General features: G+C 44.8%; 3 protein-coding genes across 3 annotated transcripts; 2 read left to right on the top strand and 1 right to left on the bottom strand.

Annotated features, from left to right (window-relative positions):
- Window positions 1-3148: 3148 nt before the first annotated feature.
- Window positions 3149-43002, top strand: Dyrk4 (dual specificity tyrosine phosphorylation regulated kinase 4). The gene is made up of 15 exons (XM_038320476.1): window positions 3149-3186; window positions 8474-8567; window positions 19184-19264; window positions 19986-20102; window positions 21735-21873; window positions 23110-23273; window positions 25708-25844; window positions 26151-26291; window positions 27848-27986; window positions 32133-32214; window positions 33687-33859; window positions 35012-35072; window positions 38975-39104; window positions 41869-42047; window positions 42785-43002. The coding sequence occupies exons 1-15, from the start codon at window positions 3149-3151 to the stop codon at window positions 43000-43002; spliced, it is 1893 nt and encodes a 630-aa protein (XP_038176404.1).
- Window positions 43003-45278: 2276 nt separating this feature from the next.
- On the bottom strand, window positions 45279-72398 carry Akap3 (A-kinase anchoring protein 3). The gene is made up of 5 exons (XM_038320716.1): window positions 72089-72398; window positions 64107-64217; window positions 60071-60166; window positions 53363-55669; window positions 45279-45627 (listed from the first exon to the last, which is right to left on the bottom strand). Exons 3-5 carry the CDS (start codon window positions 60164-60166, stop codon window positions 45472-45474), a joined length of 2559 nt encoding a protein of 852 aa, XP_038176644.1. The 5' UTR covers window positions 64107-64217; window positions 72089-72398; the 3' UTR covers window positions 45279-45471.
- A 138-nt stretch (window positions 72399-72536) lies between these two features.
- On the top strand, window positions 72537-98530 carry Ndufa9 (NADH:ubiquinone oxidoreductase subunit A9). The gene is made up of 11 exons (XM_038319528.2): window positions 72537-72656; window positions 75176-75346; window positions 75697-75794; window positions 78186-78277; window positions 79928-80069; window positions 82749-82851; window positions 84534-84601; window positions 86500-86576; window positions 91279-91374; window positions 94788-94854; window positions 98297-98530. The coding sequence occupies exons 1-11, from the start codon at window positions 72608-72610 to the stop codon at window positions 98465-98467; spliced, it is 1134 nt and encodes a 377-aa protein (XP_038175456.1). The 5' UTR covers window positions 72537-72607; the 3' UTR covers window positions 98468-98530.
- Window positions 98531-113501: the final 14971 nt, after the last annotated feature.

Consider the following 113501-nt stretch of genomic DNA (forward strand, 5'->3'; position numbering starts at 1 on the left):
TTATATATACTTACACTATCATTCGCCATGTTATCTGCTCCCCTATCCCCCTAAAAACCCCAGTCTTCAGTTAGTGTTCTGTATGATTTGGGTTCTGGGTTTTGAGACAGGGCTTCCTGTGTAGCCCATGCTGTTTCTGAACTCAAGGTCATCCTGCCACAGCCTCCCCAGTGGTGTGTGCCTCCATACCCACTGAGTTGCCTGGTACTGAGTTAATTTGTGAGCTTTGAGCACTAGCAGCTCTTAAGTGATATTAACTACTTACTGGCCCTCGCTTGAGGGACTTGTTATTTCTTGTGAGTCATATTATTACTTTGTAGTTAAAGTTCCCTCAGAGGCTGGAGAGACAGCTAAGTGCTTGAGAGCACTTGCTGCTCTTGCAGAAGACTTTCATTGGATTTCCAGCATCTACATCCATTGGTTTAAAACTGCCTGGAACAGGCTGGGTGGTGGTGGCGGCGAATGCCTTTAATCCCAGCACTTGGGAGGCATAGGCAGGCCTGGTCTACAGAGTGAGTTCCAGGACAGACTCCAAAGAAACACAGAGAAACCCTGTCTCGAAACAAAAACTGCCTGGAACTCCGGCTCCAGCAGATCTAGCATCCTCTTCTGGACTCCATGGACACCTGCATCCCAGTGGTACATACACTTACACACACAGTAAATTGAAATCTCCCTTAGTGTGTTAAAACTTGCCTAGCTACAAGCATTGATAGCCATCAGTTGTCAGCCTCGTCTTCCCTTTTCCTCACCCAGTCCTACCTACCCCAAACATTTTTCTTCTTTGGCTCATACCACACCTCCCTGCCCACTCCAGCTTTCTGGTTGTATGTTACCTTCCCCACTTCCACGGCATCATGTCTGAGCTTTAGACTGCATCTTGTTTGTCACACAACCTATTGCCTAGTCCACTGATAGCTGATTTAATTCAGGCTCTAGAGCAGTGGTCCTCAACCTTTCTCATGCTGTGACCCTTTAATACAGTTCCTTGTGGAGAATCCCACCCATAAAATTATTTTCTTTGCTACTGTTATGAATCATAATGTAAATACCTATTTTCCATGAAGATCCTAGCTTCTGTGATAGCAAATATGTTTATCCTCTAGGGGGAGAAAATACTGGTGAAGACCAGGAAAGCGGGAGGCTCTTCCAGTTCAAGGTCAGCCTGGTCTAGTAGTGAGTTCAGGGCCAACCAGGGCTGCATAGTGAAGCTATCTCAAAAAAAAAAAAAAGTCCATGCATGAACAGCCCCCTGCTTACAGTCTACACAAACATACTGCAGTCTCTTGTCCTCCACAAACTCCTGCAGGTACTCACTTGTTAAAAGGCTAAGGATGGGCTGGAGAGATGGCTCAGAGGTTAAGAGCATTGCCTGCTCTTCCAAAGGTCCTGAGTTCAATTCCCAGCAACCACATGGTGGCTCACAACCATCTGTAATGGGGTCTGGTGTCCTCTTCTGGCCAGCAGGCATACACACAGACAGAATATTGTATACATAATAAATAAATAAATAAATAAATAAATAAATAAATAAATTTTTTTTTAGAAAAAGGCTAAGGACCTGTGATCCTCCTGCCTCTGCTTCCTTCAGCAAATCCTTGACCGCTTCCTAAATATAACCCCAATAGCACAGACACTGAGAGAAACAATTAATAAATGGGACCTCCTGAAACTGAGAAGCTTCTGTAAAGCAAAGGACATGGTCAACAAGACAAAACGACAGCCTACAGAATGGGAAAAGATCTTCACCAACCCCACATCAGACAGAGGTCTGATCTCCAAAATATACAAAGAACTCAAGATATTGGTCATCAAAAGAACAAATAATCTAATAAAAAATGGGGTACAGACCTAAACAGACAAGTCTCAACAGAAGAATCTAAAATGACTAAAAGACACTTAAGGAAATGCTCAATATCCTTAGCCATCAGAGAAATGCAAATCAAAACAACTCAGAATCCATCTTACACCTGTAAGAATGACCAAGATCAAAAACACTGATGACAACTTATTCTGGAGAGGTTGTGGGGTAAAGGGAACATTCCTGCATTGCTGGTGGGAGTGTAAACTGGTACAGCCCCTATGGATATCAGTAGGGCGATTTCTCAGAAATTTAGGAAACAGCCTTCCTCAAAACCGGGCAATACCACTTTTGGGTATATACCCAAAGGATGCTCAATCATACCTCAAGGACATGTGCTCAACTATGTTCATAGCAGCATTATCTATCATAGCCAGAACCTGGAAACGACCTAAATGCCCCTCGACCAAAGAATGGATAAGGAAAATGTGGTACATTTACACAGTGGAGAACTATACAGCAGAAAAAAATAGCGACATTTTGAAATTTGTGGGCAAATGGATGGATCTAGAAAACATCATATTGAGCAAGGTAACCCAGACCCAGAAAGACAAATATAATATTACTCACTCAAAAGTGACTTTTAGATATAAAGCAAAGAAAATCAGCTTACAATTCATAATCCCAGAGAACCTAGACAACAATGAGGACCCTAAGAGAGACATACATAGATAATCTACATGGGAAGTAGAAAAAGAGAAAAATCTCCTGAGTAAATTGGGAGCATGAGAGTCATGGAAGAGGGTAGAAGGGGAGGGGAGAGAACAGAGAAAAACATATAGCTCAATGAAAACAAAATTTTAAAAAAAGGCTAAGGACTTGAGCACTCAAAACAACTGCTTCTTTTCAGTGAATCTCCTTGTGTCAGACGCCTTGGGGACAAGCCACTGTCAATTATAATTCCATAAGATGCTTTCTGAAACTTGGTACATCTCATGAGGAAATTCTATCCCAGGCTTTTATCTACTTCTACATACTGTTTTTGAAGGGGCTTGGAAATTTTCCAGACTGCTCTGTCCAACTTTAATCTCAGAGTCCTGGAATTTCATTCATATCTTGACTGATCCCGTGAATTAGGAAGAGAGAAAATGAGGAGGTGGGAGGAGATGTATTTTGGGGGGCTTTTGTGGATAGTTTTGGCTTTGACTGGGGTAAGCCTATTCAGCTCAGAGTCACAAAAAGGGCCTAAGCCGTTTCTACAGCAACGGAAGGAGGGTGTGGTCCTCCTTGAGCTGGGCTGCTGGCTCACCCTAAGCCTCTGCCGAGGTCCCTGTCTGTGACAGCCCGATGCAGCTCCTCCCACTTCTTGCCCTCACCGGGACAGAGTAAGCAAGCGCCAGGGAGAAAAGGCTTGCGATGGGCACAAACCCTGAGCCAGCTAGGGCCGGGTCCACATGGGGCAAGTGGAAAGGGAGAAGGGAAGTAAGAGCGAGGGCTGGGCCGCGTGCGCAAAGAGGAGGAGTTCAGGCCTTGCCAGCCGCAAGCTCGTGAGAATCCTGACTCTCCTACTAATGGAACATTGTGTTAGGGACTCCAGCGGAAGAGAGGCGGGCTGGACTCCAACAACTTAGGGGCATGAAACTGTTCTTTTCCACATTGGTTTCTCTCTCTCTCACACACACACACCTCAGTCCTTTGACACAAGAGTGTCCCGAGGAATGCATGACTCCCCTGCCAAGATCAACTTTTCTCAGTGGGACTTGCTTGCACTGCCAAAAACGGTTTGTTTGATGGGTAGTGGGCACACAACTCTGACCGTTTAGTGTCCAGGCAACCTGGGGCTTAGGAAACGTCATCTTTTCAGACACATTTTTGAAAACACCAGCTTCCACGATCTTAACTTTGGATGGAAACATTTCATAAGAATATCTTTTGTCTGGCTTGAGAGGTGAGATGGGGGTGGCTGGATTCTAACGAATCTTTAAACATGGCTCATGCCTGTACTTTGGGAGTCAAGAGGCAGAGAAACAGGGGGATGGGTGGTAAGTTTGAGGTCAGCCTGATTAACATAACAACATAGCAAGTGTCAGGCCAGCCTGGTCTACAAGAGTGAGATTCTGGGCCTGGCCTTGCTGGTCCTGGGACTTAACCCTTCTCTATTTCAGTCTTTACCCAGAAGAAGATGGGAACCTGAAGGCCTGTCTGGCAGTATGCCAACCATTCCTCTGACTTTACCCTCTCCAACTCCATATTGTCTACACCTGAGCTAAAATGCATGCTTCTCAAACGTGGAGGATCCGGGGCAGCGAACTGTGGTTTTAGCTGACTGGAGCCCCCATGTAAGTTTGCTGTGAGCAGCTCAAAAGGAGAAAAGGCTAGTGTTGACTGTACTTCTCGACTCACCAGAACCATCCAGAACCATCACGGGATACAACAGGCAGTGCCTGACCTAGCGATGATAACAGCACAAGACTCCCGGAATGGTAGCCACTTTAGAAAAGATCACTGGAAAAGGAGAAAATAGAGTAAAATAACCACAGTGCAATCTTACCCTGCCGTGCCTGTGGGATGCTCTATCATGCAAGAAGTTTGGGCAAAACCCCCACAGTCTGCGTTGAGTGGAGTATACGCAGGGAAGAAAAACAAGTTTTTTAAATGTTCTGAACACTCAAGAATTCTTGAACAGAAAGGAGGATAGATTTGTTCTTTGTGCTTTTTTTTAAAGATCGCAAAGAGAGGTGGGGAGAATATCTTGTGTAATATCAACTACCCTCCCCACAATATTTAATAAGTACCTACCATATGCAAATTAACAGCTGAGCATGAAGTGGGCTATTGGGGAAAACTTCACTGTCTCGGGAGCATCCCAACACTGGCAAGTGATTATCAGGGAGTCAAGGTCCCTGTACTACCTGAGGGTGTAAAAGGGGGTTCCCCAAAATTTCCAGTCTTATAATTAAGTCACTGGACTATAAAGGATTCAAGGGCTCACATAGAATGGCTGAGTAGTTAAATTTGCTTTGTTGGGGCTATCACTTATGTAGTTAAATAATCACCTCCCTTTTTGAAGAAATGCAAGGAGAGTCACTACTCCCTTATTCTACCACCGTATCTGCCCCACAGGCAACCCCAAAGTCATGAAGGTCAAGCCACTGTCAACTGCAGTAGAAATCATGAAGTCACAACAGGTGACCTCAAGAGACACAGTTTCCCTGTGGACATTCGTGTCCTTTATACACAGATGCATTTGCTTAAAATTCCACGCAATAGGATTTTAGTAACAGCAATGCTGGCATGTCCGTGACTTCCAGATTTCAAACTTTCTGAGAACAAGAACTCCATTTTCCTTATCCCTCCTCCATACTTAGCACTGTTATGGGCACTAGACATCTGATGCTCTAAGTTCTCTTTTGAATTAACCTTTTTTTTTTTTTTTGGTTTTTTTTGAGACAGGGTTTTCCTGTGTCACTTTGTTGCCTGCCCTGGAACTGGCTCTTGTAAACCAGTCTGGCCTCGAACTCACAGAGATCCTCCTGCCTCTGCCTCCCAAGTGCTGGGATTAAAGGCATGCGCTACCACAGCCTAGCTAAACTCTCTTAGCTTCCTCTTCTTCCAGCAAGTTTGTACAAAGGGTTTTCAATAGAGACCGAGCACCACGTTCAAGTTTATAAGGAATTGAGAAAAACAACTACCAATTCACCACCCGTGGCCCCACAAGACTCAAGATCAAATGAGACAAAAATCAACGCTTTCCGAAGACAATTAAGTGACACTAACGTTGTTGACAAAGGGAGCTCACACAGGAAAGTGCCACTCAGTCTAGGAGGCAAGGGAGTGGGGTGAGGAAGGAAGGAAAGCCCGATCTGTATGTAAGATCATCCTTTCCATTTTAGAGCCGTTCTTCCTGCGGCCGCCACTCCAGCTCTGAGCTAAGGTTATTATCCTCAATCATTCCTGTAACAAAATGTAAAGAAAATAGTAAGTCATTCTGATTCATATTCTATGTAGCTCATTGCAAGTTTTGTGCACTGTGTTTCTAGGGCCTCCAGGACTCTGTGATGCGCTCTGCCACTGAGTTACATCCCTAACCCTCAAGACATTGTATGAAGACTGAAATACATATCATCACAGGGAAAGAAACTGGAAATATTTACAGTACTGTGTGTGTGTTCAGCCTGACAATGGATTGTAGGGTTAGAATTAAAATTACTAGACGGGTCTGGGGAGATCATTTAGTCTGGTCATACCAGCTTACAGATGAGGGAATGGATTACAGAGAAGACCAAATGGCTCCCCGGCCTCTTGGCAACATGGAGATGAGGCCCCAAGGCTCCTCAGCACCATCTGCAGGCCTTGGTCTGACTTTTTACCGTCAGCTGCCAGCGAGGGAGCGCAAAGAACCCCAACTATTTATGAAGGACATACTCTATATCACCCACCTTCCTTTTGAGTAGACAAAGAATGACTGGACCTTGTCAGGAGAAACTGTCTTCAGTTCTCCCCAGTGTGGGAACTGACTGATGCTATGTCCAGTCAAAGGCCAGAATTCTGCCTACTTCATTTCTCAGTTTATTTCCTAGTCCATGTCCCTCAGTCACTGTCTTGGCTGTGTCCCTCACTACTGCCAATAGGTTCACAGACTGGCTTCCTCTAAACTGTACCCCATGACATTGCCATGAGACGGTCCAAAAACACAGAGCTACCATGTCAGTCCAGGTGTAGAAAGACCACACAGGTCACAAGACTAACCTGTGCTATGTGGCCCTTCACCTCTCTAGCCCTTCAGAACATCCCGGGGCTACTAACAGTTCCTGGGAAGGTCAGAAAATGATCCTTCATACTTGGCTCTCTGGGTGCCTTGTCTGTCTGCCCTTCACTCAGTCCTCTATGCTCATTTTTCAAGGATAGACTACTGTGTATATCTGGGGCCTCGGACTTCTCACCACCCATAGAGTGCTCCCTGCATTCTGCACACAATGCTGACATTATCGGATGTCCTCTCCCAAACCATGCATTTGCCTTAGGGCAGAGACCATGGCTAGCAAACTGCCTGAGCAAATGTTTCTAAAAAATACAGAAGAAAAAAGGGAACTGATCATTAGCAGAAAAAGAACTTAGTTTTTGCTGACTTTCAAATAGGTTTTTATTCTTATCATATGTTCTCATGTGCAGTCTGTGGGTGTGGGGTGGGGAGTGTCCTGTAGCTTGAAACATGACATGATTCTGTCATCCCAGATGCTTGAGAGACTGAAGAGAATCATTTAAGTGTGGGATACTTGTGCACTTGTGCTTTGTGATGAGACTCGTAACATTTTTTGTGTGTGAAAGAGGGTACCACTTTGTAGTCAAGGCTGGCCTTGAACTTGCCATCTTTGTACCCTGGCCTCCCAAGTGCTGGGTTAGCAGGCGTGTGTACCACCATGTTCATCAAAGAGGGTATGCCTTTAAAAATTGTGCTCAATTCTCTAACTTTCCTCCTTCGAGGGAGGTTTTTGTTGTTTGTTGTGTTTTCTTTTTTTAAACAGTTCTCTTCTTCTAGATTCTTTTAGATATCTATATGGAGATAATAGCACCAAGCTTTTTATTAGATAAATATGGGATCCTATAACTTACTGTTCTACTGGTTTTCCTCAATTTGCCGTGGGTATTGTAAGACCCATATCATTCTAAAACTAACTGTATTGTGTTCCATGAAGCATAAATGTCATGTTTTTAAATTCCCGTTGGATACAGAATTTTAAGTGTTTCATTCCTCAGTAAATGTATGTGTGATTTGTCTTCAATTCTATGGATAAATGAAAACTCATGGTACTGCCGTTAGTGCTTGGTTATACTGTCTGCAAAAGCTAACAGCTATACTGACTTTCCACTGATCTCCATTCTGCTCTGTTTCTTCTATTTTTTCAAATTCCCTTTGCTCTCAGAGCTGGAGGCTGTAAAGGGACTTCATGGGGCACAGCAGAATTTCAGCGGTCCTCCACGACTGGCAAAACTTGCCCTCCACTTATATACCACAGCTCTGCCTAGAGTCCATACCCATATGCAAGCTTCTGTCTCATCTTGCCCAAGTTCATTATCCACTGAGTTGTACTTTGAATGAGGAAGGCACAACAAAAAGATGACATCAAATTTCCCTTTCCTTTTTGTAGACATTAAATCACCCAGTGTACACATGATGGATTCATATCATGGGGAAGGGGTTCTGGGCGTGCTAAGAGAATGAGCTTGGATTTGCGGATAGCTAGGGAAATGGACTCTGGGCTGGCCATTGTGACTATTGCCACCTAACTTTGCCATCCTGCTCCATAACTCCTGCCTCTCCCTCTGCACTCCTGTCTTTCATGAGCTCAAGAAGGAATGCAAGAGGAACAGAGCTTGGCCTTGGCTGTAGGCCGGTCCCCGCTGTAGGTTGGTCCCTGCTTTTCTCTAAGCTCTTCTGCTTATGTGGGTCTTTATTGCATTTCATCCCTATTGCCACCTTGCTATTGTATTATCATCGCTTCTTCCTCTATTATCACCACCACCATCTCTGAGACGGGGTCTTGACAAGTAGTTGAGGGTGACCTTGAACTTGAGACTCTCTTTCCTCAGATCTCTAGTGCTGGTATTATAGGCATAGACCTCCATTCCCAGAACCAACTTTATTTTTTGCTCTCTCTATCTCTCCTGCAGGACTCCGATGGATGCAAACAGGCCAAGGAAACGGAGCTTGACGACCTTCCTGACTTTGAAAGCAAGAAAGAAGCAAAGTTTCACCTCTGTGAAGGTAAGCACTATCAGGTCCCACATGAAGAGCAGGGACATCTCCAGGAAGATGTGGAGAGCCCGGGACCCAGCGGGAGGATAGTAAGGAGGTAAAGGTATTGAGGGACCCAGAAGGCGGGTGAAACTCATGTGACTTTTCCTTGTTGCCATGGCAAAATAGTTGAAAAAGCAACTTGAAGGAGAAAGGGTTTGTTTGGACTCAGAGTTAGAAGGGACAGCAGTGCACTGTGATGGGGGAAGCGTGGTGGTAGGAGCTTGAGGTGCCTGGTCACATTGCATCTGAAGTCAGAAAGTAAAGAGACGAATTAATGCTGGTGTCCCACTCGCTACCTCTTTCTCTGTTCATTCCTGGCTGCAACCCATGGAGCGCCGCCTCCCACAGTCAAAGTGGGTCTCCCCGGGAAGCTCCCTGGAAGCATCCTCCAAGGCCTATGCAGAGATTGGTCTCCTGAGTAGTTCTGAAGCCCATCAGGTTGGCAGGATTACCCATCATGGTGGACTCAAGGGAAAAGCAGCCAGACTTGTGAGGCCACCATTAAACAGGAGACTTATGCTGGAGACGTTGCTGGGCCAATGACTTAGCCACAGTTGCTGCCTCTCTCTTCCGTCTACCTGGGGCTACCTCAGAACAATCTGTTGTTGTTCACAATAAGAATTCAAGATCAGTTTCAGAATTTATATCCTTGTTCCCGACAAAGACATGATTTATTTTTTACTCAGCCACAAAACTGAATGAAAGGTATAGCACAGAAGTTAGGCCAGGATGTAGTAACCATGACTACCATCTACAAACTAAGCAAAAGGGAGATTTTTCAATCTAGTACAATTTAGTGTGTTCAAAACATTATATTGTTTGTGACCTTTTCTCAGAATCAGGAGTTCAAGAGCATTCTCAACTACACTGTGAGTTCGAAGTCAACCTGTGCTATGTGAAATCTTGGCTCCAAAAGAAAAAAAAAAGAAACCAAAAACAAAGAATTAAATTGCAAGGAAACAGTTACCACAAGATACATTTGAAAAAATAAAAGCAGCAATTTCTTCATGCTGCATTCTGCAGTAACTTCCAGCAGGTGGAAGCTGATTGAAGAAGACACCTAACACTGAATTCTGTGCATTCATGTGTACATACAGAGACACACAAAGACCCAAGCACACACATACAAACACATGCAAAAAAAGCTCTGGAGATGAATCATTGTCTGTGTATTGCTGCACATTCGCTAGAATCCAGTTTGTGAGCTTCAGGCAAGGGGCTGGAGGTTGAGGAAACACACACAGACAGGCACACGGACCTCCAATCACTGATACAAAGCCCTCCTTTAATAGCACCATGGAGGCTTAAATACCCAGCAGTCAATGGGCAACAGGTGAAAATCCCATCCTCTGATCCTCTAGGCAAAGCACAGCTTTTAGTAACTTCAATTAGAAGGCTCTAGACAGGGAAGAACAGCTGAAGGCCAGGGCTCCAATTGGTCCCAAAATTGTACGTCCTTTTCCTGTAGCGTGTGTTAAAAAACACCTTAAATACTGAAGCACATTAACAATAATGTGTAATGTTCATAGTATTTAATGTATATTACAGAAAAAACAATGTTACTCAAATATTAACTATTGGGTCATGTTTGGGATTGAGCACAATACCTCATGCATTTCAGGAAGCACTCTAGGGCTAAGTTACAGCCTGACCCTAAGTATTTTAAACCCAAATTTTGGTATCTCTCAAAGGAGTTCTTAAAAACATTATTATTATTATTATTATTATTATTATTATTATTATTATTATTTTGGCTTTTTGAGACAGGGTTTCTCTGTGTAGCTTTGGAACCTGTCTTGGAACTTGCTCGGTAGGTCAGACTGGCCTCGAACTCACAGAGATACGCCTGCCTCTGCCTCTGCTTCCCAAGGGCTGGGATTAGAGGTGTGCATCACCACCGCCTGGCACAAACGTGATTTTTAAGGACTAGAAGAATGACTCGGCAGTTTTCTAGCGGAGAACCTGAGTCCAGTTCCCAGCAGCCATGTCTGGCAGCTCACAAGTGCCCACAACCTCAACTCCAGGACATCTGCCCATATACACAGATTTAAAACATAGCTGGAGAGATGACTCAGTGGTCAAGAGCACACCCTGCCCTTCAAGACACTGAGTTCAGTTCCCAGAACCCATGTCAACTGGTTCACAGCTGCTTATAATCATAGTTCCAGGAGGATCCGGTGTCTCTGCTGGAGCTCGTAGGTGGGGAAAACGCAGCATCATCTTCTGCTAGTGTACATCTGCAGGAGACTTGGCATCCTGAAGAAGATCACTCACATCTTTTTTCCTCATTCTCTCCCCAGGGCCCCGCTCTTCCTCCTGAGATCTACATGGTGAGTACCAGTTCCTCTGCCTTCATTCCCACAGATGCCCTATTTTAGAAAAAGGAAACAAGGGTTTGCAGTTACCATCAATTGCTGTAAAAGGGTGTTAACACAAACTGGCCTGAAAGAGTGTCTCTTTGAGTGCTGGAGTCCAGCAGAGCAGATACAGGCTTCCGAGGACAGCATCTCTATGTTGCGAAGCAGCATGTTCCACAGGGAGGACAGAGATGCTAAAAATGCAATGTGGCTTTTTGCTTTTCTTATTTTCATCTGTGTCGAGATAATCTCCCTCAGTTCACAGAGGAGGAAACTGAGACCCAAAGAGATTAAACAAGGTATCCAAAGTCGGCCTGCTAATAAAAGCTGACATCAGAATTTAGGATTTATTCTGTAATTGATGAATGTTTTTTAAAGTTATTTTCATTATGATGTGTACTATGATCTATTCTAAAAATAATAATATACAATGGTCCTCTCATGCATCCAGCACAGGATGCCTCAGTGTCCCTTCCCATTACATTTCATCCCGTTTATTATCATCTCTGTAATCATCACTTTCTTGAGTTTTGCATCTATTGGTCCATTGCTTTCCTGTGTGTGCATGCTCGTATGGTCTCTTGTGACAGTGAGCAGTGTTGCTAGTTATCCAGGGACGGCATCCTGGGTGATGAGCTAGAAGACTGAACTTGAGCTGATATTGTGAAATCTCCCAGCCCTGGTATCAATGTGCTTTGCCCCGGCGCTGTACACAAGTTTAACTCCTCACTGTTTTGTTCCATTTATAGCCCATGGGTGCTTCATTTGCTGACTTTGCAGCCAAGTGACGTTTTGATTGCAACTTGCACTTGATGAATGTATTGATGAGGCCAAACTTCCTCTCATCTGCTCATTGGCCATTTGTGTCCTTTTCTCAAAAATGCCTGCTCGTGTCTTTAGTCCTTAGAGGGTTTTCTGAGTTGTCACCGTTTCTGCATTGGGTAGAGAATATTTTATATGTCTATCTGCTAGACCTTTGCCAGTTGTAAAGGACCTGTCCAAGTTCGTTGGCTCCAATGTTTTCATGCACTTACTAGTCATCTAACAGTTTGGGATCTATTGAAAAAATGGAAGACAAGGTCCCCTATCACCTGTCAAGGTCTTTCTATCAGTGGCATCTCCAGTAGCGTGTAGCTGTACAAGTGATGATGCAATACTGGTAAGTTATTATCAATCAAAGGCCATAGTTTCTATGTGAGTTTGCCCTCTGTGTTTTGCAAAACTTTGATAATAATGTCATGTATTTCTGATCCCAATATCACCAGAGCAGACTCGCTGGCCTAAGAACTCCCCATTCTCTACCCATCCATCCGTGTCTTTTCCCTTATGACACCCCTAGCCACCACTTGTCTTATGTCATTGTTTTGCCCTTTCCAGAATATCATATAGTTAGGGTCATACGACATGCAGCCTCTTCAGATGGCTTCCTTTCAGGTATCAGTAAAAGTGTTTTTCACATTTTGTGGCTTGATACAATTTCCCTTTATTAATAAGTAATACAGCATTATGTGGATACACCAGCTTGATGATTCACCAATCAAAGGGCCTGTTGATTGCTTTTTTTTTCCCCTCATTTTTTTATTCAAGATTTCCATCTCTTCCCCTTCTCCTCCCCCCTCCCTCCCCTCCCCTCCACCCACACCCCCATTCCACCTCTCTCCAAAGACAAAGAGCCATCAGGGTTCCCTTCACCATGTTCAGTCCAAGGTCCTCCCAGCTCCCCCTAAGTCCAGGAAGGTGAGCAACCAAACTGACACTGTTGATTGCTTTTTATCAGTTGTGAATAATGCTGATGTGAAACACTCATGTGCAAGTTTGAGTGTGGACAGTTTCCAGTTCATTCGGGTAAATATCAAGAGCATGCTGTGGGGTTGTAGGTTAAGGCTACAATTAGCTGATTTCAAAAGCAGTCGGACTGTCTCCCAAAGCAGCCACAGCATTTTGCCTTTCCAGCAGCAGTGAATGAGATTTCCTGTGGTCATCACCTCCTTTTTGACATTTGGTATTGTCAATGTTCGGAACTTTAGCCACCATAAAATGTGTACGGTACTAACATATTTACATTTATAATTGGCTAATGACTTATGACGTCAAGCATCTTTACTTATGTTTATTTAACATCTGTATATTTTTGATTTTGAGACAGACTTCAAAGTCCACATACTATTATTCTTTAGTCTATGATTCCTTAAATGTATTACATTTTATTTATTTAATAGTATGTGTACACACACACACACACGTACACACACACGAGTGTGTGTATGTGTGTTGGGGCATGTGGGTGAGTTTGTCACAGCATATGGGTGAAGGACAGAGGACAATTTCTAGAAGTCAATTTTCTCCATCCACCATGTGGGTCCTAGTGTTCAAACCCAGGCCTTCAGGCTTGGCCACAGGAACCTCTACCTACCGAGCCATTCACCAGTCTTATGTTACAAGTCCTTAGAGACCAGTCATTGATGGAGTCTTTTAGAAATCATTCTACCAGAGCCAAAGCATTGTCCTCAGTGCTGTGAGACAAAATGATGCCTTTCTGGCCAGACTGCACAGTAGAGCTGGGTATGAACATGCAAATAGACTGGGTATAGCAAGGTACAGTAATGGCTCTCACTGAGGAAGGCATTATCAGGGCTCTCACTGAAGTAAAAGCAAGCTTTCTGGCAATTCAGAAACATCTTCTTAAGCAACTGTCTAGAACATTCCATTATGTTACACTAATGTACCAGCCAGCCATCACATCATCACAGGATATAGAAAAAGGGTTCATTCATTATATTTTCTTCTCTTCGTTAATGCCACTTGCAGATGTACAAGGAAGCTCCATGCGAGGTGGAGGGGAGCATTACAGGCAGAAGTAACATAAGCAACGCCATGGCATAAACCTAAACCAGCAGAACACAATATTAGAAATCATTCCCTTTAACACCTCCATGGTACATGTATCTCTGTGCTATGGAAACTTAGTGTTTCATGAAATGATTAACAGATAATTGATTTCTGCAACCATATCCAGATAACATCAGAATAAAAATCAAAAATTTACTTAAAGACTTATTTTTTTATGTGTATATGTTTGCTTGCATGTATGTCGGTGTACCATGTATATGTCGGGTGCCCAAGGAGGCCAAAAAAAAAAAGTATCTAATCCCCTGGAACTGGAGCTGATGCTGATTGAAAGATGCCGTGTGGGTCCTGAGACTAAAACCCAGGTCCTCTGAAAGTGCTTTCACCTGCTTCAGCCTCCTGAACTTATTTGTAATTAGAGAGTTTCAGAGAAGTTTTTCATATTTCCTTGTACCTCAGTTTTGTAGCAGACCATAAGGAGGTCAGAAGCGGGGACTGGAGAGATGACTCAGAGGCTAAGAGCACTGGTTGCTCTTTCAGGGGTCTTGAGATCAATTCTCAGCAACCACATGGTTGGCCCACAACCATCTATAATGAGATCCGGTGCCCTCTTCTAGTGGGTAGGCATACATGCAGGCAGAAGGCTGTATACATAATCAATAAATAAATATTTTTTAAAAAAGAGGTCAGAAGAAGTAGCAAAATGACTCATCAAAAAGGCACTTGAGGGCTTAGATTCTGAACTCAAGTATGCTACTCTCGGGGTGTGGAGGGTTACCTTGGGTAACCTTGGTTTCTCTTTCTCCATGTGCAAAATGATGCCATTCTGTGACATATTCCCTAAGACTGTCCCCAGCATCACAATTATTCAAGATCCATTAATGAAGCCATAAAGAGATGTGTCCCCCAATGACAGACACTGGGAAGTAGGAAATGACCCCAAGTGTCTGGGTTCCTGCCCTTCTCTCAGGTATGGCCAGGCGCCTGGTAGGCAGATCCCCTGGGAGGATTCTGCATCCATGACATGGGGAGCTGCTGTTCCTATGTGACCAGTCATGTTCATTCCTCTAATGGATCTCCTGGGTCCCTCTTTGCCTGTGGGAGGACCCACGGGGCAGTTCCTTCCTACTTAGGCATCCTGGGCTGCCTCATGCACAACGAAGGGACTGAATTTCATCAAGGTGCCTTCCCCTCTCCCAGCTCTTTATCTGGCTTGGATGGGCCTAGACCTCATTTACATTGCGTTCAGCATCAAATCCCTAATGATTTTTCCTCTATCTCATCATCACACTCCCTCCTTACATCAAGCATTTGTTTTGAACTCATGTTTTTTTTTTTTTGTTTTTGTTTTTGTTTTTTCTGGCCTCTGGGAGATTATGTAGCCTGCGGGGAGGAAGCCATGAGGTGACAGCAGAGAACTTGACCCTCCTCTGCCTGCTAGGATCATCTAAGCTCTAGGGATTTTTTTTTTTTTTTTTTGAGGGAGAGAGGGAGGAGGAGAAGGAGCCAGGTGAGAAAACAGAGAAGTCGCCTGTGATGAATGACTCTGGCAGCGCTGTGTGATGGCGTACCTCTGAACAAGCTAGGTGGCCTAGGGACAGGGGACCAGGGGAACCAATGCCCACCTCGAGCGCAGGTGCTTTCTTCCCTGGACGGCACAGATGAGGACATCCAAGGCTCAGTCCAAGGTAATAAGACTAGAAGATCCATCTTGGGATCCTGTTAAGACTAACTCTAAACGGAGAAGAGAGCCATTGTTCTTCAGCGTTCAGGGTGAGGGTGTGAGACATAGGTTCCCCCGTAAACTTGTAAACTGCTCCGAGCTTTTCATCTGAGGTGGGGGAGGGTGTGCATGTTCACTTGGGACCTGGTGTGGTGAGAATGCAATCCTATCCTCACACTGAGGTCAATAAAACTGATGTATTAATAGTTTGCAATGGAAAGGGACGAACTCACAAAAACAGAGAAAGGGCAGAGGCCGTTGCTGATCCCACGCTGTCTCTCCACAGTCCTGACTCTGAGCCTTCCTTTACACAAACTGGAGAAGGAGAAGACAGAATGTCACTGGTAGGGAACACTGGAGTAGCACTGAAGATTTCATCCTTCAGTGTGCCTTATGTGGTTCTGGGGATTCCATTCTTCTATGTCCCTCCAAGAGGTCAAATGACCAGTCAGTGACTCGCACAGGAAGGAACACTAGCCTGTTTAGGCATTCCAGAACTTGGTTTCCTAACATGGACAACTTTTATCTAGTTCCCCAGTCCCTAAACTACACTCAGAAGAGATTCATTTTATTGGGAACAAATCAGTGAGGGACCAAAGGACAATGCCAGAAAATGCCAGAAATTTGCCTAAAAGGAAAATTCTGTTTTCTGTTGCGGATGTGGAAAAGCACAGCCGTTTCTTCTTGTCCCTTGGGGATGCTATGGTAGAACGAGATGTGACGAGATATTATGCCTCTTGAGGAGTTGCTGGGAAAAATGCACTGGAAGTTCATCATGTGGTACAACAAAACTGCTTTCAGAGACTCTCCGCCTCTGTGTGTGTGTGTGTGTGTGTGTGTGTGTGTGTGTGTGTTTGCACATGCACGTGCATATGTGCCAAGACACAGAAGCCACCACTTGGGGGGAGTGTCTTCATCAAACCTGGGCTGGCTCTAACCTTGGCTATGAGCTGCCTTTATCCTGGGGTGCTGTACAAAGACAGGCTGTATCTGACAGGCGTGGAAGCTTTTCTGTCTTTAGATCAATATGGGCTCATGAATATATAATTTTCCCTTGCATTGTTATTGAATGTTAGCCTATTATTTTTTGGCACTTCTTTCCTTTCTATGCCCACAAGTTATTTCCTGCTCTGGTCCTAGAATCTGCCATTTGTCCAAGGACCCCTGGTTCCTCTTATTGGAGAATGGCATAAGATACCAGGATATGGGTTCTGGGCATGTTTATTTCTACGGGGTGTTATTTCTCTTAAGTTATCCAAGGGACAATGGATGAGTGTTTGTGTGTGTGTGTGTGTGTGTGTGTTTATCTATGTAAACATACCAATATAGGATTTCTGTGTAACCATCTGTATATACATTAAGTCAAACACAAGTTCTTCTGTATCCAGTCCTAGTCAATTATGACATGATGGAATGGATCCTCCCTGATTTGTAAATTTTCAGCCCAACAATTAGAAACCTGCTGTCTTCCTTGCAGGCACTGTATTCAGCTCCAGTGTGTGTGTCTGGTGAAATCTGACTGCTGCCTCCCAGAAGTTCTGTTTGGTTTTATCCTTTTCTCAGGTTAAACATTATTCCCCTTTACATTTCATGGCCCCATCATCTTGTGCATCATCCTCCAGCTCTGTGGTCATAGCTTTTCCTGCTTCAGGGAAAATGGGCAAGATCGCCCTGTGCTCTTCACAGCTGAAGACAAGGAGCTCCAGTCTGAGCACGCGCAAGGCACGGGTCTCAGCATGTTACACGGATTGCTCTATTCCTCACACCAGCCCTCCGAGAGTTTTGCTGATAGCATCCTCATATTACAGGAGGGATGACTGGTAACTGTTCAAGATCAGCGATTAGTGAAATCCTTGAATTGGGAACTGTCCCCAGGCATGCTAGTGCATCCTGTAATCCTAGCACAAAAAAAGAAAGGGAGGTGATTTCCAAGTCTTCATGCCCACGAACATTATTTTATTCCATATCACTGCTAAAGAGGTGCAGTACCACTCTGCACATATGGTATAAACTGCTAGTGACTCATAGTTTCCCACAGGATCGAGCTTCCCTGCTTAGCTCTCAGTGCATCCCAAAGTCAGCCCCAGGCTACAGTTTACCCAGCATGGGCAGCAGAGGCCCGTGGTACGGGCCGGATTTTACCGCTTCATCTCATAGCATACTCTCTTCCTCTCGACCCTCACGTCTGTCAACCCTCCCTGCTCCCCAGGCCCGTAGCTCTCACCCTGACATCTCCCTTTGTGAAGGCCCTCATTGCCCTCACCCGTTGGCAGACTGTCTGAGTTGCATATTGCTAGAGTAATTCTCGTTAATCTGCCAGTCTCCCATTGCACCCTCAGCACTCGCATGTCGATACTGATGGCCACTTGGGAGTTTCAGTCCCCATAAACACACTGGATAAGATTCTTTGGGTTCTAAAGTTAATTTGCAGTATTTCTCCAGACACCAGAACCCATTTAATGGACAGGAAAGCCCTGAATTTAGCACATATTAGCAAATTAACAAATGTGGTCTGAGGCCATAGCCACTCTCCATGTACACCCCTTTCCTTCAGCCCTCTTGCAAAGTCTGGGAGGCCACAGATGACTATTGAAATAGTCCCCATCTCTACAGCTCTGAGAAGGGCTTAGCTGGAGGACAATAAAGTCGGGATTGTACCGAGTTGCTTAATTTTACAGAGGTGGCTCTGTCCCTACTACATATATATATAATATATATGTATATATATAATATATATAACATATATATATATATATTACTTAAACTTTAATCCTATTCCTACTAATAGCAACCACGAAATTCAGGTCCACTGTTCTGCTAATAGCTTCCCAAGTGGATTTTGGAACGAGTGTACAGCTGCCCGGCCACTGTTTGTCTGTGTGCAGCACACGGCAGAGCCGCTCACCTCTGTGGTGGGCTCTCTCGACCTTGGTACACACTGTTCCATGCCAGGACTGCATTTTTCTCTTCCCACCCCTTTCTAGATGTGAACTCTCTTCTAATCAGATCACTGGCATTAAGCCTGGTCACCTAGATTCTGGAAGGTTCCACTGAGGTACCTTTTAACACACTGGATGGTAAAGACTGTTCTGAGCTGTAAGCATTTCATCATCTAATGGGCAAGAACAACTTGGATTTTACTCCTTTCCATGTCTAAGGATTCTGATAATGTTTTGTTGATGAAAAGGTTATACTGATGACTTTGCTTTTGAGATAAGAATTTGCTTTATAGTCAGGCTGTCCTGGAACTCACAGCCCTCCTGACTCAGGTATTCCACTGCTGGAACAACAGACAGGTGTCACCCCTCTTTGCTTTACATTGTTTACCTTCTTTTTTCTTTAAGTGTGGCAATCATAGGATAAGTCAGTCTATGCTTAACACTTCTGGAAAGAGCGTTTTCTTGGATAATTCATTCATGCATTCAATGGATAACAATTCATTCATGCATTCAATGGATAACAATTCACTTATGCATTCAATGGATAACAATTCGTTCATGCATTCTTTGAGTACTTCTTTTATCTTCTCTTGGCTTTTCCTAACTTTAAAGTTAGGAGAGTCGGCTTCAAGGGCACTTTATCATAATGAAAAAAATGCAGGTGGCTTAGGATGAAAGCAGCCAAGTTCTATTTCAATTCTCTCCCGCCTGACCCAGGTTGAGAGTAAGCCTTTGGTTCAAGTCCAGAAGCCATCCTCCAAGATCAAGAAGCTAAGAATGACCCGATGTTCACATAAGGTAGGAAGCTGTGGCCAGTGCCCTTTCTCTAGAAGAGGGTGTAGGAGAGCAGATGGTTGGATACAGTTTAACAGGCCATTTTTGCTTAACAACAACCACACTCTAAATATGGCTGTGTATTGATATGTGAACTCTCTCCCAATCCATTGGCCAATTGATGCAGGATAATGGGGATCCGATTATAATGTTATCTGTAGAGAAGATTGAGGTTTGTGTTGCAATATAGCAGGAGGAACTCCTCCATATTTGTATGCATTTTCAGAGCATTGTATGAAAGTCAGACACACACTTTGGGAGACACACTGAGAAACTTACTATTTCTTAACTTAAAAGAATTCTGGTTGGAGATATGTCTTTGGGGGTCTCTGATATTGCAATGGTGATAATACAGGCCAGCACCTTTGGAACACTCCACATATATTGTCTTATAAAAATCTTATGAGGTAGGTCCCATTTTTGTCACCATGGTAGCAATGAAGTAAACCAGGCTTAGAAAACCAATGTGACCTATTGGAGGCTTACCGATTATAACTAGTAGGGGGAGGATTCAAACCTACAGCCTAACTGATTGATTGTTCAATTCTCTGGAATCTGCTTTTTCTTATGAAAAAGAACCTAGGTTAGGTGCCACATTGTTGTGGAGTTAAGGATAGAAGGGATAACCCAGGACACACTTGCTTCCCTGGGATGCCTGCAACCTATTCCCTTTCTCCTTCTCTAGAACCCAAACACCAGCATCACTACACTCCCTTTTGTGGACACGAAGGGGAAGAGGAACACTATTAACTTCCCACACATTGGCAACAAAGTCCTATCAAAGACATCCACGCTGTATCAGGTGAGTAAGACAATGGACATGCCCTCGGACAAGCAGATTCGAGGCCCGAGTTCAATGCAGTACCAAGTCTGGGGCGGTCTGGGTTCCAGGCTTCTTACTACAAGTGAAAACTTGAACAAATCTGTGCCTTGACTTTCTTTTACCTATAAACCGGATGCTCTGTGACATAATGAGCATTTATCAAGGAAAAGGAAAAACAGTCCCTGGTATATAGATGGTAGAGCCAGTCAAAAGATTTTCTTTCAGTGTCCTCTACTTTAAAACAATGTAATTATGTGTAATGTGTGTGGGTGTGTGCATATAACATAGGCACTCACAGACCCAGAAGAGCACGTCAGATCCCCTGGAACTGGAGTTATAGGCAGTCATGAGTCACCTGATGTGGGTGCTGGCAATGAGACTTGGGTCCTCTGCAAGAGCAGTGTGCACTCTGAGCCCCGTTGCCAGTCTCTCCTCTACGTTTCCTGTGTGAGTACAAGTTGAACAGAGGCTAGTCTCACCTACGTTGACGTTGCTATGATCTAAGTCACTTAGCTTATTTGGAAATGGCCTGTATTAGTTAATTTTCTCATTGTTGTGATTAAATATCTGAAAGGCAGCAGCTTGAGGGAGGAAGGGTTTATGTTGGGCTCAAAGTGTAAGGCAATGAAGTTCTTCATGGTAAGGAAGGCCATGGCAGAAGGCACTCAAAGAAACTGTGGGCAAGAGACAGAGAGGTAAATGCTGGTGATCAGCTTGATTTCTCTCTCTATTCAGTCTGGGATGACCCCCCACTCTCCATTTATGGTGCTTCCCAATAGGTATCTCTGCCGACGTAATAAACCAGATAAAGCCAAACTGAAAAAATATAACCACTAGTTTGATTGAGCAAAGCAACTCCTGGGCGGATTCTCCTGTCCCAGAGATCAAGGCAGAAGAGGCCACACACCTGACCTAGAGCCTAGAGCCGGGAGATTATATAGCTTGTAGGCAAGGGTGATGGAGTGTTCACCACAAGCTGGATTTTTGCCCAAGTATAGTCAAAAGCTGAGGGCTTTAGGAGGGACTAGGGCTGCTGGCAACTTCAAGGGAGGAATTACTGTGGCTTCCAAGATGCAGAACTGCGTCTTTTGGTGTTTTCCCTTTGTTGAATGATTCCCTGAGTAAGCAGGCTTTGGAGAGACAGGAATGGGGCTTTCTGGATCTTGTAGGGGTGAGCTGGAGGTTCCAACCAAACACTTCCCACATTCCAAGGTGGGTCTTCATTCTTCAATTCAGGAAGCCTCTCATGGGTAAATCAAGAGATGTGTTTCCACGGTGATTGTAAACCCAGTCAATTGACAATGAGAGGTAACCACTTCATGGCTTCCACAAAAGCATCAGTAAAAATTGTCGAGTCTCTCTAAACAGTGACATGCCACTGGGTTGTCAGCTGCATAATGTAATACAGTGGACCTTACAGGGATTACATGACATTGGATATTCTCTCTAGGAGAAGGGTTAAGAGACCCACAATCTCTTAACTCCAAACTACCTTCTCCAGGGAGTGGTAGGAAATGATCCTGGCTGGAGGTAGGTCTATTGGGCCAACTGGATGGCCTATGACCTCCAAGAGAAGTCTGTCTTTAATTCCCAACTTGTTTCCCTGGACAGGAAAATCAAATTCACCATAACCTGCTCTCTTCTGACATCAAGATTTCAGAAATACCTTTCAACTTTAACCCTAAAGCCCAAGACACCAAGCCACACCCAGAAATACCAAGGAAGCACAAGGTTCCTCTAACGGCAGCAGGTAGGACTTGCAAGGAGCAAGGTAGAGTGGTGGGGGAAGAGAGAGGGGGGAATAGAGTGGGGGAAAGCATGGTTATGGATGTCTAAAATGTTGAGAGCTGAGCTGAGCTGAACTGAGATATGGTGATCCAAGCTTCCATGTACTGGAGTTATCAATTAAGGCAAAGAATCAAAATGAGCAAAGTTAATCCTACGACCTCTCTCTGTGGCTGGCTAAGCAGGAGGCTAAGAAGGACTGAGAACCAGCTCCCTATCGTCCATTGCTAACCACAGAACTTTACTAGGTCAAGGCCGGCTGTGTCAGTGTAGACAGAGGGAAGGCACTGTCTCGCTATGTTGTATGAACTCAAGAGGGAAAGGCATGCAAGTTAGAATTAAGGTTGAAAAGTGCTGAACTGTCTCAGTTGCGTGTTTTGAAGCTTCCTCTTCCTCTTGATAGAGCCATCTAGACAGGGAAGCCCGAGGAAGACCTCAGTCAGGGCCAGGTAGAGGGCTACAAATGGCAGCGTACATGGCAGGGCTGGGGGGAGTGTGTGCTCCTAGGTTCAACAAGGAGGTGCATAAGGATGCTGCCTGATGGAAGCTTGATCCTGGGCTGTAGCTCTAGCAGGAGACCGACCACCATGTGTGTGAAGAGCTTTGAGTCAGGAGGGAAGTTGCCCTGTGGTATCTGCCAGGCGAAGCTTCTGTAATTGTGCACGGTGGTGCCTGGAGGAGCAGAAGCCAGACTCTGCCCAAGGTTCAGAGCCTCGTGGTTTCCTTCTTAAGACTCAAAGGTAGAGACCCCAAGTCTGCTGAGCATCTTCCATGTGCCAGTGTTGCCCTACACCCTGGGGTGCTACCTGGGTTGGCTCAGCACAGAACTGTGTGGGAAAACCTGCCAGGACAGCTGCTATATTAAAGTCGTATTTACATTACCAGTCTGGTTCCAGTGAACGTTATCACTTTCAAACCCTCTCTTGGTGTAGTGCAATCCCACGTGAACTTGGGCAGCAGCACCTTGACCTCACACCGTTGTTGCCACAGACTTTGCTCCTGGAGCTTGTCCCCATGCTGTATGGCACCCCATAGTCTTGGGTTGCTAAATTCTCCTTGACATTCATTCCTGTTACATTTCCACGTGTGGTCCTTAGGAAGGCAGCCTGCTGGGAAAACACCCCCCTAAACTGGAAAGAATCTGTGTCTAGGGCTGATCCCCACATGACTCAACTGAGTTGAAAATGTCTTTCCCACACAGAGGCCCTAAAGTTTTTTAAGAATCAGCTGTCCCCTTATGAGCAAAGTGAAATCCTGGGCTACTCGGAGCTGTGGTTCCTGGGGCTTGAAGCCAAGAAGCTAAAGGTGGCTCCTGAGAAGTTCAGCAAGACGGGCTTTGATGACGAACATGGCTCCTACGTGAAGGTGAAGGTGCTGGGTTAGGAGAGCTTCGTCAGGACTTGGGGGGGCATTGTATGAAGAGAAAAATGGAGGAGAGTATTTTACAGTACTTTGTACTGGTGTACTGGGGGTAGGTTTCCCAAAGGATTCTAGTGGGCCCTAAAATGCTTTTAAAAAACCCAGAAAAATGTGTGATTTATTGTACAAAACCCTCTGTTATCAGAATGTCAATGCTCTCTGTGAATGCTGGGGCAGAGATTTATATGCTGGGTGAACTACCATGGGCTCCTCTGAGTAATCCTGGGCCTAATGAGAAAGGAGCAAGAGACATCACCCTCGTGCTTTCTTTTTCATTTTCTTTCATGTAAACCCCACTTGTGGACTTTTTTTTTTCTATTTTATAGTATGAGTCATTTTCTCACCAGGAAGGGAAAAAACCGCTTTTGTTATTGTTGTTTCTGAGGCACAGAACTTAACTTCATTTTGTTTTAAAATTTTGATCCCAGCAACTCCTCTCCCACCTCTCTTATCCCTCTGGGGTCCTGGGCGATGCCTTCTCCCAGCCTGAAGGTGGAATCAGGGCAGTGATCCCTGCTTTTGATAATGTGTGAAGGTGATGCTTCATCTGCCAGACTGCGGTTGTCTAGTGTGTCCCCTTTGGACATCTCATTGCAACTTGGTGTTAGAAGACATTTCTTTGATGGTTTCTTAGAAGCAGTAGGTTTTCTTAATGGCATGTAAGGCCTGTTTCTCAAGCTACTGTGCACACAAATCAACTAGGGGTCTTGTCAAAATACAGATTTGTATCCGGCAAGATGTGATGATATTTTATGATTTCACATTTACAAAAAGCATTTTGGCAATACCCAAATCCACCAGCCAGACCACAGCTTGAGGAGCAAGCATGTCAGTTCTAGTACACAGACTCCATGAGAGGCCAGGTTCTCACACGAGAGGCCAGGTTCTCTACAGTTCTGAGTCAAAGATCCTTTGGAAGTCTTACATAAACTATGGGTCCTCCCCTCTCTCCCACAAAAGCAATCTTCACATACATGAAGTTTCAGGCAATTGATGGGGTCATTGGTTACAAATCATCAATTTAAGTTTTTCCTAGACGTCGACACCCATTTCTTCCTACATCCTCCCATCTCCCTATTACCCAGGACCTTAAGTGATCTTAGAGAGCTTTCTTTTTATTTGGTGGCGGGGTGGGGTGAGTGTGCTTGTGAGTGTGTGTTCTCTATAAACTTCTATCAGCATCTTTATTTCATTTTACACAGAAACACAGCATGCGTACCCAACCAAATACCCAAATAAGCTACACCACTACCATCATATGCTACCAACATATGTTACCTATATACCTACTTACTGCTCCCCTGTCACAAGCCTGGGCATCTTCTAGATCTGCAGATATAAAGAGAGCCATCTATCACACATGAATATACTATGGTTATTCAGGTAACTATAATTAATGTCAAAGTGGGCATGTAAGCAAGCATGACATAACCAAGCAAGTGCCACGAAGATGATTAAAGCAATGCCAGGCAAACACATATGCACTTTTACACGAGCATGTCTGCTGATCTGGTCTGTCCTGTTCATCACAAGCTTTTACCAGGGGATGAGAGCTCTTTTTCCATGTTGATAAAACTGTGCACACTCAAACTCATGGTTCTAATTCCTTCTATATGAACAGAATCAACACATACATGTTCACAAGTATATCATGAAATCTACACAAACACTCATCCTTTGTCCTCGCAGACTCATGGGTAAGACACTAGAAATCAGAGATTCACACAGCTAGAGGGCCTCAGACACCATCTCAGCCCAAATTCCATGCCTGACTTTATAGATCAGAGCACTGTAGCTCAGAGGGAACAAGGGCTTTGTCTGAAGTCATTCAGCTCAAGTCTTCAACCGCCAGCTTCATGTGGCTTTGACTGAATGCCTGCCTGCGCCCTGCTTTCCTAATGAGAACGGAATGATGATTCTCTCTCTTCAGAGACATTTTTATTCTTAGCCAAGGAAGGTCCAAGTTCCATAGTTTCTCAGAGTAGGTTTAAATCTAGATAAATGGAGGAGATATCTGGCCAAGAAATGGCAAAGCGGACACCAAGCCTTCTCTTATGGACTGAAGGCAAAGCAAGGGTCAGAGTGGAGCTAGTCTTTTCCTGCTTCAGGTCCTAATCATAAAGAAACACAAGTTCCCTCAAAGAGCATCCCATGCTCTTTACACTATTAGACATGGATTAAACCTTGTGGGACATTTCCTGGTACCACATGTGTGGTCTGGGGTCCAAACAACCTAATCATTTATGAGGAGATGAGTTGAGAGCAGGAGTTTGAACCATTCCCTTCCTAAGGATCTGAGTAGTGGGATCGGGGAGCCCTGGGGTGAGGTGAATCCAAGAGTTCATGTTTCTGTCCCTCACTGCTGGCCTGACTTCTGCAGGTCCTGCATGACCACATTGCCTACCGATATGAGGTTCTGGACATGATCGGGAAAGGGTCCTTTGGACAGGTGGTCAAATGCTTGGATCACAAAAACAATGAACTGGTGGCCCTGAAAATCATCAGGAACAAGAAGAGGTGTGGCTTGATGGGTAACATAGGACACAGAACTGGACTGCGTGACTCCAGCTGTTTTCAAAGGCCAGGTCTCTCCTCCACTGCTCTCCTCTCATTCTCTCTTGGGCTTTTCTTGTTCCTCTCTCTACCTGTCTGACACCACAGAGGGGCGAGAAGCAGCAAAAATGGAGTTTTGGATGCATTCTGACATCCTAGACATTCTTGGGGTTGCTGGGAGGGATGGAGGACTGTCTACAGCATTTTGACATGATGCATGTTTTCTGTCCTCATTGCCCACTGTCCTGGTCACTCCTCCTTCACCCCCAGATTTCACCACCAGGCTCTGGTGGAGCTGAAGATCCTGGAAGCCCTCAGAAGGAAGGATAAAGACAATACCCATAATGTGGTCCACATGAAGGACTTCTTCTACTTCCGGAATCACCTCTGTATCACCTTCGAACTCCTGGGGTCAGATGCTTTTTCTTTGTTACATTATAAATGGTTAACTAAGGGACAGAAGAGAAATTGGGGTCAGAACACTAGGTATTTTTCTGGATGTGGTACTTAATGACTAGAGTAGACATAATAGTTCCTCGGTTAGAAAGGAGATTGAGATGGAAATCTGACTTCTGACCCTGTGCCTCAATAAAAGCTGTCACCTGCTTGCATCCGTACTTCTGCCGGGCTTCCTGGATGCTGAGTATTGGAGTGGGTGACATAGCAACAGCCCTTGCTCTCAAGATTGAAACTGAAGCATACTGAAAAGGACATCACTTGGCTTTCATGTTCCCCTGTCCTGGCCTTCCAATCCTGTGGTGCAGAGATTAGAACACAGAACCACAGGCAACTAGATACTTAGAGGGGGCCAAGGACTTTGATTTTGAGTAAAGGTAAGAAAGAACAATTTTTTAAAAACAAAAAAACAGGACCCTGATTTATGTAGATTGGCAGCAAACGAATGACTACGGGTCTGAAAAGATGTGCTTGCGAGAAGGGTGCATGCTTATTTGATTACCTTTCTCTCGGTGAACACTGATGCATTTGAAGTCAAAGCAGAAGCTCGGAATGCATTTATCCAAGGAGAATGATGAGAGAGAGGGAGCTCTCAGTAGCCGGATGTTCCTGGGTCATTGATCTAGTAGCTTGATGCTTTCATGACAGTGTCCACTTCAGTGAGAGTGTGGACATTCTGGTCACCTTATCTGGTGACTGCAAAACATAGTCTACTCTCCAGTATGCAATGTGGTAGACTAGACAGGATAGACTGCCTCTCTTAGCCATTTAACACCATGCCCAGGTAGGATGTCACTGTATTTTAAAGAGCTATAAGAAACCCAGCTATGTTGGGGAGTTTCTCAGGATCAAAGGTCGGGGTGTCTAGAACCAGCTCTCCTATCTGTATTGTACCCCCAAGACTAATGGCTTCCTAAATGTTGCTATAGACAGATACTGTCAGAAATGAAAGAGGGGGAGGAAATGGCCAGGTATTGACAAATGCTCTTTCCTTCCTGTCCTCATATTAAAGTCTGCAGAGAAGACAAAAGTCATGCGCTCACAAATGTATGTTTCTTTTAAAAATGCTCAGCATTCATTTCTAAACCTTGCAAGTCAGCAGATTTCATACAATACAGCACGGCTTTCTGGAGGGCTGCAGCCTTTCCTGCACTCTAGGATGGCATGGGAAGCGTCAGTTTTCTTTCTTGCAGGACCAGAGTGAAGAGGCTAAGTAGCCACGCTTACCTTTGGTAGAGATTTGTTTGTCTGAGCTTCCACTGGCCCCTTCTCAGTTCCCATACATGACATGATGCTGAAGTACACATGCTGGGGCAGGCGTGGTTGCTTTGTCGATGGCTCCCTGGGTGTTACCCAAGAGCTGGCGGAACTATTGTGCAGGCTTGCCCCCTGGTTTATGATGTTTGGTATTAGAGGGAACCCCTGTGCGTGACACAGGTATACATGTGTGTCCAAGCAGAGCATGTTGCCTGACAGCCATCTACATCACTCTCCCTCTCTCTCTTTCTCAGAATCAACTTGTACGAGTTGATGAAGAACAATAGCTTTCAAGGCTTCAGTCTATCCATAGTCCGGCGCTTCACCCTTTCTGTTCTGAAGTGCTTACAAATGCTTTATGTAGAGAAAATCATCCACTGTGATCTCAAGCCGGTGAGTACGAGCTGGCCAGCTGGTGGGGCTGGCTGCCGTCACTGGTCTCCAGGATGGAAGCGAGGCAGTGTTCATTAAGAGGCGGTGACAGAGCGAAGACTAAAGCATAACAACTGGGGAGAGTGGTGTACTGGGGACAGGAGCACCGAGAGCTTTCCCGCAGAAGTGGGGGCAGAGCCGGTGTCTTGAGCATCAAGACATACTACAGGAAGTCCCGGGAGTCTGGATTTACTCCTTTGGTACTTTTCATTGCCAGTTAACTGCAATCTTTAAGAGTGTTCTTGGGAGCTCAGCCCAAGTGCTCCACTGCAGGTCTCTGCCTCTGTTTCCATCCATTGCTGGATGAAGGTTCTATGGAGATATTAAAAATATTCATCAATGTGACTACAGGGCAAGGCCAGTTCGGGCCCCCCTCCTCTATTGCTTAGGCTCTTAGCTGGGGTCATCCTTGTGGATTCCTGGGAATTTCTCTAGTGCCAGGTTTCTGGCTAGCCCCATAATGGCTCCCTCAATCAAAATACCTCTTTCCTTGTTCTCATCTCTGTCCTTCCTCCATCTCATCTATCCCATTCCCTCAAGCTCTTCTCCCTCCTACCCTTCTTTCCTCCTCCTCCCCTCCCATCCTCCCCTTACCCCCAAACCCCATGCTCCCAATTTTGTCAGGCGATCTTATATTTCCTCTTTCCAGGTGGATCTATGTATGTTTTCCTTAGGGTTCACCTTGTTACTTAGCTTCTCTAGGATCGTGGACTATAGGCTCATTATTCTTTGTTTTACAGCTAGTATCCACTTATGAATGATTATATACCAAGTTCATCTTTCTGGGTCTGGGTAACCTCACTCAGGATGGTGTTTTCTAGTTCTATCCATTTCCATGTGAATTTCAAGATGTCATTGTTTTTTTTTTCTGCTGAGTAGTACTCCATTGTGTAAATATACCACATTTTAAAAAAAATCCATACTTTGGTTGAGGGGCATCTAAGCTGTTTCCAGGTTCTGACTATTACAAATAATGTTGCTATGAATATAGTTGAACAAATGTTCTTGTAGTATGATGGAGCATCCTTTGGGTATATGCCCAAGAGTGGTATTGCTGGGTTCTGAGGTAGGTTGATTCCCAATTTTCTGAGAAACTGCCATACTGATTTCCAGAATGGTTGTACAAGATTGTATTCCCACCAGCAATGGATGAGTGTTCCCCTTACTCCACATCCTCTCCAGCATAAGCTATCATTGGTGTTTTTGATCTTAGTCATTCTGACAGGTGTAAGATGGTATCTCAGAGTCATTTTGATTTGCATTTCCCTGATGGCTAAGGATATTGGGCATTTCCTTAAGTGTCTTTAGGCCATTTGAGATTCTTCTGTTGATAATTCTCTGTTTAGTTCTATACCCCATTTTAAAAATTGTATTATTTGGAATTTTGATGTCTAATTTCTTGAGCTTTTAAAATGTATTTTGGAGATTGGTCCTCTTTCTGATGTTGGGTTGGTGATGATCTTTTCCCATTCAGTAGGCTGCCTTTTTGTCTTATTGACTGTGTCCTTTGCTTTAAAGAAGCTTCCCAGTTTCAGGAGGTCCCATTTATTTATTTTATTTATTGTTGCTCTCAGTGTCTGTGCTACTGGTGTTATATTTAGGAAGTGGTCTCCTGTGCCCATGCATTGAAGGCTACTTTCCACTTTCTCTTCTATCAGGTTTACTATGGTCGGATTTATATTGAGGTCTTTAATCATTTGGACTTGAGTTTTGTGCATGGGGATAGATATGGATGGAGGAGTGAGAATGTGAGCAAAGAGGTCAGTGGATGGGGACACCCACTGAAACAGTTTACCTGAGCAACTGGGGGCTCACCAACTGTGACCGGACAGGGAAAGAACCAGCATAGGACCAAACTAGACCTTCTGAATGTGGGTGACAGCTGTATGGCTGGGGCAGACTGCAGGGTTTATCCCTACTGCTTGTACTGGCTTTTTGGGAACCCAGTCTCTTTGGATGGATGCCTTACTCAGCCTAGATATAGTAGGGAGGGCCTTGGACCTTCCCCAAAGCAATGTACCTCACCCTCTCTGAGGAGTGGATGGGGGTGGGGTGGGGCATGTGGAGGGAATGGGAGAAGAGGGAGTGGGAACTGGGATTGGTATGTAAAATGAAAAAAGATAGTTTGTTTTCCTTTTTAAAAGAAATTTATTTTTAAAAATTAAATTATAAAAAAACAAAAAAATCATTTAAAAAGAGTATTCTTGTCAGTTAGGTGTGGTGGGAGATCAGAAGTTCAAGATCATCCTCAACTATATAGGGAGTTCAGGACCAGCCTGAGATACATGACATCCTGCCTTAGACTGCTTTACCTCAATATTTATTACTGTATATTTAATGAGAGCATTGGAGAGTACTCTATAACATGCCTCCACAAACAAAGCCAGTAAAATCTTACTGGGGAGATTCATGCACAACCATAATGGAAAGACCCACCGTGACATGTAAAGGTAGGCACATCCCTATTGAGAATCATATTTTCGTATTCAAAACCAGTGGACACCTGGCAATAGCACACATGTAGGCAGATGGTCTCCATTCAATTCTCATCCTCACTGTATCTGTGCTGATCTACCACACCCAGGTCCGAAATTACCTTTCCAGCTCCAAATGGCCCCATAATATCTATGGTGTTTAGATTGGGGGGGTGCTGGATTCCACCAAGGAAATCCACAAGATTTTCACCATCCAAATTATCAAGTAACAGATTTCTTCGAAACAGGAGTCGAGTGTACTCAGTAAGTTTGTCCCTTTGGGAAATGATACACAAACCAGGGGGGTGTTTGGTGAATATGTATTAAAAAGCAGGGGATTGTTCTTGTGTCTTTAGTGTTTACAGCGCATGAGTTCTGAGTGCCCATAACTTTGTACTCTTCTAAGAGAACCCTCTCCCAGTAAGAATAGAGAGGGGGAGGGTGTGACTGTCAATCTTCCATTGCCGTGACAAAATATCAATGGAAATCAGCCTCTAAGGAGGAGGAAAGGTTTGTTATGGATGATGGCTTCAATCTGTGGCCAGTTGGCACCATCATTTTTGGAACTGTGGTGAAGCTGAACATCATGACAAATAGTGAAGCTCGTCATTTTATGGTACCCAGGAAGAAAGAAAGTGGGGTGGATGGGGCTGGTTCTCAGTATCCCTTTTACTGCCGGGCCCCACTAACTTCCTCTCACTAGACACCACCTCCTAAAGTCCCTGCCACCTCCCCATAGTGCTGCAGGCCAACAACTAAATTTGCAGCACACAGGCTAGTAGGGATATACAAGATGCAAGGCACAGCCTAGGACTGGCTCCATCTAGTGATAAAGCCTCTTCATTGAGCTGGAGACACACGAGAAGTTCTTCCTCTTTTAAGACTTCTGCCGTCTATCCTCCCTGGGTTAACCGACATTCTTCTGTGAAGCCAGAGGCTTCAGACTCGCTCTGCTGTGACCTATGTGCATGTTAGCCCAGTAAGCAATCTTCTCACAGGGAGACCCTTGAGACACAGTTAGGACCTTACTCCTCCAGCCTTAAGTAGCAGTTTCATGTTGAGACAAGAGGCCAGAGCTCTGCCTTGATCCATGACTTGACCCCTGGCCCCTGAAATTCAGTATGAGAGCCATACAGCCCCTTCAAATCCTTGTATCGACATGTCTCTCTGTCTGTCTATCATCCATCTATCTGTTATCTATTTGCCTATGAATTTATTAGTTCTATATTATCATAACAGAGTGTTAACGATAGGATTTCTCATAAACATTACACATATTCAGCCAATGACATTTGTAAGGCCTTATGCCTTAGCAAACAACCAGGTGCCAAAGAACACGTAAGTAAACTGATATTGTCGGGAGTTTTTGCACAGCTAGGGAGGGGAGAGAGAGAATATACACAAATGAAGGAATACAAAACAGTGAAGATCGGGACCAAATCACATACTGACCACAAGTCAATGAGGAGTCCCAGAAGGGAAGACAACGGGCAGTGGAGAAAATGTGGGAGAGGACCTTAGAGGTGGCTGTATTTGAACAGGACTGCCCATGTTCAGGAGTGACATATAGGTAAGGAGAGGGCCTAGGTAACATTGATTTAAATAAACCTGACATATATCTTCTTTTCTTCAGGAAAATATTGTACTATACCAGCGGGGCCAGGTCACTGTTAAAGTTATTGACTTTGGATCAAGCTGTTATGAACACCAGAAAGGTAGGCCCTTTGCCAGGCTCTCTGTCTAAGCTCTGCTATTATATGTGCTCTTTATTTGCACGCCAGGTTACCTGGGTGCCAGCCTGTGCTCAGCCATCACAACTGCCAGCATACACTTGAGTCAGGTGTTTACATCTCCGAGTCCAAGTTTTTCATGTATAAAAGGAGAGAGTTGTGTCCAAAGAGCAGACAGGCTCTCTGAAGTCCATAGCTATGGAATGACCCATGAGCATTGGGGTCCCCAAACAGACTAGATGTGCTTAGCATCACTCCAGGGCTTGGAACACGCAGTCCCCAGGCGATTGCCTTAACGTGCATCAGATCCAAATTTCCGGTGCGTACTCAAGAGGTTGCACTTTAGGAACCAGTCTCTCTACAGTTTCGACTCCACCGGACCTTTTCAATCTAGAGCCTAGAAGGGAACTCTGGAGCATATTCCTACCAAGCTTCACCAGATGTAACCTGATTTTTCTGCCTCTTTGCCATTTACAAGTCTGATCTAGAGAACATGTCCCTGCTATATGTCACTCATTAGTCTAGACACAAAAAGACAGAACCAAAAAACCCAATATTGTCTCATAAAAGTGAGATAGCATCTGGTTATGTAGTCCAAGCTGCCTGGGAAACAGAGGTCCTTCTGCTTCTACCTCTCAGATGCTGGGAGCACAGATATGTGCCACCAAACCCAGCTAAATGTTAAAATGCCTTGTGTAAGATAGGGGCTGTAGTTCAGTTGGTAGAATGATCCCTAGGAATTGGTGGGTCTAATCTGAGCACCAAATAAACCAGGCATGGTGGCACACAACTGAAAACCTAGCAGTGAGGAGGGAGAGGCAGGAGGGAGGGAAGTTCTAGGTTAGCAGGTCTCAACCTAGGAGTTGTGACTCCTTCGGCAAACCTCTATCTCCAAAATGTTTACATCACGATTCATAACAGTGGCAAAATTACAGTTACGGGGTAGCAACAAAAATAATTTTATAAATTTTATGGTGGTGATGGGGGGTCACCACAACATGAGGAGCTGTATTAAAGGGTTGCAGCATTAGGAAGGTTTAAATTTTATTTTTGAGACAGGGTCTTCCCATGTAGCCCAGAATAGCTTTGAACTAAACAAGTAGCCCAGGCTGGCCTTGAACTTCCATCCATCTGCCTTTATCTCCTAAATGCTAAGAATAAATGTGTGTAGTAACATACACACCGCTGGCAGGTTTGTTCGTGGGTGGGTGGGGGAGGGGGTTTTGATGTTTAGCTTTATTTTTAAAAGAGTTAATTTAAATTTTCTTCCTTGGAATTTACTCCGTTGGAGTTCCTTATCAATAAGATGTAGATAACAATCAGCTACTGGGAGGATTGGTAGATAATGCAAGAAGCCCACAGAGGGGGGCATTTATGAGGGTGGTGTGCTAAATGAGTTACCACAGAGGCATCTGGAGAAAGCTTTGTGGTGAGGTTTCTCTCCCTTTGCACCACAGTGTATACGTACATCCAAAGCCGTTTCTACCGATCCCCTGAGGTGATTCTGGGCCACCCCTACAACATGGCCATTGACATGTGGAGCCTGGGCTGCATCATGGCAGAGTTATACACCGGATACCCACTGTTCCCTGGGGAGAACGAGGTGGAGCAGCTGGCTTGCATCATGGAGGTGAGGGGAGGGTCAGCCACCAGCATAGATAATGTCCAGGGATAAGGTCCATTCTCAGACACTGGGCTTCATCAGACCAAGCAAGGGCAGTGCCCTGTACACTTCCCGTACTTCTGAAAGTAGTTTTGAAGCAATGTACCTCTTATATTTCAGTGAGCCAAGAGCCAACTTTGTCATCATGTTTCAAACAGTTGCCAAGGAAGCCCTTTCCCTCACTGTAAATACTGACATTTTAAAATGAGATGGTGATGCTAGTCTTTCAAATACATCACCATGATGACGATACTAACAGTACTGAAGCCAGTGTGATCTGGTACCCACCAAATCTACCTAAAAATTATGTGACTGGGTTCTTAAACAACCACACTTTTCCTTTGCTTTCTTCTTTCTCCTTGAAAAGACAGGGAGGTGAAAATAGCTGGATGCAGCAGTCAAGTGGTAGCTAACTGGTCCAGGAGTTAGTAAACCAGGGTGCAGCCTTGGATTTATCCTTATGGCATGCCATATTGTTTGCTGTGGACCACTGAAAAGGAGGGTCAGGGCATGTGTTGCTAAGGCTGAATACACTTGAACCGTCCCTGCTTCTAACACAATAGTGACCTGTGTTCCCTACTGCTTCTTTTGGACCTCTGAAGGGCTGCAGAACCAGAGGGCAGGGCTATGCCTAGGCTGTGTCTGCCAACCAGGGTGAAGGGTACTCTGGCTAATTTCTCTTTGCCTTATACGCCTGTAAATTTCAGGAAAATCAGTGCCCAGTCAGTACTAAGTTTTCTTCCCAAGAATGTTCTTTTGTTTTCTCAGGATCCAGAGCTGATCTCTATGCCCCTCTCCCAACCCAGTGCTTCACACTGGGAGAAGTCCTTGCTCATTCACTGTGCTCTAAATGGAACTGACAAGGGACCTGGGTGCTACCACAATGTCTTACCTGTTTAGCGTGGTCAGTGTTCATTTGTAGGCTACTGAGGCAGCGTGGAGTAGGAATGGCCAGACTTAGTCCCTGGGTCTGCTCTGCCACTGATGTGATGTTGTTACTTAAATCTTATGAGCCTTAAATGTAAAAGACAAAGTTTGTCCAGAGTCCCACCTAGATCTTGACAGCCTTTGAATTTGTGACTCCGCAATAGTGACACAGCCACACTGTACTTGTTGAAGGTGCTGGGCTTGCCACCTGCCCACCTCGTCCAGACGGCCTCCAGGAGACAGATATTCTTTGGTAAGTCCCATGATCTCTTTGTCCCTATGTGTCTGGTGAGGTGTCACTGGACTTGAAGACACCTACCAGACCCTAGGCAAACAGAAAGACAAGTACTTTTCTTTTTCCCATATGGAAGGGTGATGAGGAGCTGAAGAGAAGCTAAGTGGTACCTAGTAGGATGACAGATAGTGTCTCACAGTGAAAGGGGATCTTAACAGTACAATACCAGGAGCGTGGAAGACCCTATTCCTCAGATCTATTAGCTAGTAACTGCATCCACAAAAGGTTAAAAGATACGCCCTCCTAGAGGTGTTCCGCAAACATTTTGGCCTCTCTTGCTATGCACTGTGCCGAAAAATCAGGGCAGAAATTTCTGGCATAGTGGAAAATTCTACTGTTATAGTCTACTGTCAATGGAAAATTATTATTGTTATCATTATTGTTATTAGGTTTGTGTGTGCAGGGGTGGGGTGTGTTTGCGTGGGCACATGTGTATGCACAGGGACGCCAGAGTTCAGTATCATCAGGTACCATTGTATGACATATTCCCAGGATAGTGTGAATAATTACCCCAGATAGGGAACTGATGACAGGCCAAAGTAAGGATGGCAATGAAGTCCAATTGGCAATCTGATGAGGTTTACTGGGGTTACTTACAGGAGTACAGTGAGGGGTCACGGGGGCAGAAATGACGTAAACACAACTGCATCACCAAAAGCCCAGCGTGGGTGACAGCTTGTGAAAGCTGGATGTCTGAAGCTTGCTGCACAACTTGCACGCAGCTCAACAGGTTGGAGAGAGGCTCTTACAGGGAGCCCAAGCAGTCTGGGCCTCTCCCAGGTAGCTCAGCTGATCTCGGTTTCTTCCATGCAAGAGAGTTATCTCTTGGCAGTTCTTACAGCTTTTATATGTTTGGAGAGAGAAGGGACTAGCGAATCTGTCTCAAAGCCTTCCTGAAGCTTCTGAATTACCTCCTGAGACGAATAAGCTTGGCTGTAGGTTGACATGCTTCACCTCCCTCTGGAACACCCTGAGTCTTGAGGAGCGTCCCGCTAAGATGGAGGTTTATCTTGGAAAGAATTGCTGCACAGTGGGTATATTCTCCTGTCGCACGCACTCTGCCTTAACTTTGAGACAGCACCTCTCCCACTGAAGCCAGGGCCTACATTTTGGTTAGACTAGTTGACCAGCAAGCTCCTGGGATCTTCATTCCCCAGTGCTGGAGTTACAGGTGCTGCTGTATCTAGCATTCACATGGGTGCTGAAGATCTGAACTCAGGTTCTCATGCTTGCTCGGCAAGCACATTACAAATTCAGCCTCTGAGGATTAGCCAGTAGGGGGAGGCCGGACGTGAAGGAGCAGACTCCCCAGGCGGGACACTGCTAATCAGCCACCGCTGTCAGGCTAGTTGACAGGCTCACATCAGCTATACAATCTGAATGGTTTTAGTCCTCCCTGACTACTGACTGGGAGTGGCCTCAGAAAAAGCAGGCAAATCACAGATCACTCTCAGTCTTCTCCATCAGCAGGAGAGTTAAAATATCCCCCAGGGAGCCACTAAGCCAACAGGGTTTCAGTCCTGCTGCTCGGCAGCGTGTACTGATTTGCCCCTATGCCATGGCTTCCCACTTCCTGGTTCCTCCCACACGTTTCCTTGGACTCTCCTTGGCATACAAACTGAAAACTGAGGGCCCAGCAGGCAGAAGTACTCCATTATGATTGGTCTCTCAAGGGTGTCGCGCCTCTACTCCTGGCTGGAGATTTGAAGACCTTGCCTCCGAGCAGGACAGTGTCCTTGTCTTCTTCGCACAGCGCTTCCGCTTGCACACTTAGCTGTCCTCCAGACACTCTGAGGACAGGTACAAGCTCTGGCTGGCTCCCTGGTGGGCCGATATGAGCTGGGCTTTGAACTGCAAATGCTCTTCCCATTAGCTGCTTACGGAACTGAGCCTTTGGGCTTTGAAGCATTTGAGGGGAAACAATGGGGATGGGGGTACTCTATTTTGCTAGACTCTCACACCAGGGAAGAGTCATATCCTAAACCTTTAACACGGGCCTCAGGAGACAGTATCCAACTGGGGACTTAAGGGAATACAAGGCATCTTTGTTGAAAGATACTGAAGACATGTGGGCTTATATTCTATCAGTATCATCACACCTAGGTCTTGGGGTAGGTTTCCATACCAACATCCGCATCGTGGCTTCCTTGACATCACTGGGAGCTGCATCCACTTCACCGCTGCCCAAATGTTAGAATCATTTGGGTACTCAGCAAAAATGCTGATTCCTTTGATTCTCTTGTGATCTTGTATCTCTAATGGCTGCTCTTTGTGACTCTTTGGAGTCTGGGGACACCTTTTCATTTCTATTCTTGACTCTTCGCCCTGGTTTGTGCTGTCAACAGTTTTTCAGGTCCTAGCTACTCTGGGTTACATTCCAGCTCAGCAGGAAAGAGAAACTGCCTCTGGGTCGTGTGATGGATGCTCCGTGTACTAAGAAGGAGATGGGGAGGAACTATATATATATAGTTCTAGTATATATATAGTTATAGTAACTGGGATAGAGTAGAGAGACAAAACTGGACAAGAAAAACAACTGCATAACAATGACTTTAGATGCTAGGTTACTTATAGAGTTGTGAGCTCCCCCACCTTTTGCAACATGGGGAGATGAGTGGAGGTGCCATCTCTAACAGGAAACAGAACTGACATGGGTTTATAGCACTATATAATTCTCTGGTCCATTTATAGCCTTGTAAACACAAGAATATCCATGGCCACAAATTCCCATACACAAATCTGGAAGTCTCTCTTTCAGGAATGCAGTCAGAGCAGATATTTTTTGAGGCAACGCAAATTACATTGGTTATAAAACCGATAGAACAGAGTTGGGCATGGATTGGGTGTACACCTTTAATTCCCAGAACTGAGAGGCAGAAACAGATGGATCTCTGTGAGTTCAAGGAGAATGTAGTCTCCATAGCGAGTTCCAGACAAGACAGGGCCACACAATGAGACCACGTCTCAGCAAAAGGAGTGGTGGGGGTGAGGAAAATGACAGAACTTCATTATCCACAATGCCCATCACACAAACACACTGACTTCTGGGAACACAGTGAAGTACACAGACTGTAAACACACACATCTGCTCACACAACTTACATGGTGCGAAGTGAAATGGCCAGCTCTTCTGAACATCATCTAAGAACCTCAGCATGCAGTTGAATGGTTTCACTTTCAAAAGATCGTACAAACCATCCTCAGGCAATCTTTCGAAACTTCTGGACTTCACACTTTTGGCCAGGGTCTTACTCAGCAGAAAGAGTTGACAAAGAGCCAGTCCAAGTCATGTCTTCTAGAGCCAGGCAAGACCAAATACTCCAGTTGCTGAAAAGATTTTTTAATGTGACCCTAAAGAATTAAGGAAGGCCATCAGCTTGTGTGGCTTCTAAGTGAGCTCAGAAAGCATTCTAAAATGTCTTGCTTCATTCTGCCCCACGAATGGCCTCATTTTTACTTTATTGGGATAGCGATGAAGGACAAGGGCATAGATAACCCAAAAAGATATAACCCCCTTTTGCCATTTGAAATTTATTTTTATTCATTAGCACCCCCAGTGGCAGCAATTGAAACTATTTGCTCGATGTGGGAAGGGGCTCAGAGCATACAGGATAGTAGGAAACCTTTCATTTGTCATGAGTTGTATTTACTAGATGAGCTATGTGGATGTTTTCAATCTGGCTGAGACTGTTGGGTGTGTTTGTGAGCTTGGTGGAGAAGGGTGGAGAGGGGCAGCCATGCCAGACGGGACAAGAGCTGCAGGGAGGCCGCCAAGAGGCGACATGATTGAGTGGTCAGCCGTGAAGTGATGGGTGGATATTTATGCCTGGAACTAAATACAGAATGTTGTTTCTTTGAAGATTCCAAAGGTCTTCCCAAAAATATAACCAACAACAGGGGAGAGAAAAGATACCCAGACTCCAAGGATCTCACGATGGTGCTGAAAACCTACGACTCCAGCTTCCTAGACTTTCTCAGAAGGTGTTTGGTGTGAGTTTGTCGGGGTGTCCTTGCCTGCAGGTTTCCTAACTGTTAAGTACTATGCTTTCCCATGTTTGCCAATGGACGTCTAAGGCTGGGGCATAGGTGGAAGAGTCAGGCACTCTTCTGTTCTCACGGTAGAGCTCTCAAGTCTTCAAGTGATTTAATGTGTATCTGGTCCGCCTACAGTCTATGCTCAGAAGTTCAGCCATTTTCTCTGGAAAATGTGTGTGTAAAGACTGTCACTATCTTAGTCTCAAACTGCCTGACAGAGATTGTAAGTCCTACCGTCTGGCACTTCATGAGCTACAACCAGCTCTTCAGTAGGTCTGTTTGTATTGTATGCAAAGCTATGCAGCATACACAGGCTCTGGGAACCGCTGGATTTAGCGTCCAGACCTCCACAAACCAGGCAGGTAGGGGTAGGGTGAGCTGAGGACTGCCGTGCAAAGCTGTTTACTCAGACTCTGAGAAATCAAGTTCTGCACTTGAGCCACACCCACACTAGCAAGGAGGGGCCGTGATGCAGGCAGTCTTGTTCCAGCACTGTGGTGTTCGGCACAGCATGGCCGCGGCTGCCGCTTAAGAGACTTGCCAGGCCGTCTCTGCTGAGTCTAAGTAGCTTGGCCATGCGTCTTTTCAGCAGTCACCATTGCTCTCTGGCCTGTTTCCTATCCTCCGAAATGAAGTATTACTAAGGTGCCTTCCAGCCATCAGCACTACAGCTGTTCAGTGCTTTGAGAAGAGTGTATCTTTACAGTTGCTCCTCTTCTGGAGGGCAGAGTGACTTTAACAAAACACTCTGGGCACTTATGCCTTCGAGAACTCAGGCAGTAGTCCAGAGGGCAATCAGCATCGCTAGAAGAACCCTCTCATCCATGGGGGCAGTCATGCTATTTTCCACCTGAAATCAAAGGGAAGGCTCCGGTACCTCATCTTTATTCTATGTTACTCCAGCTCTGGCTGAGGCTATAGAATAAATGTCCTGTAAAAAAATGACAGGAGACAGAGACAGGCAGAGCTCTGTAAGTTCAAGGCCAGCCCGGTCTACAAGAGCTAGTTCCAGGACAGGCCTCAAAGCTGCAGAGAACAGAGAAACCCTGCCTCAAAAGAGAGAGGGGGGGGGGGAGGGAGGGAGGGAGGAGAGAGAGAGAGGAGAGGGAGAAATATCAACTGGATTTGGCATAGAGGTTATCCAGAACTCTAACCATCTGGAACATAGTCTGGGAGCAAAGGATTTTTTATTTATTTATTTATTTATTTATTTATTTATTTATTTAATTTATTGTAAAGGGTCAACTGCTCTGAACTCATAAGGCAGTAATGCTGACAGGGCCTGTTACTCAGCCTGTAATGACTAAGGATCAAAGCTTTGGAATGGCAGGCTAGAGGTTCTGAGGCAAAGCCCACAGGGTTAGATGGAGCACGCGAAGCCCTGCCACTTAGTCTTTCTTAGAGGCTGACAGCAGAAGTTCAGCGGAGGACAGAGCTCAGCAGCTGTTCATCCCACAGCCGAGAGCTTGTGCAGCTGATGACTCTGACGAGTCTAGAATGTTCATTCAGCCTCCCTGTAGCTGGGAGCTCCGCCCAGCATGATGGACAAGACATGGAAGTGGCCACCATGAGAGGTGGCCAGACGACAGAACCATGTGTATAGTGGACAGACAGTGGTGACTGTCAAGGTTTGGTGCTTGCAGGAGAGCGTGTCTGTTGCTCTTCTGGAGAAATGGGGTGTTTTCAGAGTTGAAAGGACTAGGACCTAAAAGAAGTGTCAGCTATCTTATCCCATCTAACACTAACGGGTAGAATTTAGACTTGGGTGGAAGTTACAGGGAAATAAGCCAATCTCGGCTCAGTAAGATTGAACATGAAACCCTCTTGAAGATGAGTGTTTCTCAGCCAAGTTAGATGGCAAATGTACACAAACCCAGCTGCTTGGAGGCTGACACAGGAGCATTTCAAGTCTGAGTCAAAAGCACTAGAGTGACACTCAATGGTAGAGCGGTTTCTGAGAGCACTCGAGGCCCGGGTGTCATATCTAGCATGAAAAAACAAACAAACCAAAAATACTTGGTTCTGTAAAATGCTTTTTTTTTACTATGTTAGAAATTTCCTTGAATTACAACCCCCATGGATAGTTTTTTTTTTTTTTTTTTTTGATACAGTATCTCATGTAACAGAGGCTACCCACAAATTCAGTACATACTTGAGGCTGGACTTGAGCTTCTCATCCTCTTGCCTCCACCATCTCCCTCCCTCTGAACTGGGATTAGGCATGCACCATCAGGCCCTGCCCCCGTATGAATCTGATATTCTACAATTTTCCCCCTTATCTTTGGAGTCCCAGATCCCACAGTCTGAGAAGCATGCATCTTGTTTCCATCTTAACTCGCCAAATCCTACATTTCATTGGCTAGGATTCTTTAATATTCCTTTGTTGCAGTTCTGAAGACCAATACTCAGGGGCTTGCATGCAGGCACCCAACCGCTGAGCTACATCCCCAGACTAAACAATATTTCCTGCAAGAGAATTTCTAGGGATCCTAGACCATTTGGTATTAATACAGTATTATATAATAATAATAATGCATCTTTTCTTTAAAAAATATCAATAGCTGTTTGCAGCCATTTTACAATTATGTCATGACATCTTCTCTGATATTTTTGAGATACAACACAGATAAAACGGAAAACATCTTGATTAGGTTTACAAAATATTTTACAATGGAAAGTCAACAGTAACCAACTCATGTTGGGCTCTCTTGGTGTCCAGATGGGAGCCTTCTATGCGCATGACCCCTGACCAAGCCCTCAAGCATGCCTGGATTCACGAGCCACGGAAACTCAAAACACGGCCCCGGCCACAGATCCTGAGGAAGTCCAGTTTATGTGCGTCCTACGAGATGAGCAAGGACAAGGCAGAAGAGCATCACTCCAGCAAAAGCAAAACAGGTACAGTCTCGGGAGCCAGCCCTGATGTCTTCACGGGATGGGGCTAATTCAGCCCTCACCGCACCATCATGAGCTTACCATTTCTTGTTTTTGTGCGTTTCCTCTTTCAGGAGACCTCATTGTAGCTGGATCCCTCTGTTTGCCTCTTGCCATTAGGCAAGATTTTCCACTTTTAAATGTTTTAAATGTTCGATTCTCCTTCTCCTTCCTTGCTCTTTCATTATGCTTACACCTTGTATCCTATGACCATCTTTTATGTTCTTTTAAAGAAATATTTTATTATTGGTGAGTGTGTGTGCTGGTGCCCACAGAGGGTGTCAGATCCTCAGGAGCTGGAACCTTGCATGTGGGGGCTGGGAATGGAGCTCTGGTCCTCTGGCAGAACAGGAAGTGCTCTTGACTGCTATGTTCTCTCTCCAGCTCCCTTTACATTACTGTAATGACATATATTGGCATAAGAAAAATTTTTCTTTGCAGTGTAGCCTAGTAAGACAGATCGCTGAACTCAAGTGGGATTAAATTCTGCTTCTGCAGTACCAGGTGTGGTTCTGGGCAATTTACCTCTCTGTAAATGACAACAGTGCTTATTCTGTGGGGTTTAGGAGAGGATCACATGGATAAGCACACGAGCTCAGAATAACGCTGGTCATAGAATGTTCAGTTTTTACAGCTGTCGTAAAGCCTAATGCATAGCGGCTAGTACTTGAAGGGTTCTCTTCATCCCTTCCTTCCTGCAGATGAGACCACCAAAGAAACCACAGACAAACTAAAAGACGACACTGAGAATTCAGGCAAACAGCAGAGCTCTCTCCAGCACACGGCTGACACAGTCCAGCTGCCTTATCTAGCAGAAACTTCTGGTAAGCCAGAGACTGTTGCTGGGCCAGAGGTGTCTGCAGAACAACAATGCACCTCCTCCCCCAAGACCACGAACATTTTACCACCCATCATGTGACCCCCACGGAGGGTGCATCCTGTTCCTTTCCACCATCGATTTGTATCAGAGAAAGCACTTTGATTGTACAATACTTCACATTGCTTTTTTAATGCATAAAGGTTTGTAAGAAAAATCAAACTCTCTCCACACGGTGAGTTGGCATGATTCCTCCAGTAAAGGTTGGGGGGGGGGGCTTTATCTGAACATACTTTAGGGTGTATGTTGTGTAGGGGCAGTGTTGATGCTACAGCCTCATTCATGGAACCCTAAATAAAATTGTAGCTGTTCTTGTCTGTGACTGTCAATCTGCGTCACCCAGGATTCTCTTGTTTTGCTTTATGTGAATGTGCTTGTGAATGTTTGTGTGCTGGTGCACATGGGGGCTAGAGAATAACCTTGGGTGTCATTCTTCTTGCTGTCTACATGGTTTCCCAAGATGATCTCTCACTGGCCTGAAACCTGCCAAGTAGGTTGGACCACTTGTTCACTGAGTAGGGGTCACTGGGGATTACAAGTGTACTCCACCAAGCCACCCATCTTAAGATTTATTTTTATTGTGTGTGTGTGTGTGTGTGTGTAAAATCCTGTGGTGTGTGAGCAGGTGCTCAAGGAGTCCAGTAGAGGGCGTCAGATCCCCTGGAGCTGGAGTTGCAGGTGGTTGTGAGCTGTCTGATGTGGGTGTTGGGAACCACACTCTTGAAGGAGCAAGCACTCTACCGCTTAGTCGTCTTTGCGGGTCCAGGTCTGGCCTTTTCCTGCTGGCCCTGGCTACTGAGCTCAGGTCCTTATGCTTATGTGGTGAATATTTTACCAAATGACTTAAGTCCTTGGCCTGGTATCAGTTTATTGGTCTGTACAGTTGGGGAACAGCTCAGATTCCCTCTTGCCTCCCTTCACTTTCCCCCTTCTGTAGCTAGCTTGTTCTGATTACAGGCTCAGCCTGGAGGTTAAGGGATTACCCACATTCTCTTCAAAGTGCAGTCTTGGGTTAGGGGCACAGCTTAGCTGGTAGGGTGGCTGCTGCATAACCAGGAGGGCTAGAATGTGGTCCCTAGCACCCAAGTGAAAAGCTGGCTTCGGTGGTGTTTTGATTGGCTGGAACTCAGCCAGTTCTGGTTTAGACCCCACCTCCCAACAAGAAACACTGGCTGTATCCTGGTGTAGGAGGTCCTTCTGTCTATGTGTTGCTTTCACTGGTTAATAAAGAACTGCTTTGAGCCTATGGCAGGAAAGAACAGAACTAGGTGCGGGGGGGGGGGGGAAGAGAGGGGAAGCTATGCTGTATGCTGGGAGAAAGAGGGTGGAGTCAGAGAGACACCATGAATCCGCCACTGAGATGTGATGAAACTTTGCTGGTAGACCACGACCTCGAGGTAATACACAGATTAATGGAGAAGGGTTAAATTAAGATGTAAGAGTTAGCCAATAAGAAGTCAGAGCTAATGGGCCAAGCAGTGATTTAATGAATATAGTTTCTATGTGGTTATTTCAGTTCTGGGCCGTTGAGACAAACAAACGGCCCCATATCCTCTAAAATAAAGCAATAAAACAAATGAAAAAAAAAAAACCTGGGCTAGCAAGATGGCTCAGTGGGTAAGCGACTGCGGCCAGACCTAATGAATAGCTTGAGTTTCTTCCTTACCTTCCAGACCTCTCATGGTAGAAGAAGAGAACTCATCTACTCTGATCTCCACACCTGGGCTGTGGTAGGCATGTCTTGCCCCAAATGAAGACATACATGTAGTTTAGATTGGAACCGGATATGAGGCAGAGGCTCACCTTAAATTACCAAACCTATGGCCTCCACTGCCCAAGTGCGAGCATTGCAGGCCTGTACTACCATCCACCACCGAGAACTCAGCTGTAGATCAGTGTTTTCCTTTTTGCCACTGGGATGACCTAGGATTGCACTGGCTACATCTACCACACCCACAGCCCCTGGGGCTGCTTCAGCTCTGTCTTGAACTGTGGGTACAGTTGGAGGTGGACAGTGGTCCCAAAGTTGTGCAGAATAGATATGGGGCCGTACCCACAAACCACAATGTGAATGATTTTGACAGACTGTTAGAAACTTTTCTGGTTGTCCTGGTTCTAAAGGATGGAAACAAAATAAAATAAGCCCAATTGTGGCCGATTTTAAGGGAGCAGTTTAATCAGCTCACAGCTAGGACAGCGAGGGAACTCAGTGGGCCACTGGGCCGCTCTGCCATCTGTCCCTGTCTTCCTACCTCTGGTGGCTTTCTCAGAGAGGGAGCAGCTTTACTTTTCAAATAAAAGGAAGCCAAACTTGTGCAGCCCTTTAATTGTAATCTTTTAATTTATGTCCTTGCTCGCATGGACAAGAAAATCTGCAAAATCCAGTGAGTAGCGTTAGATGGTGCATGTGGTGTGGGTGGTGTGAAGGGAACTTTAGGGCTCTGTGTGACAGGGAGGGAAGCTGAGGGAGTAAGGACATGGCCCACTGCCGGAACACCGGGTAGGCCCCAATCACAGGTTTGCCATCAGCCAGTCCAGCAGCTGCAGTCGCGTGACGTTTCCCACCGCCTCGTCCAGCTGTCGCTCCTTCTCATACCTCAACACCGACTGCAGAACCTCCCCGACGCTGCGGCCTTTCTCCACAGCAGCGGCCGAGAGCTGAAGCAGCTGTGGAGAGCAGAGAGAAAGGTGATGGAGTAGTAGAAGACCCCAAAACAGGCCGGAAGAAACCTGCTTGGCTGCAACCAAGAAGCCACTGATAGGGAAACTGAAGTAGGAGGGACTCGGGTTGAGAACAAACTCTCAGGGATCCATGCAGCTAAGGCTGGCCCTGAACTGTTGATCCTCCCGCCTCCACCTCCCAAGTGCTAGGATTTTAGGCATGAGCCACCTTGCTCCAAACCAGTGGATTTTAATTGTTGGACTGTAGCCAGGGCCTTGTGCATGCTTAGCTCTTAGCCCCAGCCCAAGAAAACTTTAGCTAGAGCTGCTGGTCTCATCACCCACAACACACACAAGTGTTAACATCCCCTGTTCATGATACGGAATGTGATCTCTCACTGAGACAAATCTTCCCACTTTCTCCTGGAAAATGGTGCTTCAAAGTGAGTGTTTGTCAACACTGCTCTTGTTCCCCAAGTTCTAATGGTTTAGGCTCACCCTAATATAAAAGTCTCCATTTGTGATGGCTTATATTGATTGCTAACTAGACAAGATCTACAATCACTTTGAAATCAAACTTCCGGGTGAGCTGAGGGTTTTCTAGACTAGGGTACCTGAGGTGTGAAGACCCACCCTGAACGTGGGCGGCACTATTCCACAGGCTACAGTTTCAGCACATAAAGAAAGCTAGCTGAGTGCCCGCATTCATCTCCTCCTACTTCGTCACTGTGGAATGCAGTCCTCCATAGTAAGGACGTCATGGCAGCAGAATCCCGTGGTCAGTCACGTGGACTCCACAGTGACGAAGCCAGAGGGAGATGAATCCTTGCGCTGGTCTGTCACGTGGCCTCCACAGTGATGAAGGAATACTTGCTTAAAATTCAGGACTCAAAAGGTGGAGGCAGGAGGATCTCTTTAAGTTTGAGGCAGCCTGTTCTATAAAGTGAGTTCCGGGTTAGTCAGGGCAACACATTTCAGAAAACCAAAGACTAAAACAAGCCAGCCTGGGAGCACAGGCCTGTCAGGACTTTTGCAAGTTCAAGGCCAGTGTGGGCCACAGAGTGAGTGGAAAGCCAGCCTGAGGACCTCAGTTAGCTTCCATCTCAGGTGAAATATGCTGGGGTGGGCAGTGACCTTGCATGTGCATGACTTGGGTTTGTTCCGGTTCAGGGGCAGGGCAAAATTTCAGCAAAGAAATAAGATGTAAAAAGGAGAATCAAGTGGAAATGTTAGGACTAAAATTACATTAAATCCATAAAATAAGAGGTATCAAATGGAGGAGACCACAGAAGGAAGACACTGGAATGAAGAAATTATCCGATACTCAAGACTTGATAAGCAGAGCTTGGGCTGTGGACACGACTCAAGAGGGCTAGCATCCCCACCCTGAGAATCCCAGAGGAAAGGAGAGGGGTGCAGTGTGGAAGAGCATCTGCAGAACCACAGCCAAAAGCTTCCTTAGCTTACCTCACGCCAAGAAGCCCAACTTATTTAAACAAAACAAAATCCACCCCAAGACCTATCACAGAGTATTCAAAACTTTGTTTTCACAAGACAAGGATCTTATTTGTAACCGAGCGCTGGGATTATGGGCATCGCCGTGCTCAGTTCTTACAAAGCAAGTTTGGGCCTGTAAACGTGGCTGCTCTTCTAGAGAACCTGCATTCCGTTCCCAGCACCCACATCAGGCAGCTCATAATAACCTGTAACTGCAGTTCTGGGGTATCCAATGCCCTAGTCTAGCCTCCACAGGTATACTCTTACATACATAGACATACATTGTAAATAAAAAAACTACTTTAGAAAGATATTTAAAAATATATTTTCGAACTGGTGATTGAACTGAGGGCCTGGCATATACTAGGCAAACTCCACCACACTGAGCAATATTCCTAGAGCAGAAAACAATCCTGAGAGCAGCCAGAAAAAGCTACAGCACCACTTATAGAGAACCGCAGCTCAAATGCCACTGCATTGTTTTTAATCAGAGTCACAAGGGGAGATATAAAAGAAATGTTGATGACTCAGAGATTAAAGCATTTACCATGTAAGCAAGAGGACCAGAGTTTGGGTCCCCAGGACCCACATAAATGCTACATGGGTGTGATGGCCTGCCTGCAATTCCAGCCTCAGAAGACAGTGGTAAGGTGTTTGAGAACAGGATCAAACCAGCTAGTTATAACAGTGTCTCAGCAAGCTCTGGATTTGATTCAGAAACCCTACCTCCAAGAATTAAGTAGAAGAGAATCAAGAAAGAATTCCAATATCAACCTCAGGTTTCCACAAACATTATACACATGCTCTGTACCCATATACATGCACCCCCATGTGTAAACTCACACACATACACATGAGGAAAAAAGAAAAAAGAGAAAAGACCACGTAAACAGAAGAGAAAGGACAAACCAGAACTCTTCATCCAGCAGAATATACTCAGGAATGACATTCAAATAAAAACATATTCATATAGTATTTGCCTGGTGTGGGCCATGCCCAGGGTTTAATCTCCAGTGCAAAACAGACCATGATATTCTCAGATTAAAGCGACCAAGAGAACTCATCACCGGCAAACATGTTCTAGGAGAACTACTGAAGGAAGTTCTGTGAAGGACCATGCTAGCTGAAGGCAACTGGAAGCCAAGCAAGAAGCTCTCAGTGCAAACGGGTGACTGTTCTTTAACTCCTGTGGAGCTAACACAGATGGCCGAGCCACACAGTAATACCTTTAGAAACAAGATACAACAAAAACCCAACCAAGACACCTCTTAAAATATCACCACAGTAGAGAAATTAAAGCGGAACATAGGAAAACGTTCAAATAAGCCAAAAGGAGGCAGAAAAAGAAAAACAAGAAGGAATGTTAGACAAGGACTGACCCAAATGTATGCTCTACACAGAATCTACACTTCAGATCTGATGAGGAAGTTGCAAGTAAAACTATGGGGGGAAAATGTAACACCCAATTGACTGTAGCACCATGATCAGCTCTAATCATGAAGGCACCGGAAAATTCATAGGGATCAGATACCCACAGGCTGACCAACAGTAAGTCAGAAAACACCCATATTTCCTCCCATGAAGGAATAAATTTAGTTTTCTTCCTGTCAGGTATGCAAAAGTTAACTCAAAGTAGACCACCCATAGGTGGCGCTGTAGCTCAGTGGTAGAGTACCTGCTCAGCATGTACAGGGCTGTGGATTTAACCCCCGCCCCCAACTACCGCACCAAGAAAACAAAACCACACAAAGAGCAACGAGCCGACAACAGCACCCATAAAAACCCACAGATACAGGAGCAAAGGGCCCCCATCACTTGTACACTGTAAAGATTTGTCACTCATACTGGCTTTACAAAATGCGGATTGGCCAGTAGCCAGGCAGAAAGCAGAGGTGGGGCGACTAGAATTCTGGGAAGAGGAAAGGCAGAGAGGCAGTGATCAGCCAGAAGCAGAGGAAGCAAGATGAAAATGTTTTACTGAGAAAAGGTACCAAGCCACATGGCTAAACATAGGTAAGAATTATGGGTTAATTTAAGTTGTAAGAGCTAGTTAGTAATAAGCTTGAGCCAATAGGCCAAACAGTTTATAATTAATATAAGCCTCTGTGTGTTTTTGGGGACTGAACAGCTGCGGGACCAGGCGGGACAGAAACTATCATCTACAATCGACACACATAAGAACACACAGACACAAGAGCAAAGAGCCCACATCAGCACACACAAGAACACAAGGAGAAAAGTTCATGTGACCTTGGGATGGGTCAGGTCAGTCAGCATTGTTTCTTCCACAGGTTCACAATTCTTTGCTGTAAAGCCTGCATGGGCTTTATAGGGTGCTTACTTCTGTCCTCGGTCTTCTACCTCATTAGCAACTGTCTTCCTTACTGTGACAGCCTAATGTCTCCAGACTTTGGCAAATGTCTCCTGGGGATAAAACTGCATGCAGCCAAGAAGCACTGGAAAGGGTTGGGGTAGAATGCTTTATGTAGTATGTGAGGCCCTAGGTTTACTCCAAACAGACAAAGACAAAGAAAAGAAACACTAGTTGGGCAGAAACTATTCATATTTTTAGATTTAACACAAAGAGAACACAGCTTTAGTACCCTGAGGTGGAGGCAGGAGGATCAGAAGCCCAAAGTTACCCTTAGCTACATATGTAAGTCTGAGGCTGACATGAAGACAAGGAACACACAAATATATAATATGTACATATTATATATGTGTGCAAAGACAAAATAAATAATACATATATATTTATCAGATAATTCACCATTAAAAATATTTGTTTTTCAAAAGACTCTCCTCTACACAGAGCAAATATTTGAGAGTTATGTCTGACAAAGGATTTGTTTCTGGAACATATAAAGACCATCGGGTGGAGGATGTGTAGCTCAGTAGTGTTTGTAGGTAGTAGCTCAGTCAGTAGATAGTGTTTTCCTACTATGCCCAAGGCTCTGAGTTTAAATCCTAGCACCACATAAACTGGGCATGATGCCACATACCTGTAATTCAAACATTGGAACCTAATACATACTAGGCAGGAGGATCAGAGGCTCAAGGTCATCCTCAGCTACAGAGAGAAGGGGCAGCCTGGGGTACATGAGATTCTGCCTTAAAAACCAGGCAAACTAGCCAGGCAGTGATGGCACACACCTTTAATTCCAGCACCCGGGAGGCAGAGGCAGGAGGATCTCTGAGAATTCAGGGGTAGCCTGGTCTACAGAGTGAGTTTGTTACACAGAGAAATCATGTCTCAAAAAACAAAACAAAACAAACAACAATAACAACAAAAACAGGCAAACAAACCTTTTTCAATGCCTAACAAGAAAAACAACTCAACAAGAATGTGGGCAAGACATACAGGCAATTGATTGCAGTAGGAAATCTACATGAATGGATTGAATTATGCACACTGAATTATGTTCAACAACTTTAGTCTGTTGGGGCAGCTGTCCAATCCCTGCTTTGAGGGGCGTGGCTGCTCCAGGGGAAAAACGGTACCTTTAAAAAGAACCGGGTTTGGGATAGGCGCCCCTGTTTCCTCCCGCTTGGCTCTCTGCTTCGCTGGAACATTGGCTTTGTAAGTGTATCCCACTTTCTCCTTTTATTAAAACTGATTTATTCTAAAAGGACTATTTTTGGTTATTTCCAAATTCCTCCGACCGCTGATACATTAGTCAATCTGAATTTATGTCTATCAAATCAATTCACAATGATCTATCACTATGATTTTTATAATAAGGTCATGTTGAGGATGGAAGAAGTAGAAATTCACCTGAACAGCGAATGGGACCATAAAACAAGATGGCTACTTTAGAAATCTGTCTCACCATTATTATTATTATTATTATTATTATTATTATTATTATTATTATTATTATTATTATTTGATGTGGGATTTTCCCCTGTATGCTGTGATTACCATTAATAAATAAAGAACTGCTTTGAGCCTATAGCAGAGCAGGGCGGGGCAGAGCAGAGCTAAGTGGTGAGGACTGGACTGAATGCTAGGAGAAAGAAGGGCGGAGTCAGGAGAAGCCACGTAGCCCAGGCTGCCAAAGTCTTGCCGGTAAGCCACAGCCAGGAGGCAATACACAGATTACTAAAAATGGGTTAAATTAAGATGTACAAGTTAGCCAATAAGAAGTTAGAGGGCCAAACAGTGTTTTAAATAATATAGTTTCTGTGTGGTTATTTTGGTTCTGGGTGGCTGGGACAAACAAGCCATCCCTCCTCACTACAATTATTATTACTATTATTAATTTTAATCAGTATCTCAAAATACAGCCCAGGATAGTCTCCAGCTCACTATGTAGCTCATCTTCCTGCCTCAGTCTCTCAAGTGCTGGGTTATAAGTATGCTACCTAAAACACCAATAGACAATTATTAAGGAGTCTTCAGTCTTAAAAGGTATTTTAAAATTCGTAAGACTACAATAAATAGAGTCTGCCATTGGCCTAAGAATTGATAGATGGACAATTCAATGGCACAGAATAGAAAGTTCAGAAAGAATCATGCGGAAGCCAGTATGGAGGGGTAAGAGTGGGAACACGGACAATCAAAGACAACAGAAATTTGCCTCGCTACCTTCCACTTTACACACGAAAGTATATAAAAAGATCAAAGTCATAAATATTTTAAAATATTTTAAAGCACTAAAAGAAAACCCAAAGAAAAATCCAGGAAATAGAAGAGGAAAAACTATTTTAGACTAAATCCCATATGGTGAAATCAAACAAACTCTAAACACCAATAAATAACCTAATGGCACTGCATGGTGGGTGTAATCCACCTGTAAGCCTGTCATCCCAGCACTCAGGAGGCTTAGGCAGGAGGCTCTCCAGTTTGAGACCAGTCTGGGCTACAAAGTGAGACTAAGGCCCTCTTGAGCTATGTAGTGACACTCTGTCTCAACAAATTAGAGAGCAAAACACAAAAGTATGAAAACTCTTATGTTGGAGAATGTCTACCTTTACATATATGCATGTATGTAAGTTATATCATATGTGCATGGGCATTCTATCTATCATATTTATGTGTGCATGTAAAATATGTAATATATATGCATGCAAATTATCCCATGTATATGTGCTGCATGTATACTGTCACTTATATATGCATGTAACCACTTGTGCTAAAAGACATAAATATACACTAGCTCTACATGTATGCACATATGTATTTCTAGAAGAGCACATTAGAAACATATGAGTTGCTTTTTCTGCAGGGAGAGCAACACAGAAGTGATCTGATGAGGAGACATCCTTTATTTTCAGTGTTCATCCCTTTTAAATTTTGGGTCTGATCTTGCATCCACATGACCTATTAAAAATAAATTCTACAATGCTGAAGGCAATTGGGTTCCTGGGCAATAGTATGTACCATTCAACTGTCCTAACATGAAGAAGTCACACTGCTGACCATTCCTTCTACTTTCCCTTCAATAAAATAATAGGTGGATATATTTTTCTTCAGAATTAACAAAGCTATGCAAGGGGTCTTTGAGTCTATTTTCCTATTTAGATGGTTTGGGTAAGGCCACTCGTTCCTTGCTGCTCTGCTCTGGAGACTCCAGTACTTGTCGTTCTCCTTAGGATCACCGTGGGGGTTTGCCTTCGGCCTTCTTGGACTCTCTGTGACAATGTGGTCTCAAGAGTTAGGGTAAGCTTGATCCTGAAGACTAAAGAGTAAGAGGCTAATGTTTTACTGGAATATTGTCTTATTTAAAATATAAGCTGGGTGATAGGAAAATGTGGTCAAAGGCTGGAAGCTTAAGTTAAAATACATTCTCCAGTGGTTCTGTTCCAGAGGCACCCAGGAAAGCAGTGTAAAGTGTATGTGACTGGCTTTCAAGGCCCTCCATCAGGAAAGGGGCTATAGTAAAGAGAAGCCCAAAAGAAAAACTCAAGGTCTTCAGATGATCCCTGTCCTGTCCTCCAAACTCGACTTTTCAATAAGAACCAACAGAACACAGGGACCTCCAACTCCATGCCTACATTCTCCCCAAGGAACCTGAACAAGAACAAGGAAGCCAGCCCATAAGATACCATGTGGTAAGAGTGAATGAAGCCTTCTATTTCTTTTGCCTATACCTCTCCCCTTAAAACAAGTGCCTGATCCCATGGGGATGTCCACATCTACACCCTGTTTTCAATCACAGACCTCCAACATTGCAAGGAAAACCACATGGACTGCAGAACCCAAGCTAACACATGGAAAAACCTTCTGGCTTTGCTTTCTTACCTTCTCCTGGATCCCTTCATCATCGCCAGCAAAGTACAAAATGGGGACGTTGAGCTCGGAGGCAGCTACCCACTGCAGGACAGCTTGCAGCTGCTTGTTCTGAACGGTGTCAGCCAGGTTGTGGTTGCTGACGATCACCTTGGGTATTTCACATCCCTCGGGTGGCTGTCCTGACAAACCTCTCAGTTCGTTATGGATGGCTAGATAGGCGTTCTGCAGGAGGGCTTCAGCTGTTCCCGTGCCCTTGACTGGCAAGCATTCGTAGAGGTTGTCTGGGAAGGCAGAATTTGGCCTGCTGGCATCCCCACACTTCTCATCTCCCAGCTCTGACAGGGGAGAGTCACAGGACTTGGCAATAATGAGGCACAACTTCATCACAGAGTCCATCAGGTGTTCCACCATCTGCCCGTTCATACAGCCATCTAGCTGGTTGGCGACCATCTTGGTGAGCCCAGATAAGGCACCGTCAGTCACCTCCTCCTCCTCCTCTTCCTCACAGAATTTCGGGGCAGGAGGGGTCGCAGGCCTCTCACACTGATTGATCTCTTCTTCCTTAACATTCTGTGCCTTGGATTCACAATTACGCTTACTCTTGAATATGGTCTCACTGAGTAAGTTCCGGATAAAATTGAAGATGACACTCATCAGATCCTTCTTCTCTGTCTGTTCTTGGTCACATATCTTATGAGGAGACTTAAGTCTGGGCTCGTCGTGCACGGCCTGCGGCTTGTTGGCGGGGAAGTTGGTGCTGGCAGCAGCTTCCAGGAAGCTCTGAGCGTCCATTCTTCCTCCCTGGGCCAGGTGGTACTGAATCAGAAGTAGGGCTGACACAATCAGGTCCTTGGCCCAGGAATCTGATTCACACATAAAATTTTCAGAAGTCTCTGGTTGCTGTGGAGGAGGACTTAAGACACAAGGATCTGGAACCTCAAAGGAAACCTCTGGCTGAGAGTGACCCGGTTTCGCAGGAATATCGAGGCCGGGGAACTTACAGTCTTTCTGATGAGTTTTGTGCCACATGGTCAGCCCCTCCTTGATGATGTGCTCGCCCAGAGTTTCAGCACAGCTCTTCTCTTTCTCTGGCATGCATGCAGAAAACAGACTCTCCCTCATCTTTGCCTCGGATTTCATCTCAAAGTTCATGTTGGGTTGCCTAGGGTCACCAGGCCGCGATTTCATGGAGATAAGGGAGTAGCTCTCAGACTTGTCTCTGGCTTTCCTTATGTTCTCAGGGAATTTCTTGGCAATCATTACATTGTACAGCTTACCCAGCATGGCATCCATGATATCTGTGGCCTTTTGGCTTCCATGAGAAAAAAAGCTTCGTTTCACAGCTGAGACGAAGTCTGTGTCAGTCATGAGGCTCCCTGTGACGTTGTGGAGGTTCTTCATGAACGAGTCGATGAGATCGGAGACCACCTCTTTGGCGTGCTTGATCAATACTTTCTTCAGCAGAATGGTGGCGATGGTGGTGTCTTTCACCTGGATCCTCAGGGTCTTCATGATGGAGACCATCATGTCGGACACCACGCTGTTGGCATAGGTCATGATCCCTTGACTGACAGAGTTTGTATAGTCATCAGTCCTGTCCTGGCCCCTGAACAGCTTTCTCTCTCCAGGTAAGGACCTTCCACCGTCCTTAGCATCCCCTGCATTCCGAGATTCAAACACTTCCTTATAGAAGAAAGACTTCTTAGAACCAGGCTTGTCGTCTGGGCACTTGCCATCCTTGGTGCTCTCCTTGATCTTCAAAGTGCTTTTGTATCTTAGACCAGGGCTCTGCACTGACCCCAAGGCTCTGTCTCCAGAGCCCGGAGCTTTGTCACCAGCGATGTTCTTGGAACACGCAGAGACAGTCTCATTCACCAGCTCGGAGGCTACTGTACTCAAGCTCTTGTGGGGTGTGGGCTCATCCCCCATAAAGAATGACTGATGGACACATCTATTTTCAGAGCCATGGATCTTCTCATTGATCTCCTTTCGGGCCATGGCTATCACTAGGTTTGTGAGGCGGTTGGCATAGAAGGAAACTTCATCTATGGAACTCCCATTACCAACGTGGGCAATGGGGCCCGGGGAAGGGTTCTCCTTGTGTGTCATCTCAAAATGCAATCTCCCCGGACTGCCCTTGTTGGTGGTATTGTAGTAGTCGACACAGAAACCTTTGCGTTGGTCTCCTGGGATGGCCACTTCCTCCCCAAACGATGACTCTCCAGGCTTGAACCTCGAGTCCTGGAACCCTGCTGTACTTTTCTCCAGGTCTTTGCGGAGCCAGCTGAGCACTCGGACAGGATCCGTTGATGCATCCTGCAAAGCAGACATGATTTCACCCAGTTGTAGCACAGCAAAGATATGGGGCGATCAGGACAGCCAAGAAGGCCAGCCTCCCGAGCTGGCTCCAGCATCACAGTAAAAGGAACCCATGTTTACTGAGCAGTCACGATACCATCAGACACTGAGGATTTTAAGGTTACCATCCCATTCAAATTAGTTTCACAATACACCCACGTGCTAATTCTCTTGCTTTCTTCATTTTTAAGGGAGAGAATTAAGAAGAACTGAGAGATTAAGTTAGTGAGCTGTTCAAAATTATAACTTTAATCTGTGATGAAGCTGGAATTCTAATCAGCCAACAGTTACTACATTACGCTGCTTCTACTGTGTCTACCAGGGACATCCTGATGATCACAGGGAGTTCCTACCTGAACTGAGCTGCTGCGGATGCTCATCACTGCCTTCTCAGATCTATCTGCTCTGTTGTTTTTATTTTTTCTTTTTGGAGACAGTTTCTCTGTGTAGACCTGACTATCCTCAAAGAGAGATCTTGCCCTCTCTCCCTCCTGTGCCACCCTCACCCAGCTATCTGTTGTTTTTAAACTTATGTCTTTTACTATAAGTAGGTTCAGAAAAATGGGAAAAGTGTATCTAATTATTTGGTACAGCAAAATCTTGACCTGCACACACACACACACACACACACACACACACACACACACACACACACACACTTAAATATCAACTCACTGTAATCTATACGTGGCAAAACTAAACCTGAACATAGTAGCATGTACATATTTATGCTTTCTTTCCCATCAAATGTAAAGAATTCTGTCAGTCTAGGAATCACTTCAAATATGGTCTATTTTTAAAAGAATAGTGCTTTGCTATAAAGTTGCTAATATGTCATAATTGTTTATTATGAAAAGTCAAAGTTACCAGCTACCGGGCTGGGGGATGGCTCGGTGTTCAGAGCACTAGCTGCTTACAGAGAACCTGGGGTGGATTCCCAGCACCCTTGATGGTCACAACTGTTTGTGACTTTGGTTCTAGAGGATCCCTCTTCTGGCCTCTACAGGCAGCAGGCACACGCCAGGTGCACAGACAAAACACCCATATGCATATAATATATAATGACATGAAATGAAACAACATAAAGCACTTAAAAATTTACTGGTTGCTATTTGTTTCTATAGCAGTAATTTAAAAAGGTTTTTAAAATTACTTTTTGTGGGCATGCATGTATGTATGTGTGTATGTGCATGCACATGCATGCCTGCAGGGGCCACGAGGTATCAGACCTAAGTGTGCTCAGACCACTTCATCTCAGGATGGCAAATAATAGAGGCCTTTTCAAGCCCATTCTGGGCTTCCTCAGAACTCCCAGCAAGGGCTGGAGAGATGGCTCAGTGGTTAAGAGCACTGGCTGCTCTTCCAGAGGTCCTGAGTTCAATTCCCAGCAACCACATGGTGGCTCACAACCATCTGTAATGAGATCTGGCACCCTCCTCTGGCGTGTGGGCATACATGGAGACAGAATGAATCTTAAAAAAAAAAAAGAACTCCCAGCAAAGCCAGTGTCATGAGGCAGTCAGGCCAACACAGATGCGACCAGCCTTTTGATGGGATCAGCAGAATTCTAACTTGGAGGTTGTTACTGCTTTTTATCCAAGTGGAATAGAAGAGACTTGCAGAAAAAAATCTTGTGCTTTGTCTACCATCTGTGTCCAAATAAAAAGTATTCTCTACTCTCTACACTAGCTGGTTCTGCTTCCTGGGATGCTTTCACAGATCTCTAGGTGACACATAGTGATGGAAACAGGAAATAATCTGAGTGCCTCAGAGACTAAGTACTCCCATGCCTCTCCTGCCAGAGTCTGCTGCTCCTGCCCCCCCCCCCCCCGCCCCTCTTACACAAAAGTATCCCGAGCTGTGTGGAAGGAGAATGCCAAACCACTCTTTCCCCTTTCTGAAACCAAAAACGTTTCACGCCCATGAGGGCGGGCACTGGAAGATGCCTTCGATGTTTCAGCAGCTCAGTTTAAGCTAACTGTAGCTCCCCAGCCCTGATGTGGGAGAGTCTTCTGTTTGAGTTGATTTCATTGGTTAATAAAGAAACTACCTGGCCCATTTGATTGGTCAGCCCTTACTCACATCTTGATTAACCCATATCTAATAATCTGTGTAGCGCCACGAAGTGGTGCCTTACCAGGATGATTCTAGCGTATGTCCATCTTGGGTCGGAGCTTCATCGCGTCTGTCTCTCTGAGGAGAGGCAAAGCAGTCTGACTAACTTCCCAGCATTCTGTTCTGTCTACTTCACCCACCTAAGGGCTGGCTTGTTAAATGGGCCAAGGCAGTTTATTAATGAATGAAATCAACACAAACCGAAGACTCTCCCACATCACAGCCCTGCTTCTCGTCTCTGTATCTAGCTCATCAAGCATATGTAATCCATGTTTTCCCCATCGCCACCCCCGAGTGTTGGAGTCACCAGGTAGGTCACTATGCCCTGCTGGCAGTGACTCATTATTTAAACTGTAACAACTATTGTACAGAAAATCACCCAGCAATGACCATGAACTGTTTTCTTAATTAATGTCCAGTGGTTATTTACGTAACTACAAATGCCAGACTGATATCCAATTATACTTACATCTTAAATTACATTTAAGCTTTACATTATAATCATGTTTTCCCATGAGTGGTAAGGTTCACCATGGCAGAATTCATTGTTATGTTTGGATCTCCTAGGGTACTTCTTGCCCAGTGAAAGGTGTTAAGAGTTTTGTTTGTATCATTTAACTGAGTCTGATTTGTATTTTGTTTCTCTACGTAAAAGGGCAGAGGTGGATAAACTATCCAACGGAGGCAGTTTGGGGGGTCTTCAGCAATTTGATGAGTGTCTGTATATCTTGTAAAGATTTCTCAGGGCTTTTGGCTCTTATTAATAAGAAAATATATTTGTATAAACAGAAGATGGGTCATTTAACATCACATGCAAATATGTGCTAAGCAAATGTTAGTATTCGGAGTAAGGTTACGATAATGAATGCACTGGGCTGTCTCGTCTTTAGTTTTGTGCTCCAGTGTGTGTGCGTGCGATGTGTGTTTGAGTACGGAGGAGGACAAACTGTAGGAGTCAATTCTCGTCATTCACCCTTCCAGCATGTGGGTTCTAGGACTTGAACTGAGGTCATCAGGCTTGGTGGCAAGCATCTGTACCCTCTGAGCCATCTCACTGGTCCAAGATCTTCAAAATCAGAGAATTCGATCCAATTTGTTTGAAAGTTTCTTCTGCTAGTACCTACTGTCTGTACAGGTCAATACATGGCCATTTAGTCCCAGCTCATTTTGCACTGGGACTCTGGGACCTGACTCCTTTAAAGCGTTGCTCTCTTTAGGCAGTGGCCTTTGTCAGTAGAGGACACCGCATGGCCACAAGAGGGAGAAAAGAGCGGTGCCGTGGCCCATCTAGGTCCAAGCAGCCTTGATTGAAAGTTCTTGTGAGTTTCAGCTTACTGGCTACTCTCTATGCTTACTTCTAGATGCCTGAGGCCTTTTCCTTGCATCTTCCAATAGTGTACTGCCTTTCCCCAGGAAACAATTTCTAAATATTACAGCATAGGCGTAGTTTATCATTTATTGCATTATTTTATTATTTATTACTATCTTCTTATTGGGTCCTGCTGGATAAGGACACCTCTTCGCTCCCCCTTGGCCAAGGATTTAATAATTTCTTGTTGGATGTCCAAGGGGCAGTGGATGAGAGGGGACGTTAAATTTCTCATAATTTTGAGACATCCCAAATTTCAGGAATTATTTCTGATGTGCCTTGGAAACATTTATTATGTTTCTTACATTAACCGACTAAGTGATTGGGAACAAGGTTTATTCCACAATATTTATGTGGAGGTCAGAGGGCAATTTATCCCAAGTTGGTTCTCTCCTTCCACTGTGTGGGTTCGAGGGATCTAGTTCAAATCACCAGGCTGATGGCAAGCGCCTTTACCCAGTGAGCCATCTCACCAGTCCAGAGACATTTGTACGCTGGTTGTTTAAAACTTAAATGTTGTCATTGTAATACATACTTTTTATTTACCATAACGTATTTTCCCACTAAACATCAAACTCAGGCTCAGCAGTTAGGAGCATAGCTGCTCTTACAGAGAACCAGAGTGTGGTCCCAGTGCTCACAGTTTCCCACAGACCTGCCTCCGGCCCCACATGCACATGTCACACCCCAGGAATACATAACCAAAAACTAAAGCATCAGGTATCATAAGCTGCACACTTTGTTGGGGTAAAATGGGACACGTTTGTTCTGCAGGAGCTCATTTTAGCCATCTTCACAGTGGAGGAAAGAACGGAGCTGCTCTTGAGCACAGTCCAGACGCTCCTAAGCAGTGCTGCTAAAGAAGGAGCCCTTACCATTTTCCAGTCCTGGTGTTGGTGGTCTCCAGGTGAATAGACATCAACTTTGCATACGCCATTTTGGCTTTGTAACCAGTCAACCCTATCCGCCATCTGGTAGTATTTAAAAAAAGAAAAAAGAAAAAAAAAGAGAGAGAAGTTATCCAAAGGTTACATGAACAGGAGAAATAAAGAGAACGGCAGAGATGTAAGAAGCAGGAGCCATGCTTTCCAGAGACCTGTGGAAAGGGCTGCTTCAGCCCACTCAGTCTTCTTCAGCCTCTGCTCTCACCTGCAACTCAACTCTCAAATGTAGATCTCTAGAGATGGGCTGACGCCTGGACCGTGCCATTCATGCCAAACTGTACGGTACAGGATCGGACCTGTCAGCTGTCTACTTTGTTCCCTACCATCCCCTTCCCACCCGATTTTTAGTACACATTCCAAACTAAATGTGACCAAAAGGACTGCTTTACTTTTCCCTTGCCTGTTCTGTCTATATGAACTAATTTTAACAACAGAAACTTTGCTTTTCATCCATTTCTAGAGCTCCGACTTACACTAGTAATCTTCCTTGAGATCATTCCCTCTCCAATAAGCTAAGGATGCTGGGAGATTCTCAGATTCCCTGGTTCAGGGTCCAGGATGCAATGGTGACTTGGCTAATGTATCCTTTCATGGCCTCTTTACACTTTGCTCTGTCCTCTCACGTCAGTGGTGGCACCACCAGCTGCCCGGTCCTCTCAGTGGTGGCACCACCAGCTGCCTGGTCCTCTCAGTGGTGGCACCACCAGCTGCCTGGTCTTCTCACTTCAGTGGTGGCATCACCAGCCCCTGGTCCTCTGGGCTAGAGAGCTGAGATTCATTTTGCCTGGCATCCTCTATGTAAGACATCTGCCCTCACCACCTGCAAATTCTTTCTTCTACCACCAGCCATCAGCTGTTTTCTTACACTTGCTTTCACTGCCTCCCCTCAGAACTGTTCATCCAAAACCTCTTTCGGCCTCTGTCTTTACCCTCATCTAGTCTTAAAAACCTTGAAATTGTCTTTGAAATTGTAGCCAAGTACCACAGTGACTTAGGTATCCTGCTGTCAACCTAAAGTGGCAAGAAGGGTCTCTTTGCCCTCACTTTCTTTTCCTATGCCCAGCTTCCTCTTCTAGGTTCCCCTAGCTAATTACAAACTCGGTTCTCATCTATACCTCTCAATGGTAAGATGAAATAAGAACCCCCCCCCCCACACAGTATCCTGACATTCTCTAGCTTTACATTCAGGCTCCAGCAAAACACCACTTTAAATCTGCTACAGCAGAGTTCAACCTCCTGCTCGAAGCTGGGATCATGATCACTGAAAGCTCATCGAAAGCCAGCGTGAGTTTTAGGGGTGTGCGTTCATCTAATTCATCGGAAATACTTGTTTCAAAGGATGCTGGCTGAGGTGGGGGCATGCACCCTTGCTCAAAATGAAGACAAGCATAGATCAAAGGCACACCAAACACATGCGCAATAAAAGCTGAAAAACTAATGAAGAGCAAGGACTGCTGGGATGGCTCCTACAGGTAAAGGTGTCTGCTGCCAACTCCCATGACCTGAACTGGACCCCTGAAGCTCACAAGCCATAAGGAAAATTGACTCCCACAAGCTACCTTCTGGTTGTCACACGACCACCAGATGTGTGCATCTGCCTCGCCAGAACACACATGGTAAGTAAAAATGTCCAAAGAAAAAAGTTAAAAGTAATAATGCTTACATATGTATGAGCATATTGCTTTTGTTTTAGATATTATGAATAATTATTAAAGAAAATCAAAATATAAAACCCCTCAAGAGCAATTTTCTGTTCTCATAAGGATTCTTATTTTCACACTCTACTGTCTCTGATTATTGAGCTAGGAAAATCATTTCTGTACTCCTCCAGGTAAGAGAGATTATTTGAGTAAAGTGGATTTTCCACAATGAGGAACTTCAGTGATATTTTATTTATGCTTGTCTGAAGATCAGAAGATAAAACTGAGTCACTAGATCTCTGTGAGTTCAAGGCCACCTTGGGCTACACACAATCAATGCAGAAACAGATCCAGTTGGTGGTGACTCAGACCTTTAATCCCAGTACTAGGGAGTCACACACCTTTAATCCCAGTATTAATGAGAAATATAAGATGGGAGGAGACATGTCTCAGCTCAGTGTCTTTCTGAGGGTTCATGGAGGCAGGATCATCATTTTGGTTTAAGGTAGAGGTAAGAAGCAGTGGCTGGCTGCTTTGCTTTCTGATCTTGAGGATGAACCCATTATCTGTCTCTGATGTGGGATGTCCTTCTGTATATGTGTTGCTTTTATTGTTTGATGAATGAAGTTGTCTCAGCCAATGGATTAGCAGAGTAAAGCTAGGTAGGAACTCCAAAGATACAGAGAAAGAGTAGGCAGAGTTGAGGAGACACCATGTAGCCACCAAAGAGAAAGTGGTCAGAACATTACTGGCAAGCCATGAGCCTCATGGTAAAATCTAAACTATTAGAAATAGGTTAATTTACAGTTAGAGCTAGCCAGTAAGAAGCCCAAGCCTATTGGCCAAACAATTATATTTAATATATTAGCCTGAGTGATTATTTCGTAAGCGGCTGCGGGAACTAGCGAGCGGGAGAGAAACTGGTCCACGAGATCAGTGAGACCGAGAAGGCTTCTAGTCACAAGGAACCCGGGCAACTACTCAAGAGTGGAAGAAACTGAAGCCGGGGCTGAGGGTGTAGCTAAGCAGCAGGGTGCCTGCCTAGCCTGTCGAAGGTTCTGGGTTTGCCTCAGTACAGAAAAGCAGAAGGGGGGGGGTATATTAAATAAAAATTCTAAATGAAAAACTTTTTTCTTATAGTTTTTGCATTGAGGAATAGAGACACTGGATTTCGTGAGAGGGCCAGCAAGGTGTCTCGGCAGGTAAAGGGCATCTGTCACTGCATCTGACAACGTGAGTTTGATTTCCAGAACCCAAGTGAGGGGAGATAACTGACCCCTACAAGTTATCTTCTGCGCTGCACATGGATAATCATGGCATGTGGTGCTCCTCGTCCCAAATACAGGTAATAGAGAAATCTCACTAAAAATGTCCTCATAGGCTTGCTGCATGATTCTAATGGACACGAAGAACTGAGAATTCCTGGGCCAGGGTGATCTTTGGAAAGAAAATGGAGTGGCTGATCTTGGCTGTCAACTTGACACCTGTGAAGAGGGAGCCTCAGCTGAGGAGTATGCCTATGAGCCTGGCCTGTGGGCATGTCTGTGGGGCATTTTCTAGATTAGGAATTAAGATAGGATGGCCCAACTCACTGGGGAGAGGTACCATGTCTGCATAGATGGATCTGGATTGTGTAAGAAAGGGCGCTGAGCAAGCCTGTAAGCAGCACTCCTCTGGGTGTCTCCGTCAAGCTCCTGCCTTGGCTCCCCTTTAGGATGGACTTCATCCCACCTGGGAGATGAAATAAACCCTTTCTTCCCCACGTTGTTTTGGCCAGTGTTTTATCACAACAGAAGGCAAACTAGGACAGATAATTTAGAAGGTTTTCTAGTCTTTAATTTTGTATTTTAAAGTTCTGTTCCCTTTGAAAAGAGGTTCATACTAATGAAGCTAAACCATGTATTGTTCTTAGAATCTCACAATTATATATACATTTTCCTTTTTTTTTTTTTTTTTTTTTTTGGTGGTTGTGGTGTTAGAGATGGAGTCCAGGGCCTCTTTTGCATGCTAGGCAAGTGCTGTACTCGTGAGTCACACTTCTATATACATACTCTTATGCTTTGTGTCACGGGCATGGAAAAAATAATTAACAGTACTGTTATTTGGCCAAGAAAGGCAAAATTTAGTCGCAGCTTGACCTAGAATGTTGACAGTATAATATCCACAAACAATGGTCTTTTCATCTCGTTTACATTTCATCCGAGTGGGTTGACTCTGGTAGAGAAGAAGTAAATCAACACACTCTTTGCCTTAGTCAGGCTGCCTACACACAATTAATCAGATACAAGATAAGCATAAAGAAGTAAGAAAATGATGTGGTCACTTACTCTTACTGAGGATGGGTTCTGAGATGCAAGGAAGACTCCGGATGAGCTTTGTTGGTTTCTTCACTATCCCTAAGTCTACTCGCCCCTCCTGCCATGTAATAGATAAGGATTCTGTAAAGAAAGACACAGAAAAAAATGACCAAAGTTACATATGGACTGCTCTGTTCTTGTTACCGAATGACGACTTTGACTTCTTATTTTCATGTATACTTAGAAGTGAGGAGCCCAGAGTAATGTGGAGACTTCTGGGAGGGATCCACATACTACTCTTGGTGTGTTCTGAGAGTTCTCAGATTAAAAAAAAAAAATCATTCTACTTTAGGCCAATGATTTCCTCAGTGGCTATTGTTAGTCTCTGCTCTTGAATGGCTTAATGATGAAAACAACTGGTTAAACTCACACACTTCACTAGCAAGCTTGAAGACAAGTAGGTGGGATGGGGAGATCAGAAAACATTTTGTAAGCATTTTTAGAGGGAAATATCTGTCCTCATAAAGAGTTCATAAACCATGTCTCCAGTTCAACTAACTTCCTTTGTCTAGATCTTCCAAGACATTAATAAAGGACATTTGTGCATTTTACTCTTGGAATATCTACCCAGCATTAACTGCACACATGCCTCCAAAACGTTCCTCTAAACCCATCCCTACTTGAGCCCAAGCCAGTTATCCTATTTCTTAAGTTCCTAGTTGAATATTACCGTTTCTCCTTCAAAGTCTCCAATATAATTCATTTCATAGTCTCATCCTGCCTAATATGGCAACTGTCCACAGGTACCCTATATCTACTTTATTAAGTGGCTTCCTGAACAAAGCAAACCCCTCCTAATAGCTAGTACCTTTAAAGTTGGTGCTTAGTAATTTTCAGTTGAAAGAGTGAATATATAAGTTCTGCCCATTTGTAATTCCAGGCAGCTCATTTTTCTTTCTTAAAATTGGAGAACCTGGGAACAAAAAGAAATGGCTTGCTCAAATGAATTACGATAAGCTGTAGAAGGACCTGCGGGCAGGCCTGCTTTTTATCCCGCAATAAGTCTTCTCTTGACATTGAAAGGCCTTAGTTTCCTGCTATGTCTCCATGATGCCAAATTCAACTCCCTCGACCACAACCAGGTGCAAGAAAGTATCACAGCTCAGACAGAAAGGGATTCTGGCAGTTGCAAGCCAAGGAATGGATGGAAAAGTATCCTGGCAGTCGGGGGGGCCAGGATATACCCAGCATCACAGCTTGGGAGAAGAGTATTCCAACAGGTGGGAGCCACGGAATAGCACAGGTCACAGTAAACGTAGCAGCTCACAGCCCTGCTCTAGGAAAAGGTTTCACTGCCAGGGAGAGTTCTCCTGCTCCTTGCCTGCAGCATTCAAACAATTCAAAGAGAGCAAAATAGCATACAGTATCAAGATTCTCTGTGTATTTTCCATCTTTATGTGGCTTTACTTAACCTCTATTTCTTTTATTTTTACTTTTACTTTTTGAGACAGGTTCTCTGTATATCTTTGTCCTGGAATAACTCTGTCCACCAGGCTGTCCTTGAACTCTCAGAGATCCCTCTGGAGTGTCCCCGCCTCCAAAGCATTGGGATTAAAGGTGTGCCCTGCCACACCTTGAAGTCACAGAGGTCAATCTACCTCAGCCTCCCAAGTGTTGGGATTAAAAGTGTGTACTACCACACCCAACTACTTTTTTTTCTTTTTTACTTTTAAGAACTTTAACCTTTAGCCTGCATATATTTTTAACACACTGTAAATCATTTAGAGGTTTTCTTTGTTTTTGAATCTCTCTTTACTGTATATCTCTCTTTTTCTGACTACATGAATCTTTAAGGAGAGGTGGCTTTGACAACTGGATACAGCCCATTCCTTAGGTTTCCAGCCTCATGGCGGAGGTACCGGCTATAGCCATTTTTATTACCACAACTCTATGGCATTTCAAGGTACTTGCCAGCAAGCAAGCTGCAGCATTCTGCTCACAGACCACACTCAGTCGACTGCCTGCCTGAAAGAGTCGGAGTTTGCCCTGGCAGGACGGCCCAGAAAGCCGGCATTTTAAAACAGCACAGCTTTTTTTTCCTGCTATGGCTAAAAACCAAAAAGCATGCGGTCAGCTTTTCATCAACTGTTTAAGTGCTTCATGGCAGGACCTCTTAAAGCTGCAGGGTTTTGCAGCTAAAGTTGAGTCAGGAATCCTCTCTTATATGAAAGCGCTTGCTTGCCTCTAGCAAGCAGAGCAGACCCGAGAAATTGCTGCTACTAAGAAAACATGCTTTACTCTATTCTTTCCCAAGCTTTCTCAGGCTTTCTGTGGATTCAGTTATCCACGTTGGGCACCATTCTGTAGAAGAAGCTGCAGGCAGGCCTGCTTTTCATCCTGCCCGGTTCCGGGGCTAGCTTAGCCCTGGAAATAACAACACACAAACTGTATTCATTTAAACACTGCGTGGCCCATTAGTTCCAGCCTCTTATTGTCTAATTCTCACACTTGATTAATCCAATTTTAGTAATCTGTGTAGCACCACGAGGGGTGGCTTACCGGGAAGATTCTAGCCTGCATCCATCTCGGAGAGTCCATCATGGCGACTGCTTGAGGCATCTGACTAACTTCCCTCCTTCCCAGCATTCTGTTCTGTCTACTCTGCCTATCTAAATCCTGCCCTATCAAAAAGCCAAGACAGTTTCTTTATTAACCAATGAGAGTCCTCCATCAATAAGCCATATATTCTGATCTTTAAAACTCCAGTGCTTTGGCAATAAGTTTGCCACAGAAAGTTACGTCATGGTCAGATCTTCCTATACCAGTAATGCAAAGAAATGAACATCCCAAATGTTCAGTCCTCTTTTCACAGAACAGGTTTCACTAGTACAGTATACCTTGCAAACCTTGGCTTACATATATTCTAATGTTTTTTAGTCTATTTACGGTGTGTTTGTCTGCACACATAAAGCTTGTTATAGTCAGCTAAATCTCCCACGTTGTCTGGATGATGGCTCAGGGAGCAAGAGCACTTGCTGAGCAAGCAAGGAGACCTGAGTCTGACTCTCTAGCAGCAACCAAAAGCTAAATGTGGCTGCTCACTTGAGCCTGTAGCTCCAGCCCAGAGGGAGTGGGCAGAGACAAGATCCTGAGGCTTGTGAGTCTGTTGGCTACCAGCCCAGGCGCAGGTTCAGTGAGAAACCCTGTTTCTAGGGAAGAAGGCAGAGGAGATTAGCAGCACACCACACGTATTCCTTTGGCCTCTGGGCACGCAGGCGTGGGTGCATGTACATGTGTGTGCGCACACACACACAGTGAGGGGACTGGGAAGATGGCTCAGTCACTAAGGTGCTTACTCTATAACCATGCAACCAAAATTACCCAAATTTAACTTCCAACATCCACCTGACAAGCCGGGTGTGGTGGTTCACATCCAGAACTCCAAACTGGTAAGCTTCAGGGTCAGTGAGAGACTTTGTCTCAAAAAATTAAGCAGAGAGCAACTGATGAAAATACTTGATGTCTGACTCTCCATGCATGTTCTCTCCCTCACATACGTACACACCACACCAATGCCAATCAGACAGCTGGATCTCAGCACTTGGAGGCTGTGGCAGGATAATGGCTGCAAGTTTGAGACCAGCTTAGACTATACAGTGAGTTCAGAAGCCTGAGATACAGTTATGAGAAAAAAAAAATCAGAAATAAGACCAAAAGATGGGGGAGGGTGTCAAAGTGAGAGAGTGCAAAGCATGAGTGCCAACAGTGAGGCAGGTGCTCTTAGGCCCGCCTACCCCAGGCCACAACTCTACCAGACCCCACCCCACCCCACTCCCCAGTTCCTCAAGATTTCTAAACCTATGAAAAGACTAAATTCTAGGCAATATAAATGAGGCTCATATGGGGCTGCTTCATATCTGGTCATATTTTGAAGCTCTTTCAAGCAAAGTTTAGTGTTCATTTTAATATGGGTGAATGCCTTCATCTCCACCCCATCCTCCTGCTCTGTCCGTTCTTTCTGTCTGGGACACTGTAGAAACCCAACAAATCTTGTTGACACCGATGCTGGAGTTCTCAGTATTTTCTCGCCATGGAGTTCAGAACTGTGCATCTCAGCACTCACCAAGCCTTCGTGAGGTTTTATTAGTGTTACTGTCCCTTACAGTGTCTTCTTGCCCAGAGCCTGGTCATACAGATGCTATTCCATGGGCTTAAACCCATTCCCAGTGCTCTGCTGCCTAATCAAAGCTTCGATTCTAAAAACTGTGAGGCTTCAAGTGGATAAGAATCGAACTCAGCTATACCAGCATGATTTTAGAGAGAGAGAGAAAAGAGCATGGGAGTTAGCCAGACGAGAGGTGGAAAAGCCGACAGGAAGGTAATACCCTACTCTCAACATCACTATCACCATCACGCTGGGGACGAGGGGAAGGAGTAAATGCCTCGGCTTCCAAAATGATGGCCTGGGGTATCAGGTCAAACCGTAAGTAACTCAGGAACTGAGGAAGAGGGAGGGTGTATGGGATGCTGCTGAGGGAGTACACTTATTTCCACAGTACTCAAAGATGAAATTAAGACAGGCAGGGCAGAAGCAAGAAGCTGAGCTGGAAATAAAAAAGCTGCCCATCGTCTTCTTTCTAATGACAGGGGATCAGAAAATGGGCTCTCTTACTGTGGGCTTCCCTACCTCTGTAGCTCTGGGAACAGCGAACCACAGAAGATTCCAGAATATACTTTTAAAGTCAATGAAGATGCTGGGATGTTCTTGCTCAGCTGAAGATCTTGTTTCCTTCCCCAGCCTTCCATGCACCTCCTTCTTGTTGGGACTAGGGGGGTGACATCAGAATTGCAACTGGTGATGTCACTGTTTCTATAGCAACAATGTGAGGCTGCCTAAGACTGAGTATTCAATTGGAAAAGAGGAGGGGTGGAAATACACTTTTTGGCTCTGGACATTTAGTTAGAAGAACTGGCCTTGGGCTGGAGAGATGGCTCAGTGGTTAAGAGCATTAACTACTCTTCCAGAGGACCCAGGTTCAATTCCCAGCACCCACATGATAGCTAACAACTGTCTGTAACTCCAGTTCCAGGGGATCTGACACCTTCACACCATGTACATAAAATAAAATTAAATAAATTATATTTAAAAAGGACTGGCCTTGCTTTCTCCTATTAATTCACTTCTTTGAGTGTCTGAGATGGGGGAGTACGGGAAGGGAAGTCATGCCAATGGATTTCATTTAAAACAGTTGAGTAACAGCAACAAATTCAGATGGCAGCCGAGGAGAGGATCCTGTTTCACACTGGCTCAGCCTGAAATTGTGTCAAAGCTGGTGACATGGCGTAACTGTGGGACTGTGTCTCTATAACTGTTGCTGCTGACTGTATCACAGGCACAAGCCACTATACCTGGTGCAAAAACAATCTAACCAAGGAAAAGAGTTCCAATGGGTGACAAAAAACAACACACACACACCCCAAACAACAATAAAAACCTCACAAAACCCCAAACCCAACACACGAAACCAAACAACCCTAACAGACTGGAAAGTTGGCTGGCTATCGGCATCCTTCAGTAAAGCTGTGTGTCAATTATCACTTTGTTGTTGTTGATCTTTCTCACCTTTAAAAGACGGGGCTGGGCCGGGCGGTGGTGGCGCACGCCTTTAATCCCAGCACTAGGGAGGCAGAGGCAGGTGGATCTCTGTGAGTTCGAGACCAGCCTGGTCTACAAGAGCTAGCTCCAGGACAGGCACTAAAGCTGCAGAGAAACCCTGTCTCGAAAAACCAAAAAAAAAAAAAAAAAAACAAAAAAACAAAAAAAAAACCAAAAAAAGAGGGGGCTGGGGCTTGCTGGCTTCTGCAGAGTCTTTCGGGGCGCATGCACTCTGCACTGGGTACCTCCCTGGAGTCTGAGCGGGCACACCTGCTGTCAGCCCTTTGCTCACGGGAAAAGGAGCGAATATTTTGGGTATTTTGATCAGTGCTCTCTCACTACTGGAGGACGCCCTGATACCCCAAGTGTGAGCAGGAGGCAGCGCTTAACTCAGAGATATCAGATGACCCAGTTACCACACAGGGATTAGAAGGCAGCTGCAAAATGGGGATGGGGCTGTCAATTTATCAGAACTTGGAAAGTATGTTAATATACCAATTGCGATATGTGATATTAACAAATATAGTAATATATTAAATTGTGAGTTCTGAGCCAAGGAAGGATGAGGCCAAGAAATGCAGGGCAACTCAGCATTACTGAGCTTCGCAGTTAAAGGGTTTCTTTTCTAATTCGATTTGGTCAATAACAGCTCATACAAACAGTAGGGTGAGCTGGGTTTGGAGGTGTAGACCGGTACTCACAGTGCCTCAACTACTCAGGAGAACTGAAGTTCAAGGTCAGCCTCGGCTACAAAGATGTTTAGGGTTAAGGTAACTCAGTGAGACACTATCTCAAAAAGTAAAGTAAAGAGGACCGAGACATTTGCCTTGCATATCTGGTGCCCTCATTTTGGTCCTCTGTAAATAAAGTAAAAAGTAAACAACAGTAGGGAGCATATAGATCTTAACAGCCCTACTCACAAGCAGTCCTTACGCAGGGCCAGTCAACTGCCTATCCCAGCGACACACACCTTCTTCCCAGACATGAACAATGGACCCCTTCTCCATTGAGCACTGAAAGAATGACCAAGTCTAGAATGATTCCCCCCAAACTAGGCAGTTTACTGATAAGCTAGAGGTATGTTTCACAGGGTATTGGGACCACATAAAAAACAGCTCTCCTCAAAAGGGGACAAGAGGTAGTTTATTATGGAGCCAGATATGAGTGACCAAATCCAGGTTACTCTAAGTTTCATGGTCCAACAATGAAAGTTCTTGTAGTAACAGGACAAAAAGAGTTACAAATAAACACTTTTCAGATGCATGTGTTGAAGCATCAGAAGAGCGGGTTATAGTAAATCAGGAAACCCTGGCTACAGAGGGACCTCAGATGCTCTCTGATGACATTTTCAGCTCTGGGTTAGTGGAATCTAATGGTCCTGACACATCCCCCAAAACTGCAGGAGACAGTCAGAAGGACATCAGGGCACACAAAGGCGGAAAATAAATGATTATTTAGAAGGTTAAGGATAGGCCACAATAATCTGGCTTTGGGTCTGTAACACACCACCCTCTCCACTATCATTAAGGTTCTCATCAATTACTTCTACAGTGTTCAGTGTCCTTGGAACTTCCTTCTGGAAACTTTACAACTGGCTGTCTTCTACTCAGGTACATCGAGGGTGACTGGAATGAAGCTTTTAATTTTTTAAACTTTGAGACAAGGTCCCCTAGGTTAGCCTGGAACTCTCCCTGTCCTCCTGCTCTGCCTCCCGAGAGTTCAGGTTACAGGTGTGTACCACCACATCCTGAAAAAGACTTTAAGATGCAAGTGCTTTTCATTTTTTTTTCCAGAATATCCTCAGGTTCCAGGTATCTCTTTCTAGAACAATACAGATTTTCAAAGAGGCCCAGTTTAAAAAATGAACACCTGCTCTGGGTAAGGCCACCACTGTTTTTTTTTTCCCCATAGAAAAAGTGTTGAATGTCAAACATGACTTGCAATTTTATATCACATTTTAGGAGGTTCGTATTTCAAATCCATTTATGAATCTCTAGGTCAGCCCGGAGTGGTGACTCAAATCTAAAGCAGTGCCGTGAATATCACAAGTTCGAAGCCAACCAGGACTTTATAAGGAGACCCTGTCTCAAAATTCCAAAAAAGAACTTGAGAGTCATTGGTAGTGGTTAGTGTGCTTCTATAAACGAAATTCAACACCAAACAAACACATAAACACCAACCAACCAAAACTCATGATAGGGACTGATCACCACCCTGGAAAGGTCAGAGGTCCCTGGAGAAGTCACCTATGGGCAGGTCTGGATTGGTGCAGACATCTAAGCAAGCATTCTATGACCTGGGACAGTGAGCACAAAAGCCCCAAAGGACGTTCTTGAAGGCATCCACGAATACTTACTTTGACAGCGGGGAGAGAGGGGGCGCCTCTGCGTTCCTATTTCTCCTCTCCATCTGTGCACTCGGCGCAGACCCTCGCTTTGCTTGAAAAGTTTTTCCTCCCTGCAACTTCGCGAGTGCGGGGCTACGTCTCCTCCATCCCAGCCCCATGCCCGCAGAGCTGTCTGACTCTGGTAACAGCCCATCAAGTGTTGGACTTTGAAGGCTGGCCATTTTGCACGCCCTGGAGTCAGCCCCTGATTGAGTCTGAACTGCAGACTCCCCAGCAATGAAAGAAGATCTTCACAGCCCATTCCAGAACCGGGATTCTGTTTTCCCCTTCCTTCCTTCCTTCCTTTCTTTTTTTTTCTTTTTTTTTTTTTTTTTTCCTCTCCTCTCGTCTGCTTTCACTCCTTTCTCATCGCAACCTGCCAGGTCGGTTCTCAGTTGGCGCCTGCGCAGAGAGGTCGCGAATACCATTTGGCCCCGCGTCGTTGCCGTAGTTGGCGGAAGCTCGAGCCGTGGGGCATTGTGGGAGAAGATGGCGACCGCCGTCCGCTCCCGGGTTGTCCGAGCGCTGCCAATGTCACGTAAGTGTCACCGGGCACAGCCGCATAGGGTCCGATTCCACGAGGGGAACCTAACTTTTCTTCCTCATACCCTAGGTTCATATGTGAAATTGTGCGCTCGAGAAGGGGATGGGGAGCTGGAGTAGCAGGGAGGGACGAGGAGAACCCAAACGCTCGAGTTAGTATGGAGATTGTCGGGAAGGTTGAGGTCAAGGGAAATTCAGGGAGGAAAAGGGGGCCGCACAGTAGGACATCGATTGGCTTCACGGTAGTAATCAATGGAAACCATGATCCGCGCCTCTACGGAGGGAGACTGTGCTAGGTTCTGGCGCCAGGGTCTGCCGCAGAGAGAAATGCTTGTGGAGAAAGAACTGAGAGCTGGGTGGAAAGAGGAGCGCAGAAGAGTGGAAGACAGCTTAGGACGTGGCGGCATCGTTTGCTTACTCTTCTATTGTGGTTGGATTTGTTCTCAGTCCTCAGTTCGAAAGCATGCATTTTTTTCTTTCAGAAAAAGAAGCAAAGCATTCAGTCGTTGCTCCTCCCCATCTTCACTCCCCCGCCCCGCAAAGCGTGTCCACTTCAGTTATGTTTTTCCATAGTGCACTTTACTCATTATCGAATATCATTGGCTGTCAAATCGCTTCATGTCAGAATCATTGGGAAGAGCTTTGGGGCCAGCAAGAGAAAGTCCAACAGCTGCTAAGTAGGGAGTCAGACGTCCCTTTGCCACTGCCTCTTCCATCGCCACTTCTTTGCTATTTCTACTGCTTCTACCTTCATGTTACCACCTTAGCCCACACTTCTGCAAGTAGACAGGAATAGCTACCCAGAAGAAGCCTTTTATTAAACCCTTTTTGCTACACTACTGGGGAAAACCACAGAAGAGTGTCTTTCAGGAGACTCGCCAATCCCAGCCTATCCTTTTTAGTATCATTCACTTCAGGCCCCCTGTGCTCATGCTCTGGTCTAGGTGGAAATGGTTGCAGGTTCCTAGAATTAGGCTGTGATAGCATAGAAATCTGGCACAGGCTTTTCAAGTAGCCTGACTGAGGCCGGCTCTTGGGTCAAGGCAATCGGCTTCAGCCGTGTAGTTTTCTCAAGGCATCATGGACTATGCAGGACCACTGATGTTGCCGTAAGGGCAGGCGGCTGTTTGATAATCTTTTTGCTGAAGGTAATCAGAACAGCAAGAGGAAGTCCAACAGCTGTCAGCTGGGGAGTCAGACGTCCCTGTTCCCCAGTCTTAATTACAGTAAATGAACATCAAAGGAATGCTTGGTGTAGGGGTATAAAACAGCAAGGTATGGTAGTTCACATCTGTAATCTCAGTGCTTGAGAGGCTGAGGCAGGAGGATCATTGTGGGTTCAAAGACAGTTTGGACTCTATGTAGAGAATTCCAGGGTAACTTGGGTTACCCTATCTCAAAAATCTTAAGTTTTGAAGGGTGGATAACTCCAGCCCAATGCCTTAGGGTGAGGTGGCGCCTTTTGTGGATACCTGCTTCTGTCTTTTTGTTTTCTGTATATGTATTTATTTTGGATAGGAGTGTATATATGTGGACATACGTATATATGGGTACTTGTGAATGTGTGTGCATGTCTGGGGTCTTCCTTAATCATTCTCAACCTTGTCTGTCTGTCTACCTGTCTGAGACAGAATCCTTCACCGAACCTGAAGTCATTGATTTGGCTAAGTTGACTTGACTGAGCTCTAGGGATTCACCTTATGAGACAGCCTCTGTGTCACCTGTCACTGGGGTCACAAATGAGTGTCACCGTGCTTGGCAGGTTTTTCTTCTCTCTCTCTCTCTCTCTCTCTCTCTCTCTCTCTCTCTCTCTCTCTCTCTCCCTCCCTCTCCCTCCCTCCCTCCTTCCCTCTCTCTCTCTCTCTCTCTCTCTCTCTCTCTCTCTCCACACATACACACACACACACACACACACACACAGAGAGAGAGAGAGAGAGAGAGAGAGAGAGAGAGAGAGAGAGAGAGAGAGAGAGAGAGAGAGAGAGAGAGATATTGAGGGTCAGGGATTCAAACTCTGTGCCTTCATAGCAAACACCTTACCTACTGAGCTAGCTCTCCAGCCTTTCTTTCTTTTCCCCTTGAGACACCAGCAGTCTTCTGCCTCCAACCACATCCTCAGCTTTGCTTCTCTCTTGCCATCAGGTTTCAGTCATGTGCAGACGGCCTTCTGCTGTTTCTCCACTCCAGTCTTACTCTTCCTGCTTCTCCGTGGTTGTGTATGTTATGTGCTTCTCCTGGGATTCTAGTCTTTGCTATTCTTCTTTAAAACCTTTCTCAAAACACTTTCATATGACTTAAGGTTATATACCCAATACGACATGGTATTTGCTTTCTAGTTTTGTATATTTCCTATAGATTTTATGTTACAATAATTTATGTTTACTGTTGTTGGTACTTAAATCCCTAAGGTACCATTCCCAAAATAGTTATAAATTTCTAGAGAAAGAAACTGTTACTTAGGTTGCTTTTATGATAACATGGGCCATGTTTGCTGACTCTGCTGTTTTCCCAAAGGTCCTGCCATCGCTGCAGCAGCTACATCTGTGTTTCGTGGCCCATCCCATCGCCAGCTTCATCATGCTCTCATACCTCATGGGAAAGGTGGCCGCTCATCTGTCAGTGGAGTTGTGGCCACTGTGTTTGGAGCCACAGGATTCCTGGGTCGATATGTTGTCAACAGCCTTGGTGAGTCAGGTTCTTTTAGTTCAGTGCCCTCCATTGCCCTGAACTAAGATTGCCCCGCTTGAGACTATGAGCCAGGTGTTTTTGTTTTAATGACATTACAAGTTACTCTGTCTTAGAAGTATATAAATTTTATCTACCTTGGCACTGAGAGAACATCCATGCTTCCTCTATAGAACGCTGTGGGAATACAGTACTCTAAGTTAAAGTTATGGCGGCTTTGGTATGGCAGAATACACTTTTTACTAAGCATTAAGTTAATCTATCACATTAGATTTGATATTTTCTCAGTCACTATTGTGTATCATATCTATATCATGTTGATGTTGATCCTGTTTCCCTTCATCTTTTAGGACGAATGGGGTCACAAGTAATCATACCCTATCGGTGTGACATATATGACACCATGCACCTTCGCCCCCTGGGTGACCTGGGCCAGATTATCTTTTTGGTAAGCCTTTATACTGGGCACTGGAGTTGTTAATGTAATTTTTGAGGTCATTGTTAGGGGTAAGAGGCAGTGTAGTAAAGCAGTAGTTTAACCCCAGACTAAGAGCATCCTCAGTTCTGCTAGGATCCTGCAGATCTTGTTTTAGCATGCAAGCCATAATCTGACCATGGGCAAACTGATTTTGTATAACACTAGATAATGATTATTTGCAATTTGCAGATCATAGAATCCCTGTCAGAGCTGCTGAGCTCACTCTTATGGTCCAAAGCAGTCACAGACAGCATGTGCGTGAATGGATATGGCTGTACTCTGGTATATCTTCATCAACTAGGTTGTATGCTTGACATGGTCTTTTGGCTCTTGTTTGCTTCTGTGTGGTAGACATTAGCCATGTGAGGCTGTTGAGCACATGAATTGTGGCTAGTCTAAATTGAGATGTACTATAAGATAAAAATAAGTTTCAAAGACTATGAAAAAATTATATTCAGTATATGCTAATATTTTGTTAATTATTATTACATATTGAACAGATTTGAGATCTGTTGGGAGAAATAAATATTAACAAGAATTTCTCTTGATTTTGTGTTTACTCTTTTATTTGGGACTAGTAGAAGATTCTGAAAGTAGTAAATTTAGATTTTATATATGCCTCATGGTATGACTCTAAGGTGGTTTTACAAACAGAATCACAGGGAAGAAGCTTAAGAGCTTGTTTCAGTTGGTGTGAACTTAGCTCTGAAGCAGCCCTTTCTCAGCATCCCATCGTGTTTTCCTTTGGTCTTTGGGCTCTTCAGACCAGGGGTTGCCAGAGAGCTAAGAGTGATTTAGCACTTCCTAAATCAAGGGAGTGATTTAGGTTGCGTGAGCTCTTTGTCTGTCCAGTGAATGGTGAGCTGCTTATAAATCACGTAGATTTTCAGCTCAATTCATAAACTCATCAATGGTGACTATGAATTGTAATCTCAGGGGGAAAAAAGAACAGAATTTCTATATTAAAATAATTGTGCCAGAGGTGAGGACTCATTCCTGCAATCCCAGCACATAGTAGTCTGAGACAGGAGGATTATTGTGAGTTTGAGGTCAGCCTGGACTGCATAGTGAGCACTAGGCCATTCAGGAATAGTGAGACACCGCCTTAACAAACAAACAAGAGCCAGGCAGGGTGGCACACACTTGCAGTCTAAGCAGTAGACGGGAGGAGGCATTCAAGGTTAGCCTGGGCTATGTAGACCCTATTGTAAAGCAATGTTAACAACAAAAACTTGAAGTTTTAGACACTGCATTTCTTTAATTCTTCTTTTCATGTCTTTGAAATAGATCTGCTATTATAAAGAGCATTAGGGGCTGGAGATGTAGCTCAGTTGGTAGAATGCTTGTCCTACCTACATGAAGCCCTAGGTTGGATTTCCAGCACTACAGTGAAAGTAAATAGGTAAATAATTAAGGAAAGAATTGGAGAGAACTAAGGAAATTGTCCTGAGTTCCTAGTTTGGTGCTGCTCCTTTTGGCCATTTCCAGTGGCGGGTGCCTGGTTTGCTTACATCCCAAATCATACTTGCTCCTTTAAGTTGTAGTAAGGAGGCCTCTTGTTTGTCATGGCTGCTCAGAACTGCTCAGAACTCTGTCCTTCTTTCTCCCAGCATTCTGTTAGTTTTCGTTGCCTAGCTCTGTTTTACCCTATCAAGCCAAGCCAGTTTTCTTTATTTAATCAATCATATTCACGGCATACAAAGGGGAATCCCACATCACTTCCCCCTTTCTGTTAAAAAGAAAGGAGGAGGAGTCAGAGAGAAGCCATGTAGCCCTGCTGGAGCCAGATGGAACTTTAGCTAGTAAGCCATGGCCACGTGGCGATGCACAGATTAATAGAAATGGGTTAAATTCATATGTAAGAGTCAGCCAGTAAGAAGCTAGAGCTAATGGGCCAGGTAGTGATTTAATTAATATGGTTTCTGTGTGATTATTTCAGGACTGAGCAACTGGGAGCCAACAAGTGGTCTCCCTCCAACATCTTTACTCTCTTGGGCAACAGAAATTACTATGCCTCCATCATTGGCTACACAATGAGCTGCATGTCAGTTTGGGCCAAATGACCCATATACACTAAATGGTATATATTTAGTATGCTCCACTAAATATACACCATTAAATATGAACTTCCTCTTTCCAGTGTTTGATGTCATGAATGACATGTACTTTTACTGCCTTGTCTAGGAAGAGTGGAGGAGGGTGAGCAGGGAGTTTGAGACATCAGCTTCATTTGTTAAAATCAGTGGAGTCTCTGTGAAACGGAACCATGTTTGTATAATGGCAGATGACCATTCTGTAAGTTGTTGTATGTGTTGAGGTGTTCCCCATGTGTTTTAATCTGATTGGTTCCTGCTATTGCAGGAATGGGACGCAAGAGACAAAGATTCCATCCGGAGAGCAGTGCAGCACAGCAATGTGGTCATCAATCTCATTGGGCGGGACTGGGAAACCAGGTAAGTCTTGGTCCCTCCTGTCTTCTTTGCGTAAGTCTTAGGATTCAGTGAAATTTACCAGGGACTTCTGTGTGCTGGGGAGTATAGTGTCAGTTTTAGCCAGCTCATCAGTAATGGTGACGAGGTTCATTGGTATATGTCCTGTGGATGTTAGTGGGATGATGCATCATGTCATTGTGGTTGGTGATGGGAATTTGGCAGTGACCAGGATTGACTTCAATCTGGGGCAGAATTAGGATGTAGGATTTGCTTGTTCCATTGTTCTCCAGTGTTTTAGATTGCCTCTTTGTGTCATTAATTGAAAATGGTGTAAGTACTGATTCGAATGTTGTTTCATTTTTGTGAGGATTATCAATAATGGTTTATTGTTATTAGTATTATTTTGTCTTTTGAGACAGGGTCTTGTGTATCGCAGGCTAGCCGTAGACTTGTAGTTTTCCTCTTCCACCTTGAGTGTGCTAGAATTATAGGCATGTGCTGCCGCACTGGCCCAAATAATGTTTTACTCTGATTCTTTCCTGGCCCTTTGTTCACACGTTTTTCCTTTAGCGTTCATTAAATGTCTGACTTAGATATGCTTGTTTCATTAAATAGTTTAAATTCTTTGATGACTTCCAGGTCCTTTCAGCTTTATGTCTCTGGTAGGGACTAGCATAGTGGTTTGTACAGGATAATCATTCAGCTAATGTTAGGTATTGCATTGTGGCACAGCTCCCTCCCTCCCTCCCTCCCTCCCTCCCTCCCTCCCTCCCTCCCTCCCTCCCTCCCTCTTTCCTTCATTCCATCCATCGCTCCCTCCCTCCCTCCCTTCCTCCCTCCCTCCCTCCCTCCCTCCCTCCCTCCCTCACTCCCTTCTTCTTTCCCAATACTAAGAACTGGACTCAGCCTTCCTTATGCCAGGCATGTGTTCTACCACTGAGCTATAGCCCTAGTCCCCGTTTTCTTTTTCATTTTGAGATGAGATCCCACTAAGTTGCCTAGTTGCCCAGGTTGGTCTTGAGCTCACTCTGTAGCCCAGGCTAGCATTGAACTTGTGAACCCCTACCTCAGCTTTCCAAGTAGCCAGCATTAGAGGTCTGGCCCTGCCATGGCTGAATTTTTTTCTCTTTAGGGAAACCAAGTTTCACGAATGAGAAGTGAGTCCCTTTCCAGACCCAAGCACTTTCCTGCTTCCCCCTAGCCAGGATAGTCAGGTTTTCTTGATGTGCCTTGACTTGGCCTCAAGACTCCTTGAGAACATAAAGTACTTCTTATGCTGGATTATAACTTTGAATAAGTCTTTAGGTAAGTTTATTGACAATAAGAAGGGCTGGAAACCTTGGGAGAAATTACTTTTGACTTAGAGTTAAGGGTTAAGGCATTACTGTTTAAAAGTTTGCTACTTGTTTTTCTTTTCTTTTGGTTTATTGAGACAGGGTTTCTCTGTAGCTTTGGAGCCTGTCCTGGAACTAGCTCTTGTAGACCAGACTGGTCTCAAACTCTCAAGATCCTCCTATTTCTACCTCCCAAGTGCTGAGATTAAAGGCATGCACCACCACTGCCTGGCAATTGTTACAAATTCAAATACTGTCACGAAAATCAAAGTAGCTTAGAAAACTTTGAAATCCTGAATTTTCTTGAATTCTTAACTGCCTCCCCCTTTTCTTCCAGAAACTTTGATTTTGAAGATGTTTTTGCAAAGATTCCTCAAACAATAGCTCAGGTGTCCAAGGAAGCTGGGGTTGAGAGATTCATTCATGTTTCACACCTAAATGCCAACATGAAGAGTTCTTCTAGGTACCTGAGGAGCAAGGTTAGTGCTGGGAGCTCAGCGGGTGCTGCACGGGCATGGGAAATGCTTTGGAACCTGATGAAAAAGAGAAGTGTTTCTCCACCATGTGTTGAGATGTCAGAGGGTCTTTCATTGTCCTTCTAGAACCAGGTGCGCCTGTGTTGTGGGTTTCATTTGTTTGGTTTTGATGTTGAGTACTGAACCCACGGCCTTGGCCTTGCTGGGCAAATGCTCTGTCCCTGGACCACAGCTCCAGCTGCTGTACATGTGTTGTGACCTTTTGGTTGAATGGTCTGTCGAAGGGTCTCATATATGGATAGATCGTATTACTGCCTCCACATGCTTGAGGTTGTGGGAGACACAGCAAACAGCAGGAAATGTAGGGTATGATTCTGGCCAAAGGAGACAGGCCTGGGTCTGCTCCTGTTATTACAGGAGCCTCTGTCCTCTTGAACCTTCTGGAGTCCAGTTTCTGTCAGTCGCCCCCGGGTAGTGCGAAGGCTGAGACTGAGAGGAGTAGGTAGTGCCAGGGAAAATGCTCTTTGCGTAGTTCATCTTCCTCCTGCAAACTCCCCTGGAGTCTGGGCTTGGCCACCGTGGCTCAGAGTCCATCTGGAATCTAAGTGTCTTCTTTGTCCTGCCTTATTAGTGTCTGGGTCTACCCATAAGCATTTGTCTTCTGCCACAGTGGGCTTGTCTCATGTCATCCTGACAAGAACAACAGAGTTCTTAATAATGACTCCAGGTTTGTGTTCCAGTGCTTATATTTATTGAGAAAATTGTTTTTTAAGCACCAGTCATATGCTGTAAATTGCATGTTGTTACTTGTCAAACAGATGTGACCCAAGCCCTCATTAAGATTCTAGTTCACCAGGGGAAATGATCCCTGCTAGCTGCAGGGAAATTTTTTCAAAACTCCAGTGCTCAGTCTGTACCCCTGACCAACTAAAGCAGAATCTTTTGGGATGGAATTTGGCTTTCAACTCTCCATTTTGTGTAATCTGTAAAATGATCTGCGAAAGCTGTGCTTTTTGTTTTGAATGAGAGAGGTTTTTTTAAAGTATATAGCAAGCGGAAATACAAGAATCAATGGCTATCCGCAGAAAGCAGGAAGTAGTAACAGGAAGATGTCAGAATGTCATCAAATCAGATGGTCACAAAATCCTGCTGGGATAACTGGAGTAGCCCAAAGAGAGAGCAGACAAAGCAACATCACCAAACTAGGGCCACCAGACAGACGTCCAGCAGAAACCACTTGGGGAAGCCTTCTTGCGAAGGTCAGCTGGAATTTCTGTCTGTGCTCTAGACCCAGGTGGAGCAGAACATCCCTTCAAAGGAGGCTTCCAAATAAAAGGATAAACAGCAGCAGATGGCATGGTCAGGTTGAGCTCTCGTAGTCTCCAACAGAAATGACTGGGGAAGCCATGCTGGGTCACGTGGGACTTCCTGATGGAGATTCCAGCAGAGCAGGGCATTCTCCGGATGACCTCTGGCTTCTCTCCTACTGCAGGCATTGTTTTACCTTGAGAGAAATAGCAGTAATCTCTGTTGGAAGTTGCTTACCCTCTAGCTTTTCTGAAGGACACAATAGCCGCTGCTATTTTCCCATCTCCCTTACAGAACCAAGGGTTCAGCCAGACACAAAAGGGGGCGTTTGAAAAGTACTTGGCATCAACATGCTGTGTCTGCGGTAGGGGCAGGGGTCAGCTCTGCTTCCAGAGCCAGCTTCTCAGCAGCCTCAGAAGAGCGTGACACTTTGCTAGTGTAATTAGTATCCGTTCTACTCTCTCACCAGTCAAACTCAGCGCAGATTAAGAGGCACTGTTTTCCTTGAGAGAATGCCAAGGGGCCAGGTTTTGGACTTGCATTTCAGCAATGTCCCAGTTGTTCAGGGCTTCTGACCCTGGAGCTCAGAAGAGAGATCTGTGCTGGAGATGAAAGTTGAGAGTCAGCAGAATCTGTCATGGGAAGAAGAGTGAGGTATGCGCAGGCTGAAAAGAGAGCTCTGAATGGGGCCAGGCGTGCAAACGCTGACAGTATGGTGGGGAGGGATACTTGGTATCAGGCCTGGTGGGCCTGTGTGGTAGACAGGAAGCCAGAAGAGAGCAGTGCCACAGAAGGCTGCGTTCCAGGAGGGAAGAGGTATCGTGAGTGTCGCCCAGCAGTCAGGAGGACTGCGCTGTCAGATCTGCGGGCGTCTGTGATCTTGTCAAAAGTGGTTACAGATCAGATGTTGAACTTGTTGAAGCAGAATTCAGAGTCTGAGTGAGTGAAATGGGGCCTGGAGCTTGGTGTGGTGCAGAAAGGGAGAGAGGTGGGAGGGAAGAGTTTGTGGTGGGGTTGGATTTTGTTTCTCTGGCAGGCTGCAATCTTCTTGACACAAAGCAGAGAGTCTGTAAACAAGAGAAAGAAACTGAAGGCTGGAAAAGCATCCAATTTCCCTTCATTGTAGGGTTCCCTAGCATAAGAATAGGAAGAATGTCTACAGAATTTCTGAGTGTGGGGTATTTGTTTTGTTTCTCATGTGTTTTTATAACATTCTGTTAAATGAGTTTTTGGAATAATATGATTATCTTCCAAAATATGGTTACCTAATGAAAATAGGCCCTCGGAAATGTAATAGTCTTTGGTAGTGGGGAGAGGTAGAGCTCTGCACACCTGCCAAAGAACTCAGAACATCTTTTGTTTTTGGCTGTCTAGGCAGTGGGAGAGAAAGAAGTGAGAAGTGCGTTTCCTGAAGCCACAATCATACGGCCATCTGACATCTTTGGAAGGGAGGACAGGTTCCTCAATCACTTTGCAAGTATGCATCCTTCTTCCCAGAAGAGAGGAGTCCTGGTGGCTTAGCACAGCTGAGCTGAGCACCAGCCGACAGCGCTTCTAGCCGACAGTGCTCTCTGAGCTCCCAGACCGAGTCCTGGTTCCTCTTCAGTTACCTTTTCTCTTTGGAGTTTCATTTTCCTCATCAGCGTGGTCCTTTCTGCTTCTGGGTAATGAGAGTCTGGTTAAATGTTGTGCTGTGGATTTAAGGAGGTACAGATTTACTTCCCTCCATGCTTGGCCCAGAGCATGGACTTCAGAGTCAGAAACTTTAAACTCAGTAACTCTGTGACCTTGGCAAGATACGAGCAAATCTTTTGAGTTCTACAGATTCTCCCTTATCCCCATCCTGGACACCTGCCAACCGCTATCTTTTTACTGGCGTGGTTGGTTATTGCATCTTTTAAAAAATACTATGATATCATAGTCGTACACCATGAAGCTTTTCAAATTGCCTTCTTTCCTTTATATGTATTTAGGATTTGTCCCTGACTCTTGTGGACTTGTTTGTTTGTGTAGCTGAATAATTTTCCTTTGTGTGGCTGTCCTGTTTGTTTATGTAGCTTTTCTATTTCTCCCTCTTGATCGTGCCAGCTGGAATTCTGCATTGATTTCTACTTTGTTTTTAAATCATGATACACTATATAAAATATAAACCTTATCATGTGCGAGTTCTTTATGTTGAGGCTTTAATGCCTGATGTGACTTGATGTGGACAAAGGGATTTGGAGGTCATTAGGCTATATGATGTCATAAGGGTTAGGTACTAATTGATGGGGTTGGTGACTGGTGAGAGAAAGGCCACGTGAAGACACAGTAAGAAGATGGCCACCTACAAGCCAGAAGGAGAGCCTCACCAGGAACCTGCTGACACCTTGGTTTTGGATTTTCCGGTTTCCAGAGCTGGGAGAAAGTACAGTTTGGGTTTTAAGCCTTCTAGTCTGTGGTATATTGTTGTAACAGCCTGAACAGACTAGGCAGATCTGTGTGTGGAGAGGTTAAATGCTACAGTATGAGGAGGATGAGGTAGTGTTCAAGCTGGCTGTAGGCTTGACTAGAAGCTTTGAGGGCATGGCAGCCATGTGGACAGGAAGAAGCTGTGCTGGCCACATTCTCATTGCTGTGGCTGTGACCCGGCAGGAAGCACCATAGGGAGGAAGGGCTCATTTTGCCTGACACCTTGAGGGACTGCAGTCCACCCTGGTGGGGAAGGCGTGGTGGTGGGATGGTGAGGCCCTGTTGCATTATGTTCACACTCAGGAACCAGGGAGACAATGCTATTGCTCAGGACTCTCCCCCTGTAGCCCAGGCTGACCTGGAACTTAGAGGTGCTGCCTCTGCTTCCTGAGTGCTGGAATTAAAGGTGTGCACCACCACCACCCAGCCTTCTTTTTACGTATTTGTTTGTCTGCTTTTGCTTATTTACTTATTTATTTATTTATGAACCTTCACAACCCAGCCCCTCTTTATTCACCCACTCGCTTATTTATTTATTTATTTATTTATTTATTTATTTATTTATTTATTTATTTGCCATCGCAGCCCAGCCCCCTTTCTACTTAATTGTTTGTTTGTTTATTCAGTCTAGACTCCTTAGCGTCTGATGTATTTGTTATGTTATTTTCATTATGTATTCTCAGGATAGTTTCTTGTTTCTTCTTCCAGATATTCGTTGGTTTGGCGGCGTGCCTCTTATTTCTTTGGGTTTTAAGACAGTGAAACAACCCGTCTATGTAAGTACCCTGCATGAAAGCTTAGCAATGGGTGTTAGCTCGATTCAGGTTTAGCTCAATTTGCTGGTTTCATTCTTATCTACTGACTTTACTTTTTAACTTGGTCAACTTGCTGCAATTGGTTTCCTTAGTTTACCTAAGAGGTGCATGTCTTCTCACTGTCAAGTTGTCCATTCACCTGAGAAAGCCTAATTAAGACAGTTGGTGTTGAGTGTCCCAGGCTAGCCTTGAACCCAGTGTGTAGCCCAGCCAGGCCTTGAACTTGATACTTCCGACTTCTTCCTAGGTAGCCAAGGTTATGGGCCTGGTTCTCCAGGTCTGATATGTTAGCTCAGCAATTGCTTAGACATGTCCTATGATTTGTATGATGGGCTGGCACCCTGTTTCTGGGAGTATAGAAAGGATAACCAGTCAGACACAGAGTTTCTTTCTCAGGTAAATAGAACAGTTAGTATTCAATGTGAGGAGTGCTGGGAGAAGGTGAGATTTTATGTCACTGGATGAGAAGGCCTTGAAATCCAGCTGTGGACTGGTTCAGAGTCAGCTGATGGCATGGAGCTCTGTTTCACATGCAGAGAACAGCACACCCAGAGGTGAAGGAAAAGGTTGGGTTCCATACTGGGTTGGGCTGGGTTGGACCAGGGTTTCTGACTTAGGGTTTCTATTGCTGTGACAAACATCATGACCAAAAGTAAGCTGGGAAAGAAAGGGTTTATTTCACCTTACACATCTTATAAGTTCTTCACTTAGGGAAGTCAGGGTAGGGACTCAGACGGGTTAGGAGTCTGTAGTCAGGGACTGATGCAGATTTCATGGAGCGGAGCTGCTTACTGGCTTGTTCTGTGTAGCTTGCCTTAGGACCATCTGCCAAGGTTGGCACCACTCAGAGTGGGCTGGGCCCTCCCACATCAATCTTCAAGAAAATGCGTTGTAGATTTGCCCACCGACTACTCAGTCCTAGGGAGGCATTTTCTCGATTAAGATTCCTTCTTTCCAGATGGCCCACCCTTGTGTCCTGTTGGCAGGAAAACTAGCAGCTTCCCAACTGACACTGCTGGTATTTGGAGCCAGACCATCCTTCAGTTTTTCATTGTGGGGTGTTGAGCAGTCCCCTGTCCTTTAGTCAGTAGATGCCAGAGGCCGCATACCCCATCCCCTCCATGACAAAAATTTTCCATGTAGTTGTCAGCAGTTTCCTAGAACCGTAAACGACTTCTGGTTGTGGATTCCAGGTCTCTGGGTCTAAACTTGTATATACTTTCTATTTTGAAAGTCAGAATGGCAGAGCATCAGCAGCTCCGTGTGGTTCAACCTCTAGGTTATGACTTAGGACAGAGTGGGGAACCGTGCTAAGAGATCACGTGGGTGAGATCGTGGCCTGGCCACCTCAGGAAGACCTTAGGCTGACTTAGATAAGACTTCTGACTAGGACAGTACTCAGAAGAGCCTTGAACGCGATTATTTGAACACTGGAGTAGGTAGATGGTTCCTTAAGGTGTCTGGGATGAGCTGGTGTCATTGTTCAGTCCTGTCCCTGTGACTGCAGCCCCTGTGTTCCCTTCTCCCTTTGTCCTCCTGTCTTTCCATCTCTCCCTAAACATTTATATATGTATGTTTGTGATCCTGGGATTGGACCCCGGACAGTGTGAATGTCAGGCAAATACTCTACTGTTGGGCTGCATTCACACCCAGTACTGCCACCTCCCCACTTGAAAAGAATTGAGACATGTTGTTCCGAGTTGTCCAAGCTAGCCTTGAACCCAGTGCGTAGCCCAGCCAGGTCTTGAACTTGATACTTCCGGCCTCATTTTCCCAGGTAACCAAGATCATGGACCTGGCTCTCCAGGTCTGATATCTTAGCTCAACAATTGCTTAAATCTGTCTTATGATTTGTATAGGTTTCAGATGTTTCCAAAGGGATTATTAATGTGGTTAAAGATCCAGATGCCAGAGGAAAAACCTTTGCCTTTGTCGGGTAAGTGCCTAGAGTTTGGCCTTTATGAAAAGATGATGGTAGTTTATAAAACAGTACTTCCTGAGCTGGTCACTCACAGGATTGGAACATCTGGTGCCCACACTTCCTGAGCCGGTCACTCACAGGATCGAAACACCTGGTGCCCACACACAGCAGCTGGGGAACCTAGAACTTGGCCTGAATGTGCACAGTCCTATTGGCCGTCTGAGAACCACTGCCTAGGACTACTACAGAAGCAGTCAGCACTTGGTGTCCATGGGTTCCTGTTTGCAGATTCAATATTTTTGATAAAGTATTCAAGGAATCCAGGCGTAGTGACTCTCACCTGTAATCCTAGAACTTGAGGGTTGGGGGGGAGGCGGGGCTGAGACAGGAGGATCGCCACAAGTTTAAGGCTAGCATAAATTACCGAGTGAGTTTAAGGCGACCCTGCCTCAAAAACAAAACAAAACAGAAAGTCATAGGGGAAAATGTCTGCACTAAAGATGTACCTTTTTTCTTAATTCCTGAGCTCAATGATTGAGCTACAAAGGACCTGCCTGTCTCCACCTCCCCAGTACAAGGGTCACAGGCATGCTCCTTTGTGCCCAGCTTCTTTTTTATGTGGTGCTGGGATCCAAATTCAGTCCTCAAACTTGTGCAGCAAGCACTTTGCCAGCTGAGCCATCTCCGCAGCTCTTTCAGGTATCTGGTAGTATTAATTGTATTGCTTTATTCTGTCATCTTTAGTTAAGGACTATAAAACACACAGGGACACTCTCACACTCAAATACACACGTATATGAGACAAACCCAGTAAAAACACGAAATCGATCAATATAAAAATTTAAGTATTAAATATAAAATTAAAAATTAAATATAAAATTAAAAATTTAAATATTAAATATAAAAATTTATTTTTATATATTAGCAAGTAAGCAGTCGGTAAATACAACTTAGTAAATCTTACTCACAGGCAGGGAAATGGTTCAGTCAGTTAAGTGCTCGCCGTGCAAGCAGCATGAGTCTGATCTTTAGGCACACAATGTAAAAGTTTTTAAAAAAAAAAAAAAAAAAGCCAAGCAGAGGCCTGTGACCCCAACTCCAGGGAGATGAAGTCAAGAGGATCCCTAGGGCTCATTAGCCAGCCAGCCCAGCTCAGTCAGTGAGCTCCGGGTTTAGTGGAAGACTGCCTCAGGAAACAAGGTGATCTGGCACACGTGTGTGTGTGTGTACCATGGGAAATCATGTTCACAGTAGCTTAAGAAATACAGTACTTAGGTAAATTTGGTAAGACATGTACCTAAAAAACACTGTGAAAGGAAAGGAAAGAATAAACGATAGGACCTTCCAAATTCTTGAGTTGGAAGTGTCAGTGTTGTTAAAATGGCAGTTGTCCTTAAATTGCTCTACATGTGGAATCTTGTCAAAAATCCAGCAGGCTTCTGCAGAAAGTGACAAAGTCGAAATTTAAACAGTAATATAAAGATAATATAAATCGGCAACAGGCTAAACTCGTGATTTTTCCAAGCGCAAAACTTACTTTAAAACTATAATTATCAAGGCAGTTTGTGCTGAATTAGTAAGCAGATGAGTTCACCAGAACCAGCAGTCTAGAAACAGCCTTTGTTTGCTTGTTTGTGACAGGGTCTTGCCGCCTAGGTAGCCTAGGCTGCTCTAGGACTCACTGTGTAATCAAGGCCAGTATCATACTCAAAAAATCCTCCTGTCCTCTTCCTGAGATTGAGTCTCCCCCGCAATGCCCAGCTCCAGGTCATGTTTCTGGCCAGTCGTCTGACTGGGGACAAAAGTCCTGTGGCTCTTGAGTGGAGAGAGGGCAGTCTCTTCATAGGAAAAGACTAGAGATAGGGATTTGGACTTTTATTTTATAATCTGTGAAGAAAAGAAATGTAAGCTTTAAATTATAAATATTTCGAGTGGAACATATTCTAGATCTTGAGTTAAGCAAGATGTTTTTAGCTATAGCATCCGAAGCATAATCTATAAAAGGGAAAAAGTTAAGTTTGACTCATCAGGATTTGAAACTTTTGTATTTCTAATAATACTATTTAAAAATGGAAAGCCTGGGACTGGAGAGACGATGGTTCAGTGGTTAAGGGCACTTTTTTCCAGAGAGCATAGGCTTTATCCCCAGCCCCACCTTCATATGGTGGCTCACAGTGCCCTTATCTGGCCTCCATGGGCACCAGGCATGCACATTGTGTACAGATATACATGCTCCATATTAGCAACAGAAACTTCAATAAAGAAGGTAATACAAATGTTGAACAAGCACACACTAAGATGTTTGATTTCTTTTGTGGTTACTAGGGAAACCATAAAAAAAAAAATAGGAAATCTTGCAAATTGCTGCTGGTGGAAATACAAAATTGTACAGCTAGCCACATAAGTGGCCACAGTGGTACGCCTACGATCCTAGCACTCTGGAGACAGAGGTAGGAGACTCAAAAGTTAGGGCAGCCTGAGCTACATGGTAAGACCCTGTCTCAATTAAAAAACTGAATTATAACTTAAAATGGGTGAAATTTATAGTATATAAAATATTCTAAAATAAAGAATGACAAAGTTTCTGCTTTTATGGAGCTGGTAAACTGGTTATGACACCATAAGTAATAAGCAAAGCCACATATAATAAATTCCCAGAAGGAAAATCCAGTGAAGGAGAGAACCTGGTGGAGAAGGAATGGCAATTATATCGGATGCTCCAGAGGGGGCATGGCAGCATGGTGATTTGTGACCACCCTCTGGACTATAACCTGATTGGAGCATTGAGACAAGACCAGTGTTGTACTGTGGGGATCTCATTGGAAGGATAGGAGGTGGAGGCAGTAGAGAAACAGCTCTAAGGAGAAGCAACAAGAACGTGATTAGGAAGGAGATGGTGGTAAGGCTGGTCAGACAGTTTACAGGGTAAGGGCACTTGACACCAAGCCTGAACTGAGCTTGGCTCAGAACAACATGGAAGGAAAGAACTGCTTCCTGCAATTTGTCCTGACCCTGACGTGCTCACTGTGACTCACATTGTGACCACACACAGATACTCATGGGGGAGGGGTCTGGCAGATGGATGTGCAGTCAGGGGAGGGCCCTCCAGGGTTAGATTGTAGTTGTTCAGAATGGTCCAGCGAGGAGCTACCATGATGATTGCAGGGTTAGAGTGGTAAAAGGATTGGAGATGAGTTGGTGCAGAGCGTAAGTGGAGGGCTTAGCCACCCTCAGAGACAGTCATTTCTCCGCCTTAGGGACAGGCTGAGGATATGGCCAGATGCAGACAGCTCTAAGAGACCGGGGTCTTTTCACTGAACGTGAGAATGTCAGCCAGTAGACAGGATGGCTTGCTCAGAAAAGCAAGTTGAGGCCAGAGATCAGTTCTGTAGAGAACTTATTGGCAAGCAGCGCTGAGAGTGTCATTTGAATCACTGAGCAGAGATAGGAGGTGAGCCCGGTTCAGGGGTTTGCTCTTCTGCTGATGCTTTTTGGTTTTTGTTTGTTTGTTTTCCCCTAGAGGAGGCAGTATTTACCTTAACCAGTGTAGGGATTTGGCTGACAAGCCTAGTGGAGAGGGTCTCAGACCCAGACTTTGCTGAGGATATCTGTTGCCAATGATCCTTAATGGCAAACTGTGAAATGCAGGCTGGGAAGGATGTGAGCTCTACTGGCCCTTTTCTGTGTGAGCCAGGGGTCTTTGCTTTGTCCGTGATGGACACGTGCTGGAGTGTGTTGTTGTGGAGCCTCTTGAGGAGGCACCTTGCACACAGGTAGCTTAGCCATGGTCTGGTGTTGCCTGCAATGTACAAACCAGAGAGCCTTGACAATCCTTCTGGGATTTAAGGGCTGTTGGAGGGTTCCATGTGAGACTTCCTCTAGCTGATACCAGCATTTCTTTTCTTTTTTTCCTTTTTGTTTTTCAAGACAGGGTTTCTCTGTAGCTTTGGAGCCTGTCCTGGAACTAGTTCTTGTAGACCAGGTTGGCCTCGAACTCATAGAGATCATCCGCCTGCCTCTGTCTCCCGAGTGCTGGGATTAAAGGAATGCACCACCACCACCCAGCTACCAGCATTTCTTTTTGCATGGTGAATTTTTATGTTTGTTTTTGTAAAATGTAATAATAAGGTTTATAGCGAATGATCTTTATTTTGCTCTCAGTTATGATCTTTCTGAGGCAAATGGCGTTAGGAAAGTGGGTGGGTAGAAGTTGAAATGTAAGTGAAGGTTAATTATTAAAGCCTGGTCCCAGATACACAGAGGCTGCCAATGTAAAAAGGTTGACAATTCAGAAGATGGAATTGGTTTTGGTCATTGTAAGGGAGAGAAACTATCAGAGGCAAGAAAGGTGTATAAATGACCATAAACATATGAAATAAAATTAATCTTGTATATTAAAGAAATGCCAGGTAAGCCAGGCTTGGTGACTCAGGCTGAGGTGAAAAGATTGCTGTGAGTTTGAGGCCAGCCAGGGCTACACAGTGAGACCCATCTTAAAGGGAACAAAACGATAAATGACTAGGGGGCATCATAAACGTATGTACAAGAATGTGAAATGTATGTGAAATAGGCTGTCTTTGACAGGAAGGTTAACAGGTGATTCTTCTGTGCTTGTCTCTGTTTGTTACAGTGTGTTTCCTTTTTCACAAGGAAAGTGTTCATTGTTTGTAAAAAATCGTAGGGGGCAAATTATGTGAAGTTGTGTTTTGGTTTTCAGACCGAATCGGTACCTGCTCTTTCACCTGGTGCAGTACATCTATGGCATGGCCCACAGGGCCTTCCTTCCCTACCCCTTGCCACGATTTGCTTACAGGTAAGTACTATGCTGTCTGTCCGTGTTGACCCGTGAGAGGGCTGGCTAGAAGTGCTATTCCTGATCCCTTCCCAGGGTACCAGGAAGTACTTCTTACAGAAGGCCAGTCTACACATCTCTAGTTGTTGTTAATCTCTTGTAATACTGGCCAAGAAAGGAACTGTAGGTGACCTTAACAAGCAAGGATGACCTTAGCAGTGTTCTATGGGTATGGGTAGTTCTTCAGAGTCTCCAGTTTAAAACCCTAGGGTTGGGCTGGGGATCTGTCTCAGAGGCAGAGCATTGTGGCAGTGTGAAGCCTGGGTTTGGTCCCCAGTGCCTTGAACAAATACACAGCAGTAAAAACCCTGGGTTTTGATTTGGAGAAGTGTCTTGCTTCAGAGCTGGTGTGAGGGAACAGTCAGTTCTTTTGTTTCTTTCCAGCTGCCCACCAGGGGGCAAGGTTCCTAGCTTAAGGCAGGCCTTGGTGTAGCTGGGGAGGAGGATCCTGACCCAGACATGGCCCCTCCTTCCCTCCCTCCCTCCCTTTCTTTTTCTTTCTTCACTTCCCTTTGAGGACTACAATTTTCAACCTACTGGGGTTGGTAGCTCAGTGACAAAACACTTGCCTGGCCAGTGCAAAGTCCTGAACTCATTCCCAGCTTAGCAACACGTCCGCTCTTGTGCTGGCTATGTTCTCCATCCTGGACCATCAGAGCATCTTAGTAGTCTTGGCAGAATGATTTTCATGTCTCATGTGCCAGAGACAGATCTATAAATCAACATGGCATCCATTTATTCATTTAGTCAACAAATACTTACTGACTGCCTTCCGTTTCTCAGTCTTCTAGGCACCTAAGATACTGCGGTGAATATTTGGGTAGTATGGTCTATAGGCTGTAGGGTGTAGCTCAGTGGTTTTACAGTGGTCTGTAGGCTGTACAATGTAGCCCAGTGATTGTACAGTGGTCTATAAGCTGTAGGGTGTAGCCCAGTGATTGTACAGTGGCCTATAAGCTGTAGGGTGTAGCCCAGTGATTGTACAGTGGTCTATAAGCTGTAGGGTATAGCCCAGTGGTTGTACAGTGGTCTGTAGGCTGTAGGGTGTAGCCCAGTGGTTGTACAATGGTCTGTAGGCTGTAGGGTGTAGCCCAGTGGTTGTACAGTGGTCTGTAGGCTGTAGGGTGTAGCTCAGTGGTTGTGCAGTGTGCTGAGTAATTGAAAGGCCCTGCTTTCAATTCCTAGCACCAAAAATAAACAAACAAACAAACAAAAAACAAGACAAGACAAAAAATTTAAATAATACAAAAGGCAGCACACTGTGATGGTGATCATTTATTAAGGACATTCTCCTTTGGAGGCTTTTCTTTGACTTCTTTCACACTCATAGTAGACAGGGACAGAGCATGGACATGGGGCAGGGGGGGCGGCAGAGGAGAAGACCCCAGAAGCCAGGAGACTGCCCTCACTAAACACTAGCAGAAGATGAGAAACTGCCAAGTGGAGGATTTCTAAGGCATCAGGAGAGGTTGAGAGGAAAAGTCATTTTGTGTTTTTTTTCTGGCTCCATATACCATGCTTGCTTAGAACTTGCTGTGTAGACTAGGCTGGCTTTGAATTTGGAACAGTCCTCCTGCTTCTGTCTCTGGCATGTGTACCACTGAATCACAGGTGCAGGCCACTGTATCTGGCCTTTTAAAAAGGATTGCGTGTTTGTTTGTGGTGATGGGTCTGACCTGAGGTAGGAAAGGCTAGCAAACACGAGTGTCTGAGGAGGAGAGTGCTGCCCTTGTTCACTCCGTCTCCAGTATCTAGAGCAGTTCTCGAGGAATCAGGCAAAGGGTGGACGATAAGGGCTCATTTTGCAAAAGCAGCAATAAAACTATTCAAAACAAAGTGGCGGTACAGGTTAAAAAGGGCGTGCTGTTGGTACTGATAGCTGGCCTATCAGGAAAGGCACTGGGGACACCAGTTATTATTTGGGGATCCCTTTTGTGAGGTTCGAGAGGAGAAGTTTAGTTGCTAAGGACAGTAGCTCGTTCATGTTTTGATTAGCAGATTAGGTCATATAATCATTTTTCTGTATGTCTGTTTCCAAAATACAACTAATTTTAGTCACATGCAAGCCCAGTTTTGCATAGATATAAGATGGTAAATTGGTTCTCCTTAACAGGTTACTTGAGGACACAATTTTGCTTTACTGAGTATGCACCAAAACCCATTCTGGCTGGATTAGAGTTTCCAGTCTTTGCATCCAAGTGCACTGGAAATGTATTTGGAAAGAAACTGTCCCCAGTTTGATGGTCATTAGGGAGAAGAAACTTAATTCATTCAGAGAGGGGCATTTGGGTAGCTAGATGCAGGTAGGGGTTTAAAGTTGTGCTATGTCCGATGTTTGGAGAGGTGCATGCATGCATAGGACATGCAGGTGAAGGAACTAGGCTGCCATGTGCATTACAAGAAGAGGCAGGTGTGCATAACCCAAATCTGGTTAGAGTCTGAGGTTACTGAACTATTCCTTATGCTTGTCTGCCTCAGCACCGTGCCTGGTGCACAGAAGGGCCTCCATTAATATTTGTGGACTGGCATGCTGGTGAAGGCAGCGATGTAAAGAACCTGAGATCTCCACAAAGGAACATGGAGTCATTTGGGACCAACTTGGGTACAATGGAGGACTAAACCAGGAGGAGGGAGGTATTTCATGTTGCCCATGAAGGTGAGAGTGAAGTCAGGGTTGGCAGGTACAGGTGGCATGGCCCACGGAGTACCTTGCATTGTCCATACGAGATCTGTTAGTGTGGACCCAGGCATGGGAGCTGCTCTTAGGAAGAGTGGCTATAATTGGAATTTAATATACTGCTTGAGAAATTCTGAGCAGTCTTAGGGCTTCTTTATTCATGGATTTATTTTGCAGTGGGAACATTCTTTCAAGCCTTTAGAAAGCTGGAGCTAGAGGGTGGGGCTCATTGCTCTCAGTAGTAGAGTACTTGCTTAGCACATGGGAGGCCCTAAGTTTGGTTCCTAGCACTCCCCCCCTCCACACACGCGCGCGTGCGCACACACACACACATACACACACACAAGCTGTAGATTTAGACAGATGTGATGGCACATGCCTTTAATCCCAGCACTTGGGAGGTAGAGGCAGAAGGATTAGGAGTTCGAGGTCATTATTAACCGCATAGTGACTTTGAGGCTTGCCCGGGGTACATGAGACCCTGTTTTAAAAATCCAAGAAAGGAAGGGAGGGAGGAAGGCTGAATTAGATATATCTTCATACTAGTAGAGCCAATAAGTTGTTATTTTCTCAGAAAACAACAAAGACAAAAACTCGGTGAGTTCTTGTGTGCAGCAGCCCCTCTTTCCTGGTTCTGACAGGCTGAAGCCCAGTGCAGAGACACTTTTCACCCATGCCACGCGTGTCTCCTTTCCAGGTGGGTTGCCAGATTCTTTGAAATGAGCCCATTTGAGCCCTGGACAACGAGGGACAAAGTGGAGCGGGTAAGTCTGGGCATAGCAAACCTCTCACCAGACAGCACTGCAGAGCTGGAGAAGTCAGTTCAGTTTGGCTGACTTGCTTGATTGTAGGGCTCCGGTGGGATATTTCTGCTGGCCAAGGCTAGCTCTTCTGCTTTGGGCCAACCTGCATTCATTCTCACCGGCTCCACCGTCTTCTCTCTGATAGTGTAAGATCTTTCCTGTCAGCATTCAAACATGCAGTGGCATCCCTCCCTGAAGGCAGACTCGGTCCTGGAGCCCTCCAGTCACTTTGCTGTTCGCTGTCTTCCCTTACAGCCCTTTGGCTTTTCAAAACTCACTAATAGGTGCAGGTGACCTTGGATTCTTGGTCCGTCTGTTTCTACCTCTAAGTGCTGAGATTACAGGTGTGCCACCATGTTACCTGACTTTCCCTTCATACCTAAACTCTGAAGAGCTGTCTGTACCTGTTCCCAGCATACTCTTGCCTCATTCTTTCTTTAATTCCTTTGAGTTAAATTTTATCCCTCTCTGCCCTAAAACTGCCCTTTCCAAGGCTACCCACAGCACCACGCTGCCACCTCAGTCAGTTTGCCGACTTCATCTCACTCCCACTGCGAGCAGAGTTTGCTAAAGGACCCCATTTCTTCTATTTGAGATGGTGTCTTTGCAGCTCCCCGGCACAGGCTACGTTTGCTGGCTCTCCTCTCAGTGGGCTGTGCTGAAAGCTCCGTTCCTGCCTCCCTCCATCCTGACCACTGTCTGTTCTGATGGGGTCACAGCCTCACCCGCTCTCATTTCTGTTTGTAAATTATGCTCCTCCCAGTTGCTAGCTGCTGCTGATAAAGGCCGTGCTATAGTTTTTCTCCTGTCCTGGAGTCCCCTGTTACACTGTGCAGACATAGTAACAGGTCGGAACTAGAACTGCAGCCTGTTTTTTGTTTGTCTGTTTTGTTTTGTGGTTTTTGTTGTTGTTGTTGTTTGTTTGTTTTTTACTGTTATCAGGTGTTTTTGTTGTTTTGAGACGGGTCTTGCTACGTACCCTTTGCTGGCCTGGTGCTCACGGTGCAGATCAAGCTGACTTTGAACTCATGCTGGTCAACTTTTCTCAGCCTCCCAAGTGCCTGGATTACAGATATGTGCCTCCACCATGCGCTGCTGCTGCAAATTTGTGTTCTGTCCTCGGGCTTTCATCTCAGTGGCGGCCCTTTCTATGCTGTTCATGTAAAACATCTCGGAATCCCGTGCAGTTTGATTCCTCTTCTAGACCCACGGGACTTCCTGCAGTGCTCAAAGTGGCCTATCTGTACCGTCACATTGCCAGCAGCAGTGTGTGATATAGAGGACTTGATACATGTCTACCATGGCTGCAGATGCCAGATTTCAACTCTATTTTTTTTAGTTCATTAAAACTGAAATTTGAGTCACATTTAACCAGTGGCTTCTGTGTTAGATGGTAAAGGGCTAGAGCCTCAGCAACCCTCAGCAGATGCCAGGTTGGGCCACCCCTAACACCTGCCTGTTCGTCTAGTGTTTCATTAGAAGCATGTTTCTAATACTGGAGGTTTGCCATATACTGAGGGCAGAGTGCATAACTGTCTCTCCTCTACCTACTGTAACCCAGGCAACAGTCCTTTTTCCTCTTTGAGAGCCTCTTGCTGCCCCTCTTGTCTGCCTGCAGTATGCTGTGCTCCAAAGCCCTGGCTCTTTCTCATGTCTACCATGCTTGTCTGCTTCATTGATAATTTGCTCCCTGTGTGCCCAAATCTTGCTGGGAAGATACCAAATAAAATAGAAAGATGGCAGCGTCTCAGCCTGAGTACTGTGCATTTTCTTCCTGTAGACAGGACACAACCAAATTGTTCCCTAAGAGCTAAAGCACAGCATAGAGTTGAGAATAGTCCCAGGAAACAGAGACCAGTAGCTGTTAGTCTCCCTCTGACAGGCTGACTAGAAAGCAGACACCTTTCCATGGTGCCTTCCTGTGCTTGTGAGCCCGTTGTCTGACACTTGCTCTTACCGGGTGACTGAGAAAGTATGAGTATAGGGGGCAAGGGCTCTCTGGTTTGGTTTGCAGACAGCCCTAGAGAACTCAGTAAACACACTGTGGTCCTTTCTGTGTTGTTCATTGGGGGTCACAGGACGGGACCTGGTGCGGTTCTGTGTACAGAAGGCTCTGCTTTGGTGCTTTTTGATGGTCATTCTTCCCTAAACAAGATGAGTTTGGCTTCTGACTTTTTGTAGTGAGTGCTCCTTAACCCAGAATGAGTATAATTGGAGTTAAAATAAAAAGTCTAATGGGGCCAGGCATGGTATTAATCTACAGTCCCAACATTTGGGAGGCTGAGGCAAGCATTACAAATTAGAGGTTAGCTTGGGTTATATAAAAGGTTCCTAGGGGTTACAGTGTGAGACACTGTTGCAGGATATTTATTTGTGTTATTTGTTCTGAGACTATCAATGGAGTGGGACCTGGGTTTGGAGGGCAGAATCCACATTCAACTGGCTGGAGGGTACCATGGAGTTTTCTGGTGGACTCAGGAAGATAGAGGGACACACGGATGGAATAGGGAGGGGCTTAAAGAGATGCATGTGTTTTTTTGGTCTGGGAAGGTGAAGAGGGTCAGTTGATCATTTCTCCATTGCTTCATATTTAATTCCCAAGCATTATTTTTTGAAGCAATAAAATAAACCACAATATCTGGTACCCCACATGAGGCGCCAAATATAGTAGTACTTTCTTATTGGGACCACCAGCCCACAGATAATGAGACAGAGGCTTATTATTAATTATAAAAGCTTGACCTTAGCTTAGGCTTGTTCCTGACTAGTTCTTATAACTTAAATTAACTCATGTTTTTAATCTACATTCTTCTGAGAAGCTCATTACCCCATCTCCGTACTGCCCATCCTGCTTCCCCCGCTTCTGCCTGGTGACTCGGCTTTCCTTCTTCCCAGAGTTCTCTCTGTGTCTAGAAGTCCCACCTCTACTCTCCTGCCATTCAGCTTTTTATTACACCAATCACAGGCAGTACATCCTCACTTACTATACAAATATTCCACAACAAGACCTTGTCAAAAAATCCTGAAACCAAACCAGAATAAAAAGTTAAAACTTAAGTAGAGAGCCAGGACCCAGAGACCCAGCATAAGAAAATAGGGGTGGGTTCATTCTATTTTAGCTCTTATCTGAATCTCTGGATGGAGGGACAGCTCCTGCCTCACTATACTAGGTTCAGGTCTGTGTACACGTGCCCATGGATCCCCTGGTCCAGGGTCACTGTCCTATGTTCCTGAGTGGTGTGGGAGACCTACCTGGTCTTAGTTCTTCACTATTTGTTCTGCTTCAGTGAGTTCCAGAATCAAGGGTTACTATGTGTTCTCTAAAGGTATCTCCTCAGTGACGAGCCTCAGGTCAGCTGGAAGGGTGATGTTTTCAACATTCTCTGTGGTCCTTTCTTCACAGATACATATCTCAGATGTGTTAACACCTGACCTGCCTGGCCTGGAAGATCTTGGTATTCAGGCCACCCCGCTGGAACTCAAGGCCATTGAGGTGCTGCGGCGGCATCGCACTTACCGCTGGCTGACTTCCGAGATCGAGGAGACAAAGCCTGCCAAGACAGTCGACTATTAGTTCGTCCAGGCCACCTGTGTTCCTTAGAACCCATTACATAATAAATGAGGTCGCTCTATTAAATATCTGAGGGTTCAGTCTGCTTCACGTTTCCTTCTTGATTACTCAGATGAGAACTCTCAGCCATTCAGAACTGAGCCTAGTTTTCTTCAAATAGTTATGTATAATATTGACACATACAACTATTCTTTGGAATGTTGGAGGGCTGGAATTCTTAGACCAAGGCCCTATCTTCAAAGTCAAAATATTGTTATGACCTCGGGGAATGCATGGTTATGTAGACGTATTTGGTATAAATGAACACATATACACTTGAAACTGATCTAAATTTGTTGGGCTGTTATTCTCAGGTTGTGAAGCAAACATTGTGTCATCTAATGGTAGAAAGAGGCAGCGGGGAACATGGAGTTCAGCCTTTTTTTTTAAATGCAGTTCCCAGAGCCACTGAGCCACACCCTTTTTCCCTCATCGTCTTTTGTGACAATAGTGATCACTCATGATGACAGAGCTCTTCAAATCTAGTCACCAAGTCCCGGGGTTCTGCTGCACTGGGACTAAGCTTTTGTATGAACTTTAGTGGGATGCACACTTTGGAAATCACATGCTGCACTGGGACTAAGCTTTTGTATGAACTTTAGTGGGATGCACACTTTGGAAACCACTTCAAGGCCGGGCGGTGGTGGCGCACACCTTTAATCCCAGCACTCGGGAGGCAGAGGTAGGTGGATCTCTGTGAGTTCGAGGCCAGCCTGGTCTACAAGAGCTAGTCCCAGGACAGGCTTCAAAGCTACAGAGAAACCCTGTCTCAAAAAACCAAAAAAAAAAAACCCAAAAAAACATCAATTAAGGAAACAGTTTTACCATCCCAAGCTCATTGGGATTCTCTCTTGAGTGTAGAGTACACATACAGGAGCTGTGAATGGCTTAAGATCTGAGATACATACTTAGGTAGATTCTTTTTGTGGGGAAGGGACTGGAGTCTCTGTAGATAGGGATTCTTCCTGTGCCTTCATGGAGGTGAACTTACAAAGCTTATCGTCTCTGACTTCAAGTTACTCATTACCTGATCCTCAAAGCTGACTTGAGCCTGCAGGACTCTCAGCCCCCATTATCACTTCAGTTTCATTAATCATTGCTATTATCGTGCAACCTGTATAATTCACCAATCTACCCCTGTGGTGACTCTGAAGTCATGCTGATTCAGAGCCGGTCTCAGGTGTCCTTCAACCTTGCTAGGACCTGAGACCATCCCCCATACCATGTCCTACTAGCAAACAAGTTCTGTCATGTCCCAAAGAGCTCAGAGAGTATAAGGAAGAGGCTATCTCTGGACAGATCAGGAAAAAATCCATAGAAAATGAATTTTTAGCTCCAAAGCTACAGAGAAACTTGGTCTCGAAAAAAAATAATAAAAATGACGTTTTTAAATTGAGTCTTGGGTCTACCCAGGAAATGTGTGTATGTGGGATGGTGCAAGTGTGTTGTGTGTTTACATGTGTATGGGGTGTTGGTGTGTGTGTATGTGATTTGCATGCCAGTCATCCATTCTCTGAAGAGAAAAGTATGCACAGATGCCTGTGGCGTGTCTATGAAGGAATTCTCAAGAAGAGACTGCTCTGGGACGGGCAGGTTGAGTGTTTAGCCTTTGTCTTATAGGTGATCTCTATATGGATTGTCTTCAAATATGAATTCTAAGAAACTGTTGGTGGGAATGTTAATCAGAGCAGCCACTATGGAAACAGAGGCCTGAAGGAGCTTCAAAAAACTAAAAATAGAGTTACTCTATTCCCGATCTGTGCCACTGTTGTGTATATAAGTGAGGACCCTACATCAGCATGCCATAGAGATACCTGCACATCTGTGTGTACAACAGCACTGTTCACAATAATAATCAACTTGTGCAATCTTCTAGATGCCAGTTGACAGATACGTGGATAAAGGAAATATGATACAATCAAGGAGTTTTGTTTTTGTTTTTTCTCTTTTGGCCATAAAGAAGAATGAAATTACATCATTTGTAGGAAAAAAGAACTGGAGATCATTGTTAGGTAAAAGCCAGACTCAGGAAGACGGTGTCACATTACCCTTCACATGGATGCTAGACTTAAACATAAGGGTATGGAGGAAGGACTTGAGAGAAGGATGGGACTGCTGGAGAGAGGGAGGAAGGGAAGAGGGAGAATAAGTGAATAGGTGGACATAAAGACATTACCTATTTCTAGTCAAGTCTAGTTTTAAGTGTGTGAGTGTGTGTGCACGCTTGTCATGGTGTATGTATGTCAGCATGCATGTAGAGATCAGAGGACAACTTTCTTCTCACATCACTTGGGTCTTGGATCCAACTCAGGTCACCTGGCTTAGGAACAAGTGCCTTTACCTGCTACACCATGTCACCAGATCCTTTTCCTTTTCTTGTACAGTCTCACTCTGGTTCAGGATGGACTGGAATTCACTGTGTAGTCGAGGCTCATCTCGAACTTGCAGCAGCTTTCCTGCCACAGTCTCTTAGTGCTAAGATTATAAATATGAGCCACTACTATTGGGCAGGGAAAAAGACCAGCAGGGATGGAGGGAGTGGGGGACAAAAATGAGTAAGAGACAAGGTTGAATATGAAAATTTCACAATGCAGTCCATTATATATACTAAATTTTAATATGGAAATGAATTATTAATGTTAGCATTTCCTTCCTGTAAAAGTTGGGCAAGTCTAGCAGTCTTATTTTTCTTCTCTGTAAAATGGGGCAATAACTTCATTGTGGGGTTGTGGCGAGGAGCTAAATGAGATAATGCATTTGAAATGCTGAGCTTGGTTGCCCACCATAACTTGATGGTAAGATCTTATTGCTGGAGACACCACACACTTTGGTTGCAGGAATAAAGAAGTTCATCTTTAACTGACAGGGAACCTTCCTCCCTATGGGCTAGCGTTCATAGTGCTAGCTGCTGGGGGAGGAAAGACATTAAAGATCTTACCGCCAGTGCTGAGCTCCGCATGCTACAATAGCAGCCTGCCAGAAAAGATGTACCTGCTGGTGCAATAATGGCATGGTGGTCACCAACTGGTTTCTAATTGGATTTGAGGCTTACTCTGCAGGACTTGTGACGATACCATTATACTAATATGGCTAAATCTGGCCAAAAGTCCATAGATAGAAGCTGCCGCGGCGAGCCTACTATTATTGGGGAGCCTACTACTATTGTGCTAAATGTTTATGTTGTCAAACTCTTCTAAATACTTACGTTACACCTATAAATTAGTGCACTCTCAATCTTAGTCAGAGAAGCACGTGGTATGTCATAAATCAGTATGAACTTTTGTTTTAAAAATGTATTATCCTTACAATTGTTTCCTGATTTAAGAGCTACCATGCCAGGTATGGGATGGCAGGCCTCTGGAGACTGAAGCAGGACAATTTCAAACTCAGTGCCAGCTTGAGCAACTGATTAGGACACTGTTTTAAGTTAAACTTTATAAAGAGCTGGGGCGGTGGTAGAGAGAAGAGGCTTAGTGGTCACAAGCACTTGCTAGTCCTCAGCACCCACATGGTGGCTTCCAACACTTACATAAAAAAATTAAAGGGCTTGGGGTGATAGAATTCTTACCTAGTTATGCAGAACTTTGGGTTCTATCTTCAGAACTACAAGAACAAACCGAGAGTGGCTGTTTCTAAAAGGGAGAAAGAGATGCCAGCCAGTTTTCTGAGTAATAACGGGGACTAAGAAGACAAATGGCCTCATCCATCTATAGCTGAGTTGGGTTTCTGAATCTCACTGTAAATGTGATGGCTTTTGTTTCAGGAAAAAAAGTGGAGGATACACAGACAAAGCCTGTCAGATTCTAGAATGTTATGGAGTGTCCAGGAGGTGTGGTGAAGTATGAACTGTGTATAAAGGAATCTTCCCTGTGAAGGAGGAGGTGGGGGGAGAGAGAGAGAGAGAGAGAGAGAGAGAGAGAGAGAGAGAGAGAGAGAGAGAGAGAGAGAGAGAGAGAGAGAGAGAAGTTGAGGGTAGCCGAGAAAAACAAATCCAGACATAGTAAGCCAGGACTTTTATCTAGAAAGGTGCCACAAAGTATGAAAGGGGGTCCAGTAGAGGAGAAGAGGGCAGGATGAAGTCTGAACTCAACACCCCTGAAACAGTGGGCATCACATTCAAGGGTTGGGTGAGCTGGGAGGAAAATCTTCATGCTCTTGAGGCCACTTGGGTTGTATACAGGAGCTCTAGAGCTATCTGTGCTTATTTATTCAAAGGACAAATACACTTGTTCCTATGACAGGAGAGGTTTTTGTATCTGGGAGCAAGGTGCCACAGAGGATAGTTACCTTCCTCACCATCAGTAGCCAGTGGGGAGGGGTGCTGTCTCCTTTAAGAATGACTTTTAAAAGATGGTGAATAGGAATGGCCCCCATAGACCAAGTATTTGAATACTTGGCCCATAAGGATTGACGCTATTCGGAGGTGTGGCCTTGGAGGAAGTGTGTCACTGTGGAGGCAGGCACTGTGGTTGTGTCCTCAAGCTAGGCCTCCTATGAGAGCCTCCTGACTGTGGATCCAGATGGAGAACTCTCAACTTCTCCAGCACCTTGTCTGCTGCATGCTGTCATGCTTCTTGCCGTGATGATAATGAACTAAATCTCTGAAACTGCAAAACAGCCCCAGTTAAATGTTTTCCTTCCTCAGTGAAAAGAGTTGCTTTGGTCATAGCAATAAAACCCTAAGACAGAGAGCCAAAGAGATTCTGTCATTGTATTTAAATGGATCGAGGAAGAGAATAAAAAACTAAAAGTGGAGTAGAGTGGGCCCCTGCATGTCAAGTGGAGCCAAGAGACCATTGTCGAGCTGGGTTTCTGATAGGCCCTTAGGTAAGCTACCCTTTCACTTGGACTGTGGATGCCCATACTCCCGGATGCACCGGCCTGTGAACGAGGACAGGGAAGTGTCCTGAGGCACTGGTCTGTTAAATTGCTTTCTGTCCACTACCCAGAGACTCAGGCTGTACCCAAACCCTTGCTCGCATGACAGCTCATTGCCTTTTGGATTAGTTGGTTGGTTGGTTTGGTATAGCCTCAGTTTGTTGCCTAAACTATCCTGTCACTCAGTGATCTTCCTACCTTAGACCACAATTCAAGATTTCTCAAATTTCTGTCTCTCCGATTATCTACAATTAAATGTAATTTTCCCTGGTTCTCAACCAAGTTAAATTTTATTCTCAATTAACAGATGAAAATTCCACCTAACCCTCAAATTTTCTGGTCTCGTTTGAGTAATAAGAGTTTAAATTGTAATTGCTTTTCAAACTTTCAGCTAGGATCAAGTGTAACTATTTAAATTCTATAATAAAGCCCCCAAATTTATAATGGGTTCAGTTTGATAATTAGCCAACTCCTGTACTCCCTAAACCCTTGCTTGACAGCCTTGAGTCTGCTCACTGAACTCCAGCTGGACAGTAGGAAGGCAACATGGTTGACTCATGTCCTGCAGTTCCGTTTATCTTCATCCCAGCTTGCCAACCTAAAGCTTCTGCTCTCTGGGACTGCGTAGGAGGTTAGAGCAGTTGAGGGTCTCTGTGGCACATACCCCGTCTCCTTAAGCAGCCAGTATTTAAAGTTGGTATCGGGGGGGGGGGTGGTGGGTGCTTTTGGTAAAATGATCGTCTGAGATGGTAACTGAAGCTATAGAGGAAGATGTTGAGGAGAGAGTACTGCATTATCAAAATCTCCATCCACCAACACTTTAGCATAAACTAGAGTAGTTACACATCACCAGTAAGGCTCTGAACAGCTGCATAAGGATGCCTAGTTTATGCATGAGGTGGAGTGGGGAGCTGCATGGAAGAAGCGTTAAGAAATGTGGAGGAAGTGTAACTGGATTGTAGGGTGAAAAGCCAGGTTCCGAGAGGCCAGGCTCACCACACATCATCCCCAAAACATGGAGGATGTGCTACGCCCATGGCTGTCACGCCTGTGTAGCAAAAAAATGCCGCTAAGGTGGAACAACGCTGAAGGGTTGGGGTCTGCGCTCCCAGGAGCTGAGCCCCAGGCGGTTCCCTGGCAATCAGCCACAGTCATGATTCCGGATCAGCAAACGCGCCCTGCTAGCCCTGATGCCGTATTGAGCTTTCTGTTCTTTGTTTCTGTATTCTGTGTAGTTCTTTTATCTTGCCAGCAGATCAAGATGTTCCAGGATATTACCAGTAATAATCAAACTACTGAGGCATATTGGACTCTGGCTCGCTCTCTGGGAAAACTTATGGATACCCTAGAACAAAAGGAGCTCATGATAGGAGAGGCTAGCCAGAATGAGGAACCCCAGGTGCATTTTAGATAGGAGAGAAAGGCAGGCTATTCTTGACATTAAGAAACCAATTATTCACTATCGGAGCAAGACTTGGGAGTAAAACCCTAAAGAATGGTGTTTTGGGTTACCATGAGAACAGATATGATTTAGGGCTATCAGAAAGTAGTTGGTTAGTGGTGTGAGACGGATTTCAAAGAAGAGCTCTGCTCACCTGGCCCTAACCACAAGACATACTGGAAACAATCAATTGTCCGTAATAATTTTTCTCATGTAAAGCTTTTGATTATTGCCTATAATCATTCTTCTCATGTTAAGCTTTTTGTTTGCCAACTTCCTTCTGTGATCCTAAAAAACTGATGCTTGAACTTCAGTAAATTTGCAGCAGCATATTCAACCTTATTGAGTGTGTCTGTCTGTCATTTCCTCGCCGATTCCTGATTTCCCCTAGCCTTCACCCCTGTTCTCCCGCGGTCGGTGGTCTCCACGAGAGGCGGTCCGTGGCAAGGATGTCATATGCCAGTCAAAGGTGAGAAGCAGAAAGATTTCATCCAGGGGACTACACAGAGAACAACAGATAAAGATATTCCCCTATGCCATCTTTCAGGTGCTGATATAAACTTTAAATAGAAAGATTAAGGCAAGGGAAGTAGCTGTGTTTATGGAAGCAAACCTGGTTAAAGAGTCATCTAATTGATCAGTCTTAGCATGTGGGCAGCAGGTGTAGGGAAAACTTAGCAACCTAGGGCTTCACTCAGTTTGGGTTTTGTGCATACTCATTTGACAGTGCACCTAGCAACCTACGGCCTTGCTTGAGCCACCTACATATACCCTACTCCAAACAGTGTTCCCTGGTACTCTCTTAGTGACTCCTTTCATGGCCACTTTCCATTTAGACGGGGTCAGAACATAGCTAGGAACTGGGAACTGGAGGCTTGTCTGACTGGACCTTCTTTGGGTACAAGCACAGGAAGTCAAATAAGTCTCTGCTGGGTGAACTTTCTACCACCTTTGCCTATGCATATTTGGATGTTCACATGATTAGAATCTGATGGTGCATGATGAGAAGGACGTGCACAGTGAGCAGAGCAAAGACTTTCATTGCCCAAGCCTGCCAGGCACCCACAGCACACCCCTAAGCAACGAACTCCTGCACCAGCCCCAAACAATAGCCAATGTCCTTGAGTACTTCAGCTCCTGGAGCTGACTGCTGGCTGGCTGCACATCTGGTCTGTACTGCCTTTGTTACCAGGACTGTGCTTCTGAATGAACCTGCAGTCTGTGCACCTCTTCAGTCCTCTGATTAAGATGCCAAGAACTTGCAAACTCTGGGAGTCAGCAACCAACGGAAACAGCACTGAGGCTACAAGGTTACCCCCAAAAGTCCTTGTTGCTGCCTTCCCTTTGAGGCAGGACAGACAGACAGGGAATATTAAGGGGACATGAGAATGGACAAAAGCCCCTCATGGTAGAGTCACGAGGAGCGTTTCACCAGCTAAGCACCAAAAGTTCTAACATAACGGACTTTTGCTGTGAAGGTTACCAGCAGACAGAGAGTTCTTTTATGGAGGAATATTTTCAAATTGGTATGTTAAAATAGCCATGGCAGAGAAACCCTGACTTGAAAAACCAAAAAGAAAAAAATTTTAAAAAATAGCCATAGCCACAAACTACCTTTATCCTTTCGCTGCCTGATGCTGCCAAGGTCACACGCATGAAAGGTTATCAGGGAGCTGAATGGAGAAGGCATTGAGGATGTTATCGCCTAGGGTGTTGGCAGAGTTGCCAGTGTGCTTGTTGGTGGGGCCATGGCTGTTTCTGCTGGCCCTGGGTCTGAAGCTTCTGCCGCTAGTTCTGTCCCAGCTGCAGCAGAGAAGAAAGATGAGAAGGAGGAGGGGTCCAAGGAGGCAGATGATGACTTGGGATTTGTCTTGTTTGATTAAATTCCTGCTTCCCTGAAAATAAAGCCCTTTTATGTAAAAAATACATGCATAGATATAGATATAGATATTGATATAGATATATACATACAACATTCATACATACATACATACATACATACATAGGCACAAACCAGGCTTTAGGCCTAAATGTATTTACGTGACTTCAGACTTGCAGGCTCCTGCCTCAGCCTCCCAATTAGCTGGTTTACAGGCAAACACCACAGCCACACGTGGAGATTTCAGCTTTGTGCTCTACACGGCTACTGCTACTGATGTCTTGTTGGGAGAAAATGGGCCAGGGCCTTGACAGGGCAGGGCAGCTGCTCCTGATTCTACAGAGATGCCTGTGCTCCTGCCATTTGCTATAGGACTATGATCTTTTCTCGTCTTACAAAAATCAGCATGTTGAACAGGTAGATGGGAGTTGGAGCTTGAATCTGACCCCCAAGGACAGGTGTCATGAGGTTTCTGCCACATGCTCACTTACTAAAGGGATGGACTAGTGGACAGCGCTGCCAGGCATGCAAATGAGCAGACTGGGCCTTCCTTCTGGGACCCAGAAGATCCCTTTGATCCTTTTCTCCTCTGAGGATTGGAGGGGGTGTCTTTAAGGTAGAATGTCTACCCAATTTTCTTCACACCTGGATTAAATAAAAATCTCTTATCTACGATAGCATAATTTATAAAACACCCTTCAGGTTGAGAACAGAGACACTGAAGACGACTTGAGGTCAGTCACCTTCCCCGAGAATGGTAAACCAATTTCATAGCTAAATTTAAATTCTGCCCTCAATCTCTTGAATTCCTGTGGCTGGAAGACTGACATAAATACTGGAGAGAGACGCTAGAATCTTCCCTGCTTGTTTGGCCAAACTACAAATAAATCTATTTGGTTCCCTAGTTTCTGTTTCCTAATTTCCTCGAGAGTACAGGAAAGCCAAGGTCATGGAATTGTGTCCTCTAACATGACATCGCCGTGTTCCTCATGAAAAGAGTTAAATGAGAAAGAAATGTTGGGTCTGCAAACTGGCTAAGCCAAAGCACTGGTGAGGTAGAAGGGGAGAGAGGCAACTTCCTAAAGTTGTCTTCTGACCTCTACATAAGTATGATACACACACACACACACACACCCCAAACCTATCTCTACAAAAAGAAGACAACATCAGGCGTCAGACTGAAACAAAGCTTCTGTAGGCAGTCCACTCTAAGTGTGAGAGCACGGATGTGTACAACTTGAAAGTGTTCTTTCAACACTTACCTGAGAACGCCATTCTGTGCTAACACTTACCTGAAGAAAGTGAGAATTTCAAACAGAACAAACTTTAGAGAAAAGAATATTCTTAGAGGTGGTGACAGGCTCTTCGTAATAAGAGTCCATACTTCAAGAAGGCATTACAAATGTAGCATGCATGCACCTAATAACACAGCACTGAAATCTGAAATCCATGAGACAAAAGCCCTGCAAGAAGAAATGGGCTAAGCAGGTGTCACCATCAGTATCTCTGAAACCTCTAGTGTTGCCGTTATCTTTTAACCCTGTCGTGGTTGCTCTAAGCTAGATCTGGTGCAGTTTCTCCCAGGATGCGTTCAGCCTGTCACTTGTCCAGGAATCTGGAAGGATAGCAGGCTGACTCCTGAGCCCCTTCCTTTTCTGCAGCTCCTTTAACTTGGTTACTCTCCATCGTAAGCCATGTTATAGCAGATCACAAACTTTACTCCTTGACTCTGCCTGCTCAGTGGGACTCTCTCGGGGCTTGCTCTCTCAGACATGACAATGACAGAACACTCCTTTTGGATCCTACCTCTCAGGGATTATATTCCTCTGCTTCCTATGACCTGAAAACACTTATCGATTTTGTGTAGTTTTGCAGATGTTTTTGACAGGAGGATCAATCCAGTCTCAGGTGCCCCATCTTAGCTGGAAGCAGAAGATGACTGTAATCATTTTAAACGGTACTGTGTTGGCTTGCCATCATTATCCACTGATTCAGTGTGATCCAGTACAGGGAGTCATGATTCTCCACTGAATAGCCTTCTCTCTAACCCATCGAACTAACCTTTACCTGCCTAAATGCTCATAGTGTCTTGTCCTAAGCACATCATTCAATTTTGGCACAAACGGATAGTATACCCTTAAAGTATTTAAAGTCTCACTGGGATGTCTGAATGAGATGGAAGCTAAGCTATCCACTGACAGGTGGTAGATAAGACAATCTTTCAGATTCTCAGCCTTCCAACAACACTCTGAGAACTGAGCTTTAATGGCGTGTAAAAGTGAATCACGTGACCATATGTAGCTGCATGTGCTGGAGCAGCTCAGGTGGTAGTGGTCAAGGCTTCCCCATGTGTCTGGATGGAACTTCTAGCCAATGTACTCAACAGTAACAACAAAACAAACAAATGTATGAAAATCCCACATTTTAGTTCTGTTCTCTTCTGTTGCTTTATTCTATATTTATCTGTCTTCTAGGTGAATGTTTTTCTTTGGGCCCATTTTCTTCTCTTAAGGGCTTTTCTTCTTTTAAGACACTCAGGACTGATAATGTTAATTACAAAGTTCTGTTACTCCTGCTGCTTTCCCAAGTTAGACGTACCAACCACACCAGCTGCGTCTGCACCACTGTAATTCTCTACTATCTCGAAGAGCTTTTTAAAATGGTAAGAAGCTTTGTTGCAGCTACTCTAGATGCTGGCTCCACCTCTCTCCACTTTTAAAATGGTGGAGGTACCATTACTGCCAGTTCTGGAGCCGCCAGGTAGGAGCCGAGCTCAGCACTTTAACTCTGAGAATGAACGTGCAGCACATAAACCCTTTTTATCTGAGTAATAGCTAAATATGCCTTGCAGCACACTGCATGGTCTGGAAATATCTCTGTGTATGGCTCTCCTGCTTGTGCACACCTAACAGTCCTGATCCTGCCGCCTGCCCAGGCAGGGGGTATGGAGTGGGCACTAAGCTGGTCTCAGCTACTTTCCTCCCAACCCTGATATGCCTGAGCCCCTTGACTTTCGCAGGAAAGAGCATCCTCAAGGTGCGTTGAACCTGAAAATTCTCTTGCCAGCAACTGTACTTACCTTAGAATTTCTTTATGGGCCGTACTGTCTGCGGTTGTCTCTCCTGGCTAAAACTACCATCAGAGTAATTATATCTATGTCATATGCAGAATTCAACATGGTGATAATTACACAGACAACTAATCATGACCAGGAAAGCTATCTGCATGAGACAGGAAAGCTGTGTGCAGGCTGTCTGTGCTAATCCCAAACCACAATACAAAGAAACATGATGAAAAAAATGGAAAAGACCTCAGGACTTGCGATGTAGGTGGAGACCACTTGTTTGCTCCCGGCTTTCCAGACCTGAAATAAATCACACAGAAATGATATTATTTGCAATACTGTTTGGCCAACAGCTTAAGCATATTTTTTAGCTAGCTCTTACATCTGAAATTAATCCTTTTATATTATTTTATATTTTACTACAAGGCTCATGGCTGATCGGTACCAGCATCTGTCTCCTCTGGTGGCTACATGGCTTCTCCCTGACTCTGCCTACTCTCTCTCTCTCTCTCTCTCTCTCTCTCTCTCTCTCTCTCTCTCTGTCTCTCGATATATTCTGTTAAGCCATCATCTATAATAATCAAGCTTCTAGTCATGTTAGTCAGGTTTTCTAGATATATAGACATACATTTCAGTTAGATAAATATTCTTCAAATCTTTCAGAGACCTTCAGAATATGGCATTTAAAATGTTTTAATAACTTAGGACTATTCATGACAGTGAGACACATCTGTTCGTGGCAGCACCAACCTACTTCAAGAGGAAGATGGGCATCAAAGAGGTTTTTCATGGAGTTTGTGTTGTTTAGAGAGTCTGGGCAGCTGGGAAACAAACAAGAGGCCTCCTTACAACAGTGATTATAGCCATTTGGATGATAATGGTTTCTATAGGATTTTAAGTATCTTGCTTCCAGTTGGTGGAACTGTTTGGGAAGGACTGGGAGGTGTGGCCTTGTTGGAGGAGGTGTGCCTTTGGGGTCGGGCTTTGAACTTCCAAAAGACTCCAAAAGAATCCTGGGATTTCCAGTGCTTTCTCTCTTCCTCGTGGTTGTGGATCAAAATGTGAACCCTCAGCTGTTTTGTTTTCTCTTTGCTCTTGCTTTTTGCTCCTCTATCACGCACTCTCTTTGAAACCAAAAGCCAAAATTAAGTGGTTTCTTTTATAAGTTGCCGTTGTCATAGTTTTTTATTGCAGCAATAAAAAAGTACCTAAGGCAGGGATAATGGTGATGCTTTTGCATTACAAGTGAGTATGAGGTAAGAGCATCTTTTTGTCACAGTCTCCGTCATGGCATTCAGATCTTCAGGGACCACTTATTCTTCATGAAATGGCGTGCATTCTCTTGCCCAGGTAACTTTCCTTACACATGCTTGTTTTGCTGGAGCAACTGAAAACTTGCATGTCTTCGAAGATCTCCCACAGACAGAATGCCCCCCTCCCTCTGCGGCCCTTGGCAGATGTCAGGGCCCCTACAGGATTGTAAGCACATTGACTGATGGGAATCAGTTTACATGAATTTGTGAGCATAGCAAGGGAAGGGATGGGGCATTTGTTAACATAAAGATGTCAGAATCCCACACTACACCCACAGAGTTAAGATCTTCAGAAGGAACTTGGAAATCTGCATTTTTACCTCATCATTGATTCCTGCCACCTCATCATTGGGGAGCCACTGCCTGAGCGTTCTGGGCAGTGACGGGATGCATATGAGAATACCTAGTTTTGCTAGAAAACCACCCACACCTCTCCTTCTTGAGGACTTCTGCCACTCTCACTGTGGACAACAAGAGGTGCAGGGCCACGGAGAAAGAATGCTGGGACGGGTAGCACACATCTGTAATCCTAGTACCTGAGAGACAGTCTCGAGGATGTGAGCTTCCAAGTCATCCTCGGCTACACAAGGTGATCCAGGACTATGTGAGATCCTGTCTAAAAACAAAACAAAACACCCATATCAACAAAAGTATGAAGAAAAAAAAAGAATGAATGAAAGGAAAAAACAAACATGTGCTCATCTCTCTATCCAGTGGAACTTAAACTGCTGCAGAAGCAACAAGCAATTCCTGCTCTAAAGTCACTTTCATCAACTCGCTCTCTTGTTCATACATAACTCATGCACGAGATACAAAATCTTAACTAGTATACTGTGAATACCATTTTCTTTCCCACCTCCATTCCAGCTTGCCAGCACCCACCACCTCAGAGGTAATCAGCATATGCTTGGTTGTGTGTTTTGACTTGTTTGGTTTGGTCTGGCTTTTCGAAACTGGATTTCTCTATGCTTAGGAGCCTGTCCTGGAACTGGAATTAGCTCCTGTAGACCAGGCTGGTCTTGAACTCACAGAGATCCACCTGTCTCTGCTTCCTGAGTTAATTATATTCTTCATGGTTCAGTGATCAGTTTGCGCAGAGGAGGGATCATGCTTTCTGAAATAATTCTTAAATTTCGAGGTAGTGAGAGGATCACAAAATTTTGCAAAGATAGTGTGACATTTTGATCTCCTATTAGCCTGTTTTCTGCAGTGTGTGTGTGTGTGTGTGTGTGTGTGTGTGTGTGTGTGTACGTGCGCCAGCTCAGGTAACAAGTAAAAACCTAACTTTAAGTTCATCTTACCCAACCTGTGTTTAATTGCCCATATTTTGAGAGCCACATCACACAATGTTGATATTTTCACTCCCTATATCAAACATATTTATTTTAAATATTTATTTATTGTTTTCTTAAGGCACAGTCTCACCTAGCCCAGGCAGGCCCTGAACTCACTATGGTCTAAAGATGATTGTGAACACCCGATTCACCTGTGTCTAACTCACAGGTACATTGAACTTAGGAAACTCAAGTAGAAGAAGGAAGTGTTTTTATTGGCTCACATTTTCAGTTTCTACTTCCCTTGGGGTTCTCAGAGTCCTCCTTTTGTTGTTGCCTTATTTGGGAAACTTTTATATTCATTTTTTTCAAGATGATGACTTTTCTTATCTTGATTTTCCCTTCATCCCTGAATAATATTTTTGCTGGGTTTGTGATTCTGGGCTCCTTCCTCCTCCTCACCTCCATCCCCATCCTCTTCCTCTTCTAAACACTGATTGTACACAGTGTTTAGTTTCCCTTAGCAATTAGAAAGAACTATCAATGTGCCCACCCCAACTCATCCAAGAAATGAGAGGGACTGTGTGTTTTTTTATTTGTTTTGATTGGAACTTGCAAATGGGAAGTGGCCAGGCTTCCCCATCCATGGAGAGCAGAGTGTGTAGGGCCTAGCACCAGACTGAGGATTTTATACTTCTGACCTGGAGGACAGGTTTAGATGTAGAATTTAATGATAATTGGGAAAACATAGGAAGTGTGGGGTGTGGAGGCAGAGGAACTAAAGAAACTAGAGCAGAACTCTAGAGACCAGAGTTGGACAGAGGACACACACACTGAAGCAGGATCATTCCCTGGCTCACCCCAGGGCCACCTCCAGCTCACTACACCCACTTCCAGGAGCCACCCAGGGATCCTTCAGGGATGCTTCTCCTGATGTGAGCAGAACAAGCATTCAATGCACACCTGCTGTGTTCACTGCCCTGAAGTTATGTGTGACCAGGCTTCTATTGTGGGTTCTTGCTGCTTCATGGGTTCCTTTCATATTCTCCTTCTCTTCTGGGACACTCCCCATCACCCACCAGACCAGCCCTTACTTGTTATTCCACAGGAAGAGGCTGTGACAAACAGAACCATAACTAGATAGAATGG

This window comes from Arvicola amphibius, chromosome 2 (genome assembly GCF_903992535.2).
Source record: "Arvicola amphibius chromosome 2, mArvAmp1.2, whole genome shotgun sequence".
Lineage (NCBI taxonomy): Eukaryota > Metazoa > Chordata > Mammalia > Rodentia > Cricetidae > Arvicola > Arvicola amphibius.

What these genes read in the sequence shown, in the direction of transcription:
- Akap3 (XM_038320716.1), bottom strand. Translation starts at nt 60,166, where the DNA reads ATGGCGGATAGGGTTGACTGGTTACAAAGCCAAAATGGCGTATGCAAA. An exon ending in AACACCAGGACTGGAAAATG is followed by an intron (nt 55,670 to 60,070) that starts GTAAGGGCTCCT and finishes TCTGCTTTGCAG; the next exon opens with GATGCATCAACGGATCCTGT. An exon ending in ATGAAGGGATCCAGGAGAAG is followed by an intron (nt 45,628 to 53,362) that starts GTAAGAAAGCAA and finishes TGCTCTCCACAG; the next exon opens with CTGCTTCAGCTCTCGGCCGC.
- Ndufa9 (XM_038319528.2), top strand. Translation starts at nt 72,608, where the DNA reads ATGGCGACCGCCGTCCGCTCCCGGGTTGTCCGAGCGCTGCCAATGTCA. An exon ending in ATATGTTGTCAACAGCCTTG is followed by an intron (nt 75,347 to 75,696) that starts GTGAGTCAGGTT and finishes TTCATCTTTTAG; the next exon opens with GACGAATGGGGTCACAAGTA. An exon ending in GTTCCTCAATCACTTTGCAA is followed by an intron (nt 82,852 to 84,533) that starts GTATGCATCCTT and finishes TTCTTCTTCCAG; the next exon opens with ATATTCGTTGGTTTGGCGGC.
- Dyrk4 (XM_038320476.1), top strand. Translation starts at nt 3,149, where the DNA reads ATGCAGCTCCTCCCACTTCTTGCCCTCACCGGGACAGA. An exon ending in GGTTCCTCTAACGGCAGCAG is followed by an intron (nt 21,874 to 23,109) that starts GTAGGACTTGCA and finishes TTTCCCACACAG; the next exon opens with AGGCCCTAAAGTTTTTTAAG. An exon ending in CAGGAGACAGATATTCTTTG is followed by an intron (nt 35,073 to 38,974) that starts GTAAGTCCCATG and finishes GTTTCTTTGAAG; the next exon opens with ATTCCAAAGGTCTTCCCAAA.